Source organism: Gymnogyps californianus, chromosome 14, assembly GCF_018139145.2.
Source record: "Gymnogyps californianus isolate 813 chromosome 14, ASM1813914v2, whole genome shotgun sequence".
In the NCBI taxonomy this organism is placed as follows: domain Eukaryota; kingdom Metazoa; phylum Chordata; class Aves; order Accipitriformes; family Cathartidae; genus Gymnogyps; species Gymnogyps californianus.
In genome coordinates, this window is record NC_059484.1 from 17,629,654 (window position 1) to 17,772,493 (window position 142,840).

Below are 142,840 nucleotides of genomic sequence, written 5' to 3' on the forward strand. Positions count from 1 at the left end.
CGGCACACATGTGCAGATGCTGTTTTGACGGACGATTAAGCAACATCTCCCTGCAGCAATCTCCAGGCAGCACCACAGCAACATCTGCTTCAAACCCTGTTTTCCCAGTGCCCCAGACATGATTTCAGCACAAAGTGGCGTTTCATCATTAACAGAAGCAACGATGCTTTAAGAATTACGTGCCTGCCTTATCGCGCTGCTGCCGATTAACACTCCACAGTCTTGGAAGAAACAATTCAACAAAAAACACAGAGCTACAAAGGGAAAAATATTCCCTATGGCCAAGTGGAACTCCCACTGAAATCCCTTGTAAGTGTTTCCACTGGCTCCAGGGGGAATTGGGCCAGTCGCTATCCAGGAGACAACCTACAAATGGATGATATTTCTGTGTGAGTCATCTATATATACAGCCAAATTTAGCTCCTTTCTCCAGTGGGTCTTTTGGCTTCTCAGCGCTGTTTATGTGAGGAGCTCTGTCCTTCTGTCACCTCAATACTTTAATGGCCAGGCACCTGGCATCGCACACAGGGTGGTGACCGCAGGCTGCAGAGCTTGAAGCATCACCTCCTGACTTTCTGCTTGAATGTGAATTCATTTGTTCCTTCATGTCAGCATTTGCTTATGAGCACCACCTTCCACAATAAAGATCTGTTCCCTCCATTTTGAAATAGCACATCACCATGAAAACAAAGGAGGGCTTCAGAAGACCATGTTAGTTTGTAAAGGCATTTTGTTAGACGGCGTTAAAATAAATACCTGCCCAGACTCACTTCCCAGGGAGCGTACCCAGGAGGAATGCTGCTCCCCTGGGATCTCCAGCAATGCTTTATGCAGTAGCTGTCAGGTAGCTCTTGCCATCCTCCCTCACTGATAACTTTGTCTAACCAACAACAAAAGAGCATGGAGTCTGGAAAGAGATGTCTGGAACCCATACTGGAAAATGGCTTTCAAAGCCATAACGCAGCACTCAGCTGTTACCTGACATCGGAATGAGCAGCAACAGAGAAGGAGCTACACCACCACCTTTGTAGATCCAGACATCAGAAAGTCATTAACCAGTAAATTCTGTAGCTGGAGATCTTCAAAATGTTTAAAAGAAATAAGCAGCCTTACCTGTTAACAGGGTTTAAGCAAATTGAGGCCAAGACAGCTCTTCAAGAACACCCAGAAAAACAAGCAGACATGGGAAGTAAGTCTTCCAGATGAAACCCACCCTTGTCTGCTTCACCAGACTACCACTCAAGTCAATTTAAGGGGATTTAGGAGCACCTGATGTGTTTTAGGAGGGGATTGCTGAAGACACTGGCAGAGAGAAGAAATGCAGTAATGAGAGAGAAGCCCTGAAGAAGCAATGAAGCCTCCCTCACACCACGTGTTTGAGACAGAGGAATAAACAAAAGCTGTAATTACTAGAAGGAAGCGTTTCCAGAGCCAACAGTTATCCAATTAAAATAAAGGCAGATATATACAGGATGGGCCTGAGGACAAGCAGCAAGTGCATGTCCCCAAACTGGCCCTCTAAACAATGCTTTCTGCCAGAAACCGGGCTTTCTGGTGAGACACAGCCAGTCCCCGCTCTGAGGGATTCTTCTGGGCAGACAGTGTGTATTTGTTATTGTCATTCAGTGCCCTGAAAATACCATCATCTCATTTGCCTACCTGTGAACTGCCCACCTCTACCTCAAGCGCATCACGTCAACGCCAAGGCTTTTACCAGCCACATCCCTCCCCTCTCCAGGGCTCCAAAAGGACCCATGACCTCAAAGACTCACAGATCCAATGCAGAACAGGATGCTGTCAGGTGATGACCAGTGATACCTCTAGACAGTGTAACAGGATCACGTTCAGAAGATGAAAGAAAAAAAAAAAATCTTCATCTGCTTAGTGGAAGTTTTTCCTTTAGGAGACAGGAGAGATGGGTTTGGTTGGCTGCCTCCCCTGCTTGAAACACATACACTGTCCATTTGGACCTGTCCAGACTTCATTGACTTCATTACACTCCCACGTTGCTTGGCACGAGCGGCCAAGTGTAATCCTAGAAGGTGTTTAACTCTCACATTTTCATAGCAACAGCCAGAGGCTCAGTGTTAACGTCAGAGATGGTCATAAAGTCATTGCTTCATGCTATGGAAACTGGGTGTGTAATGGCTCACTGTCACCTTCCAGGATCATCTTCCCTACACATCCCAGTGCCTTTGCTCTACATCTCATTTCTTGGTATTAGACATTGAATTGCCCTCACTCTGAAAGATGAGAGAGCAGATTTTATGGTCTCTGCAGTTAGGAGGAAAACATATTAAAATATAAACATTAATGTAATATTACCTCTAAAAGCATGGTTGAGCGACAGCTGCTTCCCCCCCCCAAGTGTAATTTTCAACTTTTCAAAATTCCATTTAATTAAATTCATTTATAGCAACAAAATTAGAATCTAGATAACTAGGGAAATTTCCTTTCATTTACAATTTTTCCGCTTTTTAAATTGCTTGGCTCAAAAGCAAGCAGAGCTTTTCTTATCAGTCTTCCATGCTTATTGTTAATTTTCTTCTTTAAACTAAACTCCAGACATCTTCCCTGTAAAAGCATGCCAGAGTTTACAGTGGCACCAAACTAAAGCAATAATTCCTGCAGAAACTAAGCAGATTTCATTACTGTCAGCATGTTTTTCACATCAGAGGAAAAGGTTGGACAATTCAAATGTCACATAAAAGGTGGGATCATTTTACTAGGAGAGAGGGCTGGAGGATCTCAGTCCCCTTGGTATTTTAGCAGCTATAATTCCTCCTACAAGGCAGAGGGCTAAACTGCAGACATCTCGAGACAAAATACTGAAACAAAAGCTTTCTCTTAATTTCAGCAGAATTCGGGCCAGCACAGGTATGCAGAAATAAGCTCGTTTTGCATCTCCTTCAGCTCTTATAGAATGTTTTGGCATCACTTTTAGCTGCAGCAGACTATTGCCGCTTCAGACAGGTCTGCAAGGAGGTTTGCCAAAGTGAGGAAGAAGCTAGTAGACCTTCAAAAGAGAAACCTGTCCTGGAGGCCAGTGTCTAAATTCCTCATTAATTCTCTAGTCGCCTCGTGCAGTACCCAGGAATTCATCCAAGCGCTCGGGGGCATCGGGCATTTCTCTTTAAATCCTCTCAGCACCCCATTAATTTTATTTTTTAAGTTAATTTTTAAGGAAGCCTCCTTTGTCTCTCTCTCCTCGCTTTCTCCTCATATAAACTCTTGTTTGAATGGTTGGGGGCAACAAGACCGGGTCCTGCTGACTGACAGGTTCGCAGTCTGTCTGGAAGGTTACAGCAAAGGAATAGCAGGTGTCAAGAGTCCTTCTTTCTTTAACCTTGAAATACGTCGTGATTTGGAGGAACTGCAGGAAAAAAACCCACGAGGATATAGGACAAACCCGGTACACAGAGGAGAACACAGAAATAAGTCTTTTACCCTCACGCAAGAATAGAGGCACTTTCAATCTGCAATCACGAATGTGGACGGGCAAATTCAAGACTCCTTAAAACTAAAAGCCCGTTGTTAAAAAAGTGAAAGGGTTTCTTGCCTCAAGTAAGGCCCAGAGGAAAGGCAGGCAGCCTCCAAAAAAGCCTTGAGGAGCTTCATACCTTTGGGCTGTTTTCCTGCAAGAACAGCCAGAGAGTGACATCTGTCCACACTGGAGCTGGATTTGTTCCCCACAGTTTATTACATGGTGCTGCTGAACCAGTGGCGGAGGAAGGACTTAAGAGAATTTTTTTCCATTTACCATTCCACACCCACGTTCTTCCACTTTTTAACAGAGTAACAGGAAGTCTACCAAGTCCTGACACTGTTATATAAATGAAAATAATCTTAATTACATGGCAACGGACACATATTTATGTTGAGGTTTAACAGCTGATGAAGAAATAATTGAAACTTGAGATTAATAGTTGATTTTTGAAGGAATTCATGACTAGACCCATCCGTGCTGACGCTGGAGGAGGTTCAGTCCCAGAGGGACTAAGGCTCCAGTACGTCTTAACATCACTACCAGTGATTGCTAGAAATGTTAAATTAGGAGCCAACTGGTGCGTGCGTGGCCCATGCCTGGCTCTTGGTCTGCATTAGCATTCCAGATTGCACAACTGATGGTGGAATAAAAAAAACACATGGAGAGAGACAGCCATTGAAAACCACGGGACCCAGCCAAAAGCCTGGGCTTTTTGGTTGCAATAGAAACAGAATATTTTCTGAGTAAAATCAGAGACAAATGCTTTCTTCAGGACCTTAGGGTCACACTTAGAATTTAACATGTTGACTACAACTAAGGAAAAAAAATGGCACATGCTAGAGCAATAATCAAGAATCCTAATGATGGTACTACACTGGTTTGGGGTTTGACCATGAATTACTGTTCCTCATCACAACATAATGTAGTTCTCCATCAATTTTTTTTTAAATTCAGAATTAGCTGGAAAAATGTCAAGTTAATATACAAGCCATCAGCTGCATCTTTGTTTCACTAACACCACATTCAAAAGCTTTTGTCTGACATCACTCCAATGACCTCACTATTTCACCATCCATTTCTGTTCAACATCCAGATGCATTAGACTCCAATCCCTCCAGCTTCTAACAGCCAGCAAGAAATAGAGGGGCTTTTGCAAGAAGAGGGGAGTCTGGGACTCTTTCCAGGAGGTTGGGGAGAGCTGCCCCAGTGTGGAGATCCATGGGGAGCAAAGGGAACAGGAGTGGGAAGGAAGATGATGCTGACAGACCTGTGCTTGCAAGGCGCAGTGCTCCTTTCAGGACCTTCCCAAAAGGGCAGGGGAAAGGGAACCTCCAACCATCGCCTGCCCTTCGAGCCAGCCCCGCGGCCACCATCTCTGCAAAGCCAGGTGAGATGCTCTGGATGTCACATCACAGCCCAAACCTGGCCCAGGCTGGTCTCTTCCCTTCTGAAAGGTGATCTTGTTCAGATCACCAACACCTCTGCAGAAAGGGTGAGGTGGCCTAGGACTGACAGGTCTTGGGTCGGGGCTCAGGGAAAATCAGTCCTGATTCTGCAGGGCAAAGTGAAGGCACTTCTCCTCCTTAGTATGAAACGTTGGTTGTTGAGGAAATGGATCAAGATACAGTAGCACATTTAAAACAACTTTGCAGATGGTGAGTAGGCTGCAAAGGAAAACCCAGGACACACAATATTATAGACAAAATGAAAGCTTGAAAAAGTAATAAATTTAAGGAAATGATTTCTGAAATCCCTAGACTGTCTGCGCACGGTCTGACCATATTAAAATGACTGTACTTTTTCCACAACTAAAATACTTGACGTGCCTGAAGAAACCTTAGGCAAACAGGCAAATAAACTTGCTTACGTTTTGTTTAGCAAAACTGCCATTTGGTGTGGCACTGTGCTGTGAGCATTGGCACAGCAAGTCGTTTTCATTTTCAAAATGGAGCAGAAGAGAGGAATGGGTAGTGGGAGAGACCGGAACGGGTAGTGGGAGAGACCGGAACGGGTAGTGGGAGAGACTGTCCCAGGAAAACCACATAAAAACATGCAAAATACCCTGACAAGCAAAGCTCTGCAACACCTACCTTCCCTGCTCTGCTTCTACAGGAGCAACTCTGATGCCTGGAGAGAACAGCCAGCGCAAAGCGATAGGCATTTCCAAAGAAGAATTCTAGTTTCTTTATCTGCGATTAAAATTTGTGGTTTTGTGTGAAGCACCTTCATGATCTCTCTTTCCAAGTGCTTCAAATGGATATTCTTTTTCCATTAGCTACTTACCATTTGCAGGAGATGGTTGCCTTGGAGAAACCAGCAATATGCCAGAAGCTTATCCAAAAGGCTACAATTTGAACATGAATGCAAGAAGGGAATAGTTTTCAGTATTAAAAAGACACTTTCCATTAATATTTGGATGTCAAGTGAGTAAATTCAGCAAGCGGAAGCTACTGCTGGTAAGGGATGTTCATGTGTTAGTTAATGAGCAAAGGTCATCTAGCCCATGCAGCCTCTCTGGAACAGACTGGCTGCTGGAGACGGGACAAGTGGAGCTTGACTCAAAATAATATGGCCTCAGCCCAGCCTCTGCTAATGAGTCATTTAGATCTGGGAACATTTCTTCAGTACAGCTGCCTTCAGATCCGAGCGTTGACATGCACAGTTGAAGTCTTCAGAGACGTAGCAGAGTCAGACACTGTTTCCAACACCCCCTTCAAGAACAGGGAGTTCAAGTGCTCCAAGCATCAGGCTCCACGTACAGAGCCTTCTTACTCAAGTGGCATGAGTGCTGGAAATGGCCAAATCTTCTCTACAAGTTTTTTCTCCTCACAAATACCCGTGTCCACAGATGTTTCCCACACAGAAGTTGGAAGAGAAAAATGACTGTGAATATTCAGTGTCTTAGATACTTGACTCGGTGAAGCTGAGGATTTAGCCATCTATCTGCAGTCAGAGGAGAGGTGTTCAAACACTGGTAGCTCAGCTACACTCCAGACTCTTCCCTGACAGCGCCTGGCATTGTTGGACAAGCAATGCTCAGATAGCTGACCGCATTGGAGCTGCACCTCAGCTAGAGATGTTCAACACCATCCTCTGAGGAAGGTGACCTCCTGCAAACTGGGAAGCCGCCTTCAGTGTGAAATCTCTGCTTGCTGGCTCTGCTCATAACCGGAATGATTGAACAGTTCTGGATGTCTCCAGAGACCGTCTGGGTTTGTGCTGGTACCAAGCCGCTCCCTGGAGAAGGCGTTCTGCTCAGAGGGACCGATGGAAGAGCACACAGAGGCGGTACGCTGGATGTTTTCCAGAACTGATGTGCAACAAGCAGCATATTGGTATGATCACAAGTGAAAGAGGGAGGGATTGGAACAGAGAAGGGAAAATATGAAAAATATGAAAGGAGGGACAAGTTGTGCCAAGAGGACAAAAAATTAAAAGTAGGCCTTTCTGAGGTGAACACAAGAGGAAAGGAATGGATCTTTCAAAAAAGTGGAATGAGGGAAGAGATACATTGGTAGATGCTTCTCTGAAGGCAAAGCTGCTCTGACAACCCAGCAGGGAGGGTGCTCTTTTGAAGATTGTTTGCCAGGCTAGCTTAATGCGGTTTTTAACACTCTTCTAGCCTAGTCAGGCAAGATCGAGGATGAGGAGACAGAGCAAATGGAGGGAAGGCAGAAGGGCTGACATTTGTAAGTCACAGGTGAGGAAGCCAAAGCCGAACAACACAGACTCAGCAGCAACAGGAGGAAGAAAGCTGCAAAGATGCTCCATGGGTTCCCAAGGTTTGAATATTTGGGCTGAAAGCTACCGATGCCCACATTCTGTGTACCGGGAGCAGCAGAACGACTTGAAGGAAGCCACAGGATGCCAGAGCAGCCACCTTGGGACAGCAAGTCTGTCTGTAGGATCTCTGGGAAGAGAAGAATCCCACAGACACCTTTACTAGAGCCAGTTCTTTGCACTAGTGACAGAAGGGAGGCTGAGGACCTGCTCCCAAGCAGCAGGAGATGCCTGGAGACCAGGATGACCCATTTTAAGAAAGTTTTGCAGCGATAGTTCACAGCTGCCCTGTGGCAGACTAAGGCCTGCTCTACCACGTGTGACTTAATCAAATAGTTTTATCTTTGTTCCCATGATTTAATGAATGTAGGAGTAGGAGGAAAAACCCCACGTAACTCCTACATTCATCCAAACCTTCCATTTGCTTCTGACATTCCTTCTGTCTCTTGTCCCCTTGGCCTCCCAGGGCCAATAACATTTCCATGCCGTAAGCTGGAAACAATTAATGCAGAGACAACAGAAAAACATCCTTTACAGATTAGTTCACATAAGTAATTGCATTAGCGTTCTCAGCAACACTGTGTGGAAGCCAAAAGGCTCCTGGCTTCGGTGACTGCAGGTGGTTCCAATTACAGTCACCCTCTCACCAGTAAAAACACAGGCTTGCTGCAAGTGACAGCGATTCTGCTCCTCCAGTAATTGTGTGACACCGTTATGATATATTTGACTGCCAAAGACATGGCTCTCTAGTCTCCAGAAACAGATTACTAGAATCAGAAGAATGTGGACGGAGTTTCTAGTAAACAATTATACTACTACCTTACAGTGGTGGTACGTTTTCTACATAAGGCTCATAAAATGCAAGGCATCTGTATGTGCAAAATGTAGAGTGATGGAGAAAAAAATCCTCATTAAAATCCAACAGATGAAACACAGAACAAATTCCAGAGTCTTTGCCAGTATTAAGCTTGCAGCAATTACAGCCACTGGAGACCAAAACTTTACAGACGTCTGCATCCCATCGGCTCATAGTTGCAAAAGGACAGGTAATCGTTCACAAATAGACCTCATGCCATGGTATGAAAGGCCACGCTAATGTGAATCTGCGCTTACTACCTGGACGGAGCTGCTGCTATAGGTAACAGTGGTATTACAGTACTGTATTATATATTTAAGTACATATATTAGGTACGTTAAAGTACATATCTATTTAAACGGTTTACTGAAATGGAGAAGCAGATTTGCATGGCTGACGGCACTAGCCAAAGCACTTGCAGCTGAGCTTCAGCATCATTCCAAGCATGATGCCAAGGTCTTCAAAGTTGAGATGGGGTAGGGAGGGACCAAACCAGAAGCTGTCCCACAGCCGCTCTAGGCAAGGCAGGGCCAGGGCCGTCACTGGAAGGGCTGTGAGTAGGTGCTGCTCACTATCTCACATTTGCATATCCTTGTTTGAATTCTGGCCCTGGTTAAAAATAACGAGGGAAACAGAAGGTAAAGACATCTTTCCACAAAGGAGTGGGCTGAAAGAAGATAACTCAAGGGTACGTCTATGAATAGATCCCTGGTGGGTGAAGCTCTTTCGGAACAACAGCACTAATACATGTCTTTGCGTTTGGACCAATGTGTGGCACATACAAGTCACCAAAAGGCGTTACTGTCAGGGCTAAGTCAGCCCAGCAAGGTATATATGCCACAATCCATACAATTAACAAGCTCAGAATTACTAGGACATGGGTGCTCAGGCTGCTGACTTGGGCTGATGGCCACTATACTCTTGTCTCTGAGCCTGCCATCCTGTGCTGCAGCCTGAGCTGCATGTCGTTGCGTGGATGCGAGTAGGTTCAACCACAGCCTCCAGCTGCAGCAGAGCCTCATTCCTTCTGACAGGTCTGGTTTTAAGAGCCCAATGGGAAATTTGATTAATCAACAGGGTAAACTCTTTCTAGGGGCTGTCCCACTTTCAGCAGGACAGCCTCGCTCAGCTAAGCCCCCAGCGTGGGGCAGAAAAGCCATCCTTTGCAGAGCAGCCGAAAAAACAGGAATTAGTGTTTCTTCCTCTTTTCCATCCCTCTCTAATCAGCTGCCATCCCTGGTGAGCATCTGGTACAGTTCCAGAAGTCAGGGAAGAAAATAGTTTTGAGGTAAGAATCATTGCTTTGGGGATGAAGTATTAGAAGCAGGGTGTAAACAGGCATGGTATATTTTAATGCATGGGGAATTTAATCAAGCTTAATTTCGTCTTCCACTAGTGCAGCTAGGAAGACTCTGTGGAACTGTAAGAGATGTCAAATGCTTAAACCTGACAAGTTAATTCCCTGCATGGTAGAGCCAAGAACAGATGTGAACCCATTAACCTCCACCTGTTGTAAATCTCCAGCAAGTTCTGTGTGCTCAAGGGATGCCTCATGACCATCCCGTCGAGCATTGCATGGCTGGTCAGGGGAGATCCTCTCCTCCAGTCTCCAAGAACCACCTTGGGCTTTGTAAGGAGCCAGCCAGCTTGGACACTCCCCAACATTTAGTTCACAGCACTGCCTGAGGTCCATACAAGGAGCTGGGAGACCTCCTGGATCTCTCAGGGGGGGAAAAGCACCAAGCTGCACCTCAGGTATGGGTGAGCTCCTCTCTAGCCTAAATCCAGCCTGAAATGCCAACCTCAGTTTCTTAAGCCCAAGTGTGAGCTATGCTGTGATGGTCTCCATCTCTCTTACCAAAAATCCCACCCAGGATATAATAAGAAAGCTTTCTCATTATCATTATACTGTCAAAGTTTTGGGTTCAGTGGATCAACATTTCCCAGCAAAGGAGGGTTTCACTGGAAAAATTCCTAAACCGAATCTAATTTGCTCCTAAATGTAATAAAAATTCCAGGCCAGATCCTCGAGTGCTGCAGCTCCAGCGCCCGAGGCAAGGTGGCATGATGCCACCTCAGCAGAGACCTGGCACACAGCACTTTGGCCAGCTACTTTCCTCTCGCTCTTTATGGACGTTCCAGTTTGCCTTCACCTTAAACAACCCAATCTGCAATGGGCAGCTGTAATTAGATCTGTAGCTTGCTCCTTTTTCCACGTCTTGCTGTTCAAGCTGTTGTGGTGATCTCTCGCTCTGAACTATCTGCAAGCTTGTGTTTGGCAGTGGATAGTGCAGGCCAACGTGTTCATGATTCAATGTTTGTCTTGGTCTGGAGTGAGTCAGCTTTGCCTTTCAGGACATGGTTATCTACTCCCATGTGGCGTTCTCCCCCAAACCCTGCAGAAGAGGCTCTCGGCATCGCTGTGTTCCTGTCATTCCCCATGAACCACATGGAGGTTGGGAGAAAAATATCAGAATAGCACCTTAGTACTTATTTATGTTAAGATAAAAACAAAAAAATTGGGTAGGAGTCAGGCAATGCCCATCCAAGTTGATGGGCAGAGACTTAAAAGTAATCTGCAGCCCAAAGCCATACAGCACCACATTCTGGGAAGAGTAAAGTTGCTTCTAAACCACGTTCTTGTTTAGAGCTTAGTGGTAGGCAGCCAGAATTTTCTCATCAATTATGCAGAAAGTGGATTTAACTGCTGGCCTTTCAAAACTAGACTTGTAAATAGACCTCCTTGTCAGCAGTGGCATCTGACCGCAGCTCAATTGCTTTGTCTTGCATCTGCGTGTTTAAGATGTTGCTGAATCCCTGTGGTCAGAGGAAGACATTGACCATGGAGACAACTGAATCTAAACAGGAGTCACAGGACAGCAGACAGGGAAGAGCTGAGGCTGTTCCAACGGTGCTGATGCACAAAGGCAGGGAAACACAGACCTTAGGTCATCTCCTTGTCTATGCATGCAAGATCCACATCAAGGCTTTGACCAACCGTTGGGTAAAGCCGTCACTAAGGATTTTGAAAAGCCATACCTCTGGAGGGAAGGTATATGTGGAAGAGCAACCAGTTGAGTACCCCAGCCTCACACTATTAGATCTGTATCTAAGAACGCATCAAAGAGCTCAGAGACTTACCCAGTGGCAGTGAAATGCCTTAACTGCTTTTTCAAGCCTTACTTGGTGACACTTAGGGCTCTTAAGCATTAACTAGGAGTGAGACAAAACATTTCTCTCTGCTAAGATGTGTCCCTCCTGACTGCCTACACATCTGCAGAGGCTCGGAGGCACATTTCTTTCCCACTAAGTGTGTGGTTTAAATTAGTCTCAGAAACTTGTTCCAGATACCAGCACACGGAGAACTCGTGAGTCATGCTCCGTCATGCCTATTCTGGCCCAGGGGAGCCTGGTGCCTCCTATCAAGCAGGGAGAGGAAAACCCAGTGATGCTTTAAAGGGTACGGCAGGAGGGTGCTGCAGCAACAGGGAGCTGCCAAGGAGCCTGCACATCATGCGTATACTCAGCCAGGACCGGCAAGCAGAAGCCAAGCCTCTGAAGCAGGTGATTTAAGGTCTAGGATAGATATTCACTTCCCACAACAGGACAAACACACACTTCTGAGCAATTCCCAAGGGAAAAGTTGCTCAAGCATGGCAGACTGTACCTTGGCAAACCTGTGCACTGAGGGAGATTCAGCATTAAAGGGAGCTGGAGGATTGATGACGTGGTGACAAACAACTAGCGAGATACCCTGTTTAAAACCCAAGGACATTTATGTGGATACTATCTGAAGGTCCCCACCTTTCTTTTCAGCTGCTACGGTGTCTTTGCAGCTGCTGAAAAATTCAACTTGGTTTTCCACATAGTATCTGCAGTGACAGCATGAAAAAAGAAAAAGTAATTGCAAAGGGATGTTTTCTCTTATGCATGGGGAACGCACAGGCAGGATTACTGCCAATACCACCTGCCTGTGAAGGAAGGAGACTGAACCCTTTCTTTTGCCCCACGTGCATCCTTCCAGGGTGCCTGGGTAACAAGTGAGAAAGACCAAACCTAAGAGCAGAGAGTTTAGCAGCAACCTGCAGAGGTGATCAGCAGAATGGAAAGCGGGATTTTAGAGATGAAACTCCTGCAGTTTTCTCATGTAATGAATTTCTGGGTAGTGATCTGGCAACATAGTGCACCACATTCCCAAGGAAGCTGGCAGGGACCTCTGAGCACCATGGATGTCTCTGACCATCCAGCCAGCAATGCTCCCCTTCATCCCACACCAGGCTGAGACCTTCCTTCATCACAGTCTCATAATAACATCAAGTGCTCACAGGGCTGCCCACCTGGGTGCTTTATTTCCCACCCAGAATTAAACCAGATAGAGTCCATTCAAGTAGAAAAGCTATGAATAAATTTGCTGCTGAACTCCACATTTTATATGGTAATAAAGCCTTCCTGAGATCCTACTACTATTAGTCGCTAAAATTTACAGGAATCCTTAAAACTTCATTTCCTTGTACAATCTTTTTGCTTCTTAAAATGCATGCTGCTCACCAAAAACCACCCAGACCGTGAAGTGCAATTCAGCCTATGCACTCTATAGGCAAGCTCATCACACACCATTGACTCGTTTCAAAGAAAATTCATTCACATAAAAGAAGTGGATAAGGATTTGCTACCAACAGCCAGAAGTTAAAAAGAAACAAACAAATTCTCAGCATCAGGAAGCTCTTCTCTTTCTGTTAAGGTACCATAGTAAACGGAGTTTAATCAAAAAAGGAGCTCAAAAATATCTGTATATAAGGGTATTATGTGGGGGGTAGAGACTGAGTTATTTCAATAATTCATTCTTCAAAGGACTCAAGGCTTTAGATCTGTACTTCTCCACTTCAATTTGAAGATGCTTGAACTGAAGGATACAGTTTCAGAATTAATATGCACACTGAGGACATTTGCTTTATTTCATTTCTATTTCAATGTCATTGACTATGAAATGACATGAATCAGTTTTTAAAAGCCTAATAATGCCTTTTGCCAGAAGATGAATTTAGTGAATTCATAAATGGCAGAAGTTGTTTAAAACAGATAATTCCATAAAGATTTAGTGTTACATTTTTTCCATGTTTTAGTGCTCCAAAATATTGTCTCCATACCAAGTAATGAATGAGCAGAAACAAGAAAATCCTAGAAAAGAGCTTGAGAGTGGAAAAAAAAAAAAAGCCCAAGACATGAAGTGCAAGACAAAACAGGACTCCTTTCCCTCGGGTGGCCACTGCTCCCACCATCCCTGGCTCATTGCTTTCCATTCAAGTTTTGTATTTGCTGGGTTTTTTTCCTTGAAATTACATTAACCAACAGCTTAAAATGCCAGTCCCCCGAGACCAATAGCTACCACGAGAGCAGGTACAACATATGTACCATTACTGAAAGCTTCGCAATGGCTCTTTCCCACTGTGAGATGGCCCTAATGTAAAGGCTGTACCATTATGCAGGGCTGTCACGTCATACAGCACAACTGCCCGTGCTGAGGTATAACTCAATTTTCTTTTTCAAAGCCACCTTCTATATCCCTGTGCAGACATATTGCTTATAGAAAATGGCCTAGCTGGAAGGGACCAAGACTTCAAGAAATCATGAACTTCTCTCTGGATATGGAACAGTGGAAGCCTGTTGCTATTTAGGCTTTTTTTTTTTTTTTTAAATACTGGTCTTAGCTACAGTTTACTTTTCCTGCTTAGAAACGTGGAAAAGTTTGTTCAGCTTAAAATTTCCTGTTTGGCATTAGCAGCTGCTGGCTGTAATATTTATAAATATTTCAGCAGACATTTCTAGGGGAATCTGGTTACAATTAAAACGGCGAGCAATGCAGCTCTGCAGTCCCTCACTCCCAGGCAGAATTCGTGCCGCCCGAGGTGACCCGCGGGAGACGAGGGGATGCTGCTCGGCGAGCCGCATGTGCTGCGAGGTGAGCGTTAGCAGCCAGCAGCATAACTTCAGAGGGCCTGGTTTTAAACAGGAAAGTGAAATCACTTGCTTGTGGTATCCAAATATAGTGGCTCGGGAGGAACATTTGGTCAGCAGGCCTGGGACCACCTACTCCAAGCATTACTCATTGCGCTTCCCTCGCTCTCCAGTTCCCTCGAGCATCCCCAGGTTGAGTGGTGCAGAAACACGCTTCTCCAAGCTCAGCATCCCTCCCTGCCCATCAGCCCCATGCATCCCAGCATTTCGTGCTCTCCCTGGGTACGCTCAGCGTCAGCCTCAGTTTTCCCCGATTCTTGTTAATATGACCTAGAGCTAAGCAAGTCGGAGTGAAGGGCAGAAGGAAGAGCCCAGATGAAGACAACCCTTTGATTTCCCAGGCAGGTCTGCCCACAGCGTTCTGAAGCATTCACCTCTGCTGAACCAAAGGCAGGTTATTTCCCCCCAGGCAGCCACCACCTCGCTTCAGGGCTTCCTGGGGCCAATTTCTTCCCACCCTTTTTAAATAGCCTCCTATACAATCTAGACTGCTCTAGTCCTTAAAAAAAAGGCCTTCAAACATCTCAGCATCTCCTTGGACTCAGCAAGAGTTTTGCACAGTTGGCACACAGCATCCTGCGTGGACGTGCTTTCAACCCTCAGTGCCATTGCCCGGTGATAGGCAGAGGAGGAACAGGAGAACGTGGCTTCCCAACGAGCCAGCTGACTCTGAGGAGTCAGGAAACCTGATAAACAATGAGGCAATGGTATTGCCTCAGAAACCACTAACCTGAAACAGCAGCTGCCCTTTTTACTGTCAAGGTACTTAGCAGGGGAGAGGTTACTCAGAGGAATGGCAGGTGGAGAGGACACGTGTGCCAGTGAGTTGCTTTCCCTAAGACTGTCTGGTTTTTACCTCCTTAACACTACATCTTGCCTTCTCACTGTGTAAAGGCAGGGCAGTCCCGGAGCTTCTCCACTGTGTCCCAGTGACACCAGCCACACAGCTGGAGGGCAGCTGGGACCTCTTGGCAAGCACAGTTCTCATGCCCAAGCCCGGGCAGCTGGGAATGGATGAGCATCTTTCCTGCCCTGTCTGCACACTCGATGGAAAGCATCTCCCAAATCTGCACCGGGAGCTCTTTGGGCACAGCACAGGACCACCTCTGAGCCTGCACAGCTTAACCAGTACTACTGTGGCTCATGGTTCAGCGCTGATCCAGTGTGCCATCTTTTAGGACCTCAACTCAGAGGCCTCTGTAGCTTCACAGGCATTTCAGAAAAGCTGGGAGCACAGGTCATTTTATTACCGTTTCCCTAGATTTCAGGGTTACAGCAACAAGAATGTAAGGTAGAAACAGCCCAAAAGAAGAAAGCCCCTAAACAATTCTGCGGCCAAAAGCTTTTATGGGAGAAGTGACTTTAAGTTCCTCATTTGCTGGTTTTACGTAAAAAGAGGCAAAATATGCTGAGCAAATAAAAGGCATAACTGCACAGCCTCACCCCCAGTCTGTTTCCGGCCGTATGCAATAGCACCATGAACTTCTTAAAGAGCAGCATTTCCTGAACCTCAAGTGCTCGCAGATGGTGTTGTCCTGGAGCACTTTCTGCTGATGCTCCTCGGTTCCCTTTGCCTTGCGTGACTACTCTGCAGCTTTGGTTTATTTATTCCACTTTTTCCTGCTCTTTAGTTACGAGCTAAGGAAGGGAACCAGCCACTTTTGCTACTTTAATCACTTGCTGGTGCCAGTGCACGTCCGCGGGAGTGATTAACGGGGTGCATCACTACCATTCATGTGAGCGAAGATTGCAAAATCAGGTCCCTTTAGCTTGAGTGCAGGGATGGGTGTACCATTGTCAGGGACGAGTCTGTAAATATTTCTGTTTGAGCATTTTGGGTTCTGCATGATAAAAAGGGTGAGGATCTGTTATCTGTCTAGGAGTAGGACCAGACATAGCCAGACTTGGTAGGGCACCCTGTCCAGCCAGACCCACAGCCTGAACTCCGAGAGGCCAGCTCCAAGCTGGAAGCCACATCACCACATGAGCCTGTCCGGTTGTCCAAAGCCACGAACACCACTGACAGCATTGCTAGGAGAACACACACCATGCTGGGTTGGATTAGGATGCCTACAGCTTACAGAAAATGGATATGTTTTCAGACTAGTGTTATAAAATCAGCCTTAATTATAAAGTCACCACTGCTGCTACAGTTGTCATGATACATCACCTTTCTTCAGAGCCATCCTCTGGCTCTTCATGGAGGTTGGTAACTCTGTACTTGTGGCACTTGCAAAGGTAGTGTTGTAATACTTGGGGGTTATGTGGGATTTCCACCTAACGGTCGCTGAAAAAGGTCACTGATCCCCACTGTAAACTTTGAAACAAAGGCAGAGAGCTAGAAGAGCTACACAGAAGCACTGGTGGAAATCCTGAAATCTATGAATTCATCCTCCTGCCTCCACAAAACCAGAAATTCAACAAATGCCCTCAGAAAGCCTCCAGCTTCTGCACAATTATTTTCCAAACAGGAGATCTTGATTCTTCTCCCAGAAGTTGCAACATAACCATAACAGTTGCAACATAACCAGTTTTGCATTTGTTAGAGAATAGGGCTTGATGCACAAGCTGCACGTGAAAAGAAAATGAAGCAGTGACTTCAGAAGTCAGATGAAGTCCCATTGGAAAGATAGACTGAACAGAGAAAGAAGAGACTGGTAGCAAGTCAAAAGCCTAAGAGGCAGCCAAGCTCTCTGAACAGCTGCAGAAAAGTCAAGGGTAAGTGTATAAAGAAAGAGACATGCCTGGGCCAACTCATGACAATTCTGTAAAGAATTTTTCGGTGTATCATGAATGGCAGCATCCAACAAACAAACCTTTCTGTCACCTTCCTTTCCAGGAGGTGATAAGTGATCCTTAGGAAAGTTATTCTACCTTAGCAGGAGGATGCCTTCATGCGGTGCAGCGTGCTGCATGACTCACTGGACACTTGATACCCCTCTGCTTTTGCACCAAATGACTTCTCCTAGGAAAAGTGCTGAGCTTTTGCAAAGTATTTAATCCTAAAAATATTACAAAACAGTAAGACATCATTCGTTGTTGGAAAGAAAGTCCCCCTAAATATTTTTCTTTGGGGAATTTACAGATTTCTGCAAGAGCTCTCAAATGTGTCACTGAAAAGGACTCAGAAGAAAAAAAATGCAAGAGTTGCCTGAGCCACAGCTGGATGCCTCCGATGCCCATGGCTCCTTCGAGCCTATCTTTCACCAGCACTAATGTTACACTTTTAGTTTTTCTTTTTGCTCCTCCTGAGACAACAGCTAACAGGTGCAATGACTTTCCAATAAGTCACGGGTAGAAACAAGAATTTGTGTACAGCAGAAAAGCAGGGAGTACAATTTCTTCCAGCGATGGCATGTGGGTGGCTTCACTCCTGCCTTCAGGTTTGACTTTCAGGGGTCATCCTTCTGCAGCCCATCTGGCCGTGACGCCTTGGCTTCATTCAAGCCTCTGCCTGGCCTTTGACACACGCGAAGGCTTTTGCCTTTCCACCTTTCACGTAACGAGGCGCAGGGAGCTGCCATCGCCCACCTCGCAGCCCTCCCAGCCTGACCCCCCCCCAAGCCCCAGCACCTGGGGCAGGTCAACTCCAAACCTCTTTCATTAGCCAAGCAAACAGTGCTCTGAGATTTCCATGATGCTGGAAGAACACAGGTTTTCCACTATGGTGCTGCATGCGAGATCTCTCCTGGGAAAAAGCACAGCACTGCTTTTTCTCTTGCTATAAATATATTTGCAGAAGGCCACCGTAAAGTAAAAGAATTTTCTAGAAGAAAAGCGTCTCTGGCTCTTGTCTCAAGATGTAAATGAGCAAAACCACCACATTAAGCTTCCCGAAACACAGCATTTCACATTCAACATTTGCTTTTCCAGTCCTTCAGAGGCACTGCTTTCTTTTCACTGCTCCAACCCAGGAGAGCACTGGTGCTCAGCTGGCACAGAAGCTACCCACCAGCATCAGCCCAGCCATGATCACTAGGCATCAGTGGGATTTCAGGACTTAGAGCACACACTTAAAAGCTGTATTTTTCCTAAATGGATTTCTGCATACATTTAATTATTTTGTTGAACTGGAGCCACTGCAAATGAAGGAATCATTATTCTAAAAAAAGTAAACAAGGGTGGCTGCAGATTGCCGCAAATTTTCAATAGAAAAATGCTCTTGACTCCAAAGGAGGAAAAAAGCAAGATTCTCCTCCAAAAGGCCCTTATTTGCTCTCAGTTTGGCTCTTTTTACCCCAGCCCTGAAAGGGAGTCCCTGCAGAGGACAGCCCCGGTTCGAGCTTGTGGTGGCATGCACCCGCACGCTCTGGGTTTCAGGTGGAAATACTCTGACAACACGAGAAACCAAAAAGCACTGGTGCAGTATGGTTATGTGCTGAACACCCCGTTGGTATTTGCCACAAGCAGGCTAATCGTAAACGCTGCTCGTCCCGAGGCTGCCCCAGGGACCCTGCAGCCGCAGCAGCCCGAACCCTCACCCAGCAGCACCTTAATCAGGCTTTGCTTCTTCCCCCCCTCCCCGGAGTGTTGCTGTTTGGAGACTCCTGGAGCTGTGGGGTGGGATGGGTACACAGGGGAGCCCCAGCTCCTCCATCCCACCACACCCCTCGGCTGGGACATCCCTCAGGTTCCCACACCCAGCCAGGCTCACGGGAGCTCTGTGCCCCTCGGCCAGTACTTCCCCGGGGCAGTTATGTTTCTCCTCAGCACCAGCAACTTCCTTCTTCCTTTCACTTCCACCTTTTGTCACATAAAAAAAATAAAAAATAAAAAAAAGTTTCTTTAGAAAATGACAGATAAGTTTTATATTCCCATCATCTCAGCACTCCTCATTTCCCCATCTTTCAGCTGCTCTCCTCTTGCTTCCTCCCTTTGCACCCCTTGAAGGCTGAAGCAATAAGATCTTGCTCCCCTTGGTGGGATGACTGCCAGCACCCACCCTTGCTTCACGGGGGTAAGGTGCAGGGATGAACATCCATGGGGGAAAACATCCCCAAAGTGTCACTGAATCAAAGCAAGAGATGCAGTTCCTGCTGATCAACTAAAGCAGCTCAACCATTGCCGTTGATTTAAGCCATCTGGGTAACCCTCCCTGAGCATAGTGGGGTGAGAAACCAACCTGGAGCAGGGAAAGGAAGGGAATTAAGTCATCTCAAGAGTTTCCACCAACATGAACTGTCATCTGGAGACACCAAAGCCCTGGGGGGCTTCCAAGCAGAGAGCCCGTGGGAAGGCGCCCTGGGATGGCTTCCCAGGATGTGGGATCCCAGGGAAATTATAGAGGCAACACAACAGGGACACCAGCCCTGCATCCGCAGCACTGCGGGGAGCTGCTGCCGGCACCCAGCAGCAGCTCAGAGGATGGAGCAGGCAGCAGGAGGAGCAAGGGAGGGAGCACTGCCAGAGGGCCAGGGAGGATAAGCAAGGGGAGAGAGCAAAAAGGGAATTGGATTGAAAGAATAACGCACCTCTATCTACTGTAAACTCTGCTGGGACTCGTAAACCTGATGTCCCCCTCAAAGCAAGCCTAGCAAAGTCAGGCCATGTGCAAAACACAAAGGAGATCATCACTGCATCACCACCAGCCTCACCACCTGCCCATAAACCACGCAGTGGAAAGCTAGGGCTGTATTCCCAGGAGATGAAAACTGCTCTCTCAGCAGATGGGACTTCTTGTAGTTACTAAGCACATCTAAACAAAGTTTCCCCTACTCCCATCTACTCAAGTGGTTTCATTTTGCAAAGAAACACTTAATTAGTCACCAGGCCAGAGACCAAGAAGGTACCAGCAAGGGGCACTCACCTAGATGAGGATCAGATCTACTTTCCACCTTCCCAAGTTGTGCAGGACTTTATATCACTCAGTCATGAAGCATCGGGGGGGGGGGGAAGGCAAAGCAAAGCAAAAAAAGGCAAGACTCTGCCCTTGCAATTGCATGTGCTACTACTGAGCAAGATGCAAGGTGATTTTCCCTCTCTCTCAGGCTTTTGTAGGAGTTAGCAATTAATTATTCTAATTACAAAAAGCTAAGCCTCCCCCAGGAGCCAGTCCCCTGATACGACTCTTCTTCCTCGGGCTGCTGGGAATAGGTGGCTTAGAGGGTTCCCCGTTACCACTCCAGCCTTAAATAACAGGACTGCATCATGCCAGAAAAATAAAAAGATGAGATGGGAGGTTGGGAAGGGAAATAAAAGAAGAGCTTGATTATTTTTCACACATTTGAGTTATGCAGATGGCTCACAGCATATGGGATTTCAATTTGCACCTTTAATAGAAGAAAAGCTACCAGCGTGTTTCTCAGCCAGAGCAACCAAAACAATCTGGGGTTTTTGTATTCTGCACTTGATATCCTTTTTAATTTTTTTTTTTTGCCTCATAATCCTGGGTTTCACCAAGGTAATAACTGGCCAGGGAGTGAATATAAAGCCCTAACATCGGCCTCATGGCATGGAGCGCTGAGCTCCAGCTGTCGGCGAAGGTGGCTGAGCACCCACCGGGAGGGATGCCCTGTGCTCCTTGAAGTGCGTGACAGTGACTGCTCATGAAAGTACCGCCAAAAAATGATGACAGGCCAGGATCAGAGAGGAGAAATGCTTTGCCATTCCACTCTAGTAACTATTAGACCTGTTAATCCTGATCCGGCCAAATCTGACCCCCCTCCTTCCCAGTGCTCAGGCGGTCAAACCGTGCCATCAGGCAATTCAAACCAAACAAAAATCCAAACAAGCATTATCATCACTTGTCATATTTATATTTTTGATTTTATTTTTAATTTTTATTAAAAAAACAACCATTATTAAAAATGAATCATTTACTGGAAGGCTTCAGCCAGGGAGAACTCTCATTTCAATCTCGTGAACAAAACGCAGCACAGTTCAAACCCATAGGCATAAACAAAACCCAATAAAAAAAAAAAAAGAGAACAGTTCAAACCATAGCTTATAATTATGCAGTTTCCTCAATGTCAATAGAGAGGCTTTTGTTAAAAGCCTTCAATTCAGAATTTCATGGAAGACTTTTAAAACAGGGGAAGAAGGAAACTCATGCGTGTTTAAAAAAAAAACCCTAAAAAAAACAGGGAAAAAAATTTGCTTGGGTAATGGTTAATTAATTCAACAAATTTACTTCCTCCAAAGCAATTGCTGTTCTCCCAGCCACACAGTTGGCCCCGGGTGATGTATTTGCTCAGAAAGCTGAATATACACCATTCCTGCTAAGTCATTCTGGCCAAAATTTCCCAATTCTGGCACTGGTTTGGAGGGGGGTTTCAGTGAGATCATACCTGCCTTCCTGCTTCGGGAGCCTGGAGTTTGCAGTGCCAGTAGGTACCACTGGGAGCCTGGAAAAGGGACTTTAATTCAGCCCCTTGCAGTCTCCCCCAGTGAGACAGCACCAAGGTGAGCTCTAAGCATCTCTCTGAGCTCCTGAACCAGGGCGGAATTAAGCACCTGCCCTTGTACGTACGTATCAAGCCCAAAACTGGGTATGTTATAAATTGCAAATTAGTGACTACTTTGTAAAAAAAAAAAAAAAAAAAAAACAAAACCAAAACCTATCCTCAGTGTGGGAACTTTAAGGTCAAAACCAAATAAAAATGGTCTTAAAATATATACATATATATATGGCTTTTCTTTTTTCCTATCCATTTCATTGGAAACAAAAATAAATTTAAGGGTGATATTTGGTTTTTAAAAACAATTCTGTCCTTCTCTTTAGCTGTCAGCTGGAGCGGATGGGATGGAGGCGCTGACTGCGGTTGCTCACGACGCGGCTCAGAATCCACCCGAGTTCTCCTTCATCCTCGCTAGTAACCGGGAGTAGACGGGTGCTGCAAGGAGAAGACCGAGTTGGGTGGGACAGACACACAGCATCTCCCTGTCCCCTCCCCTCCCGGTTATGCTACATCTTGCTTGCTTGCAAGATGACAGAATAAACCTCTCTTTAAGGGACAGGGACATATGATGGAAATGAGAAACAAGCTAGAGAAGTTGTTTTACCTAGTCGAGGATTTCTCTGAGAAACCTGCATGGAAAGAAAACATAAGGTTTGCATAAATACAACAAATCTCTGACAGCTATAAGAACAGTTTGCATGTCAATATATTCATCCTAGTCTCCAAAAACTATGGATGAATGACTCCTCAGTACCATATACATTACTGGAGGTTGACATATATAGTACAGTGCCAAGGTTACATTCACAGTGTGCTGCAAACTGTAGGCTTCATGTTGCAAAATATATTATTTCTTATATAATTAAATCATGTAAGAAGAGAGGCTTGGTCATTCTGTGAAACACATACACTCATTCTCTTTGGAAGTCAAAATCTGAATGTGACATTATTTTCCAATCATTATTACCAAAATGTAATTTCAGTAGTTCTACAGTGAGACGTGTTTTGTCTTTTACCTTGGATAACGCAGATGCCTGTTTGAAGATTTCTAATGCGGGATCTGCAGGCTCGTCACCTCTTTCTTGCGGCCTTGAAGCTAAGGGTGGGACATAGATAGCATTGAAATACTCTTCAAAGTACACAGGCTGCTTCCTTCCAATATTTTGTGTTGAAAATCCCGTAACAGACTAATCCTCCTCAATAAACTGACGCAATTGCCATGCGTCACCTCTCCCTCCCAAAGCAGCTCTGCTGTAATGGTGTGGCTCCGGATATTTCTAACCATGGACCTACCCTGCGGCTGTAAGACAGAGTTCACGGCGTAAATCACACCATTCGTGGCCATGATATCGCTTTCAGCAACAGGCTCCTTGTTGATATGTATTACGTTGTTTTTCTGTTCAGGAAAAGAAAAAAAAAGGAAAAAGGTAGAAAATGAGAAACTTTTGTCATCAGTGGTTTCCAATTTTATTAAAAAAGTCCTCACTTTGCATTCATTCATTTCCTGGATGGCTGTAGGCATTTTCATTCCTGTTGCCAATTAAGGAGAATATAAAAACAAATTATAGCCTGAGCAGCTTGTCCTAGAGCGGCTGGCAGGCTTTGGAGCGCAGATTTTCTCGGTGCGCTGGCTGGGAACGCTGTCCCGTGGCAGCAGAGCACATCCACCAGCTCCCTGGTGGCAGCGGGCGCTGCTGCTCATGCCAGGAGGGACGGCTGCGGAGATGGCATCAGGAGAGGGCAGATCGGGACTGGACATGGGAAGAGTCTAGCACGCAAGTTGGCCAACTCAATGCCCTTGGAAACACTGGCCTTTCCATTTTTGTTCTGCATTTTCTTCCTTATGCACAGAGGGGGTCTTGAGTTATTTATTTTCTGAAATATATTTTTTTCCTCAATAGAGGATCCTACATTTTCTTAATGTAGTGCAGAATTTGTGAAATTAAATTACACATCTAAATAAATCCTGCTGCGTTAAGGGAGCCCATGCAGAGATCATTTTTGTTACACTAAAAAAGATGTGTTAGCTGAACAAGCTATTTGTTTAATTTATTTATGCTTTTTCCCCCATGACTCAGGGTTAAATTTATAACAGCTCCTGGAAATCATTTACAATTGGTCTTCTGGGGAGAAGGCTGAAGCAAACCACGTTTCAAGGCTGCCAGCTTGTTGAATTGAACACACGGCAACAGTCCCTCTACTACAGCCCAGAAAACACTGTTTGGTGGGTCTGTGTACACATTTAGAAGAGGTTCCCACACCATCCAAATGAGCACAGACACACTGTGGTCCTCGACATGGACAGCTAAACACAGACCACAGCCCTGCTGACCACAAAACCCCATCCGAGGTGACTCACCATGCTGACTTCCAGTTTATCTCCCTGCATGGACTTCAGCCTCACAAGGGCACCGACTGCGCCGCTCACCAGGATCTCGTCAGCCACATGGAACTTGAGGATGTTGGCAAGCTCTTTGGCGTTACCTGGGGGAAGAAAACATTTACATTTGCAAAACAGCGTCAGCGCTTGCTTCCCATATTTCATGTGCTGGAATGAAGTTACATGGAAAATACCATAATTCCCTGAAAGTGCAAGGAAACAATGTCAAATTGAAAAGACCCAGCAGAAGGACCTTGGTTGGAGCTGGTTAGGACATTGAGGCCATTCCTGCCTGGGCAGGTCAGGATCCCAGCGAGTCCAGAAAGAGACTCTCCCAATGTCCCACCTTGGTATATACCAAACCTGCCCTATACACGAAATCCCTATCTCTTGGTTTTTCAGTCCCTCATTCTCTCACTGTAGACAGCATGAACCTGCTTCTGCTGCTGCTTTCACTTCCCAAGGAAGTCTGGGGGGGGAAAAAAGGACCTATGTGAAATAAGGAAGCAGATAGAGCACTCTGGTATTTGCAAATGTCAATACTTTCGCCAACGCCAGTGTCACTTGGCAATAATCTTCACGGCTGAAACTGCAGGATTCCTGGGTAGGAAGGGGAAAAGTGCAGGAGAAATGTCACTACTGGCTCACAGATTGCTGGCCTCATCCCCACTCCATGAGTTTCTACTCATCTAGCCATGCTTTGAAACAGATTTTAGGAAGATAAGATGCTTTGCCTTCGCTATCTGTTTTCCAGAAGAGGCAGTGACATGCACAGCACGGGCCAGCAGCCCTCCTCCATCTTCTCCTTTAGAGGATGCAGTGTCACTGACAAAACCCACAGATAGGTGCTGGGGAACAGCTAGTGCAAAAGATGGCCTCCATCTACAAAACCAGAGCAGCTCCTTCACGAGGGGGACTTTTTCTTTCAATGCTCATATCTGAATACACTGTGAGCTTTTTTTCCGTTACAGTTTTTCTAGGGTGGCCACAGTTCACACTGCACGTCCTCACTAGCATGATTCACTTCTTCATCAGGAGCGTAAGCTAAATATTTGCGTGAAAAAAGAAGAACATCTGAAGTGTCCGCATCTGGGATACTTCATTCCTGCAGCCGTTTACAATAGCTGCAAAACAGTTCTGAAATATTTATATATTAAGCACTAGACTGGATGTGCAGTCTGGTATTACCAGTTCCTCATCCCTGCACTTAAAAGGATAACCAGTTACCATGGGCAGATGCTTCCCAAATTATGATGTCAATGTTTGGTTGGGCTTTAATGACGAGAAGACATTACACTCAAATACCTGACATTGTTTCCAACCACAGCCGGTTTTCAACATGAACAAAATAAAAGATCGTGCTGCTTATCCAGAAGAGCGTTATTAAACATTCCCATGCTTTTTTCCACACCCGGCCTGCACGCCTGTGCTTTTCAGGATATTGGTCTTTGTCTGTGCTAGACTGGAATATTTGTTGTCTTCTCAGGATCAGACTGGACTTCCTGCTTTGTCCATGTACACATAGATGGAGCAACAGCTCCATCCTTTTACTACTTACATTTCATACAGTGTAACTTGAGGCTGAATGAGGACCATGTCTTCTATTTGCAAAACTTACTTTAGACACCCTGATCCTATGTGGTTGACAGCCACTCTCACTTCTTTCATTCCTGAGAAAGGCAGAGACCTCATCAGTTCCTCTAGAAACACCTTAGAGTTATCTTGCTTACACCAGCCAGCACAGCCAAATTAAAGTCATAGTAAGTTTGTAGCACACACTACAAACCAGTCTTCCAAGCACAAGGAAAGTATAAACCCATGCCCAGGCTTTGTGTGAGAGTTCAGTGCCGCTCTGTGCATCCTCAGCTTTCTGCTGGATAGGGCTTATCTAAATCAGCTGTGTAGGAAGCCCATGCTTCCAACAGACAGGGTCAAAGAATGAGATACAGCAGAGAAACTTAGCCATTCCTCCCCGTATCATGCGAATAACACACAGCAGCTGTTCATCTAAATGCTCTAAAAATGCTCACCCATTAGTTTGTTCAGTTCCCCTTGGGGCATGGCTCGGAAAGCTTCATTTGTTGGAGCAAACACCGTGAAGGTACCTGGCCTGTTCAAGTTCTCCGTTAGACCTGCAGACTGGATTGCAGCCACCAACGTACTGCAAAACAAACATACATAAAATGCTTCACTATAAACTACTTCTGTTGGTCTTTGAGCAATTGTGTGTTGTGTTCAAGAGAGCTGTGACGTTACAATTGCAAAATCCTGCTGGGGTCCAGCAAATCAGTTAACCAAAAAGTTGAGTAGGTAGGAAATGAGCCTGTGAGGTCCAACCAGCACATCTGAGAAATGGCAAAACAACCTGGGAATGCTGACTCCTTGGGGACCAAATGGTAGTGAGGAGACAGAGAAGTCTGGCCACAGTGGCTCTGATGGGCAGAGATGGCTTCGGAGGCAGCTTCTTACTGTATTAAGGGGGACCACACACTCTTGGCTCACAATTCATTGAAGGGTTATTTGAAGTCTCACTCCCTATAATTTAGGGATGAGACCATGGTTTTGGATGCTTTTTCTATGTTAAAAAAAATTATATATAGTCATGACTACAAGCCATAATAAATAGAAACTGCTTTGGCAGCCCTTCTGCTCCTAACTAGCGCTTAGGAAGAGCAGAAAGGTCACCTGAAGCGATGGTCTGCCTTGAGAACATCCATCACTGAGCCAGACGGCGGAGTCAACATTTTGTCCATGCTAAACAGGGTCCCAAACCTTCCTCTCTTGTCATGGGCAGCAATGCAGGCATTTTCAATGCAAAGGTTCTGCAAACAAAATTGCAGAGAAAAAGACTTTATTAGCATATGCTTCACAAGAGGGATTTTGGTGCTTTCCACAATGCTCAATTACACTTTTTACATGACAGCCATAACATTACAGACATCAAGCATCATTCAGCCATATAGAGCACTACACACTGCAAGAACTTACATTGCGGTACACAAAAACTCTCAGTTCCTTGTCACCCAGAGTCTGTAGTTTCTGTCCATGGTAAAGATATTTAGAGGAGAGCTGGTCTCTAACAATGTGGTTCAGAAGCAAGTTTTTCATGTTGCTGTCGACAACAGGGAGTCCATCTGCAGCAAAAAGTATGGAAAGAACCAGTGATTCACTTAAAATGACCATTGAGACACTAAAAAAAGTCCAAATACAGAGCATTACCCACACCAGTTTTTAATTGTAAAGCTAGATGCCACTGCCTATAGCTGAGGCATTTGAGAGAGGATTTGCATACTTGTGCACTGAAACTTGGCTGAAGCCTGTTTGAAGGAGATCTGTGGCCCAAACTGATGGAAGAAAGGGATTTACTCCCCAGTTTACCTTTGAACACATCATTCACTGGGGCAAGGAGGGTCACTCGCTCACTGCCAGTTAGATGAGAACTGAGACCAGCTTGTCTGAAAAAGTCCATAGACTTGGAAACTTCAGATTCTTGTGCCAACTCAAACAGAGTCTTAGCTGAAAAGAAAAGCAACACATAGTAACCTTGTGGTAAAGGCAACCCACTCATGACTACAAAATATCTACACCCTCTAAATCCAGTATTTCCTTGGCAAAATAGACAAAAGAAAGGCAACAGAAAGAAAGATGCAGAGAGGCACCAGTACCTGAGTCTGGGATCAGCAGCTCATTCACAAAATGTATGACACCGTTGGTTGCCAGGACATCCTTGTCGGCAATGATGGGCTTCCCGTTGAGGGTCAGCTCTTCCCCACTGCAGCCCACGTCCAAGGTGGTTCCTTCCAGAGTCTCCATCGTCAGGCCAGCGATGATGGCCTCAGCACACATGGCTGACTTCAGGATGTGATGGTTCAGCAGGTCTGTAAGAGAGGCAAGGGTCTTAGTGAGCTGCAAAAGTCAACTATGAAATTATTGCAGCTTTTAGGGATCCTGTTCAATGGCAAGGGCCTCCTGTACTGTACTGTACTGTCTGGGGCTCCACTCCAAAAGATGCTCAGTCATTCTGAACTGTGCTGATTTTAATGCAGCAGCCTGTGAAATGAAGTGACTAAAAAGAGTAATTTTTATATGGCTTTGCCATCTTCAAAAGGTTTCATGTGGTTATTCGACTCATTTGTCAGGGGAAGTTACATTGATTAGATACGCGTTTTCTTGCATCTTGCTGGATTGATAGAAATCACCATCACATACAGGAGTGCTAAAGGAAAACTCAGAAAAGGCACTGCTTCAGCTCCCTCCTCCATATCTGGATACCACTCTGTCTGCCGTGTCTACACGTCTACCATATCTACATCCAACGAAGTCTGGGCTGTCCAGTTTAAAAAGCTGGAGTCTGTCAAATCTGTTTACTGCAGCTGTTGTCAGCGTGTATCAAGGAGCCATTCAGATGTCCTCGAGAAGGAATTTAAAAGAACTGAAAAATACTCTTCAGTCTCTCAATGGGCTCAGTAAACAAGCACTTACCCCTCAGGGCTTCTGGGTCCCCCAGGATCCTGTTCAGTGTTTCTCGTGGGATCTTCTCAAAGGCTTCGTTGGTTGGAGCCAAGAGCGTGTACTGGCCTTCGCTTTCTAGCAAGCTGTTGAGGTCAGAAGCAGCCACAGCAGCCTTCAGAGAAATGAGGAGAGAGGGTAAAACACATTCAGCCAGAATACAAAGGTCAGCAACTTCGTCCAGGCACACACTAAGGGCCAGATTTATTAAGGCTTTTATAATTTCAGAGGACTTACAAAAAATCCTGAATAGCTTCTTTCAGCACTTTAGTCCCTTTATAAATTTGACCCAGCTCCATGGTTCTCTTGTGCTCCAGAAATTTGAGTACAAGAGCCCTTTTTTGGCAAGACTGAGAGCTATTTCGAATACCCTGATATGCCTGGAAAGAGTCACAGTAGTTCCAGTGAATAATTCAGATCAGAACCCACAGCTGGCTAACTGCAAAACCCCTGTGCTTTTTAAGTTATTCCTTAACTTGGCAAATACCAAGGCAAATAAATTGGTACTCATCAAATCTGAACAGTTAATATCTCCTAAGGCTAAGACTCCTATAGAAGAGTGAGGAGACAGACTCAGTCTGCATCTCTTTACTGACAGCAATAGCAGGGTGACAATTATTCTCATAAAACCCTACTTGCGCTGATATCAAACACTTCCTAAAGCAAAATAAGCTATATTGGCACAAGGATTTTATCAGCAGCTTTAGAGTCACAGCACCTAGGCACTGGCAAGCTCTTCACGACAATTCACTGGGAGTGAGACGACTGAACATCTTTAAGGAGCCCTGGAGCACACGTGGGGTGGACTCACCCGCAGAGTTTCCAGTCTTTCCTCAGACTCAATGATCTGCTGAATGCTGTTTGTAGTGGTGGCGATGACTTTGTCGATGACATGAACCACTCCGTTGGTGGCATGGTGGTCAGCTTTCAACAGCCTGGCACAGTTCACAGTCACAATCTGCAGAGGGAAAGAGCCACGGGGCGTTATGTGCACTACAACAAGAAGGTAAAGCAGCCTCTGCTGGTTTTCTATTTCAAACGCAGCAAGCGCTATAATATTGAATCAGCAGGAGAAGAAATGTGGTTTCCTAAAAAAACACACAAAGAATGAGAACGTTCTATCAAGAATGTCTGAAACATTCCATGTTTAAAGAGCTTTGAAAATAATCAGTGGTTTTGTCTACCCTGCATCATCAAGACTAAGAAAATACGCGAGAACCAATACTTAGGCAAGCATACTGTTATACGGCAATGTGGGCAACTTCCTTGCAACTATCTGCTTATAAATATTCTTTTCAAGCTCCTTCTAAGTATGCATCCTAAATCAATAGCTGTCAACCTAAGCATTACAGAGTCCCGGAGGTCCAAGGACAGTGTAGGAGGTGCAAGGCCAAGCCCGCTATGGGTAGGTTTAATACAAATGTCTTACCCCATTGGGATAGTGGTGAATCTGGATAGGCAGGCCCTGGTACATTGAGTTAAGTGTTGTCCCATGTTTCAGATCATCCGTGAGGACCCGTTTGTTCACCATGTGGTAGCGAAGGGCATTGAGCAGCTCAATGTTAACGTTACTGACTAAGGAATCCAGAGTTTCCTGAAAATCAGAAAAATTCTTTTTTCAGTGCTGAGAGCAATTAAGCCAGTTGTTAGAGAGAGCCAGGAGGTCTGGCTGCATCCAAGGTGCTTCCAAGGTATGTGTGTGTCTGTATTAAGTGATGTATTCAGCCTTCAGCCATCTGTGCAAATTAAGAGCTCTAACTTTTGTAAATCTTTATCTTTTGCCTTACAACAGCAGCTAGCAGCTCTGGCACCCCTGTCCTTGGCAGACAAAGGGATGATGGCAGCAGGCTCCAGTGTGGGATCACTGCATCGAAATGAGCAGTAAGGCAACAAAAGGCATCACTCAGGGCCAAGGACAAATACACCAGGAGACCTTCCCCAACAGCATCATCCCTGCAAGGGGATCTGCTGGCGCAGGCTTGGGGTAGAGGCTTGGTAGCAGGGATAGCCAAAAAGATGCCCCCTCCCTGCCCCGATAGTTGTTCTTACATATTTATGGACAAGTGATTTAAATGGGGGATGTGACTGGGTAGGGGCTGTACAATCATCGGGACTCTCCCCTGTTCACAGAGATGCTCCACTAGGATCGGAGCACCCGCAGGACAGCGGTGACAACTTCAGGAGTGGAAACTTCACAAGACACAGAGTGAGAAAATCAAAACCAATGTAAAGGACACTTATATGTAATTGAGCAGAGGAACACACTGATGCGGGCAGGCTGAAGGTTTACAGAGGCTCCAGTTGGGACTGGCTACTTGTACAAATTATTAAGAACAACCAGAGTGGTAAAGTAAGGGTCAACAAGAAAAACCGAAAGGGATGGAAAGTCTCTTGCTGCAGGTCTTAACGCAGTCTCTAATGGTAAGAGGCAGGGAAAACTGAATGAGGTGATTTCTACATCCACCTGCTGGAGAGCATCCACATCTCTCCAGTGTTGGGCTCTTTCAGAAACAAAGCTCTGGAGCTGAAGGACCAGTACAGTGATTCCCATCTTGGAAATTCAGTCCTTCCTATATCAGGACTGTGTCTATTCTGCCAGATGAGGCCGGATCCAGACCCCTGCAGAGCTGGATCTCCACTAGAGAAAGCCAGAGGAAGAGAAGAAAGAAAAGGAATTATATCTTACAGCAGGCAGAGACGCCCAGGCCTCATTACTTGGGGCAAAAATTGTAAAACTTCCAGGTCCTTCGATTTCTGGCCTTAGGTTAGACCGGTCGGAGTAGAGCTGCGTGGTGGCAGACCCAACAACTCCCAGGGTTTCATAGATGTTTGAGAGCGGCAGCGCTGAAAGAAGAGAAGGTTATGTTCCCAACACATCATTCATCCTTCCCGCGCTGCACTGGATTAAAGGAGAGCTGCTGGTGAAAACACTTGGGGAAATGAAGCATGTCAGGGAACTCTTATCTGTTCATTAATTAGATAATAAATAATCATAGCCTGACAGCTCCAGCCTCAACTACAGCAGTGTAATCCAGGATCTCCTGCATCTCTCCAGGTTTAAATGGAGTTACTCTGGATTTATATGGATGTGAATTGAGGCAAGCAAAGATATTCATTGCTTTCACCCAATCCTTGTTTGTACTCAGGCTTTTGGTGTTCGGAGCTGGCAGCTCACCGCTGGTCTCGGTCTCCACTGACCTGTCTGCACCAGCCCACATGATTAACTGGGTGGCATCAAACTTTTGTGGAAGGAAGCGTTCAGAAAGCGAAAGCAGAATATATCTTTCTTCAATAAACCCAGTTAACTCCCTCCCAACCCCCACCAGTGGCCGAACTGTATTTTCTGCTAAATGCAATTTTGCTAACCTCATGCTTGCCAAAATAAAAATGAGCGGAGATTGGCAGAGCCGTCTGCTACTCTATCATTCCTTTGTATTGCATTTCCAGTACAGCTATATTACTTGTTGGAATAAGTAGTTCCCTATGGCCCTCCCATACTTGATTAAGTTTAATTATATCCAAGGTTTTAAGTTGTCTGGAACATTTTGGAGCTGATCTGGCACTCAGCTGGTGCTCTGCTGAGTCCATTTTTGACTTGTTCATGGCAATATTGTGCACAAATTGCAAAAATCAAATCCACTTTGAGTAATTTTCTAACATTTCCCTTTACTAGGCAGCTGTATAATTTTAAGAAGTCTAAAAAATGTCAAACATTTTTACCAGCTGGGCAGCCTTTTTCTCCAGGAACTTTTTCATATCCAGGACAGCACTCGTAACTGATTACTCTGGAATAAGAGATGGATATGGCAGATTAGCTGATGGCGTCTCACTGCTTTTTCTCTATTTGCTATAGTTCTGTGTCCATCCATATTTGGTGATGTTTCCAAGCAGACTCCTCATTAGAAATATAGACTTGAACAAAAGACAAACCACAATTTTTATCTCTTTCAGGGCTGCATGTTGCCAGTTTCTCCACCGAACAAAAGCAGACACAATTTATTTTCAAAACCACACTTTCCAGGAGACTTTGTACAAACAGTGGATGGAAATGGATGCCACGGTCCCAACAGATAACCTACACAAGACACTGCAAGTGCTGGTTCATTTGGGCACATTTCCCACGGGATCTGGGGATCTCCCCGCCTGACTGCTGCTGTCACGTCTGGTCACTGTTTGGGCAACACACAGCAACTCCGGTACGGCTGCTTTACCAAACCAGCCAAGCATTTCCCCTTCATTTCACCCCATTCTTGCCCACCACCAGAAATTATTTGCTTACTTATGGCAAAATCCACGAGACAGACCTGGAGGGGAAGGAGCATCCCTGGTCTTGGATGCACTGGCAGAAGGGCTTGGGATAAGCCCTGAAAGGACAAACTTCACCGGTGGTGGCATGTGCCTCCATGGGCATCCCGGGCAGTACCGCAGCACACCCATCTTTGCTAACACCGGGTACGTCCGTGCGAGCACCCTCAGTGCAGCATTTCCTTCTGGCTGGCAGCAAACTGCTGCTCTGATTAAGCACTATCCCCCAGTAAAACCAAAGGGGCCAGAGACCCCATCCTGGGGACGTGGGGCCATCCTGCAAATGTGCAGACTCTAAATAAGCAAGAGCTGCCTGAATGCCACGTCCATCATCTGCAGCTCAATGGGAAATAAAAGTCATCTGATTCTCAAAGCTGGCCACTTGAGCGAACATGTTTTGATATTAACGGGGAAAAAAAAAGAAAAAGGAAAAAAATCAATCCAGAAGTTGCCTGCTTATTTTTCACAGAGGATTATTTCACCTATTGCTCTTACGCTTGGTGTGAAAGGAGCAAGGCCATCTGATTGATGGGCTAAGACAGCGAGGGAATAGGTGTTCCTCCCAAAGACAAGCATTTCCTCTGTGCTCCCAGTTGGATTCGAGACAAGTAGGATGCTGTGTCACCGAGCCTCAGCACACTCACTCAAAGAGAAAGGAAAATCCTCAAGCTTCAGATATTTGTCATCATTTTAACACTGTTAACAAACAGTGGAAATGCCTGGGGTTTAAGAGGGAATTCTTCAGGGTAATTAAGAGCCAGTAAGTGAAACAAATACCTGCTTTTCTGTGACAGAAGCAAATAAATTCTGTGTCACGGTTTCCTTAAGAGAATTACAAAGCAAACCCAGACTGATTGTCTAGACATTATATATTCCATGTGGGAAAGAGTTTGCCTAAAGCAATCCCTTCCTTTGACTACTGGAGATCTTAACACCCTGCTGCTCCGCTTTCCCCAGCCCCCCCGTCTCATGTTCATTAGAAACACACACTTTCTCCCCCCGCCACTTCCCTCCCCTACCTCCGATTTTTCTTTTTTTCACCCTAGAAACTAAATCCAGTCTAGACAGTTCCCTTGGTTCAGACCTGTAATCAAAGACGAAGAGCTGATTAAAGAGAAATCATTCCAAAGTTCAGCATAAATAATTCCTGAGTGCTGACGTAGGCTTTAAAAGGCTTATTTATAGATCGATCGGAGATTAATGAGCTGTGACGAAGGGGCAGGACGCTGATGCACACAGCCTGCAGTGCGTGGGGCTCGCCGGCTCGGGGCTGCCCCAGCAGCCAGGCGCCGGCTGGGAGGGGAGGGCACCGGGAAGGGATGGAGGGACCACACTGCGGGTTCGTGGGCATCTCCAGCACCACCCCACAAGGGAAGCTAATGGCAAGTAGCACCGAGGCCAGTAATGGGGCCAGCTCCACCCATGCAGGGGCTCCTTCAAGCCCCCAGTCTCACTCGCCCACTGAAGGTGACCTACCAGCATCTTCTGGTATGCATTTTGCATGTCAGCGTTTTGAGTTGAGTACCAGAAAACTTCTGCAAAGGGCCAGGTGAACACAGAGGTGCTCAGCCAAGTGTTTGCACCTACAAGGAGCCAGAGATGAGGATTGTAAAAAGCACCTTCAGCTTCAGCCATTTGTCCTCCCACGGCTGGTGGACTTGCTGGAAGCACAAGACCACCCAGCCCACCCAAAGGCACCTGGGCACCATTCAAGGGGTCGCTCGGGGCTGGGCACAGGGCATCCTCCCAACTGGTCCTGCAGCCACCTCCAGCCCTCAGGGAGGAGCAGCACAGCCATGGCTGAAGGCTGCTCTGCCTCACTTGCAGGACTCTGCGTCTCGATGCTGCAGTACCCTGCACATCCATATGGGAGGAAGGCTGCTCCTTTGACATGTCCTCCTCCAGCTGGGTCGGAGCCACAGTCTGCTGCCTGGGGAGGAATATTTCTCTTACACAGCCAGGGGCAAACAGCTCACGGGAGAAAACATTGAACACCTCCCAGCCACCACACCGCACGGCGGGTTCTGCACAAAAGCCTTTGGAGTTGCCAAGTCCATCCCTGTTTCTGGTGTCTGCTCAGCGGCTACAGACCGCTACACCGGGAGACGGCGGATGCCAACGATGTGGGTTAAATAAGCAATACCCTTGTACAAAGAGCATTTGTCATCCACTCTGCAACACCTCTGACCACAATTTCCTGACCTCCTCATTGACTAATTTCGAGTCAAATCTATAGTTTTTCAGCCTCTGGTTTTGAAACACTGTATTTCTTAAATGTCTATCTGTGTCTGACTGCAGAAGCAAGCTCCCTGGCTTTTATTAGTCATTGTTTCACTGCTGTTGCATTCTTAGGATCTGAAATTAAATTTTAAGTGCATTTTTCAAGGTAATAAAAATAAGCTTAGGCATATATTAGTGAATAAAGATCCATTTGTAATAATTTCCTGTAATAAAACCCATATGTTTTGTTTTTGTAAAATAAGTGCCAGAGAATAATTTTTTTTCCTGAACTGAGGAAAGTACATCAGACAAAAAAAAGGAACGTTAATTTAAAAGGAAAAAAAAGGAACATATTAAGGGGCAACTTACTGCCACTAGTTATTCCTCAAAAAATAATAAAAAATGAAATTTATGTAAGTTGTCTTTTCATTCTCAAGACAAAAAAGTGTGTGGGGACGTGTTCAATTGCAACCCCAATTCTGGAAGAATGAGTCCAGTTCATACGGGAAGTAGAAAAATATAAAAAAACACAGGCACAACGATGAGAATATACTCTAAATAAACTATTTCTTTGGCTTTGGAATAACCAACAGTGGAAAATTACCTAATTACCAGAACAATCTTGTTTCAGTGCTCATTAAAATCAAAGCAGTGTCAGACTTCTTGCCAACTGTCTTATCTCACTTCATCAGCAATGATAAAAAATGTACATAAATCCTCTATCTAATTTCTCCCTAACTGTGTGAGCCAATACTTCAGCAAAGAGATGAAAAACAAAGAAAAAAAAGCAGATAAAGAGGTAAGAGTCCTCTTCTGATGCATGAGTTGAAATTTCCATCGTGCACATCCAGCCCCAGTAGAGCATTCCACCTCCATGGACCAAAAGGTGCTGCTCAAGAAGCGAGCCTGCAAAGCCTCACCACCGAGCCTCTGCCTCACAGCCGTGACCTCTTTGTTTCTGGTAAGAGCTATGGAGCAACTCAGCCCGGGGCCTGCTGCACCCCAGAGCGACTGTGAGCGCTCTCAGCCGTGAGCCTGGAGCAGCGACCGAAAGGTGATGCACCTGGAGACAAGACTAAAGACCAGGCACATCCATGTCTTTCGAGCTGGCTTTCCTTGCTGCTCCAGTTGCTCTGCGTCTCCCAACGCAGGATGTGATCATCCAAGAAGGAGTGAAGTTATGCTACAGGCTTGCAGCAACTTTTCTGCCTTCCTCACTCAGGGCTGAATTTCTCTGCTCTGAGTCAGCTCTGCAGGAGCTCAGCTTTGCTTCTCTGCAGTACCTGGTCTCTCACTGACCTCCCTCCCTACTACCTGCTTGAACCAGTGCTCAGAGCAGGAAAAGAAAAGAAATCAAAGCAGTCAAAACTATCTTCCTAGAGCCAGGTATCTGCACCTGCAACACACATCCAACTCGTGGCACCACTGACCCTTTAAGCAAATAAGGAGGATAACAGCCAGGTCAAATGTGAAGTAAGTGAGATGGGTCAAGTGTCTCCTATCCCAGGACCGCTCTTCTCAAAGGTGGGAAAAACCTTTTAGGAGGAGGAGAGAAATGACCATGCTTATCCAGCTCCACCATCCCCCTGGGCTGATGGAGTGGATCCTCCTGCCAATGGGAGGACCAAGCACACAGCTTCAGGAGAGGACTTCTGACTACGGAACCCAAGCAAAGGCTGGATCCACCCAGTTATGCTGATGAACGTGCCAAATCCTGACTCTTTCTGGGATTTAAAGGCGTCTGGTATTCTCAAAACCTCTCATGGGCCAGCTCAGTCCCACGCAACGGGCCAGTTTCGAGGGTTCATGCTGAGCACCATTAACTGTGCCTACGTACTCTCTTGGGCGCTGATGCACTGAGCACGGCACAGCATCAGGCCTCTGACACTGGTTTAAGAATTTGACTGCCGCAGCATAACGCGTCATGTCCTTTATGGCCCAAATGACTCCTGATTGCTTCCATACGCCAGGAACACCACGTCCAGCGGGAGCCATCACCCGCAAACGTTTGTAATCAGAGCTGTCCCAGGGTCCTCCGGAAAATGTGAGTCAAGGCATGTGTCTTTTGTTCTGCACAAGCACTGCTAAAGGGCAAAGTAGGGCCCAGGCTCAAAAATGACTAGGAAGAGAGAAGAAGACAATAACACCCATTGTGGAGATGATGCAAAGCAAAGAACAGTGAGCAAATTCCGTGTATAATGGGAACATTATCTCATAGGTTAACAGGCAGGTTAATGCTCTGTGTGCTTTTCTCTCAGCAATGCATCATTGGATTAGACACTTGGGTAAAAGCAGAGAAAATGAGGTTAGAAGAGATCACCCCATCTCCTCAAATGAAATCATGAAATACTGCCAGATGCCAGTTGTTCCACCTCTTTCTGGAGATAAGCGGATGAGTTTGTCTCTGCCAAATACAGCTGCAAATGGGTTACATGAGGTTAGTTTCTCATTTGCTTCAGAGCTGAAGAAATCCGTGGCTGGATCACTTTGCCTTTCAGTGACTATAACAGCAAAGCTATCCCACATTCACAGCTGAGTCATGTTTTCTTTGGAGACCTACTAAGCTACTCTGTTATCAGAAAAGGCAATGATGATACCATATTGCCATGCCATAATCTTGTCCATTTTACGTCAAAAAAGCCACCATTCGGCCAAGATGAGAGCCTGAACTCTAATCACCCAAATTAAGTCTTCCCATACTTGGTGGTTTTGTAGAACTAAGGGTGGTGGTGGCGGTGTTTGTTTGTTTTTACAATATTGCCTCTCCCTTTTTTTCCTTTTTTTTTTTTCTGTAAAGACAATTGTACATAAGGCAAACCACTATACATGCTCACTATATGGTACATCCTGCAATCTACCCTCCTGAAGTACAGAATTTTCCTCTTTTAGACGAATTCATGGGTAGCATGACAAAAGGCCAAAAGCCATGCACAGTGACGACTCCTGTTTTGCCTCCCTCCTCACATTACCAACACCGGACACATGAAATGAATCCCGATGGCCAGCCATCACAGCTGAACCAATGAAGGCAACCAAAATAAAAGCAATATGTAGCTTACCACAGTTCAAGATCTCAAAGTCTGCCATTGACTACAGAAACAGAAGTTATTTATTCTGCAGTAAAGAACAGCACGTTCCTATAGATCTAATCACAATTTACATTGGACCATATCAGAAACACATGAGATGATTTTCTGCTGTTTGTTCTTCTTGACCTTGCAGATCCAGGACCAGACCTGGCCCACAGCTCTGCTCCCCACGGCCAGCACCTTCGCACCGATATTGGGTAACGTGGTGGTGCGTGCTAAAGTGTGGGCCAGCAAATGTGTCTGAAAGCCTCGTTTGGCCTACACCGAGAAAAAAGATTCCCTGCTCCTGATCTACAGCCTGGCAGATAGTCAAGCATGCATATCCTTAATTATCTGCTGACTACATCTTTCAAAAGAATGTCCCGGGGCTGCTTACACAGATACTTTATGCAACAGCTACTTGAATATTATTGTTTGCAATTTTAGACGTGGAATTGGCCTGCAAGTCTAATTAACTTTCCTGGTGGAGTCATCAGAGAGTGTTGGCTAAAACTGACACCTCTTTCCCCTTATTTCTGCTTTCCCTTCCAAAGCAAACATGTGTAGATGAATTTTATGTTCTCTCCAATATCCATCAGCTCTGGATTGCCTTTTATTTCTTTTTTTTTTTTTTTTTAGCTAGGCAGCATTGAGCCTAGCATGGGGAGAGACACAGCTAAGTACCAGAAAACATCTGGTACATGCTTCATTACAGCATTGAGAGCTCTATAAGTATATATAGAAATGCAATTAGAATAAATCATCAGGGTTTGTATTTACATGGTACTTTCCATTCTTAACATCTAAGTGTTTTAGGATCATGTTTGCCAATTGACAAAAACACAAGTATTTCTTAGGGAGTGAAAGGCTAAAACAATTCTTAACACGTATACACGTTAAGCCCACACCATGGGCTCTGAGATCCCACGTCTGTCACACCGTCCACTTCTCCCACCTAGCACCCACCTCCGCAACGGGGTCTTCGGGGAGACCCTGACCGGCACTTGGGTACTCACGTTGACTTCCCGCAGATCTTCCTCTGGTACCACTGCTTGCAGTTGGTGAAGTATTTCCTGTTCGTGCCGATCAGCTTCTGCACCGCGCACACGTTGGGGCTACAGGTAACAACAAAGCAGAAGAAGGTCCAGTAAGCCTCCCTCCTTTCGGTGCTGACCCCCAACGTGGAGCCAGACCCCACCTGGTAGCGCCCGAAAAGCCCTGCTGGGGTTGCAAGGGAGGAAACTTTGAGAGCTGCAAGTCAGCTCGCTCGATCTGAGCGTATAATGACTATCATGAAGTGGAGGAAGCAGTGAAAGAGATCTCTCTTCACTCTGCCAGGGTATCTTTTTCTTCATTGAGTGCAAAATCTTCCACCTCTCACCAAAATATAAAGAAATTCGGTTAAAAATAATACTTTGGTCAGTATTTCCATGGTGAACAGCTACTTACAATTTGGGATCCCAGCTAAAACCTGATAAAGTTATGCAATAATTCAAATCCTTCCGAACCCCCCCATTATTTTATTGTTTAGGACATAAAGAAGGACAGATATTTATCAGCCTATGGAACGACTTGCAGCAAAACCAGAACGAGTACTTCTGCTGTACGATAGACTCAGCCGATTCTGGACATGGATGCTGAGCTGCTGATGGGGAACATGAGCAGTGACACTGCCCACTCTGGTTTCAACACATCAGGTATGACAGCAGAGACTGAGAGTGGCTATATCAGCCCATAAGTTACCGAGAGCTCCTTCTCAACCAGAAAAGCAGACGGTTGGCATTACATGCGTGACTAACCCCACTGAGAGCTGACTGCAGCCTTTCAGCTTTCTAAGAAGTGGTATCACTGCGAGCAAAGATGTGGTCAAACAGGAGTTGGGAGTTTACTCACTGCTGGTTTGGCCGGCACGGCATTTCCCCGCTCAGCCTGGCCCACCATCTCTGTGGTTTGTGGCCAGCAGCCCTGGCCACGGATGTGGGCAACACACAGTCAGTGCATGAGATATGATTTATTGATCTGGGTTGCAAGGCCACCGACTGCCTCTGGGCTTCAGCCAGAGATGCAGCAAACGCCCAAGCAAGCTGAGGATGCTCAGCCCAAATGAGACTGGATTCCCAACACCAACACCATGCCCCAGCTGCGGCAGCGGCACCAAAAGTATGCGCAGTATTGGCTGCCAGGCAGATGGAGGGAAAACAAATAATTAAGCAAAATACATAAATCATCACTTCAGCCCATCAGAACTGCTCTGCACCGGCCAAGGCGGAGTTTTCTTTTGCACAGATGAAACTCCGGATGGGGCCTGGAGATGCTGTTGTGAAGGTCTTGTTGATCTGTTTAGGAAAACAGACAGCAGCCTGCTTCATGCTGGGTTTGACCGAGATGCTGCCCGCTTGCCTACCAAAATTAACAAAAGCAGAGTTTGCAGCCCGACCACCAAGTCTTCCTGCGGCCGTGCTTGCTTTTCACCGGCGTCCCAGATTCGTCTCTCTCCAAAACGGGCCAGCCTGCCCATCATTAGCATGAATTAATGTGAGGGTCTCCTATATGTTGGCTAACTCCAGCGCCAGTCTCAGTGGGAGCTTGGCTTGCCTTCAATGAGCCTTTGTTGATGTGGCTGCTGCAGGGCCCTGCGGAGGCAGGATCCGACCCTGCGTGGCCCTGGCACCTTTGTCCTGCCCCAAGGGGAAAGTGAGGGCCCATGGGACCTGGGGGAATTAGGCTCACCGTTTCGTTACTGCCATATCCCATAATGGCAGTTTGTTTCTGCGTGAAAGCATTTAATTCCCTTTCTATGTGTAAGGCAAGGGACAAGGAGAAAGAATCTACTGAAAAAAAGTTAGAAATCACAAAGCCAAACTTTCAGCTGGTGCAAACTGGCCCAGGCTCAGTAATTTCCACGCCAAATCATCGCTTAGAGAGACGTCTGTGCTTTCTGACTCAGCCCACCTCGGCTACCCCGGCCCTGCCGCACCGAAATATGGTTCCAATTACATCGAAATTCCAAACCTTGCCTCGATTTCAGCGTCTGGCTGACGGCAGTGGACAATCCCTCTAATATTCGTCTTGACAAGCCTGGCTACTGAAGGACTTGTTTGATCATTTCCCCTGTATCCCCGGGAGCAGCCTGCCAAGAAAACCCTTGCGCCTTCAGGACAGCATCAAACCCGGCGCTGCCTTGCTCCCTCCTCCCTGCCCGGGACCGCAGCTCCACAGGGCTGCTGCTCCCTCCTTGACTTATCGGGGAAAACTTCTTCCCAGTTTTTCCTCACTGCGGAAAAATCGCCCCCCAGGGCCGCGTTATCAATGATTCCCACAGGCGGGCTGTAGTAGCTGCTCCCCGCGGTGCGTGTTCTGGTCCTTTGCCCAGTCTGGCTTAAAATGAATTTGTCAACACTCTCCCCTCTCCTCGTTGGAGTTCATCACCTCTGCCATGCCGTTCCCAGCCAGCCGCGCTGACTCGAGGATAAAACTGCCTATTGTTCCGCTTCGGCTGAAGCCTTCCGCTTGGCAGGCGGCAGCTGGGAGCTGCTGGGGCAGGGGCTGCCCTTCAGGAAGGGGCAGAGAAGAGCAGGACTTACCGTACGGCCCCAGCTACCTGCCATGACTATGTCCATGAAGCTCCCCAGCATCACATAGTGCCCACAAAGCCGGGTGGGTTTGTGGAGAGCGCTCCTAGTTTTTCATCTTCAAATGTTAATGTTCCTTATATACTTCTCAGCTCCTCTCCCGGACTTGAGCTGATTCACTTTAAAAAAAAGTTAATGAAGATGTACACGTGTTGCTGCAGAGCCAAGCTCTGCCACCCAACACGCTCTCGGCTCAATAGGAGCATTGATGGGGTGGGGGATGCTCGCAGCAGAAAGGGTGGCAATCCTGGTTACAGATCCCTCCTGAGCTCCCTCCTGCAAGCAAAACAACACGCCTCACGTCCAAGATCTTTTTGGCTGGTTTTGCGTTGCTGTATCTCTTTGGCACGTCATTAATCAATGTTCAAAATTCAGCTGGTGTTTAAAAATTAGCTTGGTATAAATTGCTCTCGCCATCAGAAAGGGACCAGTGAGCAAAGTGCTGTGGTCAGCTACGCTGGGGTTATCGCAGCGTAACTTCACTTCATCTGGAAGCCCTGGCATAATAATTCCTTGCATCTTCCAAAGATCTTAGGCACCAGCATAGACCACGATCACATCTTACCCTGTGCCTCTATTGATTGTACAGGGAGTAACAGGCTTCTCTCTGCAGAGATGAGTGCACTGATTTACACCAGGACTGCACTAACTTACCGAGTCTGAGCAAACTTCTGCCTCAGGGCTATCGGCAGAACTGGATATTTACTTAGTTTCAGATCATGTAGAGATGAAGAACAAGACTCACTGTATTTGTGTGTAAATCACTGTAATTCTTTCATTATTGAGATTTTACAAATAGACATCAGCTCAGAATTTGTCTGTTGGATTCTGTACCTGATTAGGCATAGAAACAGCATACCCCTTTTCATAAATACTGACCTGGATCCCTGCCAGATAATGTATCAAATCGCAATATTTAAGTCTTGGGGGTTTTTTAAAAGCATTTCATGACCCTGCCTTCAGCAATCCATTTAAATGGAAACTACGGTTCAATCAACGTCACCCTCCTGAGAGACGGAGGCCAGCTGAAAGGTCTGACATCCTTTCACCCTTCCTAATTCCCAATAAATTTTAAAAACAGTGGGAACAACTATTAACATTGGATTAGTTTTCTACCTATCAGTGAAGACTCAGACTACTCAGTCCATAACATATTGTCCATCCAGCAAGAGAGGTCTACATGCATTTTTTGGATATCCCCTATCTCGGAAAGTTTATGAGTAAATAAGTGATTACTTTTGTCAAGAAAACTTTCAAGACTTACTGGGGGTTCCAGTCAAAGAGTAAGCTGGTGCTTACTCCACAGAGACACCCCTCTGCCATTGAAGCAATTTTCTTTCTTTTTCTAGAAATTCATGAAAACGAGAATCCCTTAACCGTTCAAAATCCGGGGATTTTTTTCCCCCTTTTTCCTTAATGGGGGCAGACCAGTAAAGAATCACGGAGGGCTCTAAAATGACATCTGCAACATTAAGCATCCTGAAAGAAAGGAAGGAAGTTATCCAAAGAAGAAAGAACAAAGTTACTCGAGGATGAAAGAAAAAGTCGTTGTCCGAGGAAGAAAGAAAAAGCCGTTATCCGAGGAAGGAAGCACCCAGCCAGAGTTTCCCCCGAGGGCCGGGCCGAGCTGCTGGGTGGCCCGGGCCGAGCCGCTGGGTGCCCCGCACCGGCCCCGGCCCCGGCGCCGCCTCCGCACCCGCACCAAGAGCCCGACGGCCGGAGCGCGGCGGTGCCCGGGGACGGGCGAGACGGCCACCGAGCCGCCACCTCCTGCGGGGCCGCCGCTTCCCGCCGGGATTTGTGCAAATGGAGAGGGGGGAAAAAAAAAACAAAACACAACGTTCCCCCCTCCCCCTGTCCTTTTTTTCCCGGGGGTTTGGGGGGGGGAGGTTGGGGCGGAGAGCCGCCCGCTCGCCGCGCTTACCCGTGCTGCCGGCCGCGGAGCCGGCTGTGCTGCAGGACCTGCTGGTACGGGGACTTGGCGGCGGCGGCGAGGCCCAGCGCCAGCGCCAGCAGCAGCGGCAGCGGCGGGTGCGCCATGGCCGGGAGGCGACGGGACGGGACAGGACGGGACGGGATGGGACGGGCCGGCGGTGGCCGGGAGCCCCGTTAAATGCGGCGGCGGCGCGGGGGCGGGGAGCGGCGGCGCGGCCCCGCGGGGGAGCGGAGCCGCCGCCCGGCCCGGCCCGGCCCGGCGGGAGGGGAGGGGAGAGAAGAGGAGAGGAGGGGAGAGGGGGCCGCCCTCCCGGGAAGGGCATCCATCCATCCATCCGCCCGCCCGCCCGCCCATCCATCCATCCGTCTGTCCGTCCGCCGGTCCATCCGTGCCCCGCAGCCCCGCCGCTGCGGGAGCAGAAAGCGGCCGGGGGCGTCCTCCATCCTCCCTTCCAGCTCAGCGTTTCATCCACACTTGCTTTTTCTTCTTTTTCTGGGCTTTTTTCTTCCACCCCACCCCAGTCCGGAATCAGAGTGGCGTGGTTGGACTGACATGCTCCGGGGGTCCCACCGATCTCAGCCCCTCTGTGACCCCCCCCGCCCAGCCCAGGGAGCTTTCCTGGCTGCCATTCCCTGCCCCACAGCCTGTTTGAATGCCACCCCATGCCGCCTCGCCTGGCACTCTCTCAGTGCCTGCTGGTATCCCACCCCCCATCCCAGCATCTTCCAGCACTGTCAGGGGTCGCGCGTGTTGAGAGCTTTCTGGTTTCTTTTAAACCAAAGCGGGAGCAATAAGGCTGCCATCGGCATGCCCCGTTGGCCAGGTTGCTTGTGTTGTTACATACAACTCTGGGGTGAAGCCCAGGGGTGAGTTTTGCAGCGAGCCACATGCCACCCCATTGCTCTGAAGGGTCACAGACACAAAGGTGCCGGCCCACCGTGGCCAGTGGGACAGGCCCCCAGGAGCCAGCCCTGGCATCGCAGCCATCCTAACAGCTCACGCGGGAAACCTCCATTGCAGCCAAGGGCAGAGAGCGGTGTTTGGTGCTTGTAAAGGTAATGGCAGCAGAGCAGTCAAACCCTCACTTGAGGCTGTCACTGTGCTCATCACCATGGGCTTCCCCGGAGAGAGCCCTTGTAGAAGTCCTGAAGGGGGCAAAATGTGGGCGAAGCACAAACAACTGAGGTTCCTTGTGCAATGCCATGCACAAAGGGGCAGGGAAGATTCAAGTCACCTGGCCCCCAGTTTATCCAGCCTGACTCACCACACCATCCCAGCATTTGTAATGGGTTTGCTCTGATTGGACTGACACCAAAGTCAGAGGGCTCTTTCCTCCCTAAATCCCCCTGGGAAGCAGGAGGGGTCCTTTGTGGCCACTTGCCCTTAGGGACAGACTTCTGCAAAACCCTCATGCAGCTTCGCAGACTGGGCAGTGGCCAGAAAGGGCAGCTGCTCGGCAAAGGATGGGAATTGAAATGTATCCAGCGAGCAGCCACCGAGCCAAACAGAAGAAGTCTTTAACAATAATAAACACTTTGAATTTACAAAGATTTTTTTCCCCACAGTAAATAAATCTGATTAGTGTAAACAGCATTAATGCTTCTTGGATAAAATACACAAAACCGTTCCTCAGTCGGGTGTCCTCTCCCCGGGGAGTGCCTCATTGCTGCCTCCATCGAAGTAGGTAAATCATGAAGTCTTACCTGCAAAGGCTCATGACTCCAGCCTAAAAGACAAGAAAGAGAGGTTTCAGGTCTACCTGAGAAAAAGGTGAGGTTTTGAACTCTCTTAGGTATTGCCTAACCCAAGCCTTTCTCAGCTGCACCTCTGTAAAATGGAGGTATTTTATGAGTGCCTCCAGTGCTCTGTTTAAAAGGGAGGAGTGATCTACACTCTCCCCAGAAAGGGGTGACTTGGTTCCCTGGCTCTGGGAAAAGATTTAGGGCTGCGAAGCCTGATCTGATGGATGTTCATTTTTCCAGGCTACAGTTAGACCCTGCGGCCCCAGAAGGGAACGAGCCTTAAAATTCACTCCTCCGCTACCAGCTATAGTAATTTATTGCCAGGGAAAGGCTTAGAGCTCCTAAAAAGTGAAACGAAAAGAGGAGGGAGATCAGGGCAAAGGCATCGCCAACTGCTGAGTCCTCTGAAAACAGCAGCCGGTTGCAATTTCTCTGCAAAGAACAGAGAAGATCCCATGTGGTGGCAGGGCCAAGCACCCGGACGTAGGCTCCTGCCTTGTCTCCCCTGTGCTAGACTGCTGTTTCGGGAATGGCAAGGTCCCTCTCATTCGCACAGCTGATTTATAGACCTGTGAGCTTCTCTCCTGGACACCCATAAGGAGCAGGAACCCTAGATCCTCAGAAGAGCACCTTCCCGCAGGAGCACGGGGCTGCCTGTCCTAGGATGAACTCACCAGGATCACCATGTGCCTGTTATGACCTTCCAAAACGAGGGTTGATGTCCTCGAGACACCAAACCCCGCACTGTAGTCAGCAGAAGTTTGTTGAACCCAAAATGTTGGAAATGAACTTGGCAAAGATTTTTCCCAGTGAAGTGTTTTCCTGGAGACTAAGCGAACAGCGGGTGAGGAGGGACAAGCGGCTGCGAGGGGTCAGGGCTGAGAGCGGGGAGGGATGGGGCAACCCCGCTGCCTTCCTGCGCCCAGCGCTGGCACTCGTCCTGGGTCCCCTGAGTGACACGCTGCTTTTCCTGCCCCCAAAAGTCTGGATTGGTTGTGCCAAGATACACAGAGCAAGGCAAAGGCAGGAGGGACACAGAGCAAGGCAAAGGCAGGAGGGGAAAACACTGGGTGCGCAGGCAGGTGAGCAGAGCTGGTGCGTTTGCCCTTTGGGCAGCAGAGACCTCACGTGGAAAAGCATCTCCCGCAAACCCCGCGGGCAAATTCACTGTTTTTATCTATCACTGCTGGTTTCCTTCCTCTCCATCCCTCCCTCCCAGTCCTGCTGCCTCCTCGTTCTTCTCCAGTGCATCCTTATTCATTATTCCTCTCCAGCAGGACTCTCTGTACTGACTAAGCTTTCAATTAGCTTCTGTGAATCTGTTTGAGAGTGGTTCAACTGTTGCAAAGAAATATTCAAATATACCAGGCTATCGGACTGTGACAAACCTATTTGTGAATGACCATTGCTTCGGCTTGCACTTGTTTTAACCTCTGCTTTTTGACGGATGTTTAGTTTGAAATGAAATCCATGGGCAGTGGACTCTCTGCACATTCATACAAATACTCTAAAATCAATCACGTAGAAAATTGCACTTACACAAACAGACACTTCTATACACATTTCAGAGTAAGCAGAAATAACAGCTGCTCCACCAAAAGGGAGGAATCGCAAGGCATACCCTAAGCCAAAACGAAGAAATCTTCAGCAATAATAAACATCTATTATTTAAAAAGCTTTTCCTGTATAAATAAATCTGAAGGCTGAAATTACTGAATCATTAAGACCATAAATATTTTTTACTTTGTTCTGTGAGCTGCCCAGAAAGGCCAGAAGGAGAGCTTCTAGAGAAAAACCACCTTTCTACCTCTCTAGTAATAGTTTTAGGAGAAATGATCAACAGCATAGAATTAAAAGGGGTTTTGTGTTTGCCTGCCATATTAAATTTCTACTATCCTCATAATAGTATAAGCAATAATTCCCATAATAAAAAGTTATAGTGACATTTGGTAAAACCCACATCCCTGCAACAGGCTGAATTTCCATTTCATTTCGAGCTCTAGTTAATGGTAATTTCAGGTCGGACTTTTTTCCCCAGACTAGCCTCTGCTCTCGTTTCCACAGGCTGAGCAAAAGCACTGAAAATAGCTCTGAGCATCTTTGTCGTGCTCTTGTTTGAAACTCAGCAGAATTTATTCAGAAGAATAAAGAGATGATCCTTCATTCATTTTACTCTCGGGGCGTTTGTGAAATGCCCGGTGGGCGGATCGCTGCTGCGGCTGGAGGCGCAGCCCTGCATGGGACGCAGCAGGACCTGAGCGGCTCCAGCACAAAAGGGGCTGAAACAAATAAAAAATGATCCAGATAGATAGATGGAATTAGAATATCGCAGAAGAATATTCCCTGGTGACAGCAGCACTGACAGCCAGTGGTTCGTGCCTGGCTTGGGTAGGGAGTACGGCAGAGAAATGGGTTTATTGGTAGGAAATGACCTTAACCATGAGCCTGTTAATATATCGGTATAAAATATATCCCATCTCATCCCACACTCCCACTTTGTTATCTTTTTTGACTGTCAATACTAATATCGAGGGAAAAGATTTCCCTTCTGTGTCTTTTTATGTCTTTTTTGAACAACTCCTTCGCCCCAAATGCTCCCGCGCTCGCCTTTTGGGTCCTCTTTCCATGTCCTATGTGTTAACGACATCGCAGATGCTCCTTCACACCACGCTCTTGCTTTCACACATCAGTCTTGTAAAAAGATCCCGATAAAGATCACATAATCCTCTTCGTTTCCCTTTGTAGACGGCTCCATTTGATGTGTCTAGAGCCTGCTGAAAAAGGAAGAGAACTAATCCCGCTTGCCTCCGCTGCACACGGCGGGGAATTCATGGGATTTATGTTCCTGCTCCGCTCAAAACTGTGTCCAAAAGGCCCTCTGTATGCATAAAGTGTTATTATTATGTACAGTAACGTCTAGGTCAGCAACTGGAATAGTGGCAGGCAGCACGAGCTGTCTTTGAAACCTCAGAAGAGCCGGTCCGGCCCTTTAGAGATGTGACATACGGTGGAAATTCAGAATAAAATAAAAATCAGGGTAGTGTTTGGGGGAGGAAGAGTGGGGAAGAACAGAAAGAAGCAAAAATGGAACACGCTTTGGCTATCAAATTTAGTGCGAGGGACCAGTGCTTCGTTAGAACCTGAGACGGTGAAAGCCGCCTGCTTGCTGCTGTGGTGGCACAGCCAACTTATCCCTGTCAAAAGGCGTGAAACTCTGCCAGTTCCTCCGTCTACAGCATCTCTACGGGGCCTTCATCGTGAGCTACAGACAATTTGGGTACCCAGCAGTTCACAGACCACGCGTTTGCCCGGGAGGAGCCGCGATGCTCCGTGGCGAAGGCAGCGCAAGCCCAATTCTGACACATCCCCTAAAAAGCTGCTTGAAGGAAATCGGGTGCAGTTGCTGGTGGTTTGGTCTCTCCTTTCTGATTAAGGGCGAAGTCATTGCTGTATGTCTTGTTAGGTCCGGCCAAATTAATCTACTCTGAGCAATGCTAAACTGCCTCCCCACAAGCATTTAAGTAGGGTAGCTGCCCTGAGTTAGCCCGCGAGCTTTAAAAGGCACCCCGTCGTCCTGTCCTTAGGGGCCTCGGGGAGCGCTAGCCAAAAAGGCAATTACACACGATATTCTGCTTCCTTTTAATATGTCATTGCGATGGAAGAAATATGTGCTTTATCTTCTCTGGTATAAACAAAACAATTCTCTTACCTCATCGTATAAGCTTGTAATTATCTTCCCACATTAGATACTTTGAGATAAATCTTTTTAAGAATGCCTCTCCGTTGCTGTTTCTCTCTCGTACGCCGACAGGCACACACACAAAGTAAACCCATTGAAGCTCATGAGTAGTGCTGTGGGGCCAAGCTGATATCCCCTCATCTGTTTTCTATTTTTCCCTCCTTCCCCCTGCCCCATATTGCAGATATATGATACAGTAAAATTATAGAGCAGGAAGTCACAAGAAGTAGCAATTCAACTTTCAGCGAATAATTCAGTGTCACTTAGTCATATCGTCCATATATGAAAAAGAAAAAACAGAGATAGAAAACAGCTCCCACAAAGCATTTCTAGCTCTCACATGTTCTCATTTTATTCCTTATCCTGCAATTTATCTTCTTGTTTTCAGCAAGCCAGCAATGAAGTAGAAAAACCCTAAGAAATCTTATTCTGACATATCTTTCTGGGGAGTATTCATTTCCATGCATAGCTGCATGAGCCATGGAAAAGTCTGTGCCATCACTGGAGAGCAAACCACTTGACGAGCAGAGTCTCCAGACCTTAAAATGGATAAAAGCAAGTTTTTTCTGGCCTGCTTCAACTGATTTAAAGGTCTGATAGACGCCCAACGTCAGTGCAGTAATCTGCTGAGGTTGGCTGTAGGCCATTTTGTAATGCAGGAAGAGAGCAAACGTTTGAGCATCCTGAGCCAAATTAGAACAGACTGTTATTTTGGGATGCTAAGCTTTGAAATCTGAATTCATTTAGTTTATTATGATATATTGGAACTTCCTAAAAAAACCCACAAAAACCAAGATACTCATTAACTTCAGTTAAATAGAACAGGCAGAAGAAACCATTGCCTGCCAAAAAGATACACAAACTACATTATGTGAATAGACCATCTCGTAACTGGAGATGCGTAGCCAGAAGGCTGCTTCTGTTAGCCTACAGACTTTGGATGAAATTCAGCTCACTGAAAGCATGACAAAACTCTGACTTCAAGACCAACCTCAAAAAGTCCCTCTGTAGCTCACCACAGTAATTTCTTCAGCAAGGTTTTAATATGCTACACCCAACGTGACGAGGTGGTCGTTCCCTACTGATCACAGGGCCTCTGCACAATCATCTCTCAATACATTTCGCGTGGTGTTAACGAAGCAAAGGAAAAGAGACTTTAGAGCATGAAAGTGCAAGCATGTTCCCTACTATATATTTCCCAACACACTATCCATATACCTGAAGTAAACCTGAGGGTTTATACAAACCCCGTGGGCTCTCACAGTTAGGAGCATATTAAAAATATTTGGAATCACAAAGTGCTGGGAAGTCAAGAAACTGTTTGGAGAACAGCAGAGTATTTCTCAAGGCTGCAATACCTTGTTTCATTCATACCCGCATCAGCAGGAAGAGATGCTGCATCTAAGAGAAAGAAGAGAAAGAGCCTTAAATAATAATAATAATTTAAAAATGATTGGTAGCTGTTTCACGTAGCATTTGCACATCACTGATATCCCAGTTCTGCAAAGTTATACAAGTGCTGGGTTTTTTTTTCTGGTTACTCCGTTTTTCAGACAACGGCCTCTTCAAGCACCAAGGTAAAGCAGGTACATAACAAAGCCCAGGACAGAAGACCAAGCGAGCAGTAATAAACTTTAGGAAAACTAGGTCCTAATAAAGAAAAGTCTCCCTTTTTAATGAAGAGAGAACAAACTTCAGTGACACTAGAGGGACATCTCACAACACATCCAGTTGTGTCTCACACCAGGCCACCACCGAGGAGGCACAGCCCTCTCTCGCTGTGCATCAGGCCAAGCGCTCGGACCCAGCAACCACCCTCCTCCTGAGTGATCACAGACCTGACATTGGAGAGGGTCTGTACCGCTGGGTGGGAGGAAGCTGAGCAACCTCCCCTCTTGCTTTCGGTAACAGCTTGGACAGACGGCTGCTGGGAGGGGAGAGCTAGCGCCGAGCCAGCCCTGGGATGGGGAGATGGACTAGATGACCTGAGCTGTCAGTGTAGATTAGATCCACTTACACACTCCTGGACCAATTTCTGCTGGGTAAAGCTCGACATTACGGCTGACTTGCTCCAAAAAGGATGCTCCTCCCTCTCCCACGCACCAGCTCTTCTCCTGCCTCCATCAGCCCAGCGCGGCGGTCACAGGCAGCTCCTTTTCCCCTGGTACGGTGGGGAAAGGACCACACTTTGCAGGTCCAGCTTCCTGCTGGATTCATGGGCTGAACCGGCTCCCCCGTGGTAAGACCATTTCTGGAGGCAGCAGGCAGGATGGGCAGGAGCAGGCAGGAAGTGAATGATACCAGCAGTAGCAGGGACTCGTGCACGGGCTCTGCCTGCCCCAGCTTTCCCGTGCTGGCCACCTCCACACCCATCCCCACGGGGCTGGGCCATGGTAGGTACAAGAGCAAAACAACCCCACTCGACATGCTCTTCTGCCTGGCATCACAGCGGCAGCAGCAAAAGACCTTCTCAGGCTTTTCCTTCAGCTTTGAGACTCTGCACACTGAAGGCGATTATATACCTCATCACCTCCCTCATGTCTGGATTTTATCTTTTCCTTCTGCTTCCTCATGGCTAGAAAACTCAGACGGAGATATCCCATTCACCACTGTCTGCTTTGGGGGGCTGTATGCCAAGCAGAGCTTCACCCGAGCCCGTGATTCTGGAGCATTTCTATCTGCATACATGAGCACATACAAACACAAAAACCATACGGCCACATACTTCTCGATTAGGTATTGCGAGTTCATCATCACTGCGAGGAATTATAGGGGACATATGGCTTAATTTACTTGCAGTGGTTTTGTAGTTACAGCTGAGTAGATAACATGACAAGGCTAGTAATCATTTCTAAGAGGGAATGATTTAGTAATATAATCTACAGCGCTTGTAAAGGCTCCTTGATAAAGGGCCAGGCAGAGCTGGAACAGTTTGGATCCGTTTCCTCACCGCTGCTGAGAATGAATGTTGCAATATGTGTTAGGAGGGTTGAATGGAAAATAATTGCCTTCATTATGCAAGTCCAACATACAGACATATGTTCCTGGATAAACCACTTCTACAACTAGCCAGGTCCACGTAGCTTATTTTCCATAAAATATAAGGAGCGGCATTTTCTACAGGTTTTAGTCAAGTATTTGAAACAGGCATGCGCTGTTTTATCCGGCAAAGCATACGCACATTTCCGAGGTTCACATGCACGTAGGTTTATTGCTTTTTACAAGAGATGCAGGTGTGGGAATAGGTCTCGCAGAGGATGTCTGAACATGCACCAGGACTTTGGCATATCCAAAGCAGAGAGAAACTGGAGACGTGGATTTTTATAGGAGACATAGCACATTGTAAAGCAAGATATCTTGGGCCAAATCCATTTCCTCTTGTTTAGGCAAACTGACCTCTTGATTTCAGTGGTGCTTCTCACTCAGGCAAGGTAAACAGAAACTCAGCTTTGGGCATTTATGGGAAGAATCAGAGAAGTGACTTCTTTAATGTGATTCAATAGGACTTTGTATTAGCATTAGCCCCAAGTGCCTGGAAATCTGGAATTCAAATGAAGCAAAACCTCACTACAAATAAAGAGCTTCTTAAAACCAGAGTTGTTTCCACCACTACTTTTAAAAAGCAGAGTTGCCAGCTACTGAGAAAGTGAGTAAGTGATGCTCTGGCCTGGGAGGATTCCAGTAGGATTAGTCTGGCAGTTGTAGCGCAATCAAGACAGACTAATTTCTTCATTATTCGTTTTTAATTCTTCTAAGTCTGCTTTTCACAATGGTTTGGCACCGTCCGCACTCATCACTCTCCGACTCTGAAGCTGGCAGGCGGACACATTTGCTTTCTTCTTTTATTATAGCGGAGGGATGGGCTAATTTACACCAGGAGTCTGATGTGCCTGCGAAGCCTGGAGAAGTGAGAAGGCAACACTCCCTCGCTCCAGCTGCTGCGGGAGAGATGTTTCGTCCATGAGCAGGAACAAATATTTATCAGACAGGTTTTCCAGTCATATGGTCCTAATCCCCGCAGCAATGTGAAACTCCCAAGATGAGGTCATGGTTGTTTAATCCCAAACTGTACTTTTTTCCTCGAGGCCAGATCAGGTAGGTAGGAGATGGAGTGCGTTTCTCCTCGCCTGGGGCTCGCCGAGAGCAAACCGCAGGGTTTTAGGGACATGATGTGCACATACACACCCATGAACATGCACAAAGACTTGCTCCAGAGCACAACAGGGCTGCCAGGGCACAACATTAACTTTCCAGCACCAACACCGGGCACCCGTTGCTCTGAGTTTTCAGAACTTGTCAAAATCCAGTTGTCAAACTCCCTGAAAGCTCCTTTAAACAAAATCCCTTCTCAAAAGTGAAAAAAAGAATGAGATAAAACATTTTTTTAAAGGTTATCAGAAGATCGTCTGAGCTGATTACTGCTGGGAATACTTTTTTAGGTGGTTGAGGTATCTTTGGTTTGCTCATGAGCCTTTCACTGGCCTTTAGTGATTTACACTTTAAACTGAAGAATCAGGGAATTCCCTAGCCATTTTCCTCCAGGGACTGTTTGGATCAGGAATTGTCCAAATTAGGAATTGCATCTGAATCCTACCGAGGTCTGAGCTAACAGACTGGCTCATGGCTCCCGGACAGACCCTTGTTATTTTAGCCCAGATGGTACTAAAAAAAGACCATCTCAAAAACATGAGACATCCGACGGCATATTTTAGAACTGCACGTTAAACACACACAGAGCAGCTATATTCCTTCAGTTTTCTCCTTACATAAAGAAAGGCATGCCATGCATATGATAATATTCCAAATATCGTGTGATATTAAGTGAAACAACTTAAAATATGTTGCTCATCAGTACACAATGTATAGCAGCACCACATCTAGGGACGAGGTTATCTCGAGCAGGACTGAACCAAGGGAAAGAGCACAACCAATGTACTGTGTGTTGTGTTTTCAGCTGGAAGGTTTCCCAGTCCTCGGACAAGATGAAATTTGGGTTACTCCCAGAAGAACCTGACAGCCAAGTAATCAAGGAGGTTGGAAAGTCAGGTCATGTCTCTTATTTTGAACCAGCCTTTGGCTCTGCAATTTTATGTAAGATCATTGAGTAATTTCTGAGCATGACTGACCCGGAGCAGCCTGTTTACCTGCAGCCAAGCACTTCCCGAGAGGGGAGCTTGGGTCTCCCACAGCCCAGGTGAGCCCCAGTCACCAAGCACCACATTTGGCTTTGGGAAATCTCTCTTTCTCTGCACAGTTTTTTCCAGAAGTCTTGGCTTTTATGTCACACCAAAACAAAACCAACAATTAAAACCTCTGGGTTTCCCTGTGTCTCCCCCACATCTGCAGCAGCGGGAGGACTCCCACGTTTGTCTCAGGTCAGCGACAGGGTCTGCTTGGGTCGTGCTGTTGAGCAGATGCACAAGGTTGCTGGGCCAAAGGCAGGGTCACAGGCTGAGCCTCAAATGTACTCACAAAATCTGGATGAGAGTTTGTACCAGGTGGTGGTTTGGGGTTTAGTTAAAGCTCTGCTCACCACCTCTCCAGGACGAGCATCGCTGAGCCCCAAACGCTCAGTCCAAGAGGGGAAGGTGGCCGGGGAGCCAGCGTGGGGGGGAGTCCCTGAGCCCCCCACTACCCTGCAGAAACCCAGACCCTGCGGGGCTGAGCACATTTTGCTTTCAGCGCGTTGTAGGCATCTCCAATAAATAACAGGAGAAGGGAAAAGCAAGAGAAAGCGGTTGATGCTGCAGAGCTGGTTGTTTACCCTGTTTCCTGAGCAGGTTCTTCATTTATTTCACATGTGGCAAGAATCAGCCCTTGGATCCTCGGTTTTCTTTTCGCCTTCTACCTCATTCCCTTTGAATCCATCAGCCGGGGAGATTAGCTGTGTCACAGGAACCAGACCTTTCTGCTAAATCCCTTCCAGATGTCCAGAGCCACAAACATGTCAGTCATTGACAAGAGCCTAATGACAAGTTGCTCCCTGTTCGTTAGGGATGGCTACTGTTTCCTGGCAGAAAAGCTTTTTCTTCCCCCGCCCTAGAAAGCTCTGAAAGCGGTTTTTGCAGGGAGGGTTTCTTCTTCCTTCCCCAGGAACAGGGCTGCTATCTGATGGCTCACGAGATGCTCCCTGGCCGGACTGCCATGGAGAGCTGCTCTCAGCTCCCCCAGCCCTGCCACTGGAAAACCGGGCACAAGGCATCACATCGCAGAGGCATTTTAGGATCTGCAGAGAAGAAACAAGTGCCAGACCTGGATGCAGCCAGTGGGGTTTGAGAAACCCCAGGCCGTCAGGTTCTCCAAAAGCTTGGTGGCACTGGACAGTGCTTTTTCTGTGTTGGCATTGCCAGCCCCAAGGAGCCAGGTATGAACTCGAGCAGAGGCTGAGGTCAGGATAGCTTTGGAAAAAACAAGCAGGTAGGAAGGCTTTGTGGGAGCAGTTCAGGATAGAATAGAGGGAAATCATCTGGCTATTTCTTTCTCCTAAGCAAGGAGAGCCATGTGGTGATGTTTCTGTCTTGCTAATGGAGAAGGCCAGGAGCTGTGTGTTGAGGGGCTCTCTCAAGCACAGGATGCAATGGGATTTTGGCTCCAAGCCTGGAAGCCAGGTCCTTTCCTTTCTGCTTGCCCAAAAACATGTCATGGTTTTCTCAACCTGTTGCAATACATTAAATTTCACACCCTTCTTCGAGTGCATTTTGATCAGTCTGTGATTGTTATGTTGGATTTGTCTTATACCCTCAGCTCCTTGCAAGCTCGGGAGGTACTTTTCCAAGCTAAAAGTATCCTCAGAAAAATCCATACTATCCACTGTGGAGATTCCTGATGTTTGTATTTTCCCCTCCTTTCATATCAGTTAATGGATAGAATTTAAAAAGTGCAGCTGGCCAAGAAAGGCTGTTTCTTCCATGGAAAGTGCCAGTCTCCTTGCTGGGACGGGCAGGCGGGGTGGACTGATGCAACATCCTTTGCCATGCTCCCAACCGCAAGGAAATGATATTCAGCAGCTCGTCCCACCTTGGCACAGAGGCTGCAGTGAGATGCCAAGCCAAAACTTGTGCTGAAGTCTCTGAGAACTGCTCTTTTAATGTAGCTGCTTATTAACATGACCCTACTTGGGGAGATTTCTTCCTTTATCCTTTGAATTACGAAAACCATTTCAAAACTTGATCCCCATGAAGGCTGGGCATTGTGTCAGCTTTAAGAAGCTGAAAATAGCGATGGGTTCTTTGCAGTGAGCAGAAAAACCCACTTGGAGTCTGTCATTTGGATTTATGAATGTAAAGTCTGCTCTTTTGACATAATCTTCTTGATTTAAGCTTGTGGTTTCTGCACACAGTTTCCATTAAAATTAATGTAAGTCATCTGGGCAAATCTCTCCCAGGTTGACAGGATGAAAGGTTCGACTCCTGGAGCTTTATTCCTCGTTTATGGGTTCAACGCTGACCTGTGCAGGATCCAGCCCACAGCCTGGGTTGGAGCCTCCCATCCCTGCTCAGCGGGACCCTCAGTGGTCGGGTACGAGGTGCCTGATCTGGACACCCAAAGCACCGGGGGAGGTTAGCAAACACCTCTGGAAACTGAGCTCCTGAGCGCAGCCTCAGAACAAGCACCAGATATTTGCTAGATAAACCGGAAAGTCAGACCTTGCTCACCTCTTCATGCTGCAAAGCTGTTGTGGGTTGAGATGTTCTGCCTGGTGTGAAACCAGCTTCAGCATCAACATCGCTTCCACAGCAATGTACCATAAATGGGTGGAGCAGAAAATAGAGCAACTCAGCAAAAATCCCAAACAAGGAGGTTTGGTTGCAAAACACCACAAATATGTGCTGTAAAAGAACATATAGGTTATCTCCTCAAAGACGTTAGCGCCTCATTTTAAGTCAAATCCACCAGTTTTGCAGAGGATCGCTCACATCACACTCATTTGAAAAGCAGCTGGAGGCTGAATCCTTCCCAGATTCAGGTCATCCACGTGAGCCCACCACGGCCAGCCGAGGGGAGCATTGCTTGAGAACCAGTCCTTCAAATTTCCCCAGATAAAACCACTAGAAGATGCAGCTCTGTTCAACAGCGAGCCCACAAGTGCTGACTCAGCTCATTGCCTCTCACGCAGTTCCCAGTGATGATTTATTTCCTTTTTTCTCCACTACTATCATGTCCTTGACCCTAGGAAAGGACTGCTAGCTCTCTCCAAAACAAGACCTGTCTCTCCTTCCCAGCATATGTTAACACACATTCACTGTCTCTCCTTCCCAGCACATGTTAACACACATTCACTGGACATTTGGAAGTAGGGTGCTTCATGTTTTCCCCAAGGAAATTTGGAGAAACCCATGTCCCAGAGCCCTCTTCCTCCTCTCCCCACCTGGGTGGTGGGTTTGTTTCTCCATTCCACAGCTCCCAGCCCTGCCCCATGCTCCCTGTTCCCTTCCCCAATGCCCTGGGGGGAATGCCTTCCATGGAAATTGTTCCTTAAAGCAAATGGACGTAAAGAAAATCTCACCAAAACCCCACAAACCTGCAAGATTGGGATCCTCGTGTGCTAATATAACAGCACTTCTCCTTTCCCTTGAGCCCTGTGCATCCCCAAGCCTGCACCCACCCAGACCAGCCACCAAATGCCTCCCAGTTGCTCCCTCCTGCACACCTCAGGCTGCCTCCTCCTCCTTTTCCTCCCACAGCTCGTCTCAGTGATGGACAGCAAATATATCAGAGCCTGACTGCAACCCAGTTTTCTCCTGAGGTACAGACAAGTATGGTGGAAAACACAAATGTAACCTTATTCCTCCCCACGAAGGACAAAACCATGCAATTCTTTTCCAGTAAGTGATACAGTTGGTCCAGAAAACGCAGCAGCCTCCAGGCATTGGCTCCAGTTTGGGGAGCGAGGTGGGATGGAAGGACAGAAAAGCAGAGTGAAAAATGAGATAGGTGAAACCAGGGAGCAGAGCTCTCTGCAAATATTTTGCTTTGACACTTGTAACAGTGGTTATTCATTTTTCAGTAACTTTATACTGCTCTTAACCAAAATAGTCAGTGCAAAAAAATGGCATTACGAGCACTTGAGGATTTCCATGAAGTCTTTATATCAGAGCACCCGTGTGTGGGGAGTCCTGCAGTGGCTGCGATTGCTCCATGGCCTGGGGACAGCCTGCAAACGGGGACCGCTTGTCACCAGGAGTGGCAGCCCTTGGGGAGGTCCTGACCACGGCCCCCCCGGATTTGCACCATGCCTCAGCACATGCCCAGGACTGAAAACAGGGCTAATAACCTCCACCAAGTAAATGTTTTGGATTCCTCGGTCGTAGCAGCAAGAGCCTGACGTGCCCATGTATTCTGATTAATGGATTAATGAACAACTCCATTATATAATTGCCAATTATTATTTTTTAAGAATGATTAATTAAATAAGAATAATCTTTTTTTTTCCCCTAAACATTGCTAGGCTCTAAGTAGCCTAAAGGAAGAAAGGGGGATGTGTGGCAATACTGATTTTACTAGGAGGTTAAGTCCAATGCCATTTAAGTGACTGAATTTAAACTAAAAATTAGAAAAGGAAGCAAGGTCCATACCTACCATGGGCTATTTCTTTCTTGTTGCTCTGGCTTCCCCGCCATCCTTCAGCTCTCTTGCCTTTTACATAGCGCACACTGCTCTATTGTCTCATAAAAGCCTTAGTTCAGCAAATGAGAAACATATTGCGGAGTCTGACATAATTGCAGGCCATGATTCATCCGCATCCCGGTACCTACAGTAGACTCCTTGCTGCTGTCGAGGGCTGCTTCTCATTCCCAGCCACTGGCGGAGGCGTGGAGGGGACCCAAGGCTGCGGCTCTGGGTATTACGTGTGGGAGGATGAAATCATCACGGTTAGCACGAACGGTGAGAGGAGAGAGAGAGGGGAAAATATCACAACTGCTTATTGCCATGCAAGATCTGGAATTAACCTATTACATCAATTTGTCACCTGCAAGCACAGGCCAGGCCTGTGCTCCCCACTATGAGGAGGCTCACCAGACTATAAATCCCAGTGTAATACCAACGCTAACGAACCAGCAGCACCATGAAATGGAGATGCCTCACTCGTGCTCACCAGTCCCTACGCACTGACGGTAGCTGAGTGCCTGGCCCAGGCGCTGCCTTAGACCCTTGGGCATCTTCACTGAGGATTTTTCATCTTTTACAGTTACAGTTTCTCATTTTGTCTGCCCACCGGGAAAAGTCTGGCACTACCATTAGTCCCTGGTGCTATTGCCTCATGTTCTGCTTAGACTGCAAAAAGCAGAAAAGGAGGGAAAAAAAGTCCTTCCCATTTAAAGGAAAAAGGAAAAGAAAAGTAGAGTGAGGAGAAGCAAACTCAAAAGCGTAGAAATTGTGAAATCTAGTCTGTAAGACACTCATCAAGAAAAATTCCTCCTAAGTCATAGCTCAGATTTCTATTTATCTAGAAAAAACATTTCCCTTTCTTCCAAGGGCTATCACATTTTTCAGAATAAAAAGCAAATGAAGAGCCTAATGTGAGGAATTTGAGCTAATGTTGTAAACCCTGTAAGTTCTTAAATAATTAGAGACCTTCATTGGTATTACACGAAGATAAATGATTCCATATAGTCCAAAGCTGATCTGTACTCCTGCTAAGTACCTTAGTCTTGGGTAACTGTAGGAATAAAGTAATATTGTATATAAATCCCTCCATGATCTTTTCATATGAAAAAATAAAGTGCAGTTGGTTTTGAAGAAGATCAATGGAGTTGCTGTTTTCTTCTTATTTTATTCTGCAAGTATGCCATGTAGGAATTTGGACAACAAATGGTTTGTGAAATGTAAGAAATACATTTGTTGGCATTAGAGTAATAAGCACGATTTTTGATCAGTGCTAAAGTATTATTCTTTCATATATATACACACACACACATATGCATATATGTTTGCAACATGTTACCATAAATCATGTGAAAACGTAGAGCAGATGTTCTGTAGTAGCCGGGGTTATCGTGCCTTGGTTGTGCTTTCATGGGAACCAACCCACAGCGGGCTCATCAGAACATACCTTACAGATATAGTAATGGGGCTACTTGAAAAGAATATTTATACATGGGGCTAACCTAGTTTTTTTAGACATGAGAGGTGACTTGTCTTCTCAGTCTGCTTTTAGATGAGTCAGACTGTATACAGATGGTTTCATTAGAAGAATATTTTCCAGTAATTGGTCATTTGTAATGGTCTGCACATCCAGAGGACAGGTTTTCTCAGCCATTTCCCCGGCCCATGCACGGGGATGCAGCGAGTTGAACCTCAGCCACGTTTGAAACACCTCTGGACCCAAAAAATAAAAAGCCAGAACAGACTGAGTTAAAAGTGACTGGTCAGAAAGAGGTTTACAAAAACTCCTGAGGTTTACACCTTTGTTTCTGATGGGGAACTGCACATCAGGTGGAAACTGGTCCTATTCATCCCCACTGGTCCTATTTATCCCCGCTGTGCCCAAGCCAAGGGCATTTGCGTATCTGTGTCCCCAAAAGGCAGCCTGAGGGGAGATCACTTGTTCTTCAGAATAAACTGCTTAAATTATGCTTGGTTGCCTGCCCATATTTCTAAGGACAATGCAGTGACTGCTGCAGAGCTGTATCGCTTTGCCATCAGTGTTTCTCTACAGCAGAGGTTATAGGGACTAAAATCATAATACAAGTATATAAATATACCGCAATTTATAAGAAACTAAGGACTAATGCAGCGAAATCCTCAGCAGCACCAAATAAAATGCAGAAACAAATGCACCTTTAAGCAGCATCAGAGAGAATATACCACAGAACAATTTCAGAAACACCGATATCTCTTAAAATCCACGTTTCTTAGATTTTTCTGGTCTAGAGTTAATCTGTCATCGCAGTTCCCACATTTGAAAAATGATCAAAACACCGTAAGTGGATGTTTGTGGGGAACTGGGCACAACAGGAGACCAATAGAGAGGTCAAACACAAAGATTTATGTATAGAAAGAGAGGTCCCAGCTGTGATGGGCAAACGAAGGGGTCACACACCCTCAGCCCCTCTGCATGCTGGTTTGGCCCTTGGCAGCATTTCCCCAGCAACTTTTTTCCCCATATGTGGGGATCTACCCTCAGAGCACGTGGATTTGGGGATGCCAAGAGCACATTTCTGTGAGATGGAGGGGGCAGAGGGACACCCCACCACGGCGGCACCCACGGTGCAAGGAGAGGCCATCTCGGCAAGGCGAGGCGGGACTGCAAACGAAACGTGGGAGACAAAGCGACGCCCCTGCAAATATTTTCCACATCTCAGAGCAGACAGTCAGTGATGAATGAAAAATTAGAAACTTCACATGCATACACGCTTTTTTTTAAAAAAAAAAAAAAGAAGAAAAAAACCCACTAGTTTCTATGCCGTGCTTGCCAAGGGGCAGCTCTAATTCATCCCCTTGGCCATCTCTGTTGAATTTTCCTCTCTACAATTTGCTAAACAGCCGGATTTCCATGGTTACCAGGGCTCGCTACTGATACGCCTCAAACATACTGTACATTTTTGCTGAGGAGACACAGACACCGAGTCGTTCCTGAACGACTGCCCGGAGCAGGGGGCTGCAGCCGAATCCCGTGCCGGTCCCTGCCGGGCTCTGCCGAGGGCACAAAGGTGATGGCAGGGACTAACCCAGGTGAGGTGTGATGGGAGATGGTGCTTCATCCTTGCTTCTCCTTGCTCTGGGGAAGAGACATCAAGTAGCCACCCCACACAGCTCTAAACGTTTGGCATGGGCCACAGGATTGTACCATGGGAACCCCTGGATCCCCTCTTCTGGCCTTACCCCCTGTACACGCACCAGCATCTCCGGCTAAGGAATCAACATAGCTTTGTGTGGCCAACTCCCAACATACAAACCTTTTTCCCGTTTCGATTTTGGCACACGTGCATAAGCAAGCACACACGTATTGCGTTGGTGGTGGGTTCATAGGAGGGAATGGCTATGTTAAATTCAGACTTTAAAAAAAAAAAAAACAAACCAATGCAATAATTAATTTCCACCAAGAGATCATACATTTTCCTACTTTTGATGTCTAATAAGCTAATTTCAATCAAGAGGTTGTATAATTTCCTGCTTTTGAAGTCTAATGAGTAAATTGCATGGAAACCTCCATAAAGCACAGAACTCATTAATAAATGTATAGTCCCTTTGTCCAAGACTTCCAACTTTAAATCAAACACACAACAACCAGATGTTTTTCACATTACTGCATTTCAAGATTTTACTGGAAGTGATCTCATCATACATACTTAATGTAGGTGTCCAACTGTGCATGTTATTCGTATCACGAATCAGACCTTGCAGCTTTAGGACACTGTGTGGCAAACACAACTATTGTTTAAAGTGGATAAAATTTATGCTAAGCTTGCCACGGGGATATGAAGGAGACCAAATTGGATACAATACGCTGATTTTGATGAGTGTCAGAAGTGAGGAAATTATATCATTCAAGCATTTGAACTTATTGTTAGGAAACACTGAGCCACTGTTTCTGGGAAAGATATTGAATTTAGCCAATCTAGTAAATCAAAGACTTTTCTGTTTTTCTTTGAAGTAGGAAATTAACTGCAAATGCAAAAGATTGAGACCAGGACAGAGACGGAGCTGAAATAAGATGTATGCTTTTCAAAGAGAACGAAAACGAAGGCTCGCTTGCAGGGAGGGGTGGAATAACATTTCGGTAGGAAAACATTGCTTCATCATTTTTGAAGAAAATATATACAGTTAAGTTACAATTTGAACTTTTTGCTAGGAAGCAGAGCGAGCTGATGGAGCGAGGCTTCCTTCCCTGAAGGGATGGAGAGCGCAGGATGCAGCTTCAGTCGGTGCACACTTGCACGCCACAGCTTTGGCTTGCTTTGGTCATTAGGGAAATACCCACTATGGGCTCCAACCTACGAGTACTAATTAGTCATCTATTAATTACCAGCAAGAGTTGGCTGAAGGTTATTCAGGTCTGTTTATTATCAGAGCTGAGCAGTGGGCAGCCTTTTGCCCGGGGCAAGCTCACACCTCCAGTTCATTGCAGAAGAGCCTTAGGAACTCCCCTCCTCTTCCCCCCATGTCTGAATAAGATTTAGTGTTTCCTCAAGACTGTAAGAAATCTCACAGGAAGGTTTCTCAGAGGCCTTCATACTCTTTTTGGTTCCCTCTCCCGTTGGAAACACCATCAGAGCTCAAATCATGCAGAGCATCCTGTGGGGCATTTGCTGAAACAGAGTTGCTGAGGCACTCGCATACCACGGCTCCGCTCTGAACCAAGGGGCCATGGGAGGCAAGGAAGAAGGAAAACAAGTGTTTAATCTGCGAAATGGGTGAAATTATCTCATCTTGCCCTCCCCATCAATTCATCCCAACCTGCTTTGATGCCGTCTGCCTACAGAGAGCGACTTCCTCCATACTGCTGTGCCACAGCTTTCTGGGACATCCTCAACAGCAAAGGGAGGGCTCACAGCCTTTCTACAGAGAAATGACCATCAAAAATGAAAATACTGCCACTTCCTATTGGGTTAGCTTTGACTCACAGCACAAGTAATGGGGAAGCAGGAGTACTGACCAGCATCTGGCTGGTTTCCTCTTTCAGAGATGTGGGAAGTTCACCCAATTTCTCAGCCCATTCATTGGGAAGGAAAAGAGGAAACAGAAATGACTCATTTTCTCTTTCTACCAGGAGAACAGTGTCAAGGAGCTGCTGAATTTGGGCCTCTTACTTGCAGCCTGATCGTCTGAGCCCCACGCATCTGAGCAGGTTCAGTGGAAGCTGTCCAAGTCCTGGTGTAACAACAAGGATCATGTTGGCACATATAAACACAAAGAAGTGTCACATTTAAATGAGGGCATTTTCTCCTTTTAGGGAAATAATAGGCTTTTCAAACACATTAGCAGGCCCTTTAGTGATGTCCAGAGACAGCTCAAAATAAATAGATAAACAGCCATGAGCAGCAGAGCACATGGTCCCAGGCCGTACCCAGACCTGAGCTGATGTCCTTGGCGTGGCCCTAAGATGTCAGTGGGAGCAGCAGGTCTGAATATGGGAGCTGAATTGCTCAGTGCAGTTCCTGCAGGAATTAGATCACTTTTTGGCCCTCATTAGATTAATGCACACGGCTGTTAGAGCAGCCAAGGCGATGAGGGGTGCTCTGCCTGGGTGCAGCCAGCACGCAGCATTGCCGACGTCTTGGCTCTCTCTTCCTTTGCAAGAGGAATAAATTTGGTGCATTGCTCACAACACGCTCACCGATATCCCGTCAATAATCTTTGTAAGATCTGTAGCTCATTATGAAGAGAATATAGACTTGAATTAGGAGGCTGAATCCAATTAGGCTGCGCTGAATTGCAATGCTCCAGGTCTTAAAGAAACTACGAAAGCCCGATCCCATTTGAGATGTACAGTTTACATGCTGGATGCTTGCAAAGAGCAGATTTTGCAAACCCTCAGATCATTTTTGCAGCAGTCCTCATTATCCCCATGCCAATTTCTGTCAATCATAACTGGCACTATAAAATAAATAAATCCCCATACCGCTACCAAGGGATTGGGAACCTTCTGGAGACTTGGCACTCGTGTCGCACTGCTTGCCAGTGGGTGAACTCAGCACAAAAGCCCACTGCTATGAGAATAACAAGGCCTTGATCAACTCAGCCTTCAGCATCAAGCCCTGGTCTGTAATCTAGTGAAATTATCCTCTGTCACTTCTCACCGGGCGCCGGTGTACAAAGGCAGCAGTGTGCCTGGGCAAGCATGTAGCGAGGCTGCCCAACTCACACCAGCGCTGCTCCTGCCCAAGCAGGGGCAAAATGCCTGCTGGCTTTTTGTAGGACCAGTGCTTGGGTTGGTTTGTTTTTGTTTTTTTTAAAAAAAAAAGGTGTCAAAACAGACTTTGCTGGCCAAAGCAACTGCTTGATCCCTGGCAATTCTCTGGCGCTGTTTGGCTGACCCTTGGTGGCAGAGAAATTATTCATGACTGGTTGATATAAGGATCATAACCAAGCGACTTCTGAACTCAGTCCTACAAGGAAGGCTTCATAATTGTGGTGTCGAGTTCCTCCTGCCCAACTGTGCACATTGTGTGGACAGTTTTTAAAGCTTGTTATTCCAGGGGAAAAAGCTCATGTCAGTCTATACAGGCACTGGAAGGAGCAGCCATTGAGCACTGGGAGAGGTTTTGTACTTGATTTAAAGGAGAGCTAATTTTGCACAGTATGTGCATTTTGAAAGCAAGAGTCTAAAGATTCAAATGATCCACCAGGTAATGCTCTCCTGTGGCATCTGTGATACCGAGAACTTGTAACATGGAGAAAGCAATATCCTGCCCTTGCTACAAACACTGGGAACAGCACACCCCAAAAAGCATTACAGAGTTTTAACAACCCCAACACAATGTGAGACGTAAAGGCTTCATAAAAGCATATAAAATTAAATATAAAAGGACACTTATAAACCTCCTGTCCGTTGCCTGTTGACAAATGTTTCACATAGTTCGATACCAAAGAGTGTTTTCTGAATGAACTATAATACTGCTATACTTTTCTCTAAAATTAAGTAGAGATTGTTTTTGACATGGGCATGAAATAATTTCAGTTTTCAGACAGCAAAAGGCCTCTTCAATCCCTTTTTCCCTTTTAAAAAAGGATAAACAGAAGTAAGTGATGAAGACATCCTTTCCTTGAATATCGGCTGGGCAGACACGAAAACCCACTGCACCCTCTGCCGGGCACTGCTGAGAGGAGTCATTTAGGCAAACTTTAGACAAGCTGCATACTTTATATGTTGTCCTGTACAAGAGAAACTAATTTTTCCTGAAGATGTCTTTCCAATTGTACAGCACCGATGAAACCACAACATGGCTCAAAGCAGCTCTCGTCCCACTTAGAGATGACCGGTGGTGTAAATTGTGCTCCGGGTACCAGGAATGATAAATCTGGCATCAGCCACGACTAGGTGTGAATGGGCAGCTGACAAGTTTGCTTCCAGCAATAATTAAAATTAAACATCTTTTAGCCTAGGTATCCAAAGCGGCTCAGGGGACAGCCTTGCAGCAGCATCCAGGAGCAAATGGGGGAGATGCATCCAAAAGTCCTGTTCTGGGCATGTCTGGGTCAGAAACGCTGGAGAGGGGCCAAGCACCCCTCGCTGCCTGAGGGAAAACAACCAGCCAGCTGAAACAGCCCAGGGCATCCTCCCCCCTGCACCAGGTTTTGGCAATCCACAGCCCTGTGTGAGCTGGACTCACCCCACAGCTCTTGGTGGGACATGGTCTGCTTCTGAGGGGCAACGGGGCAAAAGTGAGAGGTATCATCCAGCTCCTGAGCTGGATAACCATGCCCTGAGATAAAGCACTCTGGGTTTTCCATAACAAACCATTAGTCCGTGAGGTTTTCCAGAGCTACAGGTCTCCCCCATTTCACAATACGACCGACTAAACCAAAGCTGTGTGTCCAAGAAGGGCCTTGCAAACAAGTAGGTATTTCTTATCAGAGCTGCAGAAGCATGCAGACTACCTGCAGACACTTGATTGTTTCTTAAAAGGAAAAAAAAGCTTCCCTAGCCCTCATTGCATCAAAGCAACAAATCCTAGGGAGGTTTTAATTAACCCTCATGCACCAATGGAAGGAAATGCTTAGCAGGAAAGACTGTTTTCCAAGAGAAGCCACACAGGAAAGTTATCAGCAACCCAAGCGATAAAATACAAGGGCAGGGAATGCCCTTGTGGATTTAATGGTGCAAGGAGGAGTTATTTACAAACTCTCTCTTAATGGTGCAGCACAGTTATCAAACCTGAAGCACGTGTTCAGCAGCGGGGGGCCGATACTGCGGGAAGTGGCATTTAGGGTATCGCAAAGCAGCTGTGACACCTCAGATGCATCAAGGGGACCGTGGACGTGCTCGTGTCCTCAACTCTGAGGTTAGTCACCCAGAAGAAAGAGTTGCTACTGGATACTCATTGACAGTGTTTAAATTAAATGGGGTGATTTTTCTAGTTTAAACTAGAATTAATTTGGGTGACTTCAATAGTCCACTCTGGCTTCAGTGTTTGTGGCTCTAATGTAGGATGTGTCCTCACTCAGAGGAGCCTGAGCTCATTTTCTGGCTTATCAGCATAACCACATCACTCCTCTCTCCATGGTTCCCCCTCTGTTATGTCAAACATGTTGATTCATCGCCATCTCAAGGCTCTTCACAGCTCATCCCTACACTGGCCACCTCCCACGTGCTGTCAAGCCATCAGCGCCCACCTCCAATCTGCCAGCATCGCTCACCTCTGCTGCCAACAGCAAACTCTCCAGCCGGTCCCCTGCCCCGTCCCCTGCTTGGCTGCGTGCGGAAGAGCTCTCCTCTATCACCCAACAACCCTCCTCAGATGTCCCCTGGAAGTTTGCTTCTCCACGACACCTATGAAAACGCAGGCTAAGCTCTTCGCCCGTGGTGCTGGCCAACGTGGTCTCCCTGCTGCTTTCACCCTCCTGCGGGTCCAGCCCACCAGCCCACTCACCCTGTGCACAGATCTCCTTCAGTGGGCTTTCACACAGCCCTGAGCACGAGGGACCAGAGTGGCATGATGGAGACCATCAGCCATGTCCACGGAGCAGTAAATCACCAAACACACAAACAGGATAACAAATATTGTGCAACCTTCCAACTTCTGGCTTTTTTCTTTGCCAGGTGAGCGACAGGGAATGATGCCTTCCCATCATTACCAAGAGACTTGTGTTAAAAACAAACAAATCAAAGCTCTTGAGCCAGCTCTGCCGCACAGCTGGATTCATGAGCCATGGACAGCCTTGGCCAAGGCACTGCCTATGGAAGCAGCTCCTTCGCTGCTTGCCTCCACTCTGGCAAAAGCAGGTACGTGCAATGGAAGTATGTAAGAGAAATGATATTTAGACAGATAGCTACATTTTAGCAGTAGCAGAATTTTCTACTTTGAATGTTAATGCAGGCCGGTCTTCTTTCTCCGTACCTGTACTCCAGGCCCTATCCTCTTCCGTGGAAAGGCTTGGGCAGGGGAAGGGAGAGAGGCTTCATCATAACAAACATTTAAGCAAATGGTTAATTTTTGCGAATCAGGACCATAGACTTTAGGAGGGATTACTTGACCTAGAGTCAGCAACTTTTTCCACCAACACTAAAAATAACCTTGAATGAGCCGTGGAAATACGAGAGCTTAAACACTTAGCAGTACTTTAGGCTAGACAGTGGTTTATAATTATATGGTTTCCGTTCAGAGACCTGCCAAGGGGCCATTCCCACACAGTCTTTATTTTAGTGAGGGCAGGGCTCTGCCAGCCCGAAGGTAAGGGGGATAAGCGATATCTGCCTTTGCCTATCAGCAAAACCAGCCTCAGCTCCTGCACCACATTTTCTGTCTGCAGCTTTTTAAAATCTAACAACAGCTCCTCGTAAAGTGTAAAAGAAAATCTGCTGAACACAAAAGAGTAACAATCGCCACAACAGCTGTATCACTTATTTTTATAGTCATCTTTATGTGCTTTCATATTTAAATATCAAGTATATTGCCGTTCTCCGTGCTGCTGATGCCAAAGTACTGAGAAGTTGTTTGTGGGCTGATCCTGGAGGCTGGGGTACCTGGACAGGGGAGATTTGGGATCCTGGGCACCACAAGACCTTTTTTGGGATTTTGAATTAAACTATTTGAGGTGAGATAAATGTCCCTATTCCTTCTTCCAGATGAAAGCAAAGGTGCTGGAGCAGAGCCTTGGATGGCAGGAGGTGCGGGGACGTTGCAATGAAGGAAAAGCAAAGCAACTTTTCCATTTCTGCCCACGAACCTCTGCTAATAGCAGCCCCCAGGTCAGCATTTCTTGACAGATAAAGAGCATGTCCCCAGAGGAGGCCAGGGACTCATTCTGCACTACACACCCCTTCCTCAGGGCATGGGCATGGGAGGGATTGCACCATGCAAAGCAGAAAAAGAAAGAAAAAAGGGTCACAGGGCATCTGAGCAGCCAGTGGCTGCACACACCAGTTCATCCCAGTCCCAGTGGGCAGATGCTGATGAGCATCCCCATAAACCCCAGCACTGGGGTTGGGCTTCCCTTAAGCAGAGAAGGAGCAGTACAGCTGGCAAATATATACACACACACACACAGACATTTCATCTCTATCTATAGACACAGATATAAAGATCCAGGGAGATAAGGATGGGCTGCTCGGCAGGACTGTATTTGCCCACTTTCCATCAGAGGGCAGTGGCAGCCCAGCCATTTTCACCGTCCCCTGCACAGTCCAGTTCGTGTCATGAACACCTTTCTGCTCTGGAGGATGAGTGCTGCCCTTCCCTGTTTCTCAGGTGTCCGAAGCCCAGACCTGGCTGGCACCAGGTTTCCACAGGCTTCTCCTGGATGAGCCCAGCTGTGCCAAGATGAGCTCTTGCTCCATAGGTTTTTTGGAAGAAAAAAACCATCCCAAAATACTCCCAAACGCAGCAACAGGACAAGAGCAGAGACGAGGCCACTGATGGAGAATACACAGAGAGTGACCATTACCCTGGGACGCGAGGGGCATCGTGGGGCTGATGCACCGCAGCGGGGAGGAAGGGCCACGGGGCTGTGCAGCTCGTCCCATTGCACCCTGCCGCGCTGACGGGGACCCAGGACCCCAACGAAATTTCTTTCTGCAGGAGCCAACAGGCAGCTCTGCACAGTAAACTGCAGGGCTTAAAGCTAACAACGGACTAAATTAAAGACTGGGTGCGGAGAGTCACAAATTGCACCTTGCCTGGGTTTGGAGGGGCATCTCGCGGGACAGCCCGGAGGCAGCTCTCCGTCAGCTAGGGAAGCGCTGGAGAGACAAGTGCGCTTTCATGATGGCACACAGCATCTTCAGTTGCTCACATTAACTAATAAAAAACCACTGTGTTTCTACAGATTGAAGCAAGGTTTTCTGAGGAACCACAAAACCCTTCTTTTCCACAGGCTGAATGTTTCTAAACTATTTCCCACGAAACTCTGCAATAAAGTCTCTCTCTAAATTACACTCATTAGTTAAATTGGGTTTCATTACCATCCTTTCCCTCAGTGCCCATTACACCAGCTGGATGCTGCGTTTCAGGAATCCATTACATGCTAACAACAAAAATGTTTCCTCTTAAAAAAATAAGAAATAATGATAATAAAAAAGATGTTTTGGTGATAAACTAGTTGCTATTTCTTTAAAGGTCCAAGATATAATCATGAAACAGCTGCTTGTGGACACCAGAGTGCTCTCTAGAATGCCCTGTTCTTCCAATTTATTTTTTTTTTAATAAGCATAATTAACAGAAGCAATAAGTTGTTATCCACGTAGACAGCTTTTTGACTAATTCAGGCCCTCTTTTATGCACTCGGCAGTCTCTAGGAAACATGGGCAACACAACTCAGCACAGCAAGAGGGAAAGTGTGCTGGCACATGGGATAACAGCTCGTCACCTCCTTGAATGGCTCATGTGTGGCATTTGCCACCATCAAAAAAAAGAGAAGAAAAATGAGACGTTGATAATAGACATCTGCAGTACCATGCCTCGGGGCTTACTTCCCTTAATTTCACGGTAGAAATTAAACTAGAATCTTGCAAAACCTGGATATTTCCAAAACCTGACATTTAGGTAACCAAACTGCCATCTCTTCTTCACTGCAATCTACCCATACCCAGGGGTTTCACTCCGTTTGAATCTGAAGGTCTTTTAAGCATATTTCAGTGTTTCAGGTTGTACTAACTGGTGAATACAACAAAATGAGAAGGCTCCTGTCTGTTGGGTTTATACGTTGGGTAATTCCGGTAAAGCAAAAACCAGAGCAGGCTGTGAGCTTCAGCATACCTGTGTTACCAAAAGCTCAAAATTGAAGGGGTGGGAGGGAGGAGCAAAGAGCATTTTTAGCATAAGTTAGTTGGGAATTCACAGCCTTTAGAGCATTGCCAGCAAACTCAGTCATGCCTTGGTACTTGGTAAAACAGAAAGGAAACTATTACAGCTATTTGCATCCCTTCCATAACAGAGGAAAAAAAACCCTCATATTGCTAAGTGACAGGCTGAGTCAAACTCTTCCTCTTTAATGAAAACTTTATTAGATCCCAGCATGGTTACAATTTTGGAAATTGCTTTTAGTGAGTTTGATGAGTTTGGGAGCTAGGATTTAATGTCATTGTCTTTTATATTTAATCTCATTCGAATTACATTTAATTTGATTGTGCTGTGGTGCTTACTTGCATATGAGTGGTTTACCATTTTGCTACTTATTCACCCCTTTGAAAGAAAGACACCCACCTCTCCCCCTGTCACCCCCAAACGCAGCACAATGGGTGTTCATAAACCCCAGGGTGTCCTGCAAAGCCTACAAAGCTGCAGTGTTTGGGGTTTTTTGGTGGGCTTTTTCCCCTCCAGACACACATGCTATCTAGGCTCTGCAGCTACTGCTAAAGAGGATTGCCTTTCCCACACACACATTTTACCTCTTTCTCAGTGGCTCCCAGCACCGTGTAAGATGAGGAAAAGCCCTGTCCTGCCTCACTTACCTCCCACACGGTTTCCCCCATCTTCTTCCCAATGAAGGAGCCCTTCATTGCCTGCATCGCACAGGCTCTGCCCTTGGTTTTGCTCCCCCTGTCCTGCTTTAACTCTTTCACACACCTACCATCAATGCAAGATTAATTAACTGCCAATCACTGCCACCTTTCTGCGACTGGTTTTTCTGCAAAGAAAAAAACAACTTTGGCTACAGCTAGCAACAAGCAAAATGGGAAGAAATTGATAGGTTATGTGCATTGCTTCCATCCTTGGAATGTTGTTCAGACACAAAATAAGGCTGTAACCCCCGTGAAACGCAGCGTGGTGGGCGCAGAGAAGGCGAGCAAAGCATCCGCTGCTCTTGCACAGTTCACACAAAATCTACATTAATCACTCTTTGCCTCCCTGATCTTTATCTCAGGGTATAATGTAAAACGTCAGCAAATAATTTAGTCTTTACCATGTTTAATTCGCTCAATTAGCTCTGTAAAAACTTTTCAATTCAGTTAGCAAAATCAAAACAAAGCCAAAAAATGTCACGGAGGGGTGCAGGGAGCCATGCCTTGCAGACCTTAGCAGTCTTCCCATCCTCCACACACCAGAGGCAGTGAGGCAGTAGTTTATTAAAAGACCCTGGAGAAACCAATATCCAAACTGGGAATCCAGATTTCCAAAAAGCTCTTAACCCAAATTTCCCAGTGTGACACAAGAGCAGATGCACATTTTCTACAGTCTACGTGGCCAAGTGTATTGGTGACACTGCTAATTTAGGACACGAACAGAAGTTAGCTGTTGTGGCTGCTCCCGTGAGTCAGGGGAACATCAGAGAAGGCGTGGGCCGACGGCCTAGAGACCTTACTGTTGTGTTTGAAGAATGCCCTTGAAGCTGGTGGGTCTCCCTGTTGCATCTCACCATGGTGCATTCGCCTCTGCTGCACTAAACTGAGCCTGCAACTTGAAACAGGATGGACTGCGAAAGTATCTGGCCTTCAGGATATCTATTAGTAACGGAATTAGGAAAAAAAGCTCATTTTCTGAGTTTCTGAGGAAACGCACAGAATTACTTCACTCATTCTTTTCTCCTCTTTGATCTTGATTGGTAGGTCTCTAACAAAATTAGTAATTAACAAAACGAATTTAAGATAATGCAATTTTATCTGGATTGGTTTAGCTGAGCCCTGGGCATAAGAAGCATTGCACAGAGAGCTAGGTACTGTCATATTTTTTCCTACATACTCTGCCTAAACATATTGTTTCAGAATGTTACTGTCCAATAGATTTTTCCCCTCTCTACACATAACATCTGATGAGCAGGAAAACAGTCAACCAGGAGTGTTTCTTCTGGAGAAAAAAATCACGCAGGGATTCAAATGGGAGTGCGGGGTGTGGGAAGGCAGCAGCAGGTTTAAAACCCCTCGTGTAGCAGGACTGGCACGACTCTCCCCCTCGTCTTGCTTATTTGCAGTGGGTTGTCTGGAGCTGAAACATCTCACGTGGTCTCCACCAGGCTATGACGCCCACTCCAGCCAGGCTTCAGCTGGGTTCAGGTGTTGGCTTTGTCCAAGCCAAGCTGTTACCCTGTCACTGTTACTGTATGACAGACATAAGTGACATAGTTGGATGACACTTCACTGGGAGAAGGGGAAAGGAGAAGGCAGCATGTGTGTCTTGAAGACATCCTAATGGGATCACCTTTTCCCGTGAAATACAACTTCTGTTGATCAGCATCCATCGGCAGTTGATGTTTCCATCTCTGGCAAAGGTGGCTTTGAATCCTGTGCAGCAGAACTGCTCTTGGTTCTGTTTTGGGATGTAAGGCCAGTCTTCACCCATCTGGTGCCACAAAAGGGCACAACATCCCCGCTGAGAGCCCTGACCCAAAGCCATATCTAACTTGGGCTCTCGATTTTTATTGCACAGGGAAACAAAACAGTCAGTAGCGCCCAGTGGCACAGACCAGGTGGCCAAAGAGCCAAGAAGACAAACAACTTCCAGCTCCTGGCTGTAAACCAGGGCATCACATTCCCTTCCTTCCCAGAAACAACACTTGAGGTAGCCTTGTTCGTGCTCCAGTGTTCTCTTCTTCTTCAATTTCCTGTAATTTTGCTCAGCCACAATATTATAGGTTTTATAACATTTTCCGTTCAGGCACAGTGAAGATTGTAAACATGTGTCTCTCCCACTGTCAACGCTGAAGGTTCATCACCAGCCACATGGCAATATCTGGGATGCATTAATGAAGCTGGCAAATAAAAATGGGGTGCAAGGGTCTCATCTCACAGATCACCTAATCAGATTTTTCCAGTATGAGGTTGGGTGTGATGCGTGGCACAGAGCTGCGTCCACCTGGCTGAACTTCCTTCCGTGAAGCAACAGCCATGATGGGAGGGCAAGGTATCCATCTGCCCAGATATTTTTTTAGGTTCATTTGAACTCTTTTCCCCTTCTCCACCCAAGTTATCTTGCTAAACTTCAGGATTGTGCAACGGGCAGGAATAGTTACAAATTGTCCCTAAAATTCGGGTTTAATATTCATGGGTTTGTTGTAAACAAAACCAAACAAAATGACGTAGCTGCTATTGCTAAATAAGTTGGAGCCGCTACACCGCCAATTAGCCAGGCTGATGGTACACCTCGAGGGCTGCTGTCAGTTCTTGCTGTTGGCCTGAATCGGCGAGCCAAAGAACTGAGGCCACATCAATTTTCTGATTGGCTGGAAAAATTTGGATACAGCCTCTGTTAGGATGTATAAATAGAAAGCAAAGTATTTTAGACCTTTCACTTTGAAAGCAGAGCTCTCAAGGCACATGAAAATGCACGGAGTCACAGCAGTCGTCCTCGCGATTGCGATCTCCAGTGGTGAGTTAGCTGAATTTTAGAAAACCTTGCTCATTGTAACCTGCCTTCTTTTTCTTCCTCTATTTTGTTTTTTTGTTTGTTTGTTTGTCTGTTTTTTTTAATGAAGTGTATCTGTAAGGGTTTAGGAACTGATCTGTTCTCTGCCATTTTTTGCTTTTGAAAATAACCCCTCTCACATTGCATAGAAACCTCCAAGGAAAAATCCTTTTTAGATATGGTAAAGAGTTGTGGCAAAATTTTGTTGGAGTAATGTTGACTGAATAAGAAAGAATCAGCTGAGGCATATCAATTACTAACAGCACGCATGTTTTCTTAAAAGCCTTTTACTTAAAGATCAGCCCGCTGAGCATAGAGTGTTTCCAGAGATGTTTCTGTGTTTAATGTCATCACCTTTGATTTCACAAAGAATACACAATTCATTAAAATAAATGAAGACTACCTAGAACAAAGGGCTGTTTTGCTTGAGGAAGTCATTAGAGATTTCCTGCACCCCTTTAGCACCAGACCTTCAGTGCCAGCACATCATTTCCCCTGTTTGCGTGTACTCCCAGAGCCCAACGGGGATGGTGCCTGCCGAGCTGTTCGCACACGCGAATAAACCTCAACTCATTGCTTCTTGCTAGACCAGCCCCGTTCTTGCTAAAGCATCCCACGGGAAACCCTCGTAGTTTTGGTGGGGGGAGCAGGGCTGTTAGAGGCTTGGTGAAGGTACCAGCTCAGGGGTTGCCTTTCCTTTCTCCCCTATAAATGCCTTCCCTCTCTCAGAGGTCGCCAGGGCCGTAGGATCAGCACGGGTTTGAGTGTGGGTGATGATAGCTGGAGTCTGGAATAAGAAATATGCGGGTGTTACCCTACTGGCTGCTACTTTGAAACAGGGATATAGAAACACTGGGAGATAGAAATGCAATTAGTAAAAGGTAGATGACAGCTTGTATTTTTGACTGGATCCCACATTAGGGAATAGGAATGGACTTGGTGGGTCTCTCTCAGCCCTATTTTTTACAGTTACAGTTCAGTATCCCAAGATCCTGGGAGGCTCAGGTCACCTTCCAGGCAGAGACATCCCGTAGCTCCAGCTCCACGCCTGCTGTGTGAATGCAGCACGTCTGCCCTGAGCAATGGGAGGGGAGCAGGTCACTCCATGATGTCCCTTCCAGATCTATTTGTTCTGCATTTTTGCTTTGAAGTTGCTGCTTTAAGTAGCCTCAGATGTCACTGGACAAAGCATAAAACAAAAAAATGCTGCTTCGTTGCATCCTTAAAATCAACTTGCATTAAATGATGCACAACTTTCTAGTTCCTTGAAGCCTGATCCATGGTTACAGCAAAGTCCAAAGGGACCTTGCTATTGATTAAACAACACGGGCTGGGAAATCCCCTTTCTAGCTTGTGGGTTTCATCTTCTGTTCTTCTCTTTTCTTCTTTTCTAGCTACTGCAGCACAATGGGCGAAAATCTGCTCAGGTCAACCTGCAAATAAAATCAGAGGCTGCAACTCGCGGGGCTGCGGTGGATACAACGACCCCAGGTCCTGGGCTGGGATGATGGGAGGCTGCTGCACTTGAAACTTTCTTAAAATAGAAATAAGCATGAAAAAAATGGGCGAGAGGAGGGTTTCTAGCTGGCAAGGCGCTCTGCCGCGGGCTAACCCGCCTCGCTCTTTTTCAGAGGAGGGAGGACGCACAGGGGAGTGGACGTGGCATGCGAGGATGGCTCGGTGGTGTAAGCACCCTTCGTGGGGAAGATTGACAGACAAGCCAGGCCCTATGGAAACGGCAATGCCATCAACCACGGAGTCCAGCTTTCAGGATCAGGTACCAGAGCTGAGAGACATGCGTCTTGCAAAGCCTGATTGCAAAACACTCCAATTCATTTATAGAGCTTTAAACTGAGCCAAAAATAATGAATCCAACCCAAACTGCAGTGTGGTTGCATGTGAATCCAAGTGAAAACTGTAACTTTGAAATCCAGGTTCTGTCAGTGCAGGAAAATTGATTGAAAGGATTACAGCATTTCACCTCTGTTAAAAAAGTCAAAGGATGAAGCTGGTCCCTTTGCACATTTTGGATAATTAAAGGAACAGCCTCTGACTTGCTCATGCAGTTTTCCCCCCCCTTAATCCCCCTCCCCACCCTCCTCCATATTAATTTAGTTCTTTTCCCGTTCTCTCTTCTTGATGCTGTAGGAGCATCACAGCATTTTCTGTAACTTTTTCTGCTGCTGAATCTCTTATTTTATTGTTATTTGTGTTTTGCTACTGAACTTTATGACTTCGCCAGGCTTTTAAACCATTTCATAGGAGCGACAGTTTCCCCCTCTTCTCTCTCCCCTGTTAACAGGATTCTGCGTTAAGATGTTTTACATCAAACCCGTCAAGTACAGCGGCCCCCCCATCAAGAAGGGAGAGAAAATCGGCGTCCTGCTGCCCATGCGAAGGGTCTACCGAGGAATTGTGTCCCATGTCCATATCCAGAACTGTGACTTAACAGATCCTACTCCCAACCTGTAAACGAGCAGCTGCACATCAGGGGCAAAGCCTTCAGCCCCCCACTTGGGTATTCATTAAGTTGCCTGGGCATAGGTAGTTGCTCTGGTAAAGTGGAAGCCCCTGAGCCTCAAACAGTTGTTCTGCCTCAAAAGTATCCATGAACAAAACGCTGGTGGTTATCTGAACATAAACAGACCCAGAGTAAGGTATAACACATGGTTTAAAGCTGCTATCGTATCCGGCACATCACTACGCTCGTAGATGAAGAAGGCTGAAGCAGTGAGGAACAGACGAGTGGCTGGGAGGTGGTGGATCCTCGACGCTCAGCAGCACCGCAGTGAGCCGTGCTGCAGCTCACTCGTCTTGGACTGCTCTGCTCTCTTTGCAGCCAAACACGAAGATTTCTTCAACAAGCCAGAAGTTTCACTTGTGCTTGCATATGGAAAATCACATTATTAAAGGGCTGCTTCACTACAAATTGCTTTGGATTTCTTTGGTGCTGTCGCAGACTTTGGGCTGGGATCTGCTTTTTTAATGCAACTGGGGAGAAAAAAACCTGTATAAAGCTGAAAACCGAATCTTTCCTGGGGCCCATGACCAAAAACATAAAACAACATTAATGAAGTAACTCATTCCTTTTCCCCAGACTCCTGCTGCAGGATTGCCTTGGCACACCCAGGTTTCTTTTTGTCCAAGTGAGGCATTTCTTTCCATTAGTAAATCAGCTGAAAACTTTCCCGGGACAACAAGTTCTTGTTAACAGGACAGGGCTTTTCAGGCCAAGGCTACCAACATGCTACTGGGAGTCTCAAGGGCTAAAAGTGCTCTACAAATGCTGCAGGCTCACATATTTACTAACCCAACTGCAGCCTCGGATAAGCAGGGAAGCTGCTTCAGTGGGAGCTGCGTATGTCCTGACAGCAGATTTGTTTCTTCTAAGAAACTACAGAAAGATATTTGCTACATCTGTGAAAAGTGCTTACCCTGCTGCGTCCCATTCGCCTTCCCCAGGAACCACTTTAATTTTGCTGTGAATGAAAAACCAGCACATCCCTATACATATACAGCCCCAACCTGCAGGGGCAGATAGCAAGTAGACATTGAAGGCGAGTCAATACAATTGAGTTTGCTGTGGAAAAAAACCCTTTTCCTTATACTGAAAGCAGAAACATTTCAGCAAAAGTCCCCAGTGTTCTCCGGTTTTGACCAATTTTTTTTTTTAATTTTTGTCATGAAGTTGGTTGCCCACAGAAAAGAAAGACTCCCACCTAAGTTTCACTTGCTTAAAATCCCAGGTTTTCACCCATTTATCAACTTCCTACATTTGAAAAGGGAAGGTGCCAATCAAGCCCCCACTTCTCCATGCAAATCCTAACAAAAGACTGAGCTGACCTTGCTGACTGAGCAGGGCTCTGAGCCTCCAGCCAAGGCACCAGCTTTCCTCCTCTACAAGTAACATTTTCACCTGTACATTAATGACAAGAGCTCAGCGCTTTTCTGGTGTGTCCCCACAGACTGGTTTCCCAAACCTTTTCAGGGAGCTATTACTTAATCTGAGTTTTTCCAGCAGCGCAGGGAGGTGCAGTGCTTTGGTGCAGGGATGCGGGATGCTCCTGCAGGTGCCTGAGAGAGGTACAGGGCAAATGCTAAAACTTCCAGTTTTAGCTGGGGCTGTCACCCAGCAGCAGAGAAGAAAAAGTAAATACCACTTTCTCTTTTAGGTTACAGGGCAGGTGGGGCAAACGGGATAAGTAAATCCAGCTTTATCTTTTCAGTCTAGTAAAAAAATAACTGGCTGCAGAGGAAGGGAAAGTACAATTTGTAGCTGAGTCTGGGAAGGAAAGAAAGGGCTGGTAAAATACACAGTTCTAGAAATACTCAAGGTGAGGGGAAAGGGTGCTGGGGGAAGTAACAGGGGCAACTAGGCTTTTCAGAAAAGAGTTAGCAAACTCGGGCCATGCAGAATTGCTTTGTTTCTGCACCAGTTCTGCGGGGATCCTTTTCCTTGCTATCCCTTTTATTTTATAATTTGTACCACAAGGTCCCAAGCTAACTGCCTAAGGCTGCAACCCAAATCTACTCTATAGCCTTCTATTTCCCCGAGCATTAAAGGACTTTTGGAGGATTCAGCCAGAGCTTTGTCCTCCCCATAAGATAGGACATAGGTAGCAAAAAGATTTTGTGTTCCTCAATCCTCTTCATTAAAACCTGCCTAACTTCGGCTTAGCAAGTATTTTAATAAAGGCAAAATAAATTCGAGATGGAGTCTTCAATCCGTGCTGTGCACCAGCACAACTTCAGCTTCATCTTCAGCTCATACTTAGCAAAGAAGAAAGCCAACATACTCCGATCTCCTACAGCCTGCTATCTACTTAAAATGACATGCCCAACCATGCCTTTTGGCTGATCGGCTAGCGCAACCTGCTGATTTTCCGGCGATACTGCAATATAAGCCGTGTAGACAAAGCTTAGTTACTCGTTGAGGGAAAATTCCTCTTATCTCAGCCTTGTCAATGATCAGAAGTCTGAATAAATAGGGAGTGTCATTTGTTTTACGTTGTGCCAGCTTGATTTTCACCATGAAAGCCTGTGCTGCTAATTGCACCAGTAAATTCTTCTACAGTTAATTTTTAAAACTTATTTCATTTTATAATGACTAGGCACAAAGAATATTATTCATTTTTCAGAGAAACAGCTTTCAAGGTTCTTAATAATTCACTACATAATTTACGCGGCAGAGTCACAGTATCTTTGGAAAGGCTGAATAGCAAAGCAGGGATTTCTCCTGGACAGCATCAGGCTTAACTCATTCCCTGCCTGTTGATAGCAGCCCAAACACCCGCATTTGCCTGCTGCACTCTTGCTCAGCCCAGAAGAAGACCTCGAAGGGACTTACACAGCCAGGGAAGTTACTACTGACGTAAAAGGGGCAAGACGGGGAACTCGCACCATTCACGCAAGAGAAAGAAGTCAGCCCTTCCCAAGCCAGCCCGCCTGCTCTCGGTGCGCTCCTCGCAGCCCTGCACGCTGGCTCCTCTCCATCTCCTTGCCCGCTCCCCACCGCAGGGAAGGAAATGGTGCAACTGCAGCTCCCAGGGGCTGTGCAACGCCGGCTGGTTGTTCCATATCCTTCTGTTGGTGTGTGCCAAGTGACCGATTCGTGTCTTTCACAACTGCACCTACCAACTGTTAGACTAACATCTCCGTTGCCCAACACAACAGGAATCCCACCAACTTCGGTTCAGAGCTTCTTCGTGCCCAAGGTGAGAGGTCTGCACCTTCCAGCTCGCCCAGGAGAGATGGGGAGCGCACTAAGAAATCTCATCTGCAATATCATACATTTGAAAACTGTTCTATTAGGAATACTTTACCAGAAGTGTATTAGATATATTATTGTAGCAAATGACATTTTGACATATTTTGGAAAGAACAGAGCAAGATACAATGCTGTTAAGATCTCTCATGGAGAAAATATAAAAAATGTACACAGCTACGAGCATTTGGAGTCAGCTCTGTAACACAAATGAGATGGAAATAATCGCAAAGACCGGGTATCTTAGAGCCATTTTACAAAGTAGCAGGCTGCAAAACAGGACTTGGAGAAAAGCTGCTTCAGCGCCTGCGCACCTATAACACAGTTGTACTTCTCTCCTCGTGCCTACCAGCTTGGCTGGCTTTACACCCAGCCTTTCCTTCGCAAGACTTTGTAGAGCGGATCGAGGTGCTGCGATTCCTTCCTTGGTAAAATTAGGAGCATGTGAGTTCACAAAAGTCTATAAAAATCATTAGCTTTTCAAGGCAGGTCTGCCCCAGGTACAATTTATATAATGAGATATTTAAAACTCTACTAGTGCAAACTGGCAGTCAGGAATAAATCAGAAATAAAATCCGGTTGAGAGAGATCATTATTGCAGAAACCCCGCTGGAGACCCCTCAACTGGGAACGGCCAGGCACCACCCAAATAAAGTTTTTATTTTTAAATGGTTTTGTTTCCAGTAGGGAAAAAAGCTTACAGCAGCTGGTATCAAGCTAGCCAAGCTCGTAAATACTTTACTACTTCTATGCTATGAAATCTTCATTGAAAGATGCCACCCATACCACCTCCCTTGCTGATTCTCTCTGCTAAGGAGAGCTGAGGGGGTTTGTGGAAAGCTTGGGCTAAATGAAAGTGAATAAGCCTGGAAAGCTGGAAAGAATATTACACAAGCTCTCCCAGCTTGTAGCGACGAACGCTGTTTCTGGCAAGGGTCACACAAACCCACGTACCCCGTCTTTCAGTTCAGGGGTAAGCAGCATCCCCAAATCCTGAATACCCACTAAGAGCTCTTACCAGCACCTTGTATCATTTGTAAGCCTAGACTCCATTATATTGAGCAAATTACAACCAAAAGCACCATCAAAACTAGACTGAGGGGACATAACATTTATATAAATATTTGTTTGGTGGCTATGAGTATGAAAAACAGCAGTTCCTTCTGGCAGGATGGGGGAGAAAGCAGCAGGGATAAAATCAGCAACGCCACTTGTAATAACCCCAGGGAGGGCTAAAAGATTGTTTGGGGGTTAAATATTGACTGTAAAAAAAGCTTGGAACCACAAGCGAAAAATTTGTCTCCAGCTGCTTGTTCCATGGAGATTTTCAGAACACACAATGTACAGACGCTCTTTGCAAACTAGACGTGGGGCAGAGAGCCATCTGTTTCTCCTCTGAATAAAACCTGCAGGACTTCCAGAGGTTTCTGTAACTTGGAATATCAGATAGTTTATGTGAAAGTGCCATGACTCCTTTAAATTTCATATTAACTAAGACATGTCCGTAAAGAAAATCTAATGCTTTTCTGCAGGTAGCGCAAAAAAAAAAAAAATCAAACTGAAGTATTAAAAGAGACACTAAGGAGCCTGCATAATAGTACAATAGCTGAAATCAAGCAGATACTAAATGAATCATTTCAAACCTATAATTTTTTAACTCCATATCAGTTATGCCATGCAACTTGGGTTTGCAGCTGTTTGTTTCAGAGCTTGAAGATGTTTTAATAAGAATTGAGTTGTCAAAAACCAGGGTTTCAGTGAAAAGACTTCATGGATTTAAGTCCAGGCTAGGTGATAATTTCAGCTGAACAGGAAAAAAAGACAGGTTTCCATGCAAAAGCATCTGTATTTCTTAGCCGAAGTGAAGACTCACGCTACAGCAAACATTACACCCTCATGTGTTCTCTGTCACTCTGTTAGAAAGCTCTAATGGGCACGTACACTTGGGGAGGAGGTACTGGAACGAGCAGCGAAGGACAAACTGGTTACATCCACCGTGGAGTTTTGCCCATCTTTTCCCTCCAACTCCATCCTCTGGACCCTATTCTTGGTTCCTACCGGTTTTGGCCTAAGTGCGCCCTTGCTTCAGGAGGGGGAAGAAAAGGTGTTAAGAAACGGTTCAACCAGAGCTTCCTGAAATGTGGGATTGTTCGTTTCCATCTGTTACTGTGTGCTAAGAGACCAACCATTTTATCCGTCTTTCCCAACCAGCTCTAACAACTGTTAGAGTTTGTAGACATCCTCAGTGCCTAATATGGCAACACCATCTGCCCGGAGCTGTAATACTTTGCTCAAGATTGATTGGCCAAGACAACAGACTTGGGCTTTCAAAAACACATAAATACCCCAGGCAACTACTGCTCAGCGTCTTTGATTCGATCAAAGAACACCGGTGAAACAGCCACAAAATGCCAGCTCTCAGTCTGGTCGCTCTGGTCAGCTTGGTGTCCACTGGTGAGTTGAGATTGCTATATTGCAGTTGGTCTTGAGTGGTTTTAGGCAGACACTAACAAATTACTGAAATTTGCTCAAACATAAATAATGCTAATTTTTTTCAGTCGGGTTTTATGAAGAATTATGGTAATGTGCACAGTTATGACTTATAAAATATGGAGTTAGGTATGCATTTACAGTCATATATTGAAGTGTTTAGAGGTTTCATGAAGTGAAAGTAGTTTAACTTATTTCACAAACTAATATTAAAAACATTTATCTATAGCTTTTCTTTGTTTTTAGTGTATGTACCTTAAAATAAGACCTCAAGAAAAAGGGATCAAATCTATATAGCAGGTTGTACAATGTTCTTTTACCTACGGTTTCTGAAATTAGGAACTCCCATGAGCTCATGTCTTCCACTTTAAACACCCGATTTTGCACCGTAACACTTTCTGTTGTACCGTACTAAGAACACGGTTGAATTTTCCCCGTTTTCCTCTTTCGCACGTGAAGTTTTCGCCAAGCAGCTGGACGCACACCCGCCCCAACAACAACACAAACACTGGGCACAGATCTGCAGCGGGAATGCCATCAACAAAATCCGGGGCTGCGATAGATACGGCTGTGGCCATTTCGGTGCTGACAGGTAACACAGCAGGGCATCGGGGGTCTGGAGCAGTGGGGTTCGCTGTTGCTTTCCTAAATGACATGTTCACACCGGAGAAAGAATAGAATTTAACCAGAGCTGACACTTAGAATGAGAGAAGACTGTTGTCTGCGGGATGTCTTACTTATTTTGGGGACGTTACTCGGCAATCTCGCAGAAGTGCAGTGATACCACTGCTACTAACTGATGCATGGGGGAAGAAGCAAGACCATTACGCGAATTAGCAGCCAGAGTAAAGGAAACAGAAAGTATTTCAAGGATTTGTGTCATTTATTCTTGTTGCTTATAGACCAGATATTTAACTAACATTCAGCAACAGCTTACAGGAAGCTAAGTAGATGAATTTACACAAGCTAAAGGTCTGCCAGCATCGTTATCTTTACGTAGGCACCTCATAACAGAACAGGTTATATTTCCCTGAAAAATGCTTTTATACGTAGAATGACTCCTGCCTTCCCTGCGTTTTCCTGTTGTCTCCTCTCCCCAGGTGCTACAAGAAGTGTCCAACCTCATCATGCAACTTCCAAATTTCTAAATGAGAAAATGCCAAACATAAGATTCTATTTTACACCAGCACAGATGTACTTTTGGGTGGAACAGGGGTACTTTTCTATAACAGCTTGAAATACCCCAGGAACTTGGGAAAATTAAAAATATGCTTAAAATTTGAAATCTCATCCCCCTTTAAAGAAGGTCAGAGTAATACAAACATTTTGCAACAAAAAAAGATGGATCCAAGCCACTATTTCTTTCCAATTTCATTGCAGATGCAAAAATTTTGTTGGACAAGCTTCAGATATCAGTACTGTGTTAACTGATCTATCTATACATAATGTTAAGCCTGGCAGACTTCTTTAATTACATCTCTTTGTTTTCAGGCACAGTGGTAAAGGAAAGCACGGGGGTGTGGATGTCATCTGTGCTGACGGAGCGACAGTGTACGCTCCTTTTAGCGGCCAGCTCTCCGGACCCATTCGATTCTTTCATAATGGAAATGCCATTGATGATGGAGTCCAAATCAGGGGATCAGGCAAGTAGTAACAGCAGATACGTTGTGAGGCACACACAAGTAATCATTCATTTACTTGAGGAAGGTTTCTATTGCTCTTCAATTCAAGCAAAGCGTTGAGTAATCTTACACCCTCTCTAGTTCCTACATTGAAGCACAACTAGACCGCTCCTAAGAAATATCGGAAATCAGCACCAGCAGGATGTAGTCCTTTTCCTATGCTTTTCTTGGAGAGGAGGGAAGAAGGGAGTTAAAAAACAGGTAGCAGGAAAACAACAACCCCAAATTAAAAAAAAAAAAAAAGGAAACAGTAAAGTATCAGAAATATGCCCTCAATTTTGCTGAGAGGATGTTTTCCTGTCCCTATTTTCCAACTCCCTCTTTTCCATAACAATCCAAGTAATTTTGATTTCAGGATCGTTGGTACCTCGACTACATTTCTGCTTCATTATTACAGTCTAAAGTAAGAGGCTGGCATGGAAGGTTTCTTGCTCACCCCAAGAACAGATGCAGCTGATGTTTCCTGACCTCGCTTCCTCTCCCGTCTCTTCCAGGTTACTGTGTAAAGCTCGTCTGTATTCACCCCATCCGGTACCACGGCCACATCTACAGAGGGCAAACACTCGGGAGAATGCTGCCAATGCAAAAAGTATTTCCTGGCATTATCTCTCACATCCATGTTGAGAACTGCGACCACTCCGATCCTACTGATCTACTTACGCCTGGTAAAAAAACCAAACAAACAACCCCCCCAGAATAAGTAGTATAATGAAAGAAAATTAAGTTATTAATTAATTTCAAATAAGGAAAACGGTATCAAATAGCAATAGTCCCTTCTGTCTTAGGTTCTCCCCGACAGCAACATCCAAAACAAAGAAAATATGCATTATAAATACAGCATAACAGGACTGTAGACAGTGTTACAGGAAGGAGAATGTATCAGCTTAACAAATTGTATTTCTTGCCCCTCCATGACACAGCAGCATCAAGTGTCAGCAATAAACCGAGTCAGACATCTCTTCTGTTTGTACGCTTTTAACTACTAGCAGTGTTTTCAGTAATGCATCTTAGCAGACTTTGGGATGATTTTTTGTAAATACAAATACTACCTTGGCAGTAATGGAGAAGAGGACTTGAGGAGTCCAGTCCCATCAGCCTGGGTGTAGAATACGAAACAAAACTGAGTCTTTTCCCATCCCTCAGATTACACTCTAGGAACAGTGATACTCTTTTTGAATTTTTGTCTTTACAGCATGTTCCTTATATGAGATAACCCTAATCTAGAAACATTACAATCCAGTCTTAGGTGTACATTCTATTTACATTTCCTAAAGGATGACAAATTTTGTGGAGGGAACATCCAACTACACGCATGCGATGTAATTCCAGTATGTTCCTACCTAACTAAAATTAAAACATAGTAGTTACAAACATGCAACACTTAGAACCTAAAAGTTAACTTTGATGTGCTGTGTTTCTGTATTTCAAAGTTGTTCCACCATTGCCACCATTTCCACCACAGCCACAACAGGAACAGTGGGCAACACTGTGCTCCGGGAATCCTACAAACGAGATAAGAGGCTGTGATAGGTATGGCTGCGGATACTACGGAGCTCCAAGGTACAGTATTGCTCCTCCAGTGAAATAGAGTTGAAGCCTGTTTAAGCCACTTCAGAATTACAGCTTTGAAGGTTTAGGTTGGACATGAGGAAACATTTTCACTACAGGGGTAATGCAGCACCACAACAGGCTGCCCACATTGTTCATAAAACCTCTATGCTTGGAGGTCTTTATGATTCAGACTAAGCTGTGCCTGACCTGACCTGGTGTTGGGAACCGTCTTGACACAAGTGGAAGGTTGGACTTGATGTCCTCCACAGGTACCTGCCACGCAACATTACTGTGACTCTACAGTTCTATTTAAAGGCTTGGAAGAAAGGCGCTTTTTTTTCCCTCCAATTCACAAAACTGCAACTCCAACAGATCATCAACCTACATGGCATCATCACACCAAAAAACCTTCTATAGATTCTTCAGCCAGTCAACTATATCAACACTGTCTCAGTACAAACAACCCATTTCCAGATCTTGCAGCATGCTAACTCATCATCTCTCTCTCTATATATAATGTTAGGCCTGACAAGAGAGACTTCTCTAATTACATATTTGTTTTCAGACGCAACGGTAAAGGAAAGCACGTGGGTGTGGATGTCATCTGTGCTGATGGCGCGACAGTGTACGCTCCCTTTACTGGCCAGCTCTCTGGACCCATTAAATTCTTCCATAACGGAAATGTCATTGATGATGGAGTCCAAATCACGGGAGCAGGTAAACAGCTATTTTTCATTTAATATTTCTTTGTCTTGAGGTCATATAGGATGTATTACCTTGCAGCTAGCCAAGTAGTTAAGTAAGGTACATATTTTGAAACACTGCATCTTCTATCCGTTTACATGCAGAACTTTTTGCTCCTATGTTAGAATGCAAATAATTGAGTTCTGTAGAACGTTTTCAAGCTCTTCTCTTTACTAAAGCAGGAATTCCCACCTTCTCCCTGCCTTCTATCTTCCCTCCTCCACCAAGCCAACAACTCCAACCACTATCTCTATTTTTTATGACCACAGTGTCTTTGCTATTTTGGTATTTCTGCTATTGCTATCTCAGTGGAAAGGACAAGACAGAAAACGTTCATATTTCTGAAATAGTTAGTACAGAAGAACAAGTGCTTCATCAGTCATCTGATGTTTTCCCTCCTCTTGTTTTCACCAGGCTTCTGTGTAAAACTAGTCTGCATCCATCCCATCAGATACAGCGGTACAATTTTTAAGGGACAAGTCATTGGGAGAATGTTGCCAATGCAAAGAGTATTTCCTGGGATCACATCTCATATTCACGTTGAGAACTGCGATCGCTCAGATCCTACTCGCAATCTCGAAAGGGGGAAAGGGCAAAAAGTGTGAAATGGAAATGTAGTAAATTCCAAATAAATTCATCTCAGCATCCAAAAGTTGTGTTTTCTTCTCATGCACAACAACAGTTTATATTACTACTGATTCAATACTTTGAGCCTTACATAATATTGCAAGGTGCTAACATTAATATACGTTCCAGGTACCGATTAGATACTGTTTTTTAAGTACCTGTAATTGTTGTGAACATTGTATCTTAGGCTAATTGATGAACTCTACTACACCTTGGCAAACAAGATTACTTTAGATTTTGAAGGCACCTGAACTGAGGAAAACTAGAGGGAAATTTATTGAAACACTCCACAAGGCATAAAAGATGCTGTTTGGAGTTGTCGTGCCAGAATAACCGGTGTCTCTATTGGATGGCAAAAGGGACTCCGCACAAGGGAAAAAAAAGATTTGAGCTTTTGTCGGAATTTGCATTTACAAGAGAATCAGGAAATTAACAAAGACAAATTATAAGCTTTCTCAAAGAGTCTGAAAAATTAGTGAGCGTGAAAACTTGCTCACCCCCTCATGTGGCAGAAAAGGTGCATTACTGTTAGCTTCTCACTGTAACGTGGACTTTTTAGTGACCCTACAAATCTCCTTAGCATATCAGGTGTAAATTCTGTACTTCAAGGGTTTTAGTTACTCTAACAAACTGTATCGTTGCCTCATACACTTTACAGATTGGGTTTTAGAAAGCCTTTGCAGGGCAATAAAACTAGGAAAAACCAATAAAGTAGGCAAAACTTGCCTTAGCTAGGACAAGGCAGAGCTCTGAAGTACAGGCTACACAAGGGATAGGAGGAAGTACAGGCAGCAGGCAGCTATCTACAGGTTCTTGCCAAATGCAATATCCTCCACTGCAGTCATTCACGAAGACCTACTTAAGAAGGAAAAGAAGAACTAATGCTGCTTTACACAGGGCAGTGTTTTGACACTCCTCCCCAAAGCACAATGCGTATACCATAGCACCAACACATGATGCTAATCTAACACTAAAACTATAAAATTCAACATTAGGTTAATGTCAGAAGTTACCTTTCAACTAAAATTAGCTTCCTACACTACCAGTGAAGAATCAGTATTTCACATTGAGATTAATGTATCAATTTTGTTGGCACTTAGTTATAAACACAAGTATCAATTGGTCTTACTTGTTAAGATCAGTTAGCAGAGCAAACGCACAAAAAAAGAAATCATTGCATCAAAAATCACAACATTAATAAATGCAGGCCCATTTTTGTAGAAGCTTGGAGCTGGAGCAAGCTAACATTCACAGCTTCACAGAAAAGCTGCTTTAGTAAGAGGGACGGAGAAAGGGACAATATTCAAAGAAGCATTTTAAGTTTCCTCCTGAACTGTATTTCTGTATATAGTCACTAGTATTTGATACTTCATTAATGCCGTTACGTTGGCTCGAGAGACTCTAGGACTTACCAACCATCTACGAGATCTGTCCACATTCCATTTTACAGTTTCAGCATGTCAAAAATCCTCAAGTTTGAGGCACGAATATGAAATGACAATGACTAATTTGTTATAATCCAAGAGTTAAACATTTCTATTGCCTCTCCCCTGGTTTGTCAAGTATATGGTTTCTAACAGAATAGAATCCTGCCTAATAGGAGGACGTGATGCAACAGATGGATAAGAGTCTAATATCAGTGCATGTATTAGATCACTTTATTATGTTTACATTTAAAGCAAACCACACATCTTAACCAAATACTGTTTAGAAATATTTCAGTCTTTTATTTAAAAGACAATTATAATCCCCTTGATTATGGAAGCAAGTGTTTGGGTAACAGGCGCTAGTAACCAGACTCAAATGCTTCTTAACTGTGCAAGAGGCAATAATGCATTACTGATTCAGACAGGCATTATATGTTATCTTAAATCCTTTAGCTTGCAACTGGGAACAACTCTGTCCAAGACAATGGTGGTTTAACCCTTTAGCTCTTATTTTTGCAGTAAAGAAGCGTAACTGTGGAAGAAACTGACATTTTATCCGACATGACAAATACCACCAGCAAATCCAATGTAGACTTATCATTATAAATAGGAAGATAGAACAACTACAGCATGAAAATAATTACAGCAAAATTTGTATACAATGCATTTCAGTTTACAGTGCACAAAATGTCAACACAAAAATACATACTCTAATTCACATCAACTCACCATTCCTTTCCCTTTTAAAGAAAATAAAGAAATAAAATCTTCTTCCTCAAAAACCAATTAATAGCAAGAAGTATTAAACAGTCCTGAATTAAAGACTTCAGGATCACCTCCAGCAACCCTTACTCTAGAAATTGGGGCTTATAGCACAGCTCTGCAAGATACAGGCAAGATTACTACAGGCCATTTTGGCCTCTAACTGGCAAATAGTTTATTTTTTAAGAGCTCTAAATCCTTGATTCTAGATAGAAAGTGATCAGAGACAACTGATCCTTCCTTCTCACTAGCCACATTTATGAGATCCTTATCTCTTAATAATGAAAGCATGGAACAGCATTCAGATATCAATCTTTGTAATCAAAGACTTGAACTCTCCCAAATCCAGAAGCTATTCCTTACACTCTGGCAGTTTCCAAAGTGCTTTGTCATTCACCCAAGCGATCGATCTAGATTCAAACTTCTAAATTCACTGATTTTAACAAGGTCTCTTTCCCATCCATTTAATGCATAAGACAGAAAAACAACACACTGTACAATGCAGTCTCTACAGTTTAGCTAATCTGACAAAATTACTTAAAGTGCAATTTAAAACTGGAAAGTTTTTTTGTAAGCATAAGCTTATTTATCACAACATTTTAATATACTGGCATGAGTTTAAGCTAGATAATATTTCAGTAACCTGGGCTAGTGTAAGTATTTTAATGTATGAGCTTTTACATTTATAACATGAGTATTTTGAAAAATAGCTGCATAAAGCATCACGACAAATAATACTGAACTCCAAGTTATATCCAGCTTCCCATAAAGACAGATTTGCTAAAGGAAAAAAGTTTCTCTAGCTCTTACTACATCGGAGAGACTAAAAAAAAAAAACAAAACACTTTAATGTGAATGGAACATTTAAACTGAAGCTCAGAGAAGCCCAAGTTCACTGAAGTCTGAAGCACCTGTAAACCACAGACATACTTTCAGAAGTGTGAAGTACCCTATTTTCTATTTCAATATACCATTAACATTCTAGAACGCTTTGCTGTTACACTACTAGAGGTTCTCAAGGTAGAAAAACTCAAATCTGCAAACAAGTTTTCACATGTCATTTTTAAATTCTTTGCATAGAAAGCAACACCCTGATTCTACCATTTTATCCACAAATGTAGAGAATTTACCATGTTGGCATCATATCAGGAAACCACATTCTTCCAAGGTGTTTGGAGACTTCCAAATGAAGTCGATCTAAGCTATAATCATTATCTGGAATCAGTACCTCCTCCATTATAGAAAGCTGGGTAAGCCTGCCACCACACATCTTTACAAATTCAATAAAACCTCTACAAGTTACTTCGCATTCACCAAGTCCCATGGCTGTTAAGTTCTTACAGCGCTCAGCAATCCGAATAAGTTCGTCATCCAAAGGCTGAAGTCCATTAGCACACACAACCAACTCAATTAACCTTGGGCAATTCATGCCAATACGACCTAACATTGCTTTGCTTACTGCACGACCAAAGTAAAGGTGTGTAACAGGGGTTTCCTCTCTGAAGAAAGCATCAAATTCTTCTTCATATAAGAAAAAATACATCACAATGTTGACTTTGGGGGAGTGTTTAACAAGAGCATCCCAGCTTTGCTTTTTAATAGTGTGAAATTCAACTTGTCCGGGATTTTCACTCACAACATCTATGCGAAGGTGTTCGAGATCAACATGTTTTTCACTTGAAAGAGCCAGCAGCAGTTCATCACTTAATATGTAGTAGTTCAAAGCCAGTTCCTTAAGTCCATGACACTGGTCAGCAACACAAAGAATTCCTGAGGAACAAAAAAAATTACTCTGTAAAACGAAAAGTGAATATAAGCACAGTTGTTTGTTGAAAAGCTCAAGCAAGTACTAATTCTATTGGCTTGAGTATTCATGCCTATATCCAAAAACCATGAAATATCATAAAGTTCTAGACTTCCACATCCTTTTACGGGCTTTTGGCCACAAAACACTTGTAAAAGAAGCAAGTCTGACTAGTCGCATTCATCTTGGATCTGCATAGCTTTCTTCCTTTTTGCCCTTCCTTGTGCAGAATTTCCTCAACTTTGAAGAAGCAACTGAACTCAGGTAAGATTCAGCTGAAATTGCCACTGTTCCCTTCCCTAATACTCCTTTCTTCGGCATTCATCTAAGCATTCTATTTCAATGACCACCAGCAACCTAGTTTAAGAGCTATGCTAAAACAGATCCTTCCCTGAATTAAGGCATAAACAACATAACTGCTCTTAATCTGTTGGAATACAAAGTACACAGATTAAATCACCTTTTGTGGACTCTGGAAAAGAATATAGGGAAGAGACCAGACCAGGATTCCCTTTCCCTAGCACCAAAATTTCAGGAGAAAGGTAAGTGAGAAGGGACCCAAAAGCCCTCTGACCTTTCTGGCAAACCGCTATTTTGAAGGGAGTGAGCCCTTCACCAACCAATGCTAAAATGAGCAAGTTCATACTACCAGATCTGGACACACGAGGGCACTACAGAAACTGAAAGACTCTCAGTCTTACACTACTAGTTTTTGAAATTTGTACACACTCCATGGGTTCAGGGTTTTTTTTAATATAACTATTATAAACAGAAGTATTAACACTTTTGCTCAGTAAGTTAAACTCACAGCACCTTGCAAAACAGCTATTGACAACTGCTTTCATCTCCTTTGTCCCACCAACCAGTAGTTGATTCATGGGTCGGGGATTTTGCATGTGTGTTCCCACAGAATGCCAGTTAGTTAAGTTTACAAAGTTGCACACGTTAAGCAGCACACATTTGGTTACCCTTACACAAAACTGGCAATGAACATTAACTCCTTGGAACACGTGTTAAAGGCTTGTACTAATTTTGGAGGCTTTTCCTCCTCAAGGCCTATCATCAGAGGTACTGAAGCTGCTGAGAAGAATGTAAAAAAATTCCCCAGGATTCCAGAAGATGCAGTCAAGCGAGGAGCACCTTCCTCTTCATTAATCCAACTCACTCAGCAACACAAAGACATTCTTCTTCCTCCTCTTCCAACTGTCCAAACCAAGAGCAGGTCAATAAAAGGCCTCTGCTAAGAGACTCAGAAGAGCACTAGAAGTTTTATGAATAACTTGTTTCAAACTAAGTCTTGACTATTGTTTTATGATACTTTATTACTACATTTTTCATATATATTCACTACTCACCAGCAGGTGATACATGAGGACAGCTGCTCATTTTCAGCAGTTTTAGAGTATCACTATTGTTAGCAACAAGAACCTTCAAGGAAGGATCATCAAGTGGTGTGTCATCTATCTTGACTGATGATAATGACTTGGAGTTTACAAAAACTACTGTTAGTGCTGAAGCAAAATGAGCCTGTTTGGAGAAATTGAAGGAGGGGGAAAAAAAAAAAAATCTTATGAAGAGACAGGCAGAACTTCAGCATCTAAACCTCAGGTTTTGCACACACAGAAAGTACAAAAATAATCACTTCTTAGGCATCCCCTTTCTTGTGTAACAAAGACAGGCTTATTTGAACATGAACATAGGAAATCTTTGTTTAAAAATAGTGACGTGACAAAAATTAACTTTATGCTCAGTAGTTAACTCATGCAGTCCGATTTATCTTTTCACTGTAATAAAACAGAGATAAGTGGACATAGTGATGAGCCTGAAGTATCTAGAATTTAGCTGCAGAAAAATGGAAATGGCATTTATTTTATTTTCCAGAAAGTAACTCTGCTGTGACCTATAGAGTCAAAGAAAAAATCTCCCAACTATTTTAACAATATGTTACAGCATGTGGTCACTGTATCTTTTAATCTGGAAATGAGAAAACTCAAGCCTTCTAAGTTATTCCCCATCTCTACACCACAAAGTATCAACACTACTACGTTTAATGAATGGAATCAATGTTTAATTATTTTCCTAATACTAAGGGATGCCACAAATTAAAGAAGATATGCCAATAAATACAGACTCTTTCATAAAAATTACCATCAACTAACAACACAGTAAGAAAGCTAAAGTCGTTTAAGAATGAGTTAAGTCATTCTAGTTAGAGTTTGTAGAACATTACCTTAGAGACATTCATGAAACTTGGTTTTGCTGTAGAAATCAAACCCAGTGTCTTGATAGAACAGTTCACCAACTGAGAAAGGATGTCACAGGCTGCTTCTGCTGACTCAGTACTACTATCAACCTATAAAAACAATTTAAAAATAATGAAGTCATTCTTTATTATTTTTTAGAAAACAGCATCATGGATACCCAAGACTGCAAGTTCCACACCCACTTAGCTGTACTACACCAGACTACATTTACCACAAGGACAAAGTGCACCATTAATTAGAAATTTCAAGACAAGAAAGAGTTCAGGAAATTTACTCTTAGGAAATTTTCCTGAGTATGACTGCTGGGTATTTCTAGTATGAACAGAGAGCTTAAATCTAAGCCTTCTCTTCAAATAACCTCATGCCTTCCTAAACAACTGTAATTAATATTAGTGTTATGATAGACAGTGGTATGTATGCATCTTTTTTAAAATGCCAATTCTAGACTCTTAGAGCCGAAAAAAGACTGGATAAAGCCTAGATATACTCCAGCAAACTAATCCATTCTACCTGCAGGGACACCACCTTTGCATCTTGAATAATGAACTGATTCTCAATTCACCTATAAGCCTGATGACTAACTTTGGACAAATCACTATTTCATCTCACCTTCCTCCTCTGTGGTAGCTGAGATAAAAGAGTAGCTGAAAAAGCATAAAAGTTGCATTAAGACATTATAATGCCAATTCATTATAATCACTTATACGAAGTGCAGAAGTTACATGTATTTAATAACTGATTATCCATGAACTGCTGTGCAACCGATGTCTCCAAATGTAAAACTGCTACCAGTGCTGAGAAAAAGAAGTTTCTGATTTTCATCCTAGCTTTAATATCAATCCTTTCTTCTGCTTTTCCTTCACAGCTTGGAACTATGACCTCCTCTAAGGAGGAGTGACTGCAAAAAAGTGAACAAAGCACCTGTAATTCCAACTACGATCTTCTCAGATAAACAGAATAAACGGTATCAAGTACTCAAATAAAAGAAGTCCTCATTTGTGCAATCCTGAGACTACAAACATAGTCTTAATTAAGTAACAGTAAACTTGATTTAAATTATGTCCTTACGTGTCAATCACCTGAATATACAGGCACAGCATCTTTCTCCCTTACTCATACTTTTTCAAAGTATGGTTCTAAGATTTCAAGACATTCTTCACTGTATAGCCTTATTTCGCAAATAAATTATACACACAAGACAAATTTATTTCCTCAAATGCCTCCATGTGTAAGAAATATTTGTCTGCACAATAATCTGCTGAGTAATCAGATTGCCATGAACACTGATTCACAGAAAATACGTATTCTGTATATTCTGAAAACATATCATTCAATCTTCAGCACTGTATTGTATGACATTAGCTCTTTCTTTACTTTGTATAGATCAGAGTGTAGAAAATTGAAGGAAACTGTGTGCATGCGTGGAAATAAATTGTTGCAGTAGTTGCAGTTTTAAACTTTAAAGTCTTTAAACTTAAAAGACTTCCCAGGTACAACACTTGAGCCAACCGACATAGAGAAGCTGCATACATTATGGGCACAGTAACGTGACAAAACAAGCCTTGGTTCATCCAAGACTTACCTTGAAGCTGACGTACTGCAGATGATCAGCATGCCTCTTGATAATCTGCTGAATGAGATCAGGATGTGTAGACTTTAAGTAAGAAGTAGCTGGCTGGCTAAGTTCAAATTCAAATCTCCTCCAGAGATCTGGGATGTGAAAAATATCATTCCACCTTCGACAAACAGAAGATGCCCTAGCTCGATCTACTAAAGGTAGAAACTGAAAAATACGCAGAATAACATGGTGCGGAAGGCTTCCCCAGTCCATTGAGGTGTGCAAGTCAGATTCACCAAACACTGAGCCATATAAACAAGTTTTCTGTTTTTTGCTTTTCTGTGATGTTTGAGGAGCTTCATTTTCAATCACAACTTTCTGCCTAGCTCTCTTCATCGTGAAAGTTTCAGGTACTGGAACGATCCGATGTATTCAAACTGCACAGTTTCCTGAAAGGTCTCATGTACAGTAGGTCTCTAGAAAAAAATACAGAAGATTGGGGAGGAAGGGAGAGATGGCAGGGGAAGAACAGTAAGAGATAACAAGTTAGTAAAATTTAAATATAGCACGTTACTATGAAAAAAGGTATGTCCATATGTCAATATCCAATGCACAGACATTAGCAAGCACCTCCTTTCTCGATACCTTTTATTTTGTACAACTTGATTTGAATCTGGAGAACTTGGGTTTGTTAATTTACCAAGTGCAGTTTCATGTGTCAGTACTTCATAGTATATAAATCACTTTGTAGGAAAAAAAAGTATTTAACAGCAATTTAGTTTAGCAGTAGCAAATTGTGTATGTTTAAGTTTAAACTCAGCAGACAAACTATGGAATCTACTCATGATTTCTAGAAGAATTTTATCAACTACAAAACCCAATTCATAAACTCCCTTTTTAAACACTGATGAACTTGGAACAGATGCGTCAGAAGAGCCAGATTCAAAAGCTTTGCCCGCTTCCCCCACTGCTTTGCTTTGTTGGTGTTTTGTTTTGGTTTTTTTAAATCGTGCTAGGCAGAGGAAAAATGTTGGTACAACAAACAACAAAAAACTTCAGAGGCCACTTATCAAAACAGGGCAAAGTAAGGTTCGCATACTGTTTTTCAGCAGGAGAAAAGGACAGTGACCCTGGAATACAGCAAACTGCATGAATCTACTTCACTGAGGAACGTCTGCTACATGAGCCAGAGTTGAGAAAAGAGCAGCATAAGGAAAAAGCTCTGCTTTCACATGCTGAAGCAGCGCAATCTACCCAAGTCCATTCTAGACTGAATTCTGTTAACAGAATTCAGTTCTCAACAATTCTCAACAACTGTCTTAACTATTTCAAATGCCACTTCATTTTACAGTGGGAGGAAGCCCCTTCAAATGTCCTACTAATTAGACGTTCAGCCAGACCTTATCCCTTCCCAACCAGTCTGAAGCTAAAATTTTCAAAGCAACCAGGCATTCGTCAAGAACGAACAGAATACGTTATCTATTTTTACTGAACAATCTTCCATGGCAACCCTCACAGCATGCTTTTTTTGGACCAAAAATTTTCCATAGTATATTCATTGGGGGGGGGGACACAACACACAACACAAATTCCAGAAACAGTTGCCAAGATACAGACTATCCTATCAAAAACTTATCTGGCATTTTCCCCAACTTATAAAACCTGACCCGTATGGCTGATGAGGTGTCTGACACGCAAGTGTAACTCCATTTTTATGAAAAGAAAGCATGTGCATTCTTCGAGAAGTGAGAAAGAACAACCTAGCCAATTAATCAAGAGCTGTTCATATGACCAGCTTCACTACTGTTTGTCCTCCTGACAAATGGTCTCAACCACCAAGGAATTTATTCTAGCAGTCGTTAGAAATCTTCACTCAGTCTCTTTAAAGTTCCATTTATGACAGTGATAGGTAATATATGCAGAAGCACAAGCTAGCAACACTCTTTAAATTATATGTAATAACAGAAGTTTTTCTTTCCTGAATAGACACATGTGCCTTACATTAACAAGCAAAGGCAGCAAGTTAAAGAGAATGAAGAACAATATGCTCCAAAACAAAGCAGTATTTCTAAACAATAGTGTTACTAATGTAATGAAGATGCAAGCTCAGCATGAATAAACATTTTGCTACTAGACCATGTTATCAAATTATCATCCACACAACCATCTTTTATGACTTTGGAGTGCTTTAAGCCACAAAATGAATGGGCATTCCAAAGCATTATATGTGGATGTAGTAATTAACCATTACGTAACTCTCTCTTCCAGTTGCTCATAGCCTTGCTAAACTTAGCAAAGGCTAAATACCTTTTGAGTCGAATACCTGCTTTTTTTTTCCTCCTCCCTCCTTGGGAGGTATTAAAAATTTAGCTGCTTCCTAAAGCTAAAGTCCACAACAAAAAATGAAATTAAACAAATGCTGTTGTCTGACAAGCTTCTCTATGCTTTTGCTATTCTCATGCAAATCTGCAAAATCTGTAAAATATAAGTTTCTGATAAAAATGGAAATTTTCACTTTCTTATCTGAAACTTATTTGAGCTTCATGGGTGCTGTTTTGGGTCCCACAAAGAAGTTTTGGCATCTGAGAACTACCAGAAAGGACATTTCCCTAAACCACAGGCCAAGCTATAGACCAGATGCAGCATATCCAGTCCAGATGTATGAAGAGATGTGACAAGGTATGCATGGCGTACATAGTATCTATGCTCTTGCTAATGGAATGTGGCCATAACTTGTTCTTGTTGCTACATCCCTGTAAAACTGGTAACTCTAGAATTTCTATTTTTAGTATTCTATATTGCAGTACTTTAAATCCAGCAAAATTACGTTATATTACTCACTGTGGGATGCAAAGCCAGAAAAAGGTTCCATTGGTTATATATCACAAACTTTTTACCAAACACGAAGCCCTATTTACTGTGAAAATGTGAATGCTTATTTCATTCTCAATACTTAAACTATGAACAGCATATGTTTTAAAACACAACTGAAGTTAACTAAATTATAGTTCCATGTGATATAAGCCAGTTAGTATTCAATGAGAGGCTGACATGTGCACATACCTCCAAAGAATGTGGAAGTTCCTGTCAAGTTACCAGCACCTTTCTGGTATCTGAACATCCATCCCACTGTTGAGTCATCCTGTATGTGTGCATGGATTCCTTAGCCAGAAGGCAGGGATGGGTCCCAGAAGATGAACTGACCTGTGAAGCCACCGACCAAAGAAAAACTGTTCTGCAACATCTAGGAGACCCACAGGAGGGACTAAACTCAGTTTTGGAACAAAGACTGAGATTAATAGTACACTCTGCGCTGCCAGTCAGACGTGGAAGCAGAACAACAGAATGTGACACGAAAAATCAGTTTTACCAAATGTTGTTATCTGAAAACTATCATTTAACTAATGCGAAGGTGTAAGTGTTGGCACAAATCTAGTTTTTGCATTATCTACAATTTTAGTCACAACAGCACTCTTACGCAACACAGATATACCTCTGGATTCTTGAATATTACTTAGAGAAATTAAGAACCTGGATAAGAAGCGTTAATTTTTTTCAGTTCACTGTATACCAAAACCACATAAATCAAAGTAGTTATACTTAAAGATATGACTTCTAATATTTTAAAATTTAAGGACTCTTGGGTTTAAACATTACTCACTTTTACTCCAAAAGTATGCTTACTGCATCACAATAATATTGACAGTAAACAAACTATTTTGGCTAATTAAACTCTATCTGGAAAAAGAGACAGCGATGATGTACGAATATGCTCCCATATGCCAATATGAAAAAACTACCCTATATCTTAGTATGAAAGAGTATCTTGGTCTGCTATAAGAAATCATACCCCAAACCTCCAAGTTCAGTTACCCATTTTGCATTATTTGAAGATGGTTTAATGGAAAGCTATAGGAACAGCAACACAGATCTTACTAAATCATGGCAGATTTGAAATGAAAAAGTAGATTTAGAAACTGAAGATGATTACAAAATATTGTGTTCAACCAGTAATAATATCTTTAGAAACCTTCTAATGCTGAACTTCTTTATTTTTCTTTAAAAGATGGGAGACATGAGGCTTTAGATTCTCCCAGGTCATATCATCATCTTTTGAAAAACTACCCCGTTAATATCAGCTTTATCGTTGTAAAGTTTAACACGGGTGTAGTACATGTAGCCCCCATCTCCTAAGCAAAATCAAACTCAAGTACTGAAATCTGTGCAAGTAATGCTGTTGCTCAGCTCACACATCAGCAAATTTAAGAGCTGCATAATCATGCTCGTCTATAATTAGAAAGTTGATATACATTAGTAACTCTGCTCGTAGATGACGTCTAAAGAAGTTTGTAATTTACGGTGGCCTTGTGTTGCACAGTCTACAAGTATTACATGTTCTGTGAAGTGAGCAGACTGTCCCTTTGCTAACTCTGCATGGCACATAAAATTCATTTGCAAACGTGCTGTCAGTTTCTAACTCACAGAAGTTAGAATCATAAATTATAAGCCTACTCATAGTAGGCTTATGATGACACGTGTAAACGGAACACATAAATAACATTATAATTGAGAGAACAAAAGACTGAGATGCAATTTAAAGATTCAACGCAGAAGTACATTAAGTGTAAGTTTATAAACTTGCACAACATAGTTTGAAGAGGCTTTCTTACCTAAAGAATGCTTCCAAGTTACAATAGGCAATAAATGAATGAACTGAGGCAGCTGCAGCCATGGGGCATTCACAAGCATCTGTCTGCTTTCCCCTCCTGTCCAGATAAAATGCCACAAAAACCTTTATTAGTTTCGGAAAAAAATAACCCTTGTATTACAACCCACGCAAAAATGATAGGAAAATACGTTGACATCAATTTATACATCTTCTTGCTTTAGTGAAGGCACTTGAGGGCATCATCTTAACACAAGGTATCTTATCTCACATTGCAAATACTGTGTCATCAATAGAAACGTGAGGTCAGATTAAGTATAAAACTGATGGGAAACAAGTGTTGCAACTGCATTTACATTGTACTGGCCAACAATACAATGTAAACAGTAAGTTATTCAATATTTGCATTATCATTACCAAACTTCACTACTAATGGTAAACAACACTGTCTATAGGTACTAATGTAATCTAAGAGTCATGGAACACATAGGGAAAAAAACCAAAATGTTTTTTCCTGCCTTTTTCCTTCATTGGCAAGGCTATCTATTGGCCTAGGGAACTACGTGACAGATGATCAAAACACAGAGGCCACATGGCACAGCCTCCTACCACCAAAGGTGCAGCAGCCTTAAGTCACCACCCAGTACAGCCCTGGGTACGCGGTCACATGGCAAGGAGCAAGACAGAAGCTGCGGTCCATCAACAACAAACCACCCAGCCTGCAGCCTCCTCCCTGTTTACGAGCTCCCAGAAACCAGACTCCATGCTGTTTTTTTTAATACTGCATTACAGATAAGTTTGTGTTTCAGTGTCTTCCATCATAAGCAATTATTCAAAGCTTTAACCCCAAGAATATCACTAAGTTTGCTTTTATAAAAATACACCAAATAACTGAAATCTTCCTCATGATAAACTTTACATGCCTATCCTGGAGGGGCGGGGAGAGTATACCCTTCCATCTGTTCTAAACTCAGGATTTCAGTATTCTTCCCAACACTTCTCAGCGTGGCTGCAAGCAAAACAATTGTTAAAAGTAAAATAACATCTGAAAATTAAAAAAAGGACAGTAATATGCTTTTATAGTAAGAAATGCATCAAATATAGTTCTATTAATATAGTCGATAAAGACTAGCTACAACGTTCAGCAGGCTTCTGAATTTCACAAAGGTTTGGACTAGTTACCTGTAACAGCTGAATACTCCCTCCTAACTACAGACCACCTCCTGATGCAGTGAGCTTCTCTTTCACAGACCTGTCCTAGAACCCTTCAGTGCAGAAGGAAGTTTATACTTTTACATTGCAGATATAAGTAGCAAAATTTTAGATACTACATTTAAAAAAAAAGTTACTGAAAGTTCTTGTTAACAAAAAAAAATTAATCAGGTGTACAGTCTAATGATGCTTCCTTTAACTGTCCAAGGCCACAAGAACCATCCAAAGCAGCTTAAACCATGTCAGCTCATGTAAGCAGAAATGTTTATAATAAAAAATAACTAGTTACCAGAGATGCAATCAAACACAAGCTTGTTACGTAAATAACAGAATAACAGCGAATTGTTAGTCTAAGGTAGAGTTACCCAAATTATTATCAAAGATAAACAGCAGCAACACAGTCGTTGAAATGAAACACTCTGATAACTGATGAGGTTTATCAAATCTATTCACATCCTCATTCGTGTAGAGCAAAGTATCAAACATTGCTGCACTACCTTATACAGCTGCTTTCCTCTATAAACTGTTTGATCTTAATGTCCTGTGATCAAGTATTTTGCACAGCTGCATGTTATCCTACTCAAACTCAAATCCACAAAAACCAACAGGGATCCAGAAAAATTCAAGTTAAATAACTGTTTCTGCAGCTTATCCTGGTAACAGAACCGTAAACTTCTACTAAAATTAAGACGTTAAAACCTCTCCCATGACATGGGGTCTCGGCAGGGGATTCTGAGCAGTGGTCAGCAGCAGCTCAGTTAAGCTAGCAGCTGTTCACTACTTCCGATGCTACAGTGCCAGTTCCAAAACAGAGGTTTTATTACTATAACCCAACATATCACAGATTCAAGCCACAAAGAAATAACTGCTTCCTCCGATTTGTAGATTCCCCTTTCAGTTCTCAACACCAGGACTCAGCAGGAATTAATAAAATAAAACACCATAAAAATCAGGTTTCTAATAGAAACAGTAAAAGAAACCAAAACAAATCCAGCAGAAATAAAGTTCCTGAGAAATAAAAAAACCTTTCAAATAACTAAGCTTGGAAATCCACTGGGATAAAGCAGGCATCATAATTAAGCTTTAACTTTCTAACACTTAGAAATTAATGTTTATGGATCTGCCTTTAACAGCTGAAACACTTGTCACCTTAATCATAGTGTCTTTAAGAAATCACAGTTCAGTGATAGTATCAAGGTCACCCACTCACAACGTTAAGGAATTTGGAGTCCGTCTTGGGAATGAGAGCAGCAGACACTGTACACAAGAAAGGCAGTGTTGGAAAGCTGTTGCAACCGCTGATGCAGCCTCAAATTCAATTGCTATGGTTCAAAACATAGATCAAAAACGCATTTTAAGCTTAAGTCTCAGAAGATCTAATCCTTCAGTATGATGAGCTCCAAGATTAAGCTTTTTCTTCATTTAGGGCACAGCTATCTTTTAATGGGTGGCATTTTTGCTTCTGAACAGGATTTTTTTTTTTTTAAAAATCAATCCTCATTTTTCTCAAAACTGAACCTCTGAGCGTCTCTCTCGAGGGATTTATCACATTTTTAATATGTTTATGACAAAACCTCAGAGACCTAAAAATAACAGCATTCAGATGAACATCTTAATGCTTGCAGTTAATCAGTTTTAACTGAAGAAATACAAACGCATTGCCACTTTCAGTGTTATTTAGGTGACAAAATTTAGCTATACGTGTTCTACTGACGCACTATTTTTAGAAGAAAGCCATCCCCACCTGAATAGCCTTTAGACTATTAAGAACACCCAAGACTCCCCTTTTTTACTAAATGACACATCTGAAGCTCCACAGCTCTTTAAAAGAGTTCTCCAGGGCTTACCCAAACACTACACGGCAGAAAAAAAACAAAAAAAAAAAAAAAAAAAAACCCAAAAACCACAACAACATTCTTTCCACAAGTTTTCTAGAAATGTTTCGACCCGATTTTCAAGCCATTCAAGCTCTTTACATTGGAAAAAAACCCTCCTTTTCCAACCGACAGCCCTGAGCATCCCCAGCACCCCGCTCCCAACGCGCTCGGTCGGATGTCCGCCCCGCCAGGTCCCTCTCCAGTTATTTTGCCTGCGTGGGGACAGCCAGGTGACTGAAGAGAGGGTACAAGCCGCCTACAACGAGCATCAAGCCCTTCCTGCACCGAGCGGTTCTGAATTTCTGTTTCACCTGAACCCTCAGCAGAAGGCGGCCCTGAGGGACGGCAGCCCGCGGCAGGGCATTACCTTTCCCGGAGGTGTCCTCCCGCAGCTCTCCTTGAGGGGAGGGGAAGGAGCGCGGCCGGGTCCCTGACCGCGGCCCGGTGCGGTGACCTCCCCTCAGGCCGAGGGCGGGGGTTTACGAACGCCACACGTACGCGGGAGCCCTGCTGAGGTCAGGCCGCCTCACGGCTCAGGGAGAATTAAGGTCTCCAGGCGCGGCGTGCGTGCGTCTGCCTGCCCGCCCGGCCCCTCCCGGGACCCCGCGGCCTCTCCCCGCCCGGCCGCCGCGCAAGGGCTGGTCCCCCCACGCCGCCCCACCGCTCACCGCCGCCTCCCTCGCAGTGGCACGGCCGAGGCCAGCGGCAAAGCGGGGGGGGGGGGTGAGGCGCCGCGAAGAGCCCCGAAGCCACCGGGCCCGCCGAGCGCCCTGGCCACGCCACCGCCCGCGGAGGGGAGGAGCCGGCGGCGGCCCCGCCGTCCCAGCGCGCAGGCGCCGTGCGAGGCCCCGGGGAGGCGAGGCGGCATGTGATGGCGGGCGCCATTTCGCGCCCAGGCGAGCCTCGCCCCGAGGCTAAAATGGGGAGGGCTGGGCGGTAGGGTGTCCCTTGCTGCTCCGGAGCCGGCCGTGCCCCCCGTCAGGCAGGCAGGGATCCTGCCCCTGGTCGCCTGCCCTCTCCTTTCCCTCCCCAGAGCGGCAGGGGTGGTTGCTCCTCCTGAGGCCCTGCCTCCTGCTCATTTTCTGCCCTCTGAATTTTGCATCGTTTCCTGACGTGAAGTACCTGTACCTCCGTTGAGCTGGGGCAGTCCTGGCCTTTGGAAACTGCCCCATTAGCCGCCTCAGGAGGCTGTTTCCTCCAGGCACGGCCCTCTCCTGTCCCTCCTGTTGAAGCTAGGCCTCTGGGAAGCAGCTTTGTGGCACTGCTGGGGAGAAGCTCGGTCCTTTCAGCCTGGAGGCCCAAAATCGATGCGGGAGCAACATCCCCTCTCTGCAGCCTTGCATTTCTGCCCCCTCAAAGGGAAGCATCAGCCAGCCAGACTGGTCAGTCCCCAGCTGAATGCTTACACTTCAAAAGAAGATGGAGTACAAGCAGCTTTTACTCTTTTTTAGCTGCCTGTTGGCCAAAAAGGGCCCCATTCAGAACCAGGAAGGCTTTCTCCATTTGCTGTGCATATCCTCGCTGCCTGCCTCTTCAAAACACCCTGCCAAGGACAGAGGGCAGAGCACTGCATCGTATGTCAAAACTGGAGATGACAAAAGTATACCTCTAATTTACACCTAAAGCATAGTTTAAAAAATTGCAGATTTTATTTGTGCAGACATACTGCATAACGGCTTATCACTAGCCAGTATTTGTTTATGATTCTAGTTATATCTGAACAATTGGGGTTTTATTACCAACTGCTACAAAACACTCACAACCACAGATTTCCTGGCTCTTGCATATAGCAATAATTAACCAATAACAAGCCTTTATAGCATCTTTTTATGAAGAGATAATACTAAACATGTGAAGCATTTTAGTGGTAGATTATATCTGCCCTATATAAAAGCAAAGCTGGTAGAATGCAGCTGAGTATTTCTGCGACATCAAAACAGTTTCTTCACGCAGATCTGAAAAACTAGAAAGTGAACATGTTGAAGGGCAAATCAAACAAACTGAAAGGAATATTTATCATACAGTGACTGTGACATCTTCAAAGTACACAATTTCCTCAAACAGAATGACAAAATATACCACACATTTAAAATCAATTTAGTCTATAAAATCTACCAAAACCACTCTTACCTATATGGTTCAACTGTTTTATTCAGACCCTAAAGGTCTGAAGAGATTAAGTTCCAGGTAATTTTTTCAAGCCTTTTGTTCCTAGTATATGTTTTTAACCTGATTTTTCAGTAAATACTGCTACAAAAAGCACCTTTAACTTAGAAGTTACAATCTGTATACAGTAATAGAGGATAGACTGTAAACAGAGATTAATGCAGATTTGCAGCTAGTATGTAAATCCACCAGTCATGGGTTTCTTTGGTGCATTGCCAATAACCTTTGGGCTGCTGTACAGGAACAGATTCAAATGGGCTTTAGAAAGATTCATAGACTAATCTCTGAGGCTTTCTGTAGAGAAGAGTTTCCTCTTTTGATCTAGTCTAGCAGATACATATTGTATACCTAACTTAAAATGGAGAAGTATAGAATAGTACAGAAGAATTCTATGCACTTTATAGCTATACTCATTATTGCTTTAAAATGCTTACAGGTATATAAGAACAAAAAAAATTAGCTACTGAAAGGAAATAAGCACAAACATGGGCACACACCAGGAGCTTCTATCTTCTACTCATCTTCCAAGTATCAAATAGGCACAGAGCTGCTGCTTCTGTCTCCAGATCCTTTATCTCATGCACAAGATGCAAAGAGGTAAAGGCAAACTGTACCACTGGATATAGGCCTTCCTCATCTAACCCATTACTATGGGCTGCCCACGTCATCCAGCCACTCAAAGTCAGGCTTAGCCTTCCTCCTGTGGTTGTCTCTCCTGGAGGCAGATTTACAGAAAGAGATATTCTACTCACATCTCATGTTTATGATGGTTACGGGAATATTTTGCATAATATTTCACACAGGTTTCATAATATACTCTTTCTGTACTTCGATCAAGAGTGATATTCACTTTTTTATCATTGGGCTTTGAAGTAGTAATCAAGAAAAACAAATTTGAGTAAACCCATGAGTTAATTAGTATAAGAAAGCTTTCAGGAAATCAGAAGTTCCCTGAGACCGAAGAATGAATATGTGTCAATTCAGAATCAGTACACCATGCACCTGGAAGATTTACAAGAACTGTGTGAAAAGTTAAAAGACAAGTCTCTTGAGGTTATTGGCCATTTCTTAACTAGTTTTTAACAGAAGGACTCCAGAAGTGAGGGGAGAGAGCTGGAAAAAAAAAAATGAAGGAAATAAAGTCAAGAATATTTATTGTCAGATCAAGTAGGAAACCATGCAGTGTATTGTGCCGTACAACAATAGTTCATACAGATAGTTCTCACAAAAAGAAATCACTACCATGATTCCGACAAATCCACATAACCAAAGGATACTCATGGTTGCACACTTGCTATCTTGGACCCTTGAAAGATAACAATGGAGGCCAGCAGTGCTGGGCTTTGGCTGAAGTTTCACACAGACACCATCATTTTATGCTGAATGATACTCAGAGTCAGTCTAGCTTCTCTCTGAAAGTAGTTACATTTGTATCAGCGTGCTAAGCCCAATAAGTACTATGTTGTAGCTTCTCCTTTTAAAAGCTTAATTTTAGAAAGAACCACGTATTTCACGAACAGTATTGAAAACACAGGGACATACTGTCGTTCTTGATTTAAAACCCAAATACTCAAGCTTTGTGATCAAACACTGCAGCTAACAATTTAAAACTTAACTGAGCAGACTAGAGTAGCAAGTGATGACCGTGCCCAGAAAGTAGGTTAGTATGTTATGTTTGCTGGAGGCTTGTGAGCTGCTCTGTTAGACACCAGCTGCCGCACAGGCAGGCAACAAGAAACAACCTGTCCTAGGAATAGAAATCACCCAAGTTCTTTTGTAAAAGTTTTTATAATCCACACTGAATCTGAAATAAAATAGTGAAAACAATAGCTTATTTACATGCCTGTTTGCAAATGCCTTCCTTTATAAGAAAGAGTTAAAACATGGGTTTATATGGACAAATCTTTATGAGACAATATTAAGCTTTTAGAAATGCAGTAACAGTCTAATATTACCTCTCCAGAAATAAGCATGAATCACTGAAGGGAGTAACTCCAAGTATGTTGTAATCCTATCCTTCTGTTTGATGGTGTGAGTATATAAAATGGTATATTGCGGTTTTATATATATGCTAGACATATGTGTTTCAGACAAAATTGGTAATAGGTACAGTTAACAGTGCCCATTAAACTGCAAAACAAGTATAAGAAAATTTTGATATAGATGCTGTTTGTACTTTCTGTGGAAAGAGCCACCACAAAGGCATATTAATAGTTTTTAACCTGTCTGAAAATAAATTATGTAGAGATGTTATATTCCTCTGTTATACTATAGGCATGTTATTAAAATCCCAATGTGTTTTAATCTCTAAATTAAAAAAAAAAAGCCATCTCTAAGCAGCAGAGACCAGTTTTTCAATCATTACCTTTTTGAATAAGTTTGAATAAGGGCTGGCTGGGAGCCGGGGGGCCCTCCCCACCCAGCTCCGCAAGGCAGGGCCGGAGATGGCAGCCAGGTTCAACCAAGAGTCCGTATCGTTGGGCAAGTCCCTGGTGATGAGGCAGGTCCAAGGTCAAACCAGGTCAGGGTCCCTGGCCAGGCACAGGGGTGGCAGTGGCTGCAGACCAGCACTCCTCCAGCATTGCTCAGGAAGGGATTGAAGGGCCAGGGCTGAGCTTAAATGGGCGCCTGGGGCCGCAGGACCTGGCTGTGGGTGAGGCCCCAGGTGAGGCTGCTCAGGGCCATTAATACCTATTAGCGTATTAATGTATTAGCACCCTGACACTTTCCATAGGTAACTCTGCCCACTAACCCATAAAACACAGGTTATTTGAGCCTCTGATTGAGTATTATCTGAGCAGCGTTAAAAATAAATTGCCAGCTAATTCAATTTCTGTTTACTGGTGTTGATATATAGATTGTCATTTTGGGGGAAAATAAAAAAAAAAAGAAAGAGATTCTCTGATTCAGATTTTTTATGTCATTAGCTGTTTGGTAAATACCACAGTGTGGCTGACTTGAGTAATGAAATCTTCAGAAATGGCCATATCTGCTTAGGTTCTGATAAATGTCTTTGAGTTGAGCACACAATAAATTGTCTTTAAGATGTTGTTTGTAATAACTGTCATTCTGATTACCTGCTTTAACAAATAGATGCCCTCCACACTGAAGAAAACACAAACCTTAGAGGACTAAGGCTGTCCAAAGTGGGCAGCTGAAGATGTGGTTTGATCAGAAAAATAGCTGATAATAGCAGCTGAAGTAGCAGCAAACATTTTGAGTTTTAATAGTAGAAAAAGCTTTGTAGTTTTGTAACTGAGTTATAGCTCAGACAGGCTACCTATGGAGGCTGCAGAACCCTCTGTGGAAGATTTCAGAGCAAGCAAGCAAAATTTTGGTCAAGGATGGTCTAGACATACAAAACTCGCTTCAGATCAGAGGAAGGGATTCAATGACCATTTAAGTTCCCCGTCAATCCCCGTTTTGATCATTCATGATCTTTTTATGTCCTATCTCCTTTTTCTGCTACTGGCAAGTGCCCATTTTTTTCACAGATTTGAGAAAATCTGTTCACCCAGTTGGCAGGAGGAGGAAGTGGGTTTGTTGCAGTTCCTCTGCCAGGAAGGAAAACTATAACAACAATAAAGCTTATAAAAGAGGTTTTGACCAGTTTCCTCCACCCTCTTTGAATTTTATCTGTGGGACCTAGGATTCGTGCATAGATAAAAGAATCTTTTAGCTTTAGCAACTTTATCCTCCTTTTTGATTCATATTTGTGACATTCTTTTCCAGAGACATGTTTCTGTTAATTCTTTTCTGTACTATGCACAGATGGTGTAAAATTTGTTTTTTAAATGTTAGATCAATGGCCAGTGAACAAAAAAATGCAGAACTGACATGTTCTTTGCAATTTGACTTGTTTCTTTGCTCTCTAAAGGTCTGATTTTTTAAACACATTTTTAAACATATTTAAACATAATTAGACATATTTTGTGTTTACTTCCAGGTGTTGCTATAGCATCACTTGGTCACAAGAGGGAACTCGCATATCAGTGTCTATGATTTATTTTTTATATTAAAACCCTGACAACTCCGCAGACTAATGAAGAGGATATGTTAGGATATGCATGTGTGAGACATGTAAGTGTGCATATATAAATCTATATATATTTATATACCCGCGCCTTTTAGTTACCGAAGAAGGGAAACCATTCACAGAAATAAGGAACAATAACCCTAGCAGGCATGACAGCAGAAAAGAGCCATGGCCCAGAAATAACTTTCTGATACTCATGGGTATATATCTTACGCTTATGGGTATATGCTCATGGGTTGTGCCTTATCTCTGTTCCCACACTGCAGTTCTGTAAATCTCAAAACTAATACTAACTTACGGTATCAGGACGTGGATGGAGCAGAACATGCTCCCTCCCAGCAGAGCCTGACCAGCAGGGATTACTCTCATCAATAGTTTTGGGCAGCCCTTAGTTTTAACTTTCTGTTTTGAGCCCAGTATCGCCTTTCACCTTTGCAGAGAGTCCTTTGCCAGCCCAGACTTGACTGTACGTGGGATCTGTCCAAGAATTCCTAGTATTGAATGTACATGCATATTGTTTGATTGTTAACTGTGTTCATTAAAGGAGAAGACTCAAATACTAATTAATTTTCAATTTCTGCTAGATGCCAGTGGCAGCAGCATGGATTGTATCCAATCTGCTCAAGGCTCATTTTTCTAAAATAGATAAACCTGTAAATCCAGAGCTTTCTAACCTGAGAATTAAAGTTGCCCTCAGAACTTGGTGTCATGCATCTGTCTACACTGATGTTCCCACTGGTCAAGCAATTGGCCAGCAATCCTGGTCATGTATTTGCAAGTTCCTTCAAGAAAACACATAAATACCTCTAATAAACTGAGCACAGTATGGGAACTTTTCTTGGAAACCTTGCTGCTGTTTCTGTCCAACTGCTAGAGAGGACAGCCCGTGCACAGCTTACAAGATAACCCCTGACAGTTCGGTAGCTGGATTTGTATCTGGATTTGTTGATATTTGAGTTGTAGATGCTCAGGGTCGTTGGTTTCCTAGGAATCGGTAGCAACCTTCCTGTGTGAAAGTGATCTACCTTGTCTCAGCCCTGCGGTATGCCTGGTCCCTCACACAGATTCATTAAGCACTGCTGTCTGGAGCACAAATTGTAGTGGCCCTTTAGCTTATCCCATGGCTGTGAAGCAGTGCAAACCCACTGCACTATGCCAGCATGAGCTACGTAATAGGGTAATAGTTGCAGCATGCAGTCCTGGTTGGTTTGTCTTTCAGATGTGTCGTGTCCATCTTGCACATTTTCCATTTTGTCATCTGACCTTGTGAGTTCCTCAGTTCCCTTCAAGTTTTCTTTGTGTGCAACTGCTACCCTTCAAATATAGCATCATGAAGAACATCCCCGCTGTGGCTGGTGGCACTGCTACAGGTGCAGTGGATGTTGGGCCACACATCGGTGATGTGTTGCAATGAATTTGGGGCCCTTGAGAAAAGAGAAGGTGTCCTGCGCCATAAGGCCAGTTCCTAGAAGAACTGTGACGTGTTTTGCTTGAGATCTGGGAGTAGGTGTTTGGAGAGATATGCAATTTTCAAGAAGCACAGAGTGGATTCTGTTAAGCTGATTCTTGTCTATGCAATGAAAAACACGGTAGATGGGAGAAGGCAGCTTTCCTAACCTGGGCTTGCTTACTGAACCACGAATCACATGGATATCTGTCAGTTTTGATAGATGCTAGGGCTGCAGGTCTTAAAACTTCTAAGAGAAGGTTACGCATAACTAATCATTATCTAATTTATTAAACAATTTAATCATTAATTTAATTGCACCACACCTGCATACCATTGTTCTGTTTAACTTGATGGGGTAAGCAAGTTTGCACAATCTAATGTTGAAGATCTTAAAAGTCTGGGAATAGTCCAGGAAAATTACAAATAATAAGGTTAGACCTCAAGCCAGGTGTACAGTCATGAACATGTCTCATGCTGTGAGGACTTACCACGTGGTACCGCAACCTGGATGTAAGCTGTTCACTGTCAGAAAGGTGAAGACTCTTTCAAGGCTGTATCTTTTAACTGCTATATTTTCGTGTGCTGTTGCTGATTCTAGACTTGGTTTATGTCTCGATATACTTTTAGATGCCCTTTACTAGTGTATATGTGTCTTTTTGTAATAAATATAGCCAAATTACAGGACCGGATGGTCCTCTTTGGAAAAGAGTATGTGATAGGATACTGTTGTTATTCTGTGAGTCTGGGCTCTAGCCAATCTAATCCTTGTGGATTAATCTGCAATAACTGGTCTTCCAGCTTGGTCGGAATTTTGGTAGGGCTGACTGCAAATATGTAGTTACCAAAGTGTGAAGTAAAACCAAAGCATGGCAATAACTGAACTTCGTGTCATAATGGAGCCAGAAGAGTGCCAACTGTAGGCAGCGTTTGGTTGATTCCAAGAAACTTTGAGGAAAAATTGAATGGGAACAAAAAACATTTAGTCTTCGTTATTAATTCTCCTAAGGTTTTCTCAAAACACCTCATTCAAAAATAGGAGTTTTTCCTTAGTTTTCAGCTGCTGAAAATGAAAAACATTTCCATAAGTTTTCCAGTGAGAATATGAATAGATAGATACTGCTTGAAAATATTTCTATTTTGAGGACACAGACATTTAGATCTTATATTTAGTATGAAAAAGAGTCAGTTAAATGTTGTAAGAATTCATTATAGATCCAGTCATTATATTTTCCATGTCAGAGAAGACTTGTAAGGAGTCATAGTTATGCCAGGTTTCCTTTCATGATTGATAAATCTGAAGAGGATGAAGCATGTTGCCACAAGTACTTACCTGGGTGTTGATTGAAAAGATACCTTTAATGAATGCACTTAGAATTGGCCTTTGTGAACAGAAAAACTGGCTGATCCAAGTACAATTTCATGATATGCCTAAACTTACTTAACTGAGGGCACCCCGTGCGGGTACAGTCCCATTCTTCTTCACCTTCTCCCAGCTGTATGAAGAGTCGGATGGAAAATAAAGGATTATTTTTAGGTTGGACAGTTTTCCATCCCGCACAGCCCCATGATTCCTGCATAGGAAGCTGTTTAGCAGATCCAGATTGTTCCAAAGCCCCAGGTATTTTCTAGTCACTGGATCACCTGGAGACTACAGGTAGCAAAGCTGTCAGCACTGGTCGGGATCTTCTAAGCACCACTTCCCTGGAGAATTTTTGGACCTTCTGTTGATACTATAGTCAGTCTACTTGCCAATAATTTCAGTTACTTTGTTTATGGCAGGAATTCTGTCTGTATTTTGACTCGGTACATTTTAAATGTCTTCATAAGGAATTTGTGTTCAAGAGAATGACTTCGGCTAGGACATGTCATTTTGATAAAATATCTCTAGTATCAAACAAGTATCAGACTAGGCTTCCATATGCCTCTGCTGACTACTTCCTGATGCATCTCTCATGTATACATTCAGACAGAGGTTTTCCTCATTCATTTTTTCGTAGTTCCTCTTCCTTATATCAACTAAGTATAAAAGAAGAGTAAGATAAAATTCTCTGTTCATTTCTGTAGCTGGTATTGCCTTGCTCTCTGCGGTGGTGGGGCCGGCAGCAGAGCATTCCTGCAATTCACACCTCTTGCTACTGCTTCACCCACACTGCTCCCCTTTCCTGGTGGTTTCCCCTCATGCAAGGGGATTTCTCAGTTTACTGCCTGGGAGACTCTGGTTCCCCATAACCAGGTTGTTCCAATGCCCAAGCATTTTCTACATACTGGACCCCTCCCGGAGGCAGTTAGCAGGGAACAAAATTTTCAGCAGTCATCGGGATCTTCTGGTCTGTCCCAAGGTTTGACAAAAAGCTAAGCTAGTGCAGGGTGGCAAGAACAGCTCCAACAGCAATACTGAGTGGCAGCTCCCACCCAACCCAAGAAGTCTGCTAGATTCTTGCCACCTTTTTTTTTCCTCATCTTCGTGCCCCATGTAAATGGGGGCATTATATTGAAATGTGCAGAATATGTGCTATATACACATAGCTTTTCTTAATTGCACATAGATCAGTAAGAGGATTATTGGAATGGTGAAAGCTGCATTAAATTATCCTTTGCCTGCCCATCTTGTCCTCCGTGGCCCATCAGTATCACAGAGTTTGCAAGGACCAGGGAGACCATACTTTAAAAGACCTAAATTTCCCTTCCCTGTTCACCAAAACTGTTCCACAACTTTTGCTGCCTCAGTCAGCCACCAATGAAGGGGATCATTGGGTCCTAAAGGCCTGTTTTCTTAAATCATTGTGAGATGTGCTAAAGCAACTAGTCTTCAGGGGTGCTTGCCTCTAAATAGGTGATAATGATTAAATGCATTTTTGCACTTTTCCTTCCTTGTGAACACCATAGCCTTTATTTCTAATTGCAGTACGTTGCTGAAAATACCTTGTAGAGTCAATGGGGATCTTTAAGTCTTCATGCTTTCCTTTCTATTGCATTTCACTTAATAATTATGACATCAGGTGTACGGAAGCACGGCAAAATGAGAGTGAGAAACTTTTTCTGCCACCGTGGAACAATCTTATATCTCAATGGCTGATTTATATCCTGCCTGAAGTTGATGTCGGACAGAACATCTCTCTTCTCTCCCACAGGCTGCTTGCAAAGTCAAGTCAGAAGTAGGCTGATCATTATCTGCATCTCTTAAGTCACGATTTCCCTCTTATTTTGCTCTTTTACAATTCCAGTTTTGTGGGGAGTCAGGGGAAACTCCCCTCACTCCTGGGCTTTTTGTTGACCTATTACCCCTGGAAAATATTTATTTAATCTGAAAGTTATCAAATTAAAAACTAGCGATATGAATGCAATAAACAAATCAAGGGCATCTGTTTTCTTGTGAAGCCTCTTGATGATGCTGTTTCTGACATGAGTAAAAAGAAATCTCACTGATATTTTACATGGAAAATTATCTTTAATGTAGTTTCTTACTTACTGTCACTTTTTCTACATTATAACCTGATATAAGTTTGGGATTGTTTCACATGTTACCCCACTACTAGATTTAAGATAGCAGAAACAATTTGGACACATTGCTCATTTGTAAGCATCTTTGATTTTTAAAGCCTGTATGTGAATCAGGAAAAAAGACCATTATGGCAATCTAGGTTTGTGTTAGTGAAGCATTTTGCCTTCTCTTTCCAGCCCTTTCACTCCTTTGGTTGCCTGAGCCGTGCTGCTGCTGAGCTATGATCCATTCTGTGTCTCAACAGGAAGAAGACAACATTTATCTTGTATCTCATAACAGTAGTGTGAACATTCAGGATTATTTACAGAAGTTTATATAAGATGACAAAAGATTACTGTTTGAACTGGTGCTTGGTCTGCAACTTACGCTACAGAGTGTGTGTCCATGAAGATGCTGTAGTTTATAGATCACCATGGTTGCCTCCATGAGAGATGGACATAAAAGATCTGGGAATTTTTAGTTCTAACTTCTGGAGATTTTTTAGTTGATTGAATCAAGAGTGGGAGACCAATAGAGAAGATGGGAAGGGAGCTATAACCAGCTGTGGGCTGGTGTAGGCTTATCTGGGGGAAAAGCAGACTGGAAATGGTAGTTACTGTGGCTTTAGCCTTCCCAGTAGCACCACCTGATTTTATTTGTGCTGTCATTTGTGTCTTGGCAATGTTAAACCCTGGTGTCTGTTGAGCTCTGCAAGCAAACGCTATCAGTCTTCAGACAATTGTAAAATGCAGAGTGTTGGGGAGAAATGAGTTCTCCATCTCACCAGACTATTGTTTCCTTACTTTTCTGTAAAACTAGAAGAGTGAGGCTTGTCTACATGCCTCAAGAGGGTGTTGTGAGGATTAGCCAGATAAGATCAGTTTTCTTATACAAATATGTAAAACTGCTTTTAAATACTGAGTGTGATTTATGTATTGAATGGCAGCCCAGTGCCTCTCCTTCCCATAGCGTGGCATATACCGGACTTGTTCTTACAGGGGTGCAAGAGACTCAGGAGAAAACAAGAACGTACCAGATGCACCGGGGCAGTTCTAGTCCCTCCAAAAGTATCTTCTAAACCAGTGTTCACCTATATGTCATTGGAGACAGCTTCTTATTAGATCATTGACACTGCTTAGGGCTTTGGCTTGTCCTGCAGCAGGTCATGGAATTATGTAAAATCAGGGATAGCGGACCGGAGCACAAGAGCTTTGGCTCTGCTGCTGTACTTCTGCCTTGATAAGTATCGTAGCAGAGACTGAAGCATATAAAGCTGTCCTAGCCAGGTTTCTGAAGACAACACTGGAAGTTTTGTAATAGCCATGCTACTAAGTGGATGCCCGAACTAAGAAACTACTACTGTGGAACTACAGATCTTGTGAATGGGTTTCTGGCTGATGGCTGTCAGCAACAAAACCTTTCAAAGAAAGGGTTGTGTGCTGGATGGTGTAGCAGGACTGGGAGAATTCTTCCTTGCTGAAGAGTAAAGCAGCTTCTCAAGTGCCTTTGGGTCACTCATAGCACACGGTTTAGCATTACTTCATGCTAATGGGGAACATCATACAGTTGTGGTGGTATGTGATATGGAATTGGTCTGCACATTCCCAGCATTTAGCTCCCATGAGACACATTCCTGAAGAAAGAGGTGCTATGTGCAGAGATAATGGTGTTACTTTCCAATTTGCAGAAAGTAGCCGCTCCTGCCCTGCATCCTCAGATATCGAGGGTTTCTGTCTCAGATAGTGTCCAGAGCCTCCTTTTCCTGATGTGAGTCGTAGAAGCAAGGCAAGTGCGGAACTGTACATACTTGAAAACAAGCACGCACCTTGCCGTGGACACCAGGACAGGTTTGAATGGTTGGAAGAAGGGCTCTTTCGTAAATTCACGGTTGATTATCAATTCCCCATTGTAAATCTCTTCCGCAATATAATCGACTTGTGCAGACAAGTCATCTTGTATACCAAATGTCTGACCTTCTTCACCTCCTCTGTCCCCCCTGCCCTATGCCACATCCTCTCCATCAGAGCGTAGTACAAAACGTCCTGCTAGAGAGCTGTTAGAGAAAGATAATTGAGATAACAGAAAAAGGTACTTATTACAGTAATTAAATCACTCAATGGATTAGTTTCCTTTTGTTTTCATCTGGCAGTTTCACAATCCTGTTGTGAACCGAACTCAAGAGAGAGAGAAGAGGCCCGCGAGCATCCGCTGGGTCCCACATCTGCTCAGGGGCTGGCCCAGGGCTGGCTGAAGGGATGTTCAGTCCTGCCAAGAGACATCCAGCCCTTCCCACAGGGCTGCCCTGGGGCTTGCAAAGCTTCGCAGGGCGTTAGAGTCCCACGGAGAAGATCTGAATATGCCTGTGGGGAGGCAGAGGGCTAAAATACTCGAGGATGGAGGACTACCACGTTTCCTGGACTCTAGATCACAGGGGTTTGGGGGAGGTCACCAGTGCAAGCAAACACTTTGCATCAGCTCACAGATGCAAGGGGTACGTGTACAACGACAGACAGCAGTGGAGGCACTTATTTCAGCTTGCACAATTCTGCACTGAATGCTTTAAGCACACAATGATCATTTCTCTCACGCAGATTGCAAACCGAGGCATCAGATGAGTAGATACTTTGCGGGTGTATCTTCTGCAGTTTAGTAAGTTTGGTTGGTTTTTCAAATTCTGTGCAAGAGTTTCCTATTACTGTCTTGCAGAAGTGATTTGACTGGAAGCAGACTGACTACATTTGACTCTTGCCAGCTTATGTTGGGTAGAACTGAATTTACGATGTGTCTTTTGCTTGTGCCACGATTTCACAATTACTGTATCTATTTCATAAATCTAGTGAAGTCGTTTTGGGAGTAAAAGGGTTAGACAAAGAATTTTCTTTTTCCTTGCAGTTGCTGAAAACACAGGTTAGAACAGCTGTCTGCAGTCCTAGGATCTGGGAGGTCTTTTGCTCATCTGTAAAAATGAATCAACATTTTTCAGATTTTATGCTTGCTACAGATTATGACTAGACACAATGCTGGTGAGCTGCACACACAAATATATGAAAAGCAAAGCATCATGGAAACACTGAAATAGCCTGGACTTGCACTTGGAAAATATTAACAAGACTGAATATCAGTATTTGGTGAGGCAGTATTTGAAAATCTGAGATCTGACATCGTAGATTCAATGAGATTTATGGATGTTAATGAGCCTTTTTCTTCCGTTCAAGGCCAGGAGCATGTGTAAGCATTCTGCTGATTTGTCAGATATGTGGATGATTTTTCTTTGCACTAGAATCCAAAAAAACGGTTACTTAGGAGAAAGCTGTCTCAGCTGAACTTGGAGTAGAAAATGTAGGAAGATACGAAAATGTGAGAAAGGCAAAGTAATTTTATTTCTTGGTTTCATCTGCGTAGGCGTTACTGCAGAAATAGTCTTTTGTATTTTAATATTTATTATCTTCCTAGCATATTGGAAGCAGGTGGCAGAAACGCATCAAGAAATGCATTTGATCTAATATATATGACATAAGTTTAACTCCTTTTATATAGTTGTATCAGATGTGTTTTCTATAATCTAGTTCTGTCTTTTCCCCCAAGCCCACATTAATGGAAACCTTAAGAATAATAATGTAGTTGATGAGCGTTTCCATCATGCTTTTGATCCTAGAAACATATTCATCCCATCAATATCACACTTTATGCTGAAAAAAAGAAAGGGAATTATATACCTGTGACTGTTCCTTGAAGTCTGAAAAATCCACCATCCTCCAGTGGAGGTGGTGAAGAAATGACGTCATCAGAAGTCTTTTAAGATCCTCTGTCTCAAAGGCCAGCCCTCTTACAATGCCTCATCTCTTTTGTTCCTTTCTGAGGCACAAAGGAGATGAAATCTGACCTTCTCTCACCTGTTTGGGATTTTCCCTTGTGTGAAGAGATCTAAGAAACTACTAGTAAGCCTGGAATAGGTGGCTGAGATAAGCGTCTCCCCTTATGTGGTTTTTTTTTCCAGCAAAGCTCCCTTTTTGCCGCTTTTGTTTCTGTTGAGCTGGGTGGAGAGGTGACAGAGAAGCATATCTGAGCTCATGGCACTATAGAAAGATCTTCTTCAAAGCCAGTGTTAAATATGTCCTGAGAAAGAAACAGTTGTCCAGAACACATTCCAAATACACAAGCCCATTAAGAACTTGTAATTAACCCTGGGGATGGTCTTGCTTTTGTATGCTAAGATGTTCATGAGTTCTCTACTACTGAACATTTAGAAGAAAAAAAAAGAAGTGGCTATGGGAAGGAAAATCTGCAACCTTGCAAGAAAGAAGCTAAGCGACTTATTCATGGTGTGTAGATATTATAAAAAAATGAAAGTGATGCAGAAAGAAGACACAGAATATCTGTTTGAATCTCAAGTCCACGAGTATTTCTGGTGCTATACAGTGGTCAGAGGGTGCATTTTGCTGTAGCATCTCACGTGAGTGAAATTGTTGGACCAGAGCTTTGCAGAAGCATTTTGGTGCCCACTGGTATGAAAACAGGATGTTCAAACCTTTCACCAAGTACAAAACATATAAAACAAAGGCTCTTGAATACTTTTGGTGCTCAGGTAAATTATAGTTTTATTGGTTTAGCAGTTGTTATTTCCACCTTTCATATTTCAGGTAGACAATAAATACAATAAATAACTTTTCTGTTCCCCCTTCTTATTGAAGAGTTTTGGGATTTTTTAAAGCTTTTTTAAATTTATTTTTTAAGCTCTATGTTTATTGATTGCTTGATAGGTTCTCAGGATTTTATCCAAAAATTCCTTCACATTTCCCTTGGTCTTGTACTGGCATTGATCCCCACGTGCCAGGCTCTGCGATGGAAGAAAGAACAAAGATTGGGTTACCAAAGATTTTATAAAAAATAAAGGATTTAGTTGAAACAGTTAAAATATACATTCTTTGGAGCTAAGCAAGGATTTCAAAAACAATTCCTAAAGAACTGTTCCTTGAGCAGTGAGTGTAAGAGTGGCTTTTCATGGCGACTAAGAAGGTGACAGCTGGACTGTCATATGGTTATAGCTGAAGTAATTTAAACTAGGCTGTTTCAACCTGGAAAACAGGGCAGATGACAGAGCAGTATGAGAAGCTGGGTGGGACTAGGGCAATGGGTCTGCTCGGTGTTGCAATGCCATTCTAACAATATTCCCCCTTGCAAGTTTGAAGCTAGCTTAAATGGAGCTTGAGAGACTGCAGCATCAGCATCTTCCGTGTCTCATTGAACTACACAACAGTTTTGCTCAGTATGTGAATAAAGGATGTTTCACTGCCTCAGAAAAGGCATCTGGGGATCCAGGAGTCTTCCTGAGCATCATCACAAGTTTGAAGATGCTGCAGGTCACAGCAGTATTTCATGCCCAAGCATCCTTGAAGAAACTGCAGCTTAGGTAGAATTAATGCTCCAGAAGAGAAGGATGCCTCTGCCTGCCTGTCCCCAGCCATGCAGCTTTTGCACATCTACTCTCTGGTTTTATATCATTACTATTTAGTGTAGAAACACATTTTGAGAAAGGAGAATAGAAAAGCAATTTAAATAAAGTTCCTCTCCCAGAGATCTATATTTACAGGTCCTCATGCTAAAGGGCTGTGGAGAAGGGAAAGGGTACAGTGGGGCAGAATCCATCTCCCTGCTTCCTCTGCCAATTTTAATAGCTTTCCATTGCCTCACGCATGTTGCAACTATCCTATCTGGGTCCTGCATAAAACGAGTATTTAAAACACATTTGAAATTAATCAAACAGCTACAAATGTTTAAATTATAAAAAATATAAAAAACAAAGATCTATAGAAAAGGAAGAAAAGTCTTACTTCACAGAGGTTTCTATCCAGTTGAGTCTGAAAGGTTAGATTAAGCCTTTCAATTACTGCTTTTGAAGATGTGTTGTTTTTCAACATGTGTTCGGTTCCTTCCACAAAGCATGCCAATTCATGGCCAGGCTGTTAAACAAAGAAGGCATTTAGAAAAAGCTAGAATGCATTTTGTGTTTATCTACAGAATGAAGAAATATGCATTCCTAAACATGGCAGCATGTCACAACTAAATGTTACACATTTTGCATTCTATTGAAAACTGGTACAAGAACTTTGGAGGGGTTGTAAAACACCGAATCATCACGTATGCCGTAAGAAACACCTGTCACATCTCTCAGAAAACCTCAAACCGTAAAAGCAACCTCTCTGAAGTATAGTTTCAGCTAATGCTGGATTTCACCGTATCTGAGGAGGCTTACAAAAATGAAATAGTGTTGGATACACCTAGAGCTGAGCGTCTGAGACGTGACATCTCTGGCCCAGGTTCACTCAGGATTTAGGCACCTGACCATAAAACAAGGTCTTGCGGAGATTTTCAAAGCAAGAGCCTGTATCCTTTGATTTGTAAGTCAAGCCCACAGAGGACTTTTGCCTGACTCTGGGCTTGGTTCTGATTGCACTGATAACGGGAGGACTTCTGCTTCCCTCCCCACCGCTATTCATAAAGCTCAGTTTTGCTGCTACTAGTGTATTAAAATCTTCCTCATAATCGAAAGCAAAAGTTATATAAGGAGCAAAGTGAACAAACTTAACAAACTCAGTTAATACCGAACTTCTTTAACACCTACAATAGCTTAAAAAAAATAGACTTACCTCAGCAATGGGAAGACATGAACATGACTGAAAATGAAAAGAGTGAGCGTTAAAATCCAGCATCGCTCGCATTCAACACACAAGTACGTTTTTGTTTAGTTTCATGATATTCTCAAAAGCAATGTACTCACACTGACAGCTGTCTCCCTACATGGGCAACTTAAAGAACTGTCCTCCTGAAAGAATAACCAGTGAGAAATCAGTATTTATTATCATCGACTTTACAAGCATGCATTTTTACAGAATTAAGGTGCTAAACAGCCACTTACAAGCAGACGTTTTGTATATCGGATAATTTCACGGACACTGCAATTCTGTGCTTGCACAGAGAGCAGCAAACAAGAGAAGAGTATGTATGACAGCATGCCGGCATTCATGTGGAACTCAGTCTGATGGGTGACAGAAGAATAGGAGGACACTCCTTTTAATTGAGTCTTCACAAAATTCCCATTCTAATTTGGAAAAACCCAGTTATAAAACTGATACCAGGTGCTCACTATTTTTTCCCACTAGCTTGGACAGCATTTTAGAGAAATCAAACGTGGAATTGAGTCACCTACTGCAGTGACTTTTCTTTAGTACTGCGGAAATTCACAAATGCTCCTCAGAGTGATTAATTTGAACATTATAATATCACACCCCAACAGGAAACATTGGTTAAAAATCTACGAAAGCATTTTTTTTTCAGATGTGGGTTTTGTCTCCTGTGCTTATGTAAATTATAGTTCCATGAAAGTGAAGAGACAATAATGTTCAGCATTGCCAAAGTTCCTGAGAAAACAAACTGACAGGCTGCAAGCTGGCTTCCCCCTGGATTCAAAGCAGGACCTTTCTCAAAGAAAGTTGGTAGCGCTGCAGGGGCCTGTTGAGCAGACAGACAAACGGACGGAGTTGTGGAGCGGTGCCTGGAGAAGTTGTCACGCTGAATTACAGCTGCTGCGTCCGGAGAGCGATCCCATAGTCCTTGACTGTAATCCCACCTCTGCCGAGTGCAAGTGCACCAGTATACAGATAAGGATCAGGCCCTCAGAGTGCAAACACTGACTGCAATGTCACATCCCACCCGTTCCCTTTTAAGCGGAAAGGAGTGGATGCAAAAATAGCCCTAGGTGACCAAAATGGTATTAACTTGGAAATTCTCTCGGATGGAGTCTCCAAATCAGGTTGAATGTCTGCTAGAGCTTTCTCTGGCCACAGAGGTTTCCTTTTTTCAAGTTGCACACCTTGGCAGAGCCAGTGGTAGCCCTTCAGATTTCTTTTGGATCCCCAGTGTTGACTTTTAAGCTTCCCTCCCGTTAGGCCTTAAATCCTGTTATGCCTCAAAGATCTCCTCCAAAAGCTTGAGCCTTCTGCTGGTCAGTCTGGCTGAAGGATGAGCGTGATCCCTCTGGAAACTGTCCTGGAAAGAGAAAACATCAGGTTGCAATTTGCTGTTTTTTCTCTGGCATTTGCCTACCGGCAAGGGATCCATCTGGCCGAGCACGGCTCCGGTGCCTGCCCGCACGCCGAGGGGAGCAGAGGAGGACCTGCCTGCTGCTCCTGCCCCTGCCTCGCTGCCTGCACACCAAGCACCAGCTCTGGGCTGGGGTGGGTGCTCCCTGCCTTTTCTTTGGAGTTTATCCTTAGGTGATTTAGTGTGGGAAGTGTACATTCCATTAGGCAGCTACAGCTTTCACACGGGCTCCAGGGAATACCTAGAAAAAGCCAGAGACCCTCCTTTGGCAAGTTAAAGCTGGCAGCAGGCTACGTTATGATCAACAGACATGCAAAAGTGTATCGTGGGGAGGGATGGCATTCGTGAGCTGGGCAGTGGCATCTTTCAAGTCACTGGGCTGTTAGAGAAGGGCTGAAATCATTGATTTGTGATCGAGAGCCTGTGATTCCCTGAAAAGCAATAAAGAGACTTCCATGATGGGTAGGTGTCCCTTGAGGAAACAGCTTTTCACTCAAGCAAAGCAACGGGTGTGCTGCCATCTGTTTCTTCAGCCCGTAAAGCCCCATGGCAAGAACTAGAACAATTAGTTCAAAGCATAAATCCCTGAAGGAAATAAATGATGTGTAACATTTGTGGGACGCTTGGTTTCTCAGATGGTTGAAAAAACAATTTTACATGGTTTTAAAGGAAAGAATTCACAAGCATCTTTGATTTAGCCAAGGTTGTGCAAGGAATATGGTAACAAGCCATGGGGAGAGAGGGGCAAGGGGCTCTTTGTGGCAGCCAGGAGTTTCTACTGCTTCTTGTTTTTAAGGAAAATATGTTCATTAGAAATCCCATTTTGCCCAGTAGCTGCTACGCTCTGTCTTTGGAAGGATTTTACAAAATCTGATATACTTAGCAGGGTCTCTAGGGCCTCTTCACCTGAGGAATGATGTCTCAATGCGGCTGCCATGGTCTGTAAGTGAAGGCGATTGGTGGCATAAATTGTATGCAAGATACATAATTAGGACCTATCCATACATGAGATGTAATTATGTTCACTGGACAGTGAGCAGATCAGATAACTTCTTCCCAGGCCTATAACCCAAAAGGACAAGATCTGTATTTTTGTTACTAGTTGAAAATCAGAATGGCAGAGCTTCCTGAGCGGCTCCCCAAGCCTGCGGTTCCTCCTCGCAGTCTCTATCTGCCAGCAGTGCCAGCGCTATCTCTACATCTTTTCATTTCTATTTGATTGCTGTAGTGACGTCTGTCTCATGCTGTTGTTGCTCCAGGGCAAATAGATCCCCAGAGAAGCTGTATTCAATTTACAGTGAATCAGAAATCACCAGAAGTCAAACTGCAGAGAAAGAACTTTCCATGTATTGGTTAGAGCAGCAGTGGACTGGGCACAGAAGCGAGTGGCACCGGTTACGGCTTCTCTTTGGAGAGTTTAGGCGCTATTCCAGCATTTAGAGGCTGATCCAAAGACCGTGGAAATTAGTATTTGCTGCCATCCCAGCAAAAAGACCGGCTTTTTAATATACTCTTTAAACATTTAGTTTTGATATTTTAAAAGTCTTCATTTTGATGACCAGCTGCAGCAACGTATTTTCACAAATATGTTGTCATTTGTGTGTTAAATACAATCAGCAGTTTATTTTCTGTCCTCACGTCTAGGTATCTGATCTCCCTCTGTTCCTCTCCCTTAATCTGTCCTTCAGCAACACAGGCCAAAATGTAGAGAGGAAATAGAGGTTTTCCACCCATCGCTCAAAAAAACAAATTCATAATAAATTCAGTAGCCAAATTGCAGTAGGTAGGAAGGTGACTGTGTGAGTCCACTTCCCTCTGAGGTCGCAGACCCCCAAGCCTCAAAAGGCCGGTTGTCAAAGTGGGGAGCCACCAGTGCTAAGTCTGGTCTTTCTGAGGCTTTTTGTTCCCTTTTAAGATTTCTGGCTGGAAAAATCAGAACCAAAACGAGGAACTGAAACCCAGGATTTTTAATAAAGGTCACCAAGCTCAAAGGTGCGTGAGCCCATAGAAACATCCCCTACGTTGCCATTGCGAGACCTGAGCAGGGAAACTCGCTGTGGTCAGCCTGGGGCAGGACCGTTCAGTAGCAGATCGTATATCCCCATACTTCATATCACTTCCCTACACACTAAAGGATGCAGTGGACGAGCAGAGTAAGGAAGGGGGCAGAGAGCTCCATCAGCCAGGGGTACTGCCAACACCAGGGCAGCATCAGCTGGGTGTGCCTGGTTCAAGATCGCAACTTTTGAGTGGCAGGATTGTAAGATTCCAGCCCAGAACAGGTATTTGGAAAAGGTGAACACACAAAACTCTCCCAATATATTTCTGTGGTCTCTTACAAGCAGTTCCCTCTGGCTCCTTTGGAAATCCTCATCTAATGTCCTGTACATTTTTGGGTTATGTGTAAATACTTTGGCATATATTCTCTTTGAATGCACCTGTTTTGATGATAGGTGGATTGACCGAAAATGCTGCACAAACATCCAATTTCCAGATCAGTATTTTAACCTGGTTAGCATAAACCTCCAGATGGTCTGAGTTCTCATGAGAGAATTTGCATCCCTCTGTAGTGTTTCCAAGAAACTCTGTACAGTTTGGGCTTTTTTAATGTAGGAAAAAAGATTCCCTGTAGAAGAAAAACATCAAGATAACATACCAGCTTGTTTTACATTTGCTGTGTACGCTTATCAAGATGTAAGAGTTTGCAAAGACCACAAATGAAGAGATGCTATTGATAGTTTCATTTTCCAGAGATAAGGTGGCTTGGAGTACTTTTTTTCCTTTCTTTTAGATAAAGATGACATATGCTAGTGTAGAAACAAAGGAAAATAGGGTCATTCTAATTCCTCCACGAAAGGGTAAACCATAGCATAGTAATAGCAAGATTGCCTATGACAGAAAGGTGTAAAATCCAGATGAACTCGGGTAACATTTCACATGCCAGCTTGAAGAGGGCAGTGGCACCTCCTGATAGCCGCACGCTCTGCTCTGTCCTAGCAGGTGGACCATGGGACATCCTCAGGACTCACATTAGCTTCTGTAGGCAATGCAGCTCCCATTACTTTTACAAGAGTTTTCATTAATTTGAAACCATTTAAACTAACTAACCAAAACTAGTGATGCTCAGGAGCTGTGAGATGGGGGAGCACACCTGAAAGGGACCTTCAGAGCTGCGAGTCATCCTTGTTTCATGCAATAGTACAGTCACCGGAGCTTTCCTGGGTTTTCTAGCAGGGGAGCCAAGCTTTCCATGTTGCAGTGATATTTAGCAAGAGCTGAGACATGTAAAAGCAAAAAGCCCTGACAGCAACATGCCAGCCATGCTGGGCGTTGCATGTATTGCAAGTGCATCTCACAACCACCAGTCTCCAGAACTAAGCAGAAGAAAGCAGGAATTGTCCACAAAGGTCACCAGTTCTCTTGTATTTTAAGGTTTTCCTGATGCCATTGCTCTCCCTTCAGCGTCCTCTTTTGTGGGCCTGACCGCTTTGACACCAGGAAAGAGAAACATTGCAGAGCTCTCAGATCATAAGTCCACTCACCGTTCCTTGCTTGTCCCACTGTGAGATGACCCTGGGTGCTGGATTTCCCTCTCAGCGCAGCATGTAGAGGAAGGTTGAACATGCGGGACAGACAGACAGCACAAGACATTCACTCCATGGCTGCGTCAGAGCCCTCCACCAGCCAGACCCACATTACAGCTTGATTTTCATGCTGGAAGCATTGAAAAACCACCTGCAGACTGCTTGATTGAAACATGGCAATCAGAATTTAATGATGAAATAGGCACGGATATTGGTTCACACCTAGCTGCATGAGTAAGAATAGGCTGGGCCTCTTCCATAAGGGTTGGCAGGATTTTCTATACTATGCGTAAAGTAGGCTACATTAGTGCTAAAATGTTTTGAAACATGGGGGAATAGACCATGAGCCGGTCCAATCCATGAAGATGAGCTATGTAAGTCCTGGTGCTTTTACAGCAGGCGAGGCCATGTAGGTGCCAGTCTTGAAACACCGGGTGTTGGCAGCAGGGCAGTCTCAGCCTGTGCGTCCCCAGTTGCAAGGTTCTTGTTTCTCCAAATGTTTCTCCTTGGACCCAAGGTTATCCATTGCTTTCTCCATCACTCAACAGGAGCTTTGTATTCTTTTCAGAGATTTGGTGTTCTACAGTCCAGTAGCCTTAGTATTTCACCTGTACTAAGAAAGGATTTCTTCATGTATCCAGCGTTTTATATCTTATAGTGAAACCTCACATGGGACCTCTGAGACCCCCTTAATAGATTGGTTGTTCCACTAGCATCTGATTCTGGAGCTGTCACAGGATCTACAGTTTAGGAAAACTGCTTTGAAATCAGTGTAACTACTTAAATTTCCCCTCACTGCATGGCCTAATTCCTTTTGGAGGCTTATCTCTGGAAGGACACTTTACATACAACTTATCTAAGTTGACAGTGATCAGTCTGTGCATCGCTATACGAGCATATATGGGAAGAAGATGGCTTTAGAGAAAGGAAGCTGTTCTTGTGCAGTTTATATTCAATTTAGCAACTTGAACTTCTTCCCACTTGTCTCCTTGGGTAGACTCACCTCCTCTCTCACCATTTCTTCTGACTCTACACTTTACCTTTTTCTTCACGGGTACAAGACAGGCATTGGCCTTCTTGGCTTACATGAATGCAATGTCTAGGAGAGAAATCTCTACTATAACAACCTCTACAACAAAACAAAGAACTTCAGATAAACCAAGGAGAGATATATCTTAATGCCTGCAAAGACATCACCTACTCCTCTGTCTCAGAGTACAACAGAAGAAGAGAAACCGAGACGGGGACTATGATCTCGCCTTCCCTGGAGGTGTGGACACACCAGGCAGGGACTCCCGAGGCGTGAGAAAATCTCAGCCTGGCCCAGAGCCATCACAAGCAAGGCTTCAGCAGGCACTAAAACCGCTGGGAGCGAGCTCCTGCACGGATTGTCAGCTGCACCCTGCCTGGGAGAAGGACTCACAGACATTATAGGTGCCCGGCAGCAGCGGGGATGCAGAAACAGGGAGGTGAGGTGGCCCCCTCCTTGCCCCCTGGCTGGAGGGCAGCCCCAGCCTGCTCCCACCTCGCGCCCCGTGGGCATCACAGAGCTGCTCCCAGCGCCAAAGACCTTCCTCCAGGTCAGGGCTGTTTTCCAGAAGAATAGCTTTTCGCTGGGAAATTGGTTCCTGTTCTTTTTTTTCACATGGGGAAATAAACTGCTGTTACCTTTTTTTCCTTCCATAGCACTACATAGTGTATAAACTGGGAAAAATAGCTACACAGCCAGCATCTTGTTAAGTAATATAGGGTGTTGTAAGAGCTGGAACACCACCAGTGACATGAAAGTCAGGCAATTACAGACTTCCTTGAGGCATGACAGGTCTGAGTATGCTTTCATGTTCCAGGCAAGAAAAGTGTAGAAGTAGGTATCCCTGGTCCTTCTGGTCTCCCTTCTCATTTTTTACCAATTTTGGAATTTACTGCATTTATCTTAGAAATGTGGGGCTCTGAGCATCTGTGAACAAGTTATGAAGCAGATGGCTTCTCCCACTCCAGCGTGCATGGTGCTGGGGAACGTGCCACTGACGGCAGGTCACTACGGCCACAGCACTGACAGAGGAGCAGGTCTGTATCCTGAATTCCGTTGACAGAGGGGATTTTTCTTTTGTGTAATTCAGGGACAAAATCACCAAGATATGCAATCAGTGCCCCATACAAGGAATTTGAATCAGCTGTATGTATGGCTGTTTGTCTGCCAGGCAAGGCACTGTTTTAAACTCTCATCACCAGGTCCCCAAAGAGGATTCCTTAGAGATCCTAATTTCTATCAATGGATAATGATACTATCTTTAAAAATTAATGTATTTGATATATCATAAAGAAAAACATTCACGAGACACAGACCTGTCAAGTCTCTGTGTGCATAAATTGTAATTGCCATCCCTCATCTTTGAGACGTGGGGCTGACCCTCTGCGGCATCACCCAACCCCACCACTGGACCTTTCTCCTCAGTGACACAGCCACACGCTCCCTACTTCAAAAGCAAGACTATGTTATTTATCGGGCTCCATGTGCAGAGATCCACCGTGATCGATCACAGCGATGGGTACAACTGTACCACAAAGCGCTGTGCCTCAAAAGCTGCTTGTCCCAACCCTGCTGTGCCTGACCCAGCGTCAGCCTGACCTCCTGCATGGTGGCCAGGGCTGCTGTCACCCTCGACAGCCTTGTGCTCCAGCCTGGCATTGCTTTGCCTCACTCGTGGTTTGTCTATGAATGCTAATGGGGTGATATACTGATTAACCAGCGCGTCCAGGGCTTGCCTCCCACGCTGCCGAGCTAGGGAAGCCATTGGCAGGTCAGGGTCACCCCAAAATCACCTGCACGCTGCCCAGCGTGGGGCTGCCTGTTGGGAAAGGGAGCGTGTGCTGGTCTGGCAGCAAACCCGGACTCGGAGTTGAATGGAGCAAGACAGATTGCTTGGCAGCTCCAGCGAGCGGCACATGGCCGTGCCCTGCCACGGACGAGGATGCCATCATGTGGCCAAAGCTTTTTATTCACTTCCCACTTGCTTTTCATGTTTTTATATTAAAAGCTTTCTGCCCTCTGCTCCCTTTCTACACCGGGTAGTCCACAGCTCTCCCTGACAGCTCCTTCTGGCAGGTGTGTGTTACACGAGAGTTTTGTCTGAGTAAATCCTGGTCATTCGTCTCAAAACTGGTTTAATTGGATGGAGAATATCAGGAAAAATCACCATGCAACTCCAGCGTGGGTCTCAGGGCTTTACGCCCGGGGGGGGGGCACTGAACAGATCAAACCTGAGCACCGTGAGGGCAGGATCATTCAGATGCGCAGCTTGTTGCAAACCTCATCAGTTTAATTAATTCATGGTTCATTTTACATAATGCAGGCAGATAAGTAACACCATTTATTTGCACTGAAAAACCAGTCTCCTCGAGCCTTATCACTGGAGACATATAATATTATGCATCTAAAGAACATGTTTTACCTATATGCATTAAAATAGGTAACATGGAAAGGATGAATCCTTAAATGCAGCCAGCAACAAATACTTGTGCGAAGGCTCATCAATTTTATCTATATTGTTTATCAAAAACAGTTTCCCGTGTTCTTGCTAAGCTCAAAGGCACTGTGAGCCTCCTCGCGTGCAAGTCCTGAGATGAAGCAACACCAGCTGTTTCTCCCACTTTTTCAGGCCAGTTTTGGGGGAAGCCACAATTCTGTTCTTAATTCGGGCCTCAGTGAAGAGGAGCCCAAGGTTGGGGACCCCATTTCTGAGTACTGCTCCAGACCTGAGTTTTTAGGCACTTTCTGCTGAGGTCTTCAAGTCTTGTCACCAATTCCTCCATTCATCCAGGGAAGAGGACATAGGAGTTTCTCTTTCCTTCTCCTCCTTTTATGGAGGAAAGCTGGCCGGCTGCTCCAAGTTGTCTTCAGAAACCTTTATTAAGAGCATCTGCTAAAGCTGCCATTGCTGGGCTTTTTCTCCAGAGCTCTTCTTCTCCAGAGGAAGGCGGGGAGGAACCATACATTTCCCAGAGGACAGTTTTGTCCCAGACTGTTCCGCTGTGCTGCATGTCCCTCTGCATGCGAGGCTGTTACCCCTCAGCCTCTCCTGCCAGTGTCACCAGAGTCCTCTTGTCCCAGCACAGCTGGTTCTTCTTGGGTTTTGGCATCAGAAGCTCCATGCTTAGAAAATAAAGCATGGAGATATTTAACAGCATAAACAGAAATAATCATGATGTAAAAGATCTTGGAATAATTGAAAGGCAGAGGTAGACCAAAGAGAGACCTGGGTCTGCCCCAGTTGTCTCAGTGGGATTGCAGCAAAGAGCTGGAGGTCTGAAGCTGGCCCGTGTATTTTAGAGAATAGTTTGGGATAAACTCTGCATCCCTTAAAGAGACTTCCTTCAGTGATGGTCTCTCAAGGCTGCAAAATGATGTCTGCAGGATTTGGCAGTTGGCGAGCTGGACTGTCATGTCAGGGAGGTCAGAAGGTCTAACGAGATACCTCTAGCAGGTCCCTGGAGGGCTACACAAGGCGAGTTAGGTAACTTAATAGGCAGCCATCTATATGAAATGCAGACTTGTTTTATTGTTTTCTGAAGAAAATTGCAGCTTAGTCTCTGAATTTAACATACTCCTGTTTCCCAATTTAATTTATACCTTGGGTAACAAGCTGAAGTTGTTGAAGCCCTTTGCAATTTTCATGATAATGTGTTAAATTGTGGCAAACCGGAGAGTTCTGTGATGTAAAACATGAGTATGCATTCGTACAGGTGGAGTCATCCATTTCTTTGATCCCGAAAGCAAGCTAGGATTTGGTGGGAATCCAGACCTCCCTATACAAAAAGCACCTGTGCGTTCACCACACCTCCTCCTTTCCTTGTTCACAACAAAGACGAGCATTCTACACAGTGTTGTACAAAAGACGCTCCCTCAGATGGTGTCGGGTGGGCTGGCTTTGGGTATATCATCTCACTCGTGTGGGTGAGGGAAGTAAGTTGTTCTCTCAGCTCAGTGGGAAAAATGTCATCGGTGAAAAAGCCCAACACCACCATGGGAATTATTAAGGTGCTCTTAGACAACAGAGTGAAAGATTGGATAAGAAAATGGTCTTTGGATTTGATTGAGCTGATGCAGTTTTCAGAGTCCTCCAGAGACTAAGTCCATGGCAGAAGGGAAAACAGATGCTGTAGGTGCAGGACGGGAGTCTTCGGTCAGAGCAGCTGAGCCCTCACCAACACCACACTGCTGATTTGGCTCAGGAAAGTAGGAGACTTCCAGGTCTTCATGGCAACACTTCTGAAATAAGAAAGAAGGAGCTTTATGAAGTACTGCAGAAAACAGCAAAGACTGCCAAGAATTATCTTGAGTATTTAACTGCTAAAAAAGTTTCTTTAATCAGATATTTTTAATGCTGCTCCTTTATGCAACCCTAGGTTTATGAGGGAAAGAGTAAAACTGTAAGTTGATAGTCAAGACACTTTGAAAGAGCTTAATTTCAGGTCTTTGTGGATGGATCAAGGGAGGAAAGGATACTGTGCAGGGATTTTAGTGACAATGATATTTCAAAACTTATAAAATGTTAGAGAATATTCTCCTTTCAAATTTTCTTTTCTGATTCATACTACTCAAAACAGTCACAACGATCAGAACAGATTGCAGTGAAATTCCAGGCGATCTGGAATGAAACCGAAATCCATCGGCACATCTATTGTCTGCTCCAAATCCCACAGATCCAAATTTGAAAAGTGTTTGACTATTCAGATGTAGGTACCCATGTAAGTTACCTGACTTTCAGAGGATCTAGACAATTGCAACTCCATTTGATTCAAAGATTAATTCTCTAATTTTAATAAAGCTAGAGGGTCTTTATGCGCTGACCTGGAAGTTAAGGATTGGTCTCAGTTTGGTCTCTTTTCATTGCTTTGAGGGAAAGTTCATAGCCAAGAAACATGGCTGAACTCATTGGGAATCCTCGCACTGCATTGACCGTGATGCCCCTAAAAAAGACCTGTTGGGGATGGAGAAAGGTTAGAGCATAGGAACATACTGGCTATTTGAAGAAGAAGAAAACATTGAATGAAGTCATGGTGGGATTCTGAAGAACCAAATCTTGGTTTGCTCAGAAAATACGCTCTCACTGCCAGTCTTTGCTGAAGTCTGCACCGGAGAATGGAAACGCAATGGCAAAAGTCACTGGTTTGGTATCATTGTGCTCCATGCTCCCTATGGACCCCGGTCTGTATCTGCCAGCAAGAGCTACAAGAGGTAAAGGGTAAAAAAAATGGCCTCATGCCACTGGTGTAGAGCAGAAAGCAAGAAACCTAAAACGTCTTCCAGTGTTGTCCTACCTAGCTACAGTCTCTCCTTCCCCTTGCGGGGGATAAGCATGCGGGGATCATGCAAACCCCAGGGTACAACCAGAAGGCTGTTGCTTTCGTGTAGCAAATGCTCTGACTCCCAGGGCTGGGTCTCTGGGCACAGAAGACGTTTGGGAAGCAGAGAGGGAGCGGTGTGGCTGCGAGCCAGCCCAGCCGATGCGGGCACTGTGCCACGCGGACTATTTTGCAGGTTTCACCTTTGAGCATAAAAAGAATTTCTCAATCAACAGAAAACTAGATTTACTCCGTACTTTGCTGAGAACTAGCTCTCGCCTCCGGCTTTGGGAAAAATATTCGATAGAAGCTGATATTTTCACATGTGGGTTCCTAAGGTCAAGCTTTGGCGCCCACACGTATCCCAGCGTTTTCTTTCATTAAGGTAATAAATATCCATAGCCAGGCTTCCTCATTCTGCTCAATATATATTTTTTGAAAAGATGCTGGCACTTACAAGAGTGAAGGACCCTGCGGCTTTTAAGTGCTTGAACAGTAAAGTGCTTTCTGGAAAGTGGAGAGGGGCCCTTGTCGCTCCTCGCTCCTGGCATTGGCTTGTCTCCCATTGAAAACCCCCCTCGCTACAAACACTGTTGCCTGGTATGTGCAAGAGTGTGCACAAACTACTGACTCTGGGGTGAGCCTATTTACAAAATGATGGTTGCAGGGAGTGTCACTGCTGGCCTGTTTCTCACAAAATCACTCCGTTAACCACCCAGGCTAATCGCTGTGGTCACTAATCTAAACACCAGAAGTTCAGAATAGACGTGAAAAGTAACATCAGCAAAGCAAGCCCCCTTCCAGGCTTTACAAAGGCAAAGCTCCCACGGCTACTGTAAGAAAGCATGGAAGATCTCAGCTCCAAAACCAACAGCCCATAGATTTCAGTGTCTAACCAGTAGTTCCCCTGAAATACTGAGCTCTGCTAAACACCACCATATCTTGTATCCAGGAAATCCAGTGCATGGTGCTGCCTTGTACGAGACAGAATCAAAATATGTTCACATAGTTTAGGATGGAGTTTGCAACGTGAAATTACAATATTGGGGTATTTAGGATATTACTTGATTTATTGGGGTGTTTTATTTTGTTAGGAAAGATAGAATTTTCTGGGAGGAAATTCAAATTTGTGCAGTATCCATAAAGTAACACGAGAGAGCCAAGTTAAATAATAATGAGGATTTATGAAGAAAAGCACAGAGGCATAAATTTTTCTCATCGGAATGAACACACCTGACTATGGAGAAAGAAGAGGGCTATAGTTACATTTTTTTGTGTACATCAGGCAATTATTTTCTGCACTGCGAATGCTGTTCCTTTGTCCCAGAATGAAAACATCCAGACCTGGGCTTGCCATTTATCAGTTCTTTGTCTCCCAACATATAAAAAGACTTCCCTTATGAGAGAAGGATCCAGTCTTATCATCAACTATTACTCAATCTTACTGCCAGCTTTGGTCCGGGTGCCAGGCATGATAACAGAAAAACTGCAAGCAGCTCGGACCTCAAACAAAAAAACCTAAGTGCCTGAATTAGTTGTTAATATTCAGGCAGGACAAGGAGGGTAGGGGGTGAGGATGAGGATGGAGAGAGAAGGGAAAACACATGGGAATTCCCTTTTCAGCCAACCCTATGTTTTACTGTGAAACCGCATGCCAAACTGAACGCGCAGGGCAGGGAGCCTGCGTAGAGCCTGGGGCACCCTGACCCTCCTCTGACCGTCCGAGCACGGTCTTTAGCATCTCTCCAGGTGCCTGTGCTTTCCATGACCATGACTTCCTTCACTCAATGGCAAAAAACGAACCAGACTGCAGGCTCCTGTGACGGCTGGCATCACATAGTGGCATGTTGGCAAATATTTAAATCACACTGACTTGTGATTTTCCAGGTTATTTTTCTTTTTGTAACTTTTCGCTTTTCCCTCAGAATGTGAAAATTAACACTTTGGAGTTAAGAGCCCACATGATGTTTTGATGACAACTTAAATACAGATTTATTTCAATATCAGAAGACGTTGCTTCTCATAACCATGCATTGGCAATGCAGTAAAGCTGCAAACCTTGGTTCTCTGCCATTCACATTTAACTGAGGCAAAGTTTGCAGGTAGAACAAACATCTTTTATTACACTAATAGACAAAGTCAGAAAAAGGAGATAAGGTTTTTGTGGCCCACAGCCCTTCTTCACGTTTGAAACCAAAGCAATTCTGATTTAAGAATATTTTCAATCATCAACTCTATCTCGGTGCAAAATGAGGGTGGGCAGTGCAAAACGCAGCATCAGTTCCACCAAAGCATTGCCCAGGGCAACCAAACACACCCGGTGTGCCAGCGCGGTCCCACTGGAATCAGTTCCTATTGACTTCGGTGTCAACGGGAAACGTTTGACCTCTGCATTTTGTAGAAGCAATCACAGAGGCAAGAGTTTCTACCTCTGATTGATGATAAGTCAAATCATACTCACAATTAAATACACTGACATGAAGTGTTATTTTAAGTTAATGACACCAGCGGACTGTGACCCGCAGTCATTCATTTTTTCATTGCTGTTAGGTGCATTATTACTCTCACTATTATGATTTAGAAAGAATCTGCACTATAATTACCTACTGTCATTATTATAAGTTAGCAGTAACTGGCTTTAGCTGTCTCACAACCCTGCAGATAGGTTTGTAACAGCCATTGTATTTCCCAGTTGAAAAATTAAATGCCTGATGCCCAGATTTTACTTCAAATATCACTTACTTTTAAGCCCTCGTTCTGGTAGCTCTGCAAGATACAGTCAAGGGTCCCTTTGTATTTGTTTAAATAAACTCCATCTGCCTGAAGTCGACTTTTCACAACATCCATTGGAGTAGCAGTCCCCCAGGAAATGGCTCCTAGAAAAATGCAGAAGTATTTGAACAATTTCTTCTCATATTGCCTTGGCCGCAGGTCAGTGAACTCAGAAATTCACCTCTCATCTATCACATCATATTCATGGGATTTTCGTTTCAGGGCTTTCACCCTGCTCGGGCACAGGAACGGTATTTCTGGGAGCAAAGTTCCCTGTTTCTGGAAGAAGCATTGAGATTTTGGGGGTTACGCTGGTAATCAAATGCAGGCAGCCCAGGAGGTGCTCCCCCAGGTCCAAATACATCTTCTGCCGTGCTTCTGATAGAGCATGGATGTGTCCTGGTTTCGGCTGAGACAGAGTTAACTCTCTTCTTAGTCGCTGGTGCAGTGCTGTGTTTTGGATTTAGTGTGAGAATACTGTTGATAACACGCTGATGTTTTAGTTGTTGCTAAGTAGCGCTTATCTTAAGCCAAGGACTTTTCAGTTTCCCATGCTCTGCCAGCAAGCAGGTGTGCAAGAAGCTGGGAGGGAGCAGAGCCGGGGCAGCTGACCTGAACTAGCCAAAGGGATATTCCATACCATGGAACATCATGCCCAGTATATAAACTGGGCGGAGTTGGCTGAGAGGCGCGGATCACGGCTCTGGCATCGGTCAGCGGGTGGTGAGCAATTGCATTGTGCATCACTGGGGTTTTTTTCCTCCCTCCCCGCCCTTTTTTTGTTATATTCCTTTTCATTACTATTATTATTATATTTCATTATTATTATTGTTAGGATTGTATTTTACTTTAGTTATTAAACTGTTCTTATCTCAACCCACGAGTTCTGCCTTCTTTCCCAATTCTCCTCCCCATCCCACCGGGAGCAGGGAGTGGGAAGTGAGGGAGCGGCTGCGTGCTGCTTGGCTGCTGACTGGGGTTAAACCACGACACGTGGGAAGAGCCTGAGCTGCAGGGAGCTGCCGCTTGGGGCGATTTCAGAAAAACTCCAGTCCTCAGATAATACTGTTGAAAAGCAAAGTTTGAGCTGAGAATACAAATAAGAGGCAGGTCCATCTCTTGCAACCAGGATTAGGCTCCGTGCAGCTGAGATACATTGCCATTCCTATAAAGAAACCGTCTATTTACATTGATTAGCCTGCAGCTGAGTGGGATGTTTTGCCTCTCTGAAAAGGTCAGCGTGCGACCGCAATACATGGCCCAGTTGGACAGATGAGTTTGTTTGGACCTACGTGAGTGTTGGGGCATACTAGAGAAGCTGTCCAGGCGGGCCAGGGCTCTGTTTATTTGCAGGAGAAACGGAGAGGGCATTTTGTAATCATTACCTGAGCTAAGGATCGACTTGCGTTTAGGGGTCTGCAATTTAGAAATGGCCAAGAAACGGGGAGTGGGTGTAGGGGTGACCTTACACATGTAAGCATGGTGGGGGGCACATATGCCAGTCTTACTGGCAGGTGTACACAGGAAAAAAAGAAGATCAATAACAGTCAACTCTGCTTCTGCTGCATATAGGTAGGGTGCACACCCTCCTGGTGGGCAGCCAACAGGTTGAAGTCCTCTTCTGGAGGCATCTTGGCTGCCGTGTATCACTGGCAATGTGATACGCAGGGTGCCGTGAGACATCCAGGGAGATGAAGGTGCTGGCTGTTTTCCTTCTCGCTGACATTGAGCCCGATGAAGGTCTGATAACACAACTTCCATAAAGTTTGGCAAGTCATAAAGCGCAGCCGTGGTGCCAGGGGACCTGGCCCTGGGGGAGGAAGGTGATTCAGTCCCATATCCTCTCCTGATGACCAGGAGGATGCGGTGGCCCCTGAGCCACCCCCGTAATCTGCCCTGGGAACCTTCCTGTCCTTGTTTTGCCAGTGTTGTGGGAAAAAAAGGTGCTTACCTGCTACACCCCCTGCCAGCCAGATGGAGGCGGGATTAGGGGAAATGTTTCCATCAGGGGTAATCCAGCCACAGAAGAATGTGTAAGGGATGAAATAGAGGCAGTACCCAGGAACATCCCTCAGCAGCATTGCTCCCGCGCCTCGGTATATTCCTGCTATCCCCTCTTTCTGTAGGACTGTCCTAAAGCAGTGAATTGGGCCTCGGTACACAGGAGATCCAGGAACTGTGGGCTCTAGTTTAATGTTTGCTGCAAAAAAAGATACAACTGTTATAATAGATATATGGCTACAGAACTCCTCTCGAAAGCCCACCGCCATCGAACAGAAAGCACTGCCATCCATTTTCTTTTGCTGGGATCAATATGTAGTGTGGAAAGAAAAGTTTTAAGAAAGAGGACTTAGGTCCATTTTTAAAAGACGTTTAGATACTTCAGGGCAGATTTTTCTTAGATGCATTGCATGCCTCCCAATAGGTACGTGCCCAGTGAGATTTCCAAATGAGTTTAAGGTTATGTGCCCAATTTTCATGGATTTTAACCACACCTGGTGCCAAGCTGCACCTTTGAAAGCCTTGACATCTTCAGAGTCTGGCCCTTCCCATGTAGACCAAGTTGCTTTTGCAAAGGGCATTAGGTTCCTAAGCTGCAGGGAGGCTTTTAAAAATGGACATCATATTATTTTATCAAAGCAATACAAAAATGTCAATATTTCACAGTTAAACACCACAACTGTAATCACGAGAAAGGTGTTGAACTGCTGAAATCCAAGCTGTTCGGCTCTGAAGCTGCGCCGTCTCTTCCCTCGGCTGTGCATGTGCTCCGGTGGGGTTTGCTCCGCGCTGGCAGCCTGCGATGAAATTCAGCCGCCGTCTCGAGCAGAAGCAGCTCCTTCTGCTTGCAGCTTCTGGAGAGGCTACAGCTGCCCGCTGCCATCCTGCCCGCGTCCCCTGTACCTGGAACCTTGCCCCGAATAAGCCAGCGGTTTTCAAATGTACATGTGAAATTTTTGCTTTTGAACAGAGGAGGGTGGAATAGCAGAGAGAAGTTTATGGGCAAATATATGTGGGACTGAGAGTGTGCAACAGGAGATGGGGAGCTGGCATTACCACTGGCAGCCGTGGTGCTGCTGGCAGGATCTCCAGGGGACCCGACAGCCCGGGGACTCGCTGTTCCTGCCCCGTGGCCGTGTGGGGAAGGCGGCTCCCGTGGCTCCCACGGCTCCTGGTCCTGAGCAGACCTGCCCCTGTGTTCGTTATAGGTCCCAATCAGCTGGAAATGCCAGCAGAGATCTGATCAACGTCGTTGATAAAAACCCTCCCCTTGAGCTGAGCAGGATGGGGTCCATCCTGAGGCAGAAGGAAGCATTTTTAGTTCAACTGTGGTGGCACAAGGCAGCAAAGAGCTGGGCCTTGAAGCAAAGTTGTCCTAAAGCTCTTGGTAAACACCGAGGACTGGCAGAGAAAGGAAAAAGAAACTCTTGCTTCCTACCTTTGATGTACGGCTGCGTTTGCATCTGTAGCCTTATTTTTACCAGGTCCACAGGAGAGCCGATGCTCACAGAGACAAACCCTGCCACCATGCTGGCCAGAGCCACGTCGGCGAGCGCCGGCGTGCGAGATGGGTCGCCGTGGCGGAGCTGGCTGAGGAGCCGTTGCGTGTTGCTGAAGACGCCGAACACCACGGAGCTGTAGACGGCGATGCTGGCCAGCGGGAAGGACATGCCTTTGAAGAAGCCGGCCACCTACCCGGGCAAGGGAGCAGGAGTTAAGAGAGCGAACGGGACCGAGCAGCGTAAACCCCAACTTGTCTATCAGGCCAGAAATGCAAATCCAAGTACCAGATGTCTCCTGGAACCAACCGTTCGCACATGCTGAGCAAATGAAAATTAATTCATACTGCTGAAGACTTTTAAAGATTGTGCAGAATACAGGATATGCTGAAAGCACAGGAACCCACGTAAAAGTCCCTCTTACGGCCAGCTTCTGTTCTGGCATCACCAAAGGCAGCAAAATACCTCCGGTAGAGCTTTGCCAGGAGGTACAGACAAAAGAACCACTGTGGATGTAACACCCTGACCCGTGCAGAGACATGGGCAGTGTCATTTATCACTCCATGCCAGGGATCTGTTTTTTCCCTATAGGAGTAACCAAGAGAGTTACCTTAGAGTTATGCAGGAGAAGGCTGTAGGGATTTGCACGCTCAATTGCACCAACTTTATTGGTCTTCATATAACTGCTGGTGTCAACAGTGATTTTGTACAATTGCTTTATGTATTTATCTATCTATTTGCATTTTCTACCAGCACATTTTAAGTAAGATAAAGTACTTACAGACTCATTTCTGTACACAGTGAGAACACAGTTGAGTGTATTTCCATACCCTTGTCCAGCTTGCAAACGAGTCTGCAAAATACATTCATGAAATGCAATTAAAATCCCATGCTTCCAGCCCAGTGAAAGCTCATGCTATGTAAACAATGAGTACTTTGCTTTGAGAGCAAATCCTTCCTTAGTTGTAAAGAAAATAGAGCAATAAAATAAGATATATATGCATCCATCCCCCTTGAACTTTGCCAGAAGCAGGGCTAAACAGGACCTCAGAGGTCTGAAGCTTTCTGCAACATCTGGAATCGATGACTGTCAAATTGCTCTCGAGTCCAGACCAGCTACCCTGGCCCGGCACAGCGTCACAGCAGACTGCTGGTGTGCAGTGTTGTCATTGGGAAGTTCATGATTTATGTGGAAATTGGAGAGTGATGTGGTCTCCTCCGTCTGGGGACTCTCAGGGGAGGTTGGGATGCGTTGCTGAAGGATGGAGAGGAGAGTTCCCCTGGGAGGCTTCCGGGGCCCTTCTGATCCAAGGTGGATTTTAAGACATAGAAATACTAAATGGAGCCAAAATAATTCAGCTCCATCTCAGAAATTCTCCACGCTTCACTCAGAAATACATTTTTACATCATTTCCAACAAAGACGTTTTGTTTCTGGAAAGCAATGGTTATACGCCTTCCAAAAAATGCCTACAACAGCTGTAAGAAATGGCGTGTAAGTCACGACAAAGTCTGTATGATTCAACATACTTTCCCCTTCTTACATATATATATATACACATACCCACACAAATATTTAGATCATCTTTCATTCAAGCTGCTCACAAGTTTGCACTAAAAACATCCTAACAAGGGATGCATTTTTGGGGCTGAGAGTTGCGCGAGGAAATGGAAACGCTGTTCGCTTTGCAGGACCTGGGACTTCAGCAACTCATCTTGGCTGAGGCCAGAGCTCATTTTTTATAGGAAGACACTCACACGTGCTCTATTGGGAATTTTTTTAGGGAATGGGGACAGCATTTCTGGTCATATCCATCAGCATTGCTGCTAGCAGGAAAGACAAAACGAAACCTGGAGGGACAGTGCCAACCTGTGCTGGAGGGACAGTGCCCAGTCCCCTCCGGTGACTCAGCCCCGACTTACACCAGGGTGAAGCAGGAATTTATTTGGGAATTTAAAGCCCAAAGGAGTTTGTGTCCTCCAGAGTTCGTGCCTGGGGAGAGCTTTTGGGCAGCAAATAGCAGGTTGAATGACACAATCATTTGGCCCAGAGCCCTGCAAGAGGCTGGCTGGTGCGGTGCCGTGGTGGGACCCTGGCCGGGGAGCAGGAGGGACTGAAGCCCGGGCTCACCCCTCGCCCCGGAGCTGCTCTGTGCAGCCATCTGCACGCACTGAGCACTGCCGCTCTGGTCCACGCCTGGCCAGAGGCCATGGAGAAGGCGACAGCAAAAGCAGAATATTTACTGAGCCCTTATAAACAAGCTGGTACGTGGAGATGCTGGCCGCGGCTCATGCAGCACACATTGTGCAACGCAGGCAGGCCCGGGCCGTGGGTGCAGACCAGTGCACACCATGACTCACGCCGGGGGTAATGCGGCCAGCGGGGACCGGCGGGGAGGCTGGCTGCACCCCGAGCAGCCCAGGACAGGGCGACCGCGGTGCACAGCCCTGCATTCCCTCCTGGCTTCATTTGCACACTTAGCCCAGACATTTCCATTTTGCCTCCATGGGCTTGTTTTTTTTTCTTTTACACAGTAACCAGGTATTTAGAGGTTCAAGTTAATAAATTTTTTGAGTAACTGAGGCAACTGAGTGTCCTCACAAACTGCTCCTCGCACACCTGCCCCTTAGCTAAGATGTTAACAGCCGGCACTGAAATCCTTGCTGGCATCTCTGTCAAAGTCAGCTGATACCAGTATGTTATTCCTCAGGAAAATTCTCCTTTTTGTTACGTTTTGATTGGATAGGGCTCTTGGGTGACACTCACAAACTGAAGAAAGTTCTGGGGAAATTGAATGCAATGTGGAGGATGAGAAGTCAGTAAAACTATTTAGAGTTTTGCAAGGCCGTGGCAAAAACAGCTGCTTGGGTTTGATGGAAGCTGCGACGCTGGGAAGGAGCCAGCTGAAGGAAGAGGCCTGCTTGATGGGAACCGTGGTGTGGATATCACATACCCCATCCAACCTTTCATTCAGTCCTGTCACCTCCTCCAGGTGGGGAAGGACTCCCCGTCCCCCGGAGGCTGCGAATGCCGCTGAGCTGCCCCTTTGCTGGCTTAGTGCTGTGTAAAAACTCTCCTTTCCGCTTCCCTTCCCCTAAATTTGGAAAGATAACAAGTCTGCCTACTTGGTATTCCCAGGCAATGTCCAAAGCCAAGGGCAACAGAGGGGTCAGCCTGACAGTTGTCTTTATAAGCACTGAAGGATGGGCTGGCTCTTTCTTGGCATCCAGAAACTCGATGCTTCCCAGCAGGATCCTCTCTTAGTTGTTGCCAAACTCCCCCAAACCTGGCAATGATGCCCTGATGGCCAGCCTGAGATGGGGATTGCCTTGGCAACCCTGGGCAGAGCCTGCCTGCGCTGCCCGTGCCCTGGCCCTGCCCATCGCTGGGATGGTGTGGGCAGCCTTGCAGCTCCTCCTGCGTGGGGTCTGCACCCATCTTTGTGCGGCGATGCTCCTGCGGCTGATATCACCTTAGCAGCTCAGAAAGGATAGGGCTGGCAGGCCATCTCCTGATCCCAGGAGAGCTGGCTGCATGCAGGGGGATGGCTGTGATGGCTGGGGAAAGGATGTGGTGTGGGCCGCGCTGGACCCTGCCTCCTCCCCATCGCCCTCCGAGGGTCTCTAAGGAGCAAACAGGACCGCTGGCTCTTGGGTTTGCCACATCTGACAGCCCTGCCTGGTGCCAGCAACAAGGCTTGAACCCGATCAGTGCACATGGGCAGAGCAGTTGAAGCAATGAAAGCTGGCCAGAGATGCCTATCACACTGTACAAAACCAGAAAGAAACAGGATCTTCCTCTATATCTCTGCATCAATAGGGATGGTCAACTTGGTTGGGTCAGGCTGTGCATGGGCTTGTCTGCATCATGCTAGCAAATATCTTCTTATGTCTCTAAATCCTTCCCTCTGAGGAATAATTGTCTTGCAGGAATAGTAAATACTGCATCTCATAGCCCTGGGATAAAATTTCAGCACTCTGCCCTTCCAGCATTGCCAACACTAGGAAAACACATAAAAATGTGCCTGCAGCAAAACAAATATAGCTCCCCCGTTGCCCTTTGAATACTTGTCTGTGGCAAAGTTCAATAAAACATTGGCAGAACTGTTCGGTAAACCACACATTAAGTAAGGCCAGGTTTAATTTTCAGCATTTATCCTCACCAGAGGAATTGGCACGTATCAGCCAGTTCTTTTAGTTTCTCATTCAAAATGAGCACTGGAGAGGAAGAAAGTCTATGAAAACATTTCTACCCTGGCTAAATTCCCCCTCTGGGTGATGGGGGAAGTGAAGGTCTTTTGAAGCATCATCTAGAGAGAGGCCACCTCCCCGTCGGTGGGGTTTTGGGTGGTGAGAACGTGAGAGCACGGTTCAAAGTGTTTTACCTTGATCGTGTCCAGGGGGTGGCCCACAACCACGCTGGCGGCTCCTGGGGATTGAAAGCAAAGTATTACACAAAACATTGAAGAAG

At 44.7% G+C, this 142,840-nt stretch overlaps 5 protein-coding genes and 1 long non-coding RNA gene across 10 annotated transcripts in view; 2 read left to right on the plus strand and 4 right to left on the minus strand.

Moving 5' to 3' along the window:
* Nucleotides 1-21,758: 21,758 nt before the first annotated feature.
* TGFBI (transforming growth factor beta induced) lies at nt 21,759-43,691 on the minus strand. Its single transcript, XM_050905376.1, has 17 exons — nt 43,574-43,691; nt 39,034-39,132; nt 32,145-32,209; nt 31,111-31,268; nt 29,854-30,018; nt 29,236-29,382; nt 28,398-28,539; nt 27,581-27,793; nt 27,294-27,431; nt 26,904-27,049; nt 26,601-26,737; nt 25,946-26,076; nt 23,895-24,019; nt 22,829-22,931; nt 22,552-22,631; nt 22,140-22,164; nt 21,759-21,970 (listed from the first exon to the last, which is right to left on the minus strand). Exons 1-17 carry the CDS (start codon nt 43,687-43,689, stop codon nt 21,915-21,917), a joined length of 2,046 nt encoding a protein of 681 aa, XP_050761333.1. The 5' UTR covers nt 43,690-43,691; the 3' UTR covers nt 21,759-21,914.
* Nucleotides 43,692-74,420: 30,729 nt separating this feature from the next.
* Nucleotides 74,421-76,980, plus strand: LOC127022124 (leukocyte cell-derived chemotaxin-2-like). The gene is given in 4 exon segments (XM_050905555.1): nt 74,421-74,472; nt 75,903-75,999; nt 76,140-76,285; nt 76,811-76,980. Coding segments are annotated over 4 exon segments (465 nt in total).
* A 5,700-nt stretch (nt 76,981-82,680) lies between these two features.
* On the plus strand, nt 82,681-87,377 carry LOC127022024 (myeloid protein 1-like). The gene is made up of 7 exons (XM_050905425.1): nt 82,681-82,726; nt 83,222-83,354; nt 84,254-84,405; nt 84,939-85,109; nt 85,875-86,004; nt 86,561-86,712; nt 87,154-87,377. The coding sequence occupies exons 1-7, from the start codon at nt 82,681-82,683 to the stop codon at nt 87,342-87,344; spliced, it is 975 nt and encodes a 324-aa protein (XP_050761382.1). The 3' UTR covers nt 87,345-87,377.
* Nucleotides 87,378-89,067: 1,690 nt separating this feature from the next.
* On the minus strand, nt 89,068-103,646 carry LOC127022078 (F-box/LRR-repeat protein 21-like). 4 transcript variants are annotated; one of them, XM_050905489.1, is made up of 8 exons: nt 103,304-103,449; nt 102,270-102,316; nt 99,852-99,947; nt 98,245-98,385; nt 95,206-95,657; nt 93,590-93,712; nt 92,715-92,886; nt 89,068-91,325 (listed from the first exon to the last, which is right to left on the minus strand). In XM_050905489.1, exons 5-8 carry the CDS (start codon nt 95,575-95,577, stop codon nt 90,682-90,684), a joined length of 1,311 nt encoding a protein of 436 aa, XP_050761446.1. In that variant the 5' UTR covers nt 95,578-95,657; nt 98,245-98,385; nt 99,852-99,947; nt 102,270-102,316; nt 103,304-103,449; the 3' UTR covers nt 89,068-90,681. The 4 variants fall into 4 exon arrangements, with proteins under 4 accessions (XP_050761446.1, XP_050761445.1, XP_050761448.1 ...); XM_050905488.1 differs by having other exon boundaries at nt 102,270-102,381; XM_050905491.1 differs by lacking the exons at nt 102,270-102,316; nt 103,304-103,449 and adding an exon at nt 103,605-103,646.
* Nucleotides 103,647-104,563: 917 nt separating this feature from the next.
* On the minus strand, nt 104,564-107,641 carry LOC127022088 (uncharacterized). The gene is made up of 3 exons (XR_007767301.1): nt 107,468-107,641; nt 105,600-105,817; nt 104,564-104,899 (listed from the first exon to the last, which is right to left on the minus strand). It is a non-coding gene; the product is annotated as an uncharacterized LOC127022088 (long non-coding RNA).
* Nucleotides 107,642-129,061: 21,420 nt separating this feature from the next.
* The window catches only part of SLC25A48 (solute carrier family 25 member 48), a 15,953-nt gene continuing 2,174 nt past the window's right edge, over nt 129,062-142,840 (minus strand). Inside the window, exons 2-8 of one of the 2 annotated variants that reach the window (XM_050905589.1) lie at nt 142,755-142,798; nt 139,152-139,223; nt 138,310-138,562; nt 136,822-137,070; nt 134,841-134,974; nt 131,605-131,734; nt 130,964-131,022 (exon numbers count right to left, since the gene is read on the minus strand). In XM_050905589.1, coding sequence (XP_050761546.1) covers nt 131,612-131,734; nt 134,841-134,974; nt 136,822-137,070; nt 138,310-138,562; nt 139,152-139,223; nt 142,755-142,798 — 875 coding nt within the window. In that variant the 3' untranslated portion in view covers nt 130,964-131,022; nt 131,605-131,611. Of the gene's footprint in view, nt 131,023-131,604; nt 131,735-134,840; nt 134,975-136,821; nt 137,071-138,309; nt 138,563-139,151; nt 139,224-142,754; nt 142,799-142,840 lie in introns of both variants that reach the window. The other variant, XM_050905588.1, reaches the window with a different exon arrangement.

Bases quoted from the DNA above. Each gene is read 5' to 3' on its own strand.
- TGFBI (XM_050905376.1), bottom strand. From the start codon at position 43,689: ATGGCGCACCCGCCGCTGCCGCTGCTGCTGGCGCTGGCGCTGGGCCTC. The intron at 22,632-22,828 runs GTAGGTCCATGG...TCCCACCCTTAG, and splicing joins CTCTGTCTTACAGCCGCAGG to CTTCAAGGCCGCAAGAAAGA. The intron at 21,971-22,139 runs GTAAAACAACTT...TTCTCCTTGCAG, and splicing joins TCAGAGAAATCCTCGACTAG to CACCCGTCTACTCCCGGTTA.
- LOC127022024 (XM_050905425.1), top strand. From the start codon at position 82,681: ATGCCAGCTCTCAGTCTGGTCGCTCTGGTCAGCTTGGTGTCCACTG. The intron at 86,005-86,560 runs GTACAGTATTGC...ATTTGTTTTCAG, and splicing joins GGATACTACGGAGCTCCAAG to ACGCAACGGTAAAGGAAAGC. The intron at 86,713-87,153 runs GTAAACAGCTAT...TGTTTTCACCAG, and splicing joins AGTCCAAATCACGGGAGCAG to GCTTCTGTGTAAAACTAGTC.
- LOC127022078 (XM_050905491.1), bottom strand. From the start codon at position 95,577: ATGAAGAGAGCTAGGCAGAAAGTTGTGATTGAAAATGAAGCTCCTCAA. The intron at 93,713-95,205 runs GTAAGTCTTGGA...TTGTTTTTATAG, and splicing joins TGCAGTACGTCAGCTTCAAG to GTTGATAGTAGTACTGAGTC. The intron at 92,887-93,589 runs GTAATGTTCTAC...TTCTCCAAACAG, and splicing joins GTTTCATGAATGTCTCTAAG to GCTCATTTTGCTTCAGCACT.